This window comes from Carassius auratus, chromosome 1 (genome assembly GCF_003368295.1).
Source record: "Carassius auratus strain Wakin chromosome 1, ASM336829v1, whole genome shotgun sequence".
NCBI classification, from domain to species: Eukaryota; Metazoa; Chordata; class Actinopteri; order Cypriniformes; family Cyprinidae; genus Carassius; species Carassius auratus.
This window is the reverse complement of record NC_039243.1, coordinates 33,952,247-34,055,321: the sequence shown is the minus strand read 5'-3', so window position 1 is coordinate 34,055,321 and position 103,075 is coordinate 33,952,247. Positions and strand designations below refer to the sequence as shown.

Genomic DNA, 103,075 nt, shown 5'->3' with positions numbered 1-103,075 from the left:
AGAAATGAAAAAGGTATGTATGGACTTATCTTACTCCGGGGGATACTGTGAATAAGCTAAAGTCCCAAAAAGTCGGAGTGTTCCTTTAAGATCAACATGATCACACATGGCACCATCTGTGCATGAGTCTCACGCCAAATGACAGGAAGTGACCAAATGACATTCCTTTGGTAATTATCTTTAATGATAATTAACATTGTAACATTAAAGATAATTAGCAAAAGCAATGTCATTTGGTCACTTCCTGTTTGTTTGTTTAGAGGACTGCCAACTCTCTCTCTCTCATGCATTTTGCGTGAGACTCATGCAATTCATACCGTTCTCATGATCTCAGACCACACATCTATTTTCTTACACAGATTTGGCTGATGATTAATTGTCTAGAAATAGTCACGGTTATTGCAATTTTCTGTTTTAGAGCTTTCATTATCAAGGGTTTTAAAAAACCTTTGTTAAACACAATCCACTAAATACTCACTTCTTCATTACAGGAAAAACAAGGTTTGAAAAAAAATATATAAGATTTTAAATTAAACTAGCTGACTGTATAATTTAGCTGCAAAAACAATATCTTGAAAAAAATCTTTAGTGCACATTATACAATTAAAACATGTTTATTCTGTTAACTATTTGTATTCTTACGAAATACATACATGAAAATAAGATCGAAATCATTAGGGGAAAAAAGCTTTCTGTATGCAAAGCCCTTATGCACATCTAGGGTGCGCTGCATAGTGTGCACACAATACAAACAAAGAAACTAAAGAGCAATAATTTAGATATTAAGATAAGGAATTATATAAGCTATACTGGGGTCCCCAACCCAGCTCCTGGCGATCGACCGTCCTGCAAAGTTCAGCTCCAATCCTAATCAAACACAAGATCTTTTAGTCTACTTTGTAAGATTGAGACCATTCGCCTTGAGACTATTAAAAAAATAACACACATGACTGTAAATCTGATTGCATTCATGTAGGACATTATACCATTGACCATTCTGAGTGAACCACGTGGAACCACGCTTTCCATGCTGGCCAACAAAACTGAACTCTCTCTGAAGTAGTATTTTGACATTAAGTTGTTGATGGGAAGCTACTCTGATTATGTGAGATTACACACAAATAAAATGTAGTGTTTCCATAGTCTTTATTATAATATCAGTTAACAGTGGCACAGTTTTGCAGGTTTGCACTTTACAACATTAGAAAAATCAGCTCTTCATCCAAGCTCTGAGTACATGAGTCATACTTTAAAAAAAAAAAGTGATTAAATAATGCATTTTTGAGCTTGATGGTCATGGGAAGTAGTACAAGATTATATCAAACATAATATGTGAACCCATCTCATGGGTAAACATCTCAAAATTCCAATAAACCCGTCACATTTTTGCATTGACCACTGAATTTCTGAGCTTTACAACAGTAAATTAGCGACAAATAATACAAAAACTGGAACATAATGAATCTCTGCACATGGATTACAATTACCTCATTTAAAATAGTTGCCAAACATTCTTAATGTTTCAGTTTTCTTCTTTTTAAAAATGTTCTACCATAAGATTATTTTGCTGTCTGGCTTTGCTCATTCCAGATTCAGGAAGGAAATGTCAGGGCTTGGCATAAAGCTTTCCTGTAATTGTTTATTTTTTTTGGTCAGTCTGTGAACACACTGCGGTTCTGATCATTTGGTTTCTTCTCGCTTAACGGACCCTAAAAAAAATTACCAGACATCTTGAGACGGTAAGTGCTGCCTTTTTCAGTTATAGTTTTCAGCCACTTGTTTCAGGCAAATGCTTCTAAGAAAATTAAATACATCATGAACAACATGTATTTTAAAGATATCAAGATTTGTAGTGCTTCATGCAGTTGTGCTGTGCTATGTTGTGCTCCATTTGTGCTGAAAAGGATTATATATATATATATTTGGTAGCATGTCTTCACCAATCTGGTTTTGTCCATGTTAATGTCTTTGTCCAGACCTGTGTCCATACACCAACTAAAACAATGGGAAGCTTGAGGTTCCATGCATTTCTCCTGCTGCTCTTGTACACTGTAAGTTCAACTTAAGGAATTTGTGAAGTTTAGAGTCTTTGATTTATTATTTTCTCTTTAAAGTTTCTGCTGATTCTTAATTGTGTTTTCAGACTGTGGTGCAGATAACTGCAGTAGTGACACACATGGGCTTGTTTCCTGAAGCTGCTGATTACTCGTTCTACAACTGTCGGAAAGAGATGCTGCAAATGGTCACAAAGAGTGGAGGTCTGCTGCAGACAGAGCTCAACAACAATAAGGATTTTAAAACTATGTGGGAAAATGAAAAATGCGAAAAGGACATTCCTGGGAGTACACCGGAGCACATGACTGCACTGAAGAGCTATGTTGAAGCTTCTTCTGAATTTCGTAAAACATTCAAGAAGTTTGTTCAGAACCACGGCAGGAGCAGATCAACTTACAGAGACGAGTTTCCTTTCAAATCTCTTTTCTTCCTGCTGACAGATGCCATGAATCTCACAGACCACAAGGAATGTCGTACAGTGTACTCTGGCACAGACAAGCAATATATAACCAACATTGGAGAGAAAGTACGTTTTGTGAGTTTTTTTCCAGCAAAACTGGAATTTAAAGATGTAACTGAAGATGCAAGTGCAGATAAAGGCACTGGGACTGTTTTCAGCATCACTTCTTGTTCTGTGATCAGTCTTGAAGATTACGGGTGTAGTTCAGAGGAAATAGATGCACTAATATCACCCACTGAAGTTTTCACAGTTAAGAATATCACAACTGATAAGAATAATAATTATGATTACATAAAGATCACCTTGGTGCATTCTCACTTTAACAGTTCTTCTGACTGCAGCAGCCTTGTCAGGTAAGAGAGAGAGAGAGAGAGCAGTAAAGATTGTCTGATTGTATGCAATACTAACTTGTGATAAACTGAGCTCATCTAAAACAAACCTGCTGATCTGAATTTTCTCTGTCTGTCTAAAGCTTACCTGAAGAATCTAAAGAATCATCGTCAAGTTTCCTGAGTTCCAGTTTCCTGAATCTGATGGCTTCCTTTCTCATGCTGTGCTTCTACACACTGATTCTGAGATAAACTCTGTTTGTTCTCAGAAATGCATGAATATTAAAAGTTCCATTCATTCTCTTAATAAATGTTTACCACATTCAGTGTTCTTGACTTATAAGGTTGAATTTATCACAATAATAAATTACTTTTATTATTAATTTTAATGCATTCTCTCTGTTCTTATTTTAATCTATCATCTAAGACCACTTTAAAACCCTAAAAACGTAGGACTATTGCAACAGACCTCATATCACTTGCAGTCATTTTTGTAATTTCATGATGCAAATACATTCATGATCAGTGTTGGGGTAGTTACTCAAAAAATGTATTTAGTTACTAGTTACTTCTGTAAATTGTAATGAGATTGCTTTACTAGTTACTGCATTTAAAAAGTAACTTCACTACTTATTACTTTACTTTTTAAATTTTTTTTTAAATTTTTTTTATTTTTTTAAATTTTTCTGGATCCATTTTTTTCACTTTTTAATGGTTACATTTAATTGTATTAATCAAAAAGCATGTCTAATTAATTTAAATCATAACACTTACACATTTACACAGCAATTTATTAAAAGTTTTTATGAATTGTTTTATTTTTTCTTCACCATGTGTTTGATTTTTTTAGCATGTGTAATTATTTAAATGCATAAGAACAACTTCATTTATTCAATTTTTCTTAAAATAGCCTCATGAATTTTTTTGCCCCCCTCAGAAATTCTGTTGTGTATTTACATTTTTCTGTTTATCAAATTTAGGCATAAAACATTCATTTAGATTTTCTTTTAAATATTGAAAAGTAAGCAAACTTTATTTTTTGGTAAACAAAACAGATTTGCTATTAAAAATAAAACATGGAAGAAATGTTAATCGAGATGCTTTAAAGCGCGAGAAATAGAGGTTTCCCCGGTAACAGCTGTAAACAAAGCAGCGCTGGGTTCACAAACGCTGCTTTTTCAGACATATAACATGCAAGTCTTCCTTCAGAAATACAGTGATATATAAACACCTGTGTCTCATTTTGATATTTAAACATATAAATGTAAGGAATTATTATTATTATTATTAAACGTGCAGTACGTGCTCATGTTTATTCAACAAAGCCTTTTGGAAAATCGCTTAGTTTTAAAATTGTGGCGAGTCTCCAAAAATAAATAAATGTATGGGAAACACATGCCACATCACAACCACCTGAGCCCAACTTCATTCTACTCATCACCTTGACTTTAACTGTGTTTGCAGACGGCACCGCAGCCAGACCCATATACACAACACAGACCGGAAGTTAACTTAGGGCCAGGCGTGTGCGCCCCATGAAACCGTCTATAAGATGACATTTCAGCACTTGACAAACGGAGAGCGACTGCGATTGCTTTACGTGCAATGTTGGGAAACACACGTCAAACAATAACGAATGATCGTAAAATTACTCGTAATTTTCCCTTTAGCAGGAAAGCGTGTTCCTTTAGTCTAGAAAAGTAGTGTAGTTACTAATATTATTTGTGTAATGCGTTACTTTACTTCGTTACCCAAAAAAGTTATATAGTTATTGTAATCTGTTACTTTGTAACTCGTTACCCCCAACACTGTTCATGATACAGTTTCACTAAAAATATGGGAAACTACAGTTTAAGTTTAATTTCTCGCCTTTAGTGTTTAAAGACTTTTGGCCCTGTCTGCCTTCCATATGTCACACTCTTGCCATAAGTTGCCTACATTGTATATCTGTATCCCTAAATTGCACAATCAATTCATGTGAGACCTACTTACGAATATATAATCGCTGCTTTATATTGTCTTTAATAAAGAGTCACTTATACTGACACTGTTCCTCTCAAAAGGCTCTCTGTACAGCTGCTTCATTCTGAAGACTTAGTGTAGAAATGCTGACCCTGCTGATATTGTTGAATACATTTCTATTTGCAATTATGCGTTGTTGCAACTCACGATGTCGGACTGCATTATTTTCTCGCACCATTTCAGTGATGGCAAGCTCTTGTTATTTAGTGAAGAGCCGTTCCCTTCCACCTTGAGGAGGTCGTCCAACCATTCTGTAGAAAATGCCACCACAAGATGTCATTGGTTAGGTTCTTTTTCACATACTGTACTTTCAAACTGTACACAGTACTGTAGCATCACAAGAGCATTCCTTTAAATATACTTCACAGCACTACCCATTTTTGTATAGTACAGTTAGTACAGTAATACTGTGATATGATACAGAATCATGTGATGCATACAGTAGGTACAGTCTGGAGTAGAAACTTGAAGATATACCTGTTCTCCAGTCAGAATGTATTTATTATCAATGCTACTGTGTAGCGACTGAGGTTAGGGTGGACTCTTTACACAGCCTCCCTCATCAGAAGGCCATGATTCATCAGACATGAGTTATTAGACACTGTGGCAATGTTTCTAAGCAGACTTATTTTCCCAGACTAGAAGCACATGTGTTAGGTTAAATACTATTTCTTTATCGATAAGTGTTTCGTTAGTATATCCGAAAAAATAGGTGCATTTCTGTCACAATTAAATGCTTGCTATCTCAAACTATTAAATATATGACCTGCGTTAAACCTATACTTTTATGTTACCCCAACAATGGGAGGAGAAAATGGGAGATCAAGTGAATGCAGAGTTGAACACGACATACCCTTTTTTTCTGTATGTAAGTTAATGTAGCAAACGTTAGAGTAATGTGCAATATTTAGGATATAATATACCCAGCCGGGGTACATTTACGTAACTTGGCCTATTGGTTAACGTTATATCCGAAACACCAGAATCAATGTGCACGTCTCATCATACACTTTTTTTCTCTCTTTTCAGATATCATTTATAGGGCTTTTTTTATTTATTTAGTTTAATGTGCCAACGGCGGGACTGTTGTTGTTATTAGCTATGGCTTGGCCATTGTGTATATTTGTGTATATCAGCAAAATATTACTTTAAATGTTAAATAACTAGACATTTCTGTCTTTTAAAACATAGTTTCAAAATGCACACCAGCTCATTGAATGCATTATGCAAAAATTGCCAAGTTAAGTCTATGATGCACATGCAGTTGACCATATATTTGAAAAGGCCTTACAGACTGCAGTTAAAGTTATGATTGAATAGGTATGCATGGTCTTTTTCAGAGGCTATAGTTATAAACATAAAAAACTTGATATTTAGTAACAACAGCAAGTAGTGGTAATTTTCTTTGGCGCAGTTTTTAAATTAAATATTTATTTATAGTATTGCATCTTTCCCTGGGCGCGTTAGCATGAATGGCTGCCCACTGCTCTGGGTGTGTGTTCACAGTTTTTTGGATGTGTTAAATGCAGAGCATGAATTCTGAGTATGGGTCACCATATTTGACTCTTTGTCACCTAACTTTTTCACTTTTTTTTTATCACTTTGTCACTTTACAAATACCAAAAGGGTGTTGTTAAAATGGCTTTATTTTTAAGAAGTTTAAATACAGAAAGGTTGTTAAAGTCCTACAAGTATTGTTTGGGGATCTGTTTTCTCAAGAGCCTAGATTTTGTTGGCTAAATGATTCTTATACTTTGGTGTTACAAACACTCAGATGGATAGGGGACTTAAAGTGAAGAAAGTGGTTTAAACTTTATTGGTTCATGTTAAAGCCTCATGTTAAAGCCTATTTTTTTTTTTTTTTTTGTAGATTACTGAATTTCTGGTAATGTCTTGCTTCATGGTGCTGTCAGTCACGGTATCTGTGCTTCATAGTAGTGTGGTCACGGTATCTGCACTTTAAGTTCATTCTGCGTCTATTCACGGTGTTGTAGATTAATATGTGAGCGTGTTCAAGGTGCTACATTCTTCTTCTTTTAGTAAATCCTCCTTCTGTTGTCATATTTATTCAAATTAGTATTCATATTCATATCCACGGCCTTCTATTTAAGTTTTCACCGTTTATGTTATTATAATTAAGTTTTTATTTTATTTATTTTTTATTTTTGGCTGTGTACTTTTTCTTTTGCTGAATTAATGTATAATTTTGAATATTTTTTGTACAACTGTTTACTTTTCTGCTTACAGTTAACATTATTCTATATCGGTTGGATTCATGTTTTTTTTTTTTATAAGTGCATATGTGATCTTTCAATCTGTACCTGCTCTTGTGTGGTGTTTCCTGCTTATGTGGAAAAAAACAAACTGATTAAATGTCTTTTCTCTGTTTCATTCTTTAATATTTGCATGCCAAAATCAAGAACAAAATCTTAAATCTCCACCAGACTCTTGTTCTATGTGTCCCCAATCCTCTATGTGTACCACTGTGGTGATTTTCATTTTATTTTACTGTATCATTCTTTAATAATTGCATGCAAAAGTCATGAAAATGCTGTCTTTTTCACCATACACTCAAAATTTGGAAGTGGCTCTAATTTGATTTGCCAAACGCTAATAAAATATAATTATAGTAGAACAAACTTCCACGCATCGCTGAGCAGACGTGCAATGATCTCGAAGCACAGATCCTGTGACCGCGCTACTGTAAAGTGCAGATACCGTGACCACAGTGACAAACTTCGTGTAATTTTGTTTTTGTCAGTGTGAGAACACCCTGCAGTTCTGAACATTTCACTTAAGTGAACCTAAAATTACCAGACATCTTGAGACGGTGAGTGCTGCCTTTTCCAGTTATAGTTTTCAGCCACTTGTTTTAGGCGAATGTTTCTGACAAAATTAAATACATCACAAACAACAGGTATTTTTAAGATATCAAGATTTGTAGTGCTTCAAGCAATTTTCTTAATGGATTTGTGCTTGTGCTCCGTTTGTGCTGAAAATGATTTTATATATATATATTATTTATATATATTTGATGAACATGTCTTCACCAATCTGGTTTTGTCCACGTTAATGTCTTTGTCCAGACCTGTGTCTAAAGCTAAACTAAAACAATGGGAAGCTTGAGGTTCCATGCATTTCTCCTGCTGCTCTTGTACACTGTAAGTTTTCACTTTTATCATCACTAATTTGAACTGTTTAACTTAAGGAACTCATCTAATTTGTAAAGTTTAGAAGTTTTAGATTTTTTTTTCTTTTCTCTCCAAATTTTCTGCTGATTCTTAATTGTGTTTTCAGTCTGTGGTGCAGATATCTGCAGTAGTGACACACATGGGCTTGTTTCCTGAAGCTGCTGATTACTCGTTCTACAACTGTCGGAAAGAGATGCTGCAAATGGTCACAAAGAGTGGAGGTCTGCTGCAGACAGAGCTCAACAACAATAAGGATTTTAAAACTATGTGGAAAAATGAAAAATACGAAAAGGCCATTCCTGGGAGTACACCGGAGCACATGACTGCGCTGAAGAACTATGTTGAAGCTTCTTCTGAATTTCGTAAAACATTCAAGAAGTTGGTTCAGAACCACGGCAGGAGCAGATCAACTTACAGAGACGAGTTTCCTTTCAAATCTCTTTTCTTCCTGCTGACAGATGCCATGAATCCCAAAGACCACAAGGAATGTCGTACAGTGTACTCTGGCACAGACAAGCAATATATAACCAAAATTGGAGAGAAAGTACGTTTTGTGAGTTTTTTTCCAGCAAAACTGGAATTTAAAGATGTAACTGAAGCTGCAAGTGTAGATGAAGGCACTGGGACTGTTTTCAGCATCACTTCTTGTTCTGTGATCAATCTTGAAGATTATGGGTGTAGTTCAGAGGAAATAGATGCACTAATATCACCCACTGAAGTTTTCACAGTTGAGGATATCACAGCTGTTAAGGATAATAATGATGACTACATAAAGATCACCTTGGTGCATTCTCACTTTAACAGTTCTTCTGACTGCAGCGGCCTTGTCAGGTAAGAGAGAGAGAGAGAGAGCAGTAAAGATTGTCTGATTGTATGCAATACTAATTTGTGATAAACTGAGCTCATCTAAAACAAACCTGCTGATCTGAATTTTCTCTGTCTGTCTAAAGCTTACCTGAAGAATCTAAAGAATCATCGTCAAGTTTCCTGAGTTCCAGTTTCCTGAATCTGATGGCTTCCTTTCTCATGCTGTGCTTCTACACACTGATTCTGAGATAAACTCTGTTTATTATCAGAAATGCATGAATATTAAAAGTTACATTCATTCTCTTAATAAATGTTTACCACATTCAGTGTTCTTGACTTATAAGGTTGAATTTATCACAATAATAAATTACTTTTATTATTAATTTTAATGCATTCTCTCTGTTCTTATTTTAATCTATCCTCTAAGACCAATTTAAAACCCTAAAAACGTAGGACTATTTAAAATTCGATTTTTTTAAGCACCTCACACCACCAGAGGACACTATTGCACCAGACCTCATATCACTTGCAGTCATTTTTGTAATTTCATGATGCAAATACATTCATGATCAGTGTTGGGGTAGTTACTCAAAAAATGTATTTAGTTACTAGTTACTTCTGTAAATTGTAATGAGATTGCTTTACTAGTTACTGCATTTAAAAAGTAACTTCACTACTTATTACTTTACTTTTTAAAAAAAAATTTGGGAATTTTTTTCAAATTCCGTTTTAATTTTTCTGGATCCATTTTTTTCACTTTTTAATGGTTACATTTAATTGTATTACTCAAAAAGCATGTCTAATTAATTTAAATCATAACACTTATACATTTCCACAGTAATTTATTAAAAGTTTTTATGAATTGTTTTATTTTTTCTTCGCCATATATTTGATTTTTTTTAGCATGTGTAATTATTTAAACGCATAAGAACAACTTCATTTATTACATTTTTCTTAAAATAGCCTCATGAAATTTCTTTTCCCCCTCAGAAATTCTGTTGTGTATTTACATTTTTCTGTTTATCAAATTTAGGCATAAAACATTCATTTAGATTTTCTTTTAAATATTGAAAATTGAGCAAACTTTATTTTTTGGTAAACAAATGGGATTTACTATTAAAAATAAAACATGGAAGAAATGTTAATCAAGAGATGCTTTAAAGTGCGAGAAATAGAGGTTTCCCCGGTAACAGCTGTAAACAAAACAGCGCTGGGTTCACAAACGCTGCTTTTTCAGACATATAACATGCAAGTCTTCCTTCAGAAATACAGTGATATATAAACACCTGTGTCTCATTTTGATATTTAAACATATAAATGTAAGGAATTATTATTATTAAACGTGCAGTACGTGCTCATGTTTATTTAACAAAGCCTTTTGGAAAATCGTTTAGTTTTAAAATCGTGGCGAGTCTCCAAAAATAAATAAATGTATGGGAAACACATGCCACATCACAACCACCTGAGCCCAACTTCATTCTACTCATCACCTTGACTTTAACTGTGTTTGCAGACAGCACCGCAGCCAGACCCATATACACAACACAGACCGGAAGTTAACTTAGGGCCAGGCGCGTGCGCCCCATGAAACCGTCTATAAGATGACATTTCAGCACTTGACAAACGGAGAGCGACTGCGATTGCTTTACGTGCAATGTTGGGAACCACACGTCAAACAATAACGAACGATCGTAAAATTACTCGTAATTTTCCCTTTAGCAGGAAAGCGTGTTCCTTTAGTCTAGAAAAGTAGTGTAGTTACTAATATTATTTGTGTAATGCGTTACTTTACTTCGTTACCCAAAAAAGTTATATAGTTATTGTAATCTGTTACTTTGTAACTCGTTACCCCCAACACTGTTCATGATACAGTTTCACTAAAAATATGGGAAACTACAGTTTAAGTTTAATTTCTCGCCTTTAGTGTTTAAAGACTTTTGGCCCTGTCTGCCTTCCATATGTCACACTCTTGCCATAAGTTGCCTACATTGTATATCTGTATCCCTAAATTGCACAATCAATTCATGTGAGACCTACTTACGAATATATAATCGCTGCTTTATATTGTCTTTAATAAAGAGTCACTTATACTGACACTGTTTCTCTCAAAAGGCTCTCTGTACAGCTGCTTCATTCTGAAGACTTAGTGTAGAAATGCTGACCCTGCTGATATTGTTGAATACATTTCTATTTGCAATTATGCGTTGTTGCAACTCACGATGTCGGATTGCATTATTTTCTCGCACCATTTCAGTGATGGCAAGCTCTTGTTATTAAGTGAAGAGCCGTTCCCTTCCACCTTGAGGAGGTCGTCCAACCATTCTGTAGAAAATGCCACCACAAGATGTCATTGGTTAGGTTCTTTTTCACATACTGTACTTTCAAACTGTACACAGTACTGTAACCTCACAAGAGCATTCCTTTAAATATACTTCACAGCACTACCCATTTTTGTATAGTACAGTTAGTACAGTAATACTGTGATATGATACAGAATCATGTGATGCATACAGTAGGTACAGTCTGCAGTAGAAACTTGAAGATATACCTGTTCTCCAGTCAGAATGTATTTATTATCAATGCTACTGTGTAGCGACTGAGGTTCGGGTGGACTCTTTACACAGCCTCCCTCATCAGAAGGCCATGATTCATCAGACATGAGTTATTAGACACTGTGGCAATGTTTCTAAGCAGACTTATTTTCCCAGACTAGAAGCACATGTGTTAGGTTAAATACTATTTCTTTATCGATAAGTGTTTCGTTAGTATATCCGAAAAAATAGGTGCATTTCTGTCACAATTAAATGCTTGCTATCTCAAACTATTAAATACATGACCTGCGTTAAACCTATACTTTTATGTTACCCCAACAATGGGAGGAGAAATTGGGAGATCAAGTAAATGCAGAGTTGAACACGACATACCCTTTTTTTCTGTATGTAAGTTAATGTAGCAAACGTTAGAGTAATGTGCAATGTTTAGGATATAATATACCCAGCCGGGGTACATTTACGTAACTTGGCCTATTGGTTAACGTTATATCCGAAACACCAGAATCAATGTGCACGTCTCATCATACACTTTTTTTCTCTCTTTTCAGATATCATTTATAGGGCTTTTTTTTATTTATTTAGTTTTATGTGCCAACGGCAGGACTGTTGTTGTTATTAGCTATGGCTTGGCCATTGTGTATATATGTGTATATCAGCAAAATATTACTTTAAATGTTAAATAACTAGACATTTCTGTCTTTTAAAACATAGTTTCAAAATGCTACCCAGCTTATTGAATGCATTATATTTATAAGTTTATAAAAACTTGATATTTAGTAACAACAGCAAGTAGTGGTAATTTTCTTTGGCACAGTTTTTAAATTAAATATTTATTTATAGTATTGCATCTTTCCCTGGGTGTGTTAGCATGAATGGCTGCCCACTGCTCTGGGTGTGTGTTCACAGTTTGTTCACGGTGTGTGCGTGCATTTTGGATGTGTTAAATGCAGAGCATGAATTCTGAGTATGGGTCACCATATTTGACTCTTTGTCACCTCACTTTTTCACTTTTTTTATCACTTTGTCACTTTACAAATACAGAAAAGGGTGTTGTTAAAATGGCTTAATTTCTAAGAAGTTTAAATACAGAAAGGTTGTTAAAGTCCTACAAGTATTGTTTGGGGATCTGTTTTCTCAAGAGCCTAGATTTTGTTGGCTAAATGATTCTTATACTTTGGTGTTACAAACACTCAGATGGATAGGGGACTTAAAGTGAAGAAAGTGGTTTAAACTTTATTGGTTCATGTTAAAGCCTCATGTTAAAGCCTATTTTTTTTTTTTTTTTTTGTAGATTACTGAATTTCTGGTAATGTCTTGCTTCATGGTGCTGTCAGTCACGGTATCTGTGCTTCATAGTAGTGTGGTCACGGTATCTGCACTTTAAGTTCATTCTGCGTCTATTCAGGGTGTTGTAGATTAATATGTGAGCGTGTTCAAGGTGCTACATTCTTCTTCTTTTAGTAAATCCTCCTTCTGTTGTCATATTTATTCAAATTAGTATTCATATTCATATCCACGGCCTTCTATTTAAGTTTTCACCGTTTATGTTATTATAATTAAGTTTTTATTTTATTTATTTTTTATTTTTGGCTGTGTACTTTTTCTTTTGCTGAATTAATGTATAATTTTGAATATTTTTTGTACAACTGTTTACTTTTCTGCTTACAGTTAACATTATTCTATATCGGTTGGATTCATGTTTTTTTTTTTTTATAAGTGCATATGTGATCTTTCAATCTGTACCTGCTCTTGTGTGGTGTTTCCTGCTTATGTGGAAAAAAACAAACTGATTAAATGTCTTTTCTCTGTTTCATTCTTTAATATTTGCATGCCAAAATCAAGAACAAAATCTTAAATCTCCACCAGACTCTTGTTCTATGTGTCACCAATCCTCTATGTGTACCACTGTGGTGATTTTCATTTTATTTTACTGTATCATTCTTTAATAATTGCATGCAAAAGTCATGAAAATGCTGTCTTTTTCACCATACACTCAAAATTTGGAAGTGGCTCTAATTTGATTTGCCAAACGCTAATAAAATATAATTATAGTAGAACAAACTTCCACGCATCGCTGAGCAGACGTGCAATGATCTCGAAGCACAGATCCTGTGACCGCGCTACTGTAAAGTGCAGATACCGTGACCACAGTGACAAACTTCGTGTAATTTTGTTTTTGTCAGTGTGAGAACACCCTGCAGTTCTGAACATTTCACTTAAGTGAACCTAAAATTACCAGACATCTTGAGACGGTGAGTGCTGCCTTTTCCAGTTATAGTTTTCAGCCACTTGTTTTAGGCGAATGTTTCTGACAAAATTAAATACATCACAAACAACAGGTATTTTTAAGATATCAAGATTTGTAGTGCTTCAAGCAATTTTCTTAATGGATTTGTGCTTGTGCTCCGTTTGTGCTGAAAATGATTTTATATATATATATTTATTAGGGGTGTAACGGTTCACAAAATTCACGGTTCGGTTCGATTCGATACACTGATGTCACGGTTCGGTTCGGTTCGGTTCGGTACGTTTTAGATACAGCAAAATGTAAAAACATCTAAACTTTTCAGAATGCCGCAAGCGCACCGCGGGTCATGTGACAAGAACTAACCAATCAGCTTCATCCTTTCCCGTAACAACGTTGAAAACTCAGCCAAGATGAAGGAACAGCTGATCATAGTTGTATATGATTGCAATTTTGAAATAAATTTAGTAGCAGAGCTACTGCAAGCGATTTTTAGAGCTGCAAATCCATTTATCCTTCGCTGAAATTTCCGCGTCTCATGGAGAGAGCACGTCATTGTTGCTTAGCAAAGACAGACGCCTCATGAGCGCTTCTGCCCAAGCGCTTTGGAAAGGAGGAGAAAGACGCGCTTAGCGTTTTCCATGCGTTTTTAGGCACGATATGTGAACGGCCCCTAATGCGCTCGCTCACTCAGCACGCGCTGAAGGCTCGTTGCAAAATGTCTAATGCATTTAACAGACCAGAAATATAAGATCCTAAAATAACCAACAGGTCTGGTGTTTGGTTGCACTTTGGATTCCCTGTAATACCGGTGTCTAAATGCTGCAAAGATAGTTTGTTGCGTGCATGTTTCTCCTTTTCTTCGTCTTTTCCCAGATACTGACACAATAAGGTGATGTCAGCGTAAACGAATTCCCGCTGGTGTTTTTTTTTTTTTTTTTTTTTTTTTTTTTTCTTCCTGCTGGTGTACCCTGTCATGTTGCAGATGCGACATACCGTTGTTTTTTTATCCACCACTCTCTTGCCATCACCATTATAGCTTAAAGGGAATCCAAAGTGCACCCAAACACCAGACCTGTTGGTTATTTTAGGATCTTATTTTTCTGGTCTGTTAAACGCATTGGCCATTTTGCAACGAGCCTTCAGCGCGTACTGAGTGAGCGAGCGCCTGACTGAGTAGACTAACAAAAACATATAAATTGGTGTTTTTTTCTTCCTTGGGATTGTCAGGGGCGTTGCCTGTTACGTCGTTTGAGTTATTGGGCTACCTTGTTGAACGCATATAATTATATTTCTCTCTCTTTTTTTTTTTTTCAAATATAATTAATTAGTCCAATGCACCGTTCGGTACACACAATGCGTACCGCGTACCGAACCGAAAGCGTCGTACCGAACGGTTCAATACGAATATGCGTATCGTTACACCCCTAATATTTATATATATTTGATGAACATGTCTTCACCAATCTGGTTTTGTCCACGTTAATGTCTTTGTCCAGACCTGTGTCTAAAGCTAAACTAAAACAATGGGAAGCTTGAGGTTCCATGCATTTCTCCTGCTGCTCTTGTACACTGTAAGTTTTCACTTTTATCATCACTAATTTGAACTGTTTAACTTAAGGAACTCATCTAATTTGTAAAGTTTAGAAGTTTTAGATTTTTTTTTCTTTTCTCTCCAAATTTTCCGCTGATTCTTAATTGTGTTTTCAGTCTGTGGTGCAGATATCTGCAGTAGTGACACACATGGGCTTGTTTCCTGAAGCTGCTGATTACTCGTTCTACAACTGTCGGAAAGAGATGCTGCAAATGGTCACAAAGAGTGGAGGTCTGCTGCAGACAGAGCTCAACAACAATAAGGATTTTAAAACTATGTGGAAAAACACAACATGCGAAAAGGCCATTCCTGGGAGTACACCGGAGCACATGACTGCGCTGAAGAACTATGTTGAAGCTTCTTCTGAATTTCGTAAAACATTCAAGAAGTTGGTTCAGAACCACGGCAGGAGCAGATCAACTTACAGAGACGAGTTTCCTTTCAAATCTCTTTTCTTCCTGCTGACAGATGCCATGAATCCCAAAGACCACAAGGAATGTCGTACAGTGTACTCTGGCACAGGAAAGCAATATATAACCAAAATTGGAGAGAAAGTACGTTTTGTGAGTTTTTTTCCAGCAAAACTGGAATCTGATGATGCAGCTGAAGATGCAAGTGTAGATGAAGACACTGGGACTGTTTTCAGCATCACTTCTTGTTCTGTGATCAGTCTTGAAGATTATGGGTGTAGTTCAGAGGAAATAGATGCACTAATATCACCCACTGAAGTTTTCACAGTTAAGAATATCACAGCTGTTAAGGATAATAATGATGACTACATAAAGATCACCTTGGTGCATTCTCACTTTAACAGTTCTTCTGACTGCAGCGGCCTTGTCAGGTAAGAGAGAGAGAGAGAGAGAGAGAGAGAGAGAGAGAGAGAGAGAGAGAGAGAGAGAGAGAGCAGTAAAGATTGTTTGATTGTCTGCAATACTAATTTGTGAGCACATCTAAAACAAACCTGCTGATCTGAATTTTCTCTGTCTGTCTAAAGCTTACCAGAAGAATCTAAAGAATCATCGTCAAGTTTCCTGAGTTCCAGTTTCCTGAATCTGATGGCTTCCTTTCTCATGCTGTGCTTCTACACACTGATTCTGAGATAAACTCTGTTTATTATCAGAAATGCATGAATATTAAAAGTTCCATTCATTCTCTTAATAAATGTTTACCACATTCAGTGTTCTTGACTTATAAAGTTGAATTTATCACAATAATAAATTACTTTTATTATTAATTTCAATGTATTCTCTCTGTTCTTGTTTTAATCTATCATCTAAGACCACTTTAAAACCCTAAAAACTTATGACTATTTAAAATAAGATTTTTTAAGCAAAACTAAATTGCAGTGTTTATTGAAAATGCCTAAGCATTGACAAAACATCCATAAATGAATTTTTACATGCCCATGATGAAGTATATTGGATAGATGCTAAATGTGTTTTACGAAGCACCTCACACCACCAGAGGACACTATTTCAACCTCATATCACTTGCAGTCATTTTTGTAATTTCATGATGCAAATACATTCATGATACAGTTTCACTAAAAATATGGTAAAATTACAGTTTAAGTTTAGTTTCTCGCCTTCTTTTTAAAGACTTTTGGCCCCATCTGTCTTCCATATGTCAAACCCTTGTCATAAGTTGCATACATTGTATATCTGTATCCCTAAATTGGACAATCAATTAATTTGAGACCTACTTACTAATATATAATGGCTGCTTTATATTGTCCTCAATAAAGAGTCAGAGAACACTGAGATCAATAACAATGTAACAAAAAAAAAAAAAAAAAAAACTGAGATTCTGATTGATGTGTCATCAGTTTCATCATCAGCACACGAAACACTGCTTATTTATATGTTATTTTGTGAATATTTCAGGTGTGGCACAGCTTTTTCTAAGGGTAGCACTTTCCGCTCCGGTAGATTCGCACCAGCACATCTGCAGTCACGGTATCTGTGCTCCAGAGTAGCGCGGTCACGGTATCTGCACTTTAAGTTCATTCTGCGTCTATTCACAATGTGGTAGATTAAGATGTGAGTGTGTTCAAGGTGCTACATTCCTCTTCTTTTAGTAAATCCTCCTTCTGTTGTCATATTTATTCATATTAGTATTCATATTCATATTCACGGCCTTCTATTTAAGACCACTTTAAAACCCTTAAAACATTTAAAATTAATTTAAAATGTCAAACTAGGCTTATATAATTTTTTTTGCAAAACAAAGCTGCAGTGTTTCTTGAAAAAGCTTTGAAAAAACATCCATAAATTCATTTTAATATTCCCATTAAGTACAGAATATTGGAAATATGCTTAAAGCTGCAGTAGGTAACTTTTGTATTTTTTACATATTTATTAAACCTGTCATTATGTCCTGACAGTAGAATATGAGACAGATAATCTGTGTAAAAATCAAGCTCCTCCGGCTCCTCCCAGTGTCCTATTGCCATTTGCAGAAACTCCATCGCTCCCGGTAAAAAAATAACCAATCAGAGCTGCGGTCCGTAACTTTGTTTGTGTTCAAAATGTAGAAAAATGTATATAATAAGCGAGTACACCATGAATCCATTTTCCAAACCGTGTTTTTAGCTTGTCCTGAATCACTAAGGTGCACCTATAATAAGTGTTTATATTCGGACTATTTTAGATTGCTTCGGGGGTACCGCGGCGGAGTAACCCAGTACCTTTGTGATTCTTCATAGACATAAACAGAGAGAAGTAGTTCCGGCTACGATGTTCTTCCGCAAGACGCAAGCAGTTCTGTTTATTAACCGCTAGAGCGTCAAAAGTTCCCTACCGCAGCTCAAATCTAAGTGAGAGAACTCAGAAAACCATTGTGTGTGTGTGTGAGAGAGAGAGAGAGAGAGAGTCTCTCAGGTGTTTGTAAAACTGCCGCGCGTTCACACACATCACTGAGCAGAAACTGAAAGAAGCGCAGCTGAAGCCGACAGATCACTGGAATAATAATAAACCAGAGAACTCTTCTGATCTCCTTCCTTCTCTGTCAATGAAAATGAGCAGCCGACGGCGACGATGCAAGCGACAGCTGATCAAGTTCACTCAGCACATTACTCGATTCATCACAGGAACTCTGAGCTCAGGTAAAGTCCTTCTGGATCTGATTTAGTGCCCCGGATGAGACTCAAGTATGACTTCATAGACTTTCATCATCCCACTGTCGCTTTGTTGTCCTGAAGTTCATTACATCTTTTAACACGTGCAGCTGTTCTTCCTAAACTGTTACATTAAATAATAGAGGAGCATAAACTGTAAAAATTTTTGCTACATTTACATTTAAAATTTTCTGAAAAAAGGGGGAAAAGAAAGAAAGATAGGATTCGTATTACAAGATGTTTCTCTCAAATTAGTGTCTGTCGAGAGCATGGTGTGACTGAATATTTATTTTTTTGTACCATTTTCATTTGTTTAATTGTAAGACTTACACCTTACCCGAAAAATGACTTGCTGTACACTCCTCCTTGGTTTCACATTAATATTAAATGTAATTTTTCCACATGGCAACTATTTCTTTTTCTATTTTAAAACCATAACAACAGGCAACATAAAAATGTAATATTATACACTTAAATTACAATAGATCATCTAAAAAAAATAATAAAAAAAAATAAATAAATGGCACAGTTCTAACACCAATATTGCTAGATTTGAAAATAAATAAAGAAATAAAATAAAATAAAAACTCATCACAAATGATGTTAGACAGATTAAATAAGGGCTTCACAATAGAAGCAAATTAATTAATTAAATTTTTGTTCAACTCAGTCTGGTAGTGAAAGTGTCTTTTAAAATGTCTATTTATTTTTTTAATGTTTTTTACTATTGTTTAGTGAGAAACATCACATAAAGTTTTACATTTTCACTATGTAGTCACACTAAAATGAATACATATGATATTACTTCTGAGCTAATAGAAAGACCAACAGATGTTTTAACCCCTTCCACACAGTCTTGTGATTATAAATACACCTCTTTTTCTCTTACTCTGTATGAGTTATTACTGAAATTACAGTGCTAATCATTAATGGTCTTAACTTTGTGGATGAGACTTCTAATTAATTTCATCTTTCCCTTGGCTATGCTTCATATCCTTTGGGACTAAATATAATTACACACTCCATCATCCATAGCCGACCATAAGACACTGATGATCCCTTAATAATGCCATGAATTAAGTATTGCAGACACTGGTATCTTTTTCGGGTAATTTTATCTGCTGGATTTTTTGCTTCATTTTTCCTTGCATTTGAGAAGGTTTTTGTGCTTCAGTTTTATCTGCTATACTTGAACACTCATGCATGCTGTTTACATTTAGTATAGTTGATTTATTTAATTCATCTTTCATGTTTTCCTGCTGGGCTTCGTCTGTATTGATGTACTCTAGCACCTGCTTTGCCTTAAAAGCATCAGACAAAAATAGCCATTCAGTCTTTTCCTCGTTCTACTCCAGAAACAGGCCACAGAAGACGTTTATGAAAGTGATCCTCATTTCTCCTAGCACACACTATGACAATAAGTGGAAAAATGAGAGAAATCACACTGAAATAAGCCCCGCTGAAATTAACAGATATGGTTTGCTAATGAAGATGAAGCAAAATGGGTCATTTTTTATGAAAGGATTACTAAAATAGCTCCTTTTTTTTACAGCTTTCTTCAATCACCCAGCATTCTTTTCAATATACTCTTTCATCTGAGCCGAAGCCGTTTTGTTTTTGTGTTAATAATGTTGTTTTGACTTGTTTTTATATGTGCAATTTGAGGAAAAAGCCATAGTTGATACTAGTGAATAAGAATAAGTTATTATTAAGTGTTACCACATAACTTTACTGTACTAGTATGATAGCTTTTGTGATACAGGGTATAAAAATTAATTTAACATTAATTTATACGAACAAATGAAATGTTCATTAAGGCAAACCAGGTAAAAATAACTCTCTAAGATAACATCTGGAGGTGTTTGTTTCAGCACAGCTGGACTAGAGTGTTTCGAGTGTATAATGCATGCTAAATTAAATCTTAATCTAATCGTATTTTCTGTAATTAAGTGATGTTTCCATGCATAAATGCAGAACTAGACAAATGCATCTTTAAGATCCACTCCACAGGACTAGCAACATCTTGACCGATCTCTAAGTGGGTCATCCTAGTATCCCAATTACTCTTCTCATACAAAAACAAAACAAAAGATTTCCTCAGATGTGGTATATTTCTCATGCATGGACAAGGACGTTAAGAAATGAGGTTAGGGGTGACCTTTTTTAAGATCTGTAGGATCCATGCACAGAACGTTCTTCAGGAGAATCTGGGACAGAGGTATTATTCACGTCCTCTGTGTCTTCACCTGACCTCTAATACACAGTCGTGAATATTTCACAGAAACAGGCTGTATATGCAATGCATATTACCCCCCACACACGTAATAGCTGCTAAATAGTGTTCAATCAGTCAGAACAGTTAAACGAAGGGTGCATTAAAATCACAGATTATCCGCAGCTGTGTGCTGTGTTGCAGATAATGAGGACGAAGAACAAGAGAGCATGACCGAGCGCTATCACCCGGAAAATCTGGAGCAGCTGCAGTCGCAGACCCACTTCTCCAGACAAGAGCTGCAGTTACTCTTCAGAGGATTCAAGAACGTGAGCGCTCGGTTAAACCCAGACACTATCAGTCATGCTGCCGAGATGCTCCTGTCTCTTCAACAATGCTGTGTTGTCTCTCATGTGTTTGCTAGGACTGTCCGAGTGGAGTCGTGAATGAGGACACTTTCAAAAACATCTACGCCTTGTTCTTCCCACTGGGAGGTCGGTCGACTTCATCATGTTTTATAGATGTTTATCCACACAATATTAATAAAAGTTCATAACAGGAAACCAAAAATGGATATTAGTGAATTAATGCATTTAAATCACATTGAAATAATGATGAAACCCCCAGTGTAATGTTTTAATCCCTTGGAAAAAATGTAATCAGAAATCGTGATTTTGTTATGGGAGAATTCAATAAAAGCACAATTTAAATGCATAATAAAACGGCCTTCCATCATAATATTGCTTTGAAATTTTTTTAGATGTTTACACATCACAGAAACAGTGATAATATTATATTTATTGTTTTTTTTTTTTTAGATTCATCAAAGTATGCTCAGTTTCTTTTCAATGCATTTGATAAAGATAAGAACGGCTCTCTTAGTTTTGAGGTAAGGATTTTTATTAACTTAATTGTTTTTGGATAAAATTAGAAAAAAAATGTATTATTAATTATGTGAATGTGATCCAAACTTTTGCATTAGATGATGTTTTCAGATGTTGAATCCTTTATATAAAACAACTGATCAGTGCTATAAAGGCACTTTAAGGTGACAGTATCTATTGAGTGTCGTGTGTGATTTGATTTTTTTGCAGGAGTTAGTCTGTGATCTCTCTGTTTTGTTGAGAGGCAGTACTGAAGAGAAGCTGAACTGGGCTTTCAATCTATACGACATCAACAGCGACGGACAGATCACTAAAGAGGTCTGGAAGCATTTTAATCTACAAGATGAGCTACATTTACAAGTCTGTAATGTATTGAATGCAAAACTGTATATGCTGTTTTTGTTTCAGGAGATGTTGGATATATTGAAGTCTATTTATGATCTGATGGGGAAATCTGTCCATCCTCGACTGAAAGAGGAGGCAGTGAGGCAACACGTCAGAATGTTCTTCCAAGTAATGCTTTTTTGTACTATTTATTATAATGGGAAAATGTATGCATGGAAAACGTAGAAGCTGCTGTTTGCATCATATTATTGCAGCTTCCAGGTGAAAATGTCCACAGGGTGGCGCTAGAAGCACCGTGATGTTTAATCCCCTTTGAACAGATCATCCCCACAAAAAATAACTTTCTTCCAGTTACTAACCCTTGTGTCATTTCCATCCTGTATGACTTTCTTTCTTCGGTGGAGCATAGCAGAGGATATTCTGAGAAATGTTCAAACACTGTAAAAAACTGGTAACCAAAACTTTTGATTAGAATGTTTTTTTTGTTTGTTTTTTTTATATGAGCTTCAATATCACACTGCCATGGAAACTTATTGTATGGTGTCATAACACTTATGTTGTGCACAGTTTATCTTAAAAAACAGCAGCTTATAAAAAACGTTTTACTTTCATGTCAGTTCTATGATTTCGTTAATCATCTAATATATAAAGTGTAATTTAGCTCTACTTTCAACATGGCTTCCGATGGCAGCTAACACACAAACTGCATTATGAGTTCCTTAAATAAATTACATTTGTAAATTTGAATTAAATTTGAATTGATTAAGGATTAGACCTAATTAAAAACAAACAAAAAACAAAACAAACAAAAAACATTATTTTGAAAATCTATTTTGGCGCCACCCAGTGGACATTTCTCCTGGAAACTGTAGTGAGACAGTAGCAACAATTAAATGGTTAATTATGCACATTTGTTATAAGATCAGGCTTGTAATGCAGCATTAAAATAATTAAAATCGCTATCAAAATCAGTTTCTACATGCATTGCTTCATGATACATTACAAAGCAAAAATTATTATTTTTTCTCTCCTAAGAAAATGGACATAAATCAGGATGGTGTAGTAACTATTGAGGAATTCATGGACTGCTGCCAAAAAGTAAGGCTTACTTTATCTTAATCGAAACCGTTATTACCTAAAGTGGATATGCATAAAATATGCTTTTGTTTTGCAGGATGAGGATATAATGCAGTCTCTTAAGATTTTTGACAATGCTGTTTAGATGTTAGTCAGCACTTATTCTCACCGGACACCTCTGGACTGTCCAGACTGTGTTTGTGGACTGACTGCTGAATGTAGAACCCTGATAGACATTTGGAGTCATTGTGTGATGCAAATGTGAATCCAGTGTTAAAGTGGTACAGTAACATCTTTTTTTTTTTTTTTTATCATGCATGGTGCAAAAGTGTTCTTTTAATTCATAATGTATTCATTCAACACTGTTCAACAACCAGCATTTATTTATTTAGTTTTTGACATTTAAAAAAAAGGTTAAATATATTGTACTTATGTATTGATTTCAAAATCTTCTGGAAGAAAGAATCTAGTTTGTATTTCACCATTTAATGCATCGACCTAATAATGTTGCTTATACTGAATATCAGAAAAATGATAAAACTGCATGATGCACAGATGCTTTTCCTCTAAAGCTGCTCTAATCATGAACAAAGATAATGAAGTTTTGCTTCTTTTCACAACTCCCAAATATAATTTGTGGTGCTAATTTCTGTTCTCTAAATGCATACTTTCTTTGATTCATTAAATCCTCAGTGTCTTTTCCTAAACTCTAGATTAGGATTTACAGTATGCTTGAACAGCAGATATCATACTAGGTCAATAATGAGCATTAATGAATGCTAATAAGTAATTATACATATATATGTTTAACTAATCTGTTTTAATGTCAAGAAGGTTATTTTATGTGTGACTATCAATATTTGAATGATGTAACTCTTGTCAATTCTAGCGGTCATTTGTAAGATGTATTTTTAATACAGTTTATTATTGTTTATTGTAAGTGTTATAATAAAATAATAAATGCCATCAGCCTTGATTTAAGCAAATGTTTAACATTTCTGTCAGAAACACAATTTCTTCTTTAAATTCAGCAGCTCAGTTTTAGAAAGATTCAGGGGATAAAGTCAGACTACAAACCAGTTACTGTATGATATCAAACTTATATTCCAACAATAAGAAACAAGTATTAAACACAGTAAATACAGCAATATTCTGAAATATTTTTACGATCTAAAACATCTTTTTTCTGTGTGAATCTCTGTTAAAGTGTAATTTATTTCTGTGATGCGCAGCTGTATTTTCAGCATCATTTGCTGCTTATTGATAGTAATTAAGTTAGTTGTTGTAGTAGTTATATTTATGTATGGTGGATCTGTGGTCATGTATTAATATGTGCTTTAACAGTATTAATAAACAGCTAATATGCATGCTATAAACAATGAGTTAACAGCAAATAGTGTTCACTAATCTAGAGATTCACAAACTCCAGTATATACAGAACGGGTTGTTTTGGCAGACGGAAAAAGTGTTTTATTTTGGAGTTAGGATGAATTTTGAACACAATCACAACTAATATATCAAAAGATCAAAAGAAAATGTGTTTATTGCAGATCAATGCATTAGAGGACAGGTGTACAGAAAACTCCTAGTGTTTTTATTTGTACTCATTCTTATATAACTCTGAACTTTGCTACTTCTGTTCTTCTCTCCTCTTGTCATTTAGAAACTATTGCACTTCTCTTTAATAAATATTTCCATCTTCATGCTTTCTGTGCTCTCTAGTTGCTCTTCTGTATCTTTCCTGTATTTTGCACCACAGTTTTATTTCTTGTATGTTACTCAAGCTACTCTTCCTTACTCTCTCTCTGGTAAAGTCCTACAAAGACCAGTCCACACGTGGAAAATGCACCATATTTTCCGTCAGTATCATTAAAATACACAATGGGTTAATGCTTTATAACAGAGATAGCATCAAGAAGTTTGAAGAGTGCAACTACTCCAAATTTTTTTTTGATCATATCTAATTATGACCCAGAATTAATCCTGTGCCAATCAACCAACCCTGATCTCCCATAAACCAAAAGTGGCAATGTCTCTAAACAGCATTTACACGCATCGTCCAGAAGAGGGCAGTCTAAACGTCACAAAGCTTCTGCAGCAACAGTGTGACATGCACCTTATATAATTTCCCTTTATTAAACATTCATAACCATCATAATTAACCTTTTAATTATGAATTGGCCAGTTTCTATTAAGGTTAAAGGATTTATCATGTTACCTTTCATATATATATATATATATAGTTGTGATATATTATATAAGTTCTGTCAAATAATGAATCGCATCAAAAATAAAAGTTTTTGTTATAATTTGTGTATGTGCTGTGTATATTTCTGATGTATATAACACAAACATACATGTACATATTTTAAATATATTTACGTGTATATATATATATATATATATATATATATATATATATATATATATATATATATATTCATAAATATGTTTTTATATATAAATGTTCATATTTATATATAAACAAAAAATATTTTCTTAAATATATACATGAACTTTTCCACTGGAGGAAGTGTTATTATGGATTATGGATTAAGACAGAAGCAAATTTTATTACAGACATGCAGTTTTTTGTCTCATAAGACATTAAACTATGAACTTGAGCTTTTTGAACTTTTGTTCTGACGGCACCCATTCACTGTAGAGGATAGATTTTCATTTTTGGGTAAACTATTCATATAAGTAACATTTCTGTTTATGTCTGAAGAAAATATATTATTTAAGTAGACAGTCTTTATAAATAAATTATCTTTTTACTTTGTACAAACAGACTTATGTTTGAATGTTTGTCAGTGCTTCATCTGGTGCACAAAATTACTGGACGAAAAGAAACGTGATAACACCTTTCGTGAACAAAATGCTAATTCTGAAGAGGATATATTGTCTTTAATTGAAATGCATATCCCTTTCTGTGTAACATGAACTTAAAATATAATCTTTTAGTTTCAGCTACATATGAAACCAATCTCCATCAAAGCCCAAAAGAGAGACAGACGTTCGGAATCGTTCCAAAAGACTGACTCATCTACAGTTTTGTCATGTTTTTTTGTAACTGTAATCCTCACTAATTCCATGGTAGCATGCCAAAAACTGCATGAGAAAATCCCTCTCTCCTCCTCCTCCTGCTCTGCAAGAAGAGACAGAAGCAGCTTAAAATGTTAAACACTTTGCCTCACTAAAGACTGATTATATCCAAAAACACAGAGATTAGAGAGAAAAAGCAATGCTTTATGAAGCTTCAATTGCACTGCAGTCGATCGGCATTGTGTCCTTGATATCCCTGTCCTTCAAATCTGCATGTATTTCAGATCCATGTCTGTTTCCCAGAAGTAATGGGAAAAAAAAACACACAAAAAAACATTGATAATTTTCAAATGTATTCTATAATCTTAGACTTCGAGCGTGTGTCGTATCCTGTGGCTTTCTCCTCACAATGGAGCTCAGCAGGTTGGCAGGAAAGAGATGAATGTCTATAAATAAGTGAGTAGGATGTGTTTTAGTGAGTGTGTGTGTGTCCACAGCATGCAGCCAGAGCGATTCTGGCAGGTCTTTTCCTCCGTCATACACACACGTGTCAGAGATGCAAAAATCTCTGGGGGATATTTGTAGCAATAGCCAAAAATATATAGTATGGGTCAAAATTATACATTTTTCTTTAATGCTAAAAATCATTAGGATATTAAGTAAAGATCATGTTCCATGAAGATATTTTGTAAATTTCCTGCCATAAATATATCAAAACTTAATTTTTGATTAGTAATATGCATTGCTAAGAAACTTCATTTGGACGACTTTAAAGATGATTTCTCAATATTTAGATTTTCTTGCACCCTCAGATTCCAGATTTTCGAATAGTTGCATCTCTCGGCCAAATATTGTCCCATGCATCAACATTAAAGCTTGTTTATACAGCCTTCAGATGATGCATAAACCTACATTTTTTTTTTAAAACTGACCCTTATGACCGGTTCAGGGTCTCATGTGTTGATGGTTCACAGAAGGAAGCTGAGATACTCGTCCTGTGGTGCGACGCAGAGAAACACACACTTTACCAGAGCAACATTGCATTTATTTCATTCAAGATACGGTAAAAACAGCAATATTCTGAAGTATTATTACAGTTTAAAACATCTGTTTTCTGTGTGAATCTGTGTTAAAGTGTAATGTATTTCTGTGATTCACAGCTGTATTTTCAGCATCATTCCTCCAGTCTCCAGTGTCACATGATCTTCAGAAATCAGAATAATATGATGATTTATTATAAAAGCACCATTTTTAAGTAATACTGCACATTCTTGTAACAACTATTAACTAATCACATTTATTATTTAGTTATTTGAAGGTGTCCTTGTTACAGTGTAGTTATACATTTTAAGTGCTGAGTAATATTAATTAATTATAACATGCATTTACTATATGGTTAGGGTTTGGCTTAAAGTTATTTGCATATAATTATGCATAATAAATTATTATTATATTAGTGGATGTAACGTGTCACAAGGACACCTTAAAATAAAGTGTTTCAGTTATTGCATTAAATAACACACACTAGCAATAAACACATTTAGAGAAAGAATGTAAACAAACAATGAACAGTACATTTACTGCAGTATTTATACATTTGTGTTAGTGTTAGTAGTTAGTTCATGTCAATTCACAGTGCATTAACTAATGTTAACATGCACAACTTTTGATTTTAATAATGCATTAGTAAAGGCTAAAATTAACTGAGATTAATAAATGCCTAGAAGTATTGTTCATGCTTATTTCATGGTAATTAACTAAAGTAGTTGATTACTTGTATTATTTCCAGTGTGCTTGTATTTGAGACTCAGATGAGGCTTTCTGTAGCTGTGATGTTCAAGTATCTTCTAAGAGCCATCCACAGGGGGGCAGTATACACTTTGGCTTGAATCACTAACTGCTTGTGAACAGGAATGACCTAAAGAAACAGTGTTCCTAGTCTTAAAGACGAAGATAGCAACTGTTTTTTAATAAACTTTGAGTGTTCAGTCCCTGATGCAACCTGCTTCTATGTGTTTATTACTTCAGAAAATTCCTACTTTTATTGCATAAAAATGAAACGGTTCGCAAAAGGATGTAAAAATGGCTTTATTACCATAAATATCAAAATTCACAGTGCAATACGTACATGCTTTGTAAACCTTAGGGCCGTCAGTTGTTAAAAAACTTGTTATGAGGTTAAATATCCACGGTTGCAGCACACAATAGATTCAGTAATTTTTGGGAATGCTGATGTTATTTTAAGCCCTCTTGAAAATCCTCTTGGCCTCGACTCCTTCGTAGGTATAAGTCTGGAAGCAAATAATGCAATACAAGTTCACAGCATTTACTGCAGGATGTGTCTTCATCCGTATGAACAGCAGCTCACCTGTACAAGCTCTTCACCGATGATCTTCCTGGTGGTTATTAGCGACTTTCCGTTGTCCTTGCGTGTGAACGTCCCCTTCAGCATGTCACCCTCCATGACCCAGGACCCCTGCAATCAGAAGGTCAAAGGTCAGGTGGATGTTTCTTTACGAGGCTCATACACAAGCTGTTACTAAAGTAGTTTGATTCAACACAAAAGATTCAATGTACAACATCTTAGTTTATATCATCATTCAGAGCATGCACCTCAACCTTTGCACCTGCTCATGTCACGCTCAGAACAAAAGGTCCAAAAGCAATGACTAGGGCAGAATCTTTTCAAAAGACATTTGTTTCTGATTTAAACTTAAAGGCATCTCAATGATGCACAATTGTACCGTTTAAATTAGTGCACTTTTACCAATACAGTATGCACTTTTAAACTACACATACAGTACAAGGTACCTTTAAGGGTTAACAAGGCACAAAGGTGTACGTTTTGAAAGGTTATCGCCCCAGTGACAGCTTTTACACCTTAGTTTTTTCTGAGAGTGTACATGCTTAAAAATAAAAGAATCTCAAAGGAGCTTTTTGCAGCAGTGAACCATTCTGCGTTCTCCAAAGAATCTGGTATTTCTCAAAAGAACTATATTTACAATCGTTCTGCATCGGTTCTGAGGAGCTCTCTATGGAATCACGGATTCTCCTTCAGAATATAAACGCCTCTGGATCTGATGGGATTGTGCTCACCGTGAGCTCGGTGCCGTCTGCCTGGGAATATTCAAAGCTGACGCCGAGAGTAAAGTTAATCTCCAGCGAGCGGAAAGTGCTGGATTCCTTCACGTGGAACTGGTCTCCGGTCTGTTCCAGAGTGATCTTCAGGTTATCATGAGACGCTAGCTTCCTCTTAACCATGTTGATGCCTGTAGAAGAGATGCAGTATAAAAACACTGTTCCTCTGAATCACTCAACAGCGTCAGAAAGAGAGGAAGATTCCTTGGACTCACCCATTTGCTCCATGAACTTCTCGTAGTTTTCATTGCGGTCCACTTTCCAGGTCCCGTTGAAGGCCATGATGACAGACTGCTGAGATCTGATGGTGGCCTAACTTCACCTCGCGTCTGACTTTTATACCTGTGCGAATCTCTTATCGGAGTATTATCTTCATGCTGATGTGGCTGAGTAAAGCTCACGGAGTATAAATCTCTCCCTCCCTCCAGACCATCCCTGTTCATCACAACATCCCTCGCTTCTTCATTAACTGAGGCTTCAGGTCTCTTGATGGTTTGCTGTGTGAGGTGTGCGGGGTGTGTTTGAACAATGCATTTTATCAAGCGTAATTTGACTTCTGTTGTACTCTAGTTGCATGGCTTTTCTTCTCTAAGTCTCACCAGCTTTCACTCTTTCTGCTTACACTGACTCAAATACTGAGAGAAGTGATGATGCATTACACTAATAATGAACATTCAAACCAACGACTGTACAAAGCCTGCCAAATTTCCATCAAAGCGACATGATAATGTCTGATAATGCTTTATTTGATCGTTACAGAGCTATATAATGAGACCTCGGAAGACCTTTGGTATCGTCCCATTGAAAGCAAAGATAAGAGGAGCTTTATACTGAAAACTAGTTTATGATATGTGTGGGTTAGAAAAGTTCAAAAAGCTGTGGTCATGCATTAACCTTGAAGAGTATGCAAAATGTTAATTATTTTAACAAAACTAGGAGTGATGCTGTTTGATCAAATTCTTAACAAGAGTTATTTAATAAGAGTCTCTTATAATCAATGCTGCATTTATTTGATCCAAAAAATACAGTTAAAATTCTGAAATATTATTCTAATGTAAAACATCTGTTTTCAGTGTGGATCTCTGTTAAAGTGTAATTTATTTCTGTGATGCACAGCTGTATTTTCAGCATCATTCCTCCAGTCTCCAGTGTCACATGATCTTCAAGTCATTCTAAGATGCTGATTTTATTTGAATATCTTCTTCTACCATTAAAGGTTGTTTATAAGTCATGTCTGTTGCTGTGATCATGTGATCTCAACATCAACATCTTCCCACTGAAGTTTAGCTCAGACCCATTGTTTCTATGATCTTTTATTATTTTAATGACAGAGGACCTGTGATCATAAAAGCATGGTGACATGACAGGTTTACAATACAGAGCTCTATCAGTGAGATCCACATGAATCGACAAACACCAATACCCATCCACAAAGGGTTAATATTCAGAAACTGGTCGTTTACGACTCATCATAGCAACACAATAACAAATACTAAATTGTGATCATAAAATAGCTTATATGTAAATGTTTGGCAGATTCTCTGATGCACTGTAAGAGTGTAAATATATGTGTTTTTATTATTTACAGCATGCATCCGACTATCAAAATTAATTATAGAGTGTTATTTCCAATATAATACATGTGATTCTGAACATCTGCAGGTTTATTTCTCAATTAATGCGCACAATTAAAACTAAAACAGTGTTTCAGGAATAAATACAGACAAAGTGAAATAACTGTTTCGCTCAGTGATGAAACACTGTCACATTCTCTGCTATAAATATAGAAATGATGGAAATAAATATGTTGCATAGAGTATCTGTAGCATGTTCCAGAAGTATTTATTCTGTATTAGTTTCTGTATTAAATAAATTCAATAGTTGGCTCTCAAGGGTAGAATCGTTAATATCAAATGGACAGTCATTTTCATATTTCTGTGTGAAATGTGTAGAGCTTGTTTCCCATCAGCTGTGTAATACCCTTTTATCATTATCTGTGATTCATTTTAAATATGCAGGGGTCACTAAAGAACATCCTTAGTCTGAGAGCGGAAGAATATGAAGAAAGCAAAGTATGTTTCTATTCAGAGATGTCAGAGAGAACACACATTAGTGCATGAACACACTAGAGACGGCAGACGGCGCGTCCATCAGGTCTTACGTGACAGAAACCACACTTTCATCGGCTCTTTCTTTCCTTTCATGGTCACAGGTCCTCTGTACTCCAAATCAAACTGAGGGTCAGCGTTTTCCACCGTCTGCAAACACCTGAACCCAAACAACACAATAACAACATTATTATATTATATTATATTATATTATATTATATTATATTATATTATATTATATTATATTATATTATATTATATTATATTATATTATATTATATTATGGTTGATAAAGAAGTGTAAGAATGTGACGTTGTATCATGCATTTCTGACTTTATAAATCCAGTTTATATCATGCACTTCTAAGATTTTTAAATCTAAAATCTAAATACATTTTTATGAATGTGTATTTCGAATTTGAAATGTATATCCTTTGGCTATATATATATATATATATATATATATATATATATATATATATATATATATATATATATATATATATATATATATACCAACAAAATATTTTTTATGTGTTAAATCAGGTAAAAATAAATTAATTAATAAATAAATAAAAATTGCTCAGTGATGTATAACATTGCAGTGCAATTTTTATTTTTTTATTTTTTTACTGGTTACTTTTTTTTTTTGCATTTTAGTAACCTTACAAAAGTACAGTATATTAATTGCACACAATGCAAACAGAGCACAGAAAATAGTATAGAAATTATTTTCACTCAGAAATCACTAGTATACTTTTCAAACAATTAAGAAGATAATTTAATTAAATGTAAAATGTTGAAATAGCAAAACTGGAATAATACTATCTTGTAAAACATAGCCCAATAATCTTTTTTTATTTCATTTTTAATATATATATATATATATATATATATATATATATATATAATTATTATTATTATTATTTTTTATTATTATTATTTTTTTTCAGTGCAGATTTGTATCATTCAGGTTCCTCTCACCTGTATGTGTACTCTGACACATTTATCTTTCCCTTCTCTCCTGTGGTCTCTGTACGACTTGTCAGGTTGACAGTGTTTCCAAACAGGCAGTAACGGGGCATTCTTTGACCTATGACCCCTGTGACCACCTCCCCTGTGTGGATTCCAATAGTGATCTGCTCCAAAACATAACAGATACATGGGCAATGAAACACATTCACACATAACCCATTAATATTCATATAGTTTTTAACAAAAACATATTTATAACATATTTATAACATATTTATAAAGTCTTTATTCATGTCTTGTTTCATTGCATTTGTGTTTCCAGCATGTCTCCACTGAATGACACCGTGTGTACGTGCCAGAGCTGAGCTAACCCTTTGCCAGACTGTGCTTACTTTTGGATGTGTGTGTGTGTGTGTTAGTGTAAAGTGTCCATGTCATTCACCCCATACAGTCACTTCTGTCTATTTTAGATGCTCTTAGTGTTCCAGAGGCACATCTTCATCATCCGCTCATATAATAACACACCTGTGCCGTCTGGATAAACAAAAGAGCCTTTACTGAGACCTGACCGCAGTCACGTCGAACACCTCTGAGATGCATCCTAGAGCTATTCTTAGAAATCATAAAGCATCTTTAATACACCAGCTGAAGTACACCAGCGTGTTTTATGATGGGGGTGTTTCGTGAAGGAAAGCACGGTGGGTGGGTGCACAAAATATGCAAGATATGTTGTTTAATTGATGCTATGAGGCAACACATTAAACAAGTCTAAACATTCAGGATTTATTTATGCATCCAGTTTTAATACACAATGACCAGTATATATACAGTATATATATATATATACACACTGAATTCTGACTGAAACTTAAAGGTCTTCACAACAACCAGTCAAAATAAAAGTCAGTTTAACTTGAAGAAACTTTGACAGAAATCAATGTACATCTCAAAGTAATAATAATAATAATAATAATAATAATACATTATTATTAATTTTATTTTTTATTTTATTTAATTTAAAAATAAAAATCTATATTATATTATTTTATTTTATTAATATTTAATAATTATTCATTCCTTATTAATAATACAATTATTAAAACTTAGTTTATTTTTAAAATAATAATCACACCATTTTTACATTTGTTTAAAAATGTACAATTCATTTGATTCTATTTTAAACGTTAATGTTTTATGCCTTCATCTGATTAACACCATTTTGGATAATACATTTGTATTAAATCATAAATCCAGAAAAAAATAAAACAGGAAACACATAATTTCTGAAATCCATTCATGCATACTTATATACATAAACAATTAAAACCAATTCCTGTGACTCAGTGGTAGAGCATTGTGTTAGCAGCGCAAAAGGTTGTGGGTTCGAATTCCCAGGGGAACATGTTAGGAAAACAAATTGTTACCCTGAATGCATTCTAAGTTGCTTTGGAGAACAGCTTCTGCTAAATGCATTAATTTAATTTACTTTGAGATGTACATTAAATATTTTCTGTCAAAATTTCTTCAAGTTAAACTGACTTTTATTTTGACGGGTTGCTGTGAAGACCTTTATGTTTCAGTCAGAATTCAGTGTGTGGAATTCTATATAATACACAATTATATACTGGTCATTGTGTATATATATTTTGTATTTATAACTGACCACACAGTTCAGCTATTCTGATGGGTTCTGGAGCAAAAGATCCTCATGCAAAAACTTATTTGTTTAAACTTGTATCTGGGTCAAGAAGAGTGATCACCTTCACAGGATCCTCGTCCACTTTCACCTGTCCGGCGATCTCCATCATGTCCAGGGCCAGGTGACCGATGGACTTTGCATGATGGGTGCAGGGCTCCGGAAGACCACTCACGGTCATGTACTTATCACCAACAGTCTCCACCTGTCAATGACAGAGATTCAGATCAGAGACCGCTACAAATAACTAATGTGCCTGTGCGTTTGAAGAACCCACTGATTTTTACACAAACTGGCAACCAGGTGTATGCAAATCCTATTGGTTAAACTGACAGTGGGCGGAGTCACACAGACCAAAACAAAAACAGACATTCATGACACGGAACGCACAACAATTATGTGAACTTAGCATGTTTCCTAAATATCTGCAAACATTTTATAGTATTTTTATGCTTTAATACAGTCCAAAAACTACATACAGCACCTTTAAAAGAACATAAAAACATGCCAGAAATCTACTAATCATTGCAATAATGATACAATCCTAGACTCTTATGAAATTCACTTAAACCTGTATACACTTTTATGGTCAGGCAGAGTATTTACTATTATGACTAATGGATATCTAAGACGAGAAATTAATTTAACAGATTCATTAAACCATTTAAAGATATTCTGTGGCCTTGACTGTAAGATAAGAACTGGTCTTAGTTTGTGATATGAATACAGCCAGAAATAAAAGCTATCATCCACTTTTAGCACACTTTTGATTCATCCAAGTTTCCTAACAATGCACACTGCAAATGTCACCAGTTTAATTCCTCGTGTTTTATTCTCCAACCTCATCACACAGAAGTCTAAAGAGAGAGCCCAGTCCTTCATTTAGTCCATACATTTGGCTTAAAGTAAATATAGCTTTTTTTGGTGAGCCAGCCTTCTGTAATTCTATAGCTGCCCGGTTTGTTTAGTTAGCAAAGCTACACGAAGCCTAGGACGTAAATCAAGGACGTGTTCTCATGCCCTTGTTTCACAGAGAGCACTGTACACGATGTGTAGCTGGAAAAGTACTGGCTCAGAAAGTTAATAAAGCTACAGAAAATACAAAAGCATGGCTGTTAATAAAAATCTGCCACTTGACCTGAAAGAAGCTTCACACCCTGCTCAAGATACAGTCATTCGTTTATTAATTAGGTACATCATAAAAGATGCATCATAAAACGGCGCATCATAAAAAGCCTTATAAACGTTTTTTGTCTTTGAACTTTGAAGCGGAACTTTTGTACACCGTGACACTTTATTACTGTTAGCTTTCTGAGAGCGAGTTTGAAATTACAGTAGATTTTCATATTTTATAACACAGTTAACACATATTTGTCAAGATGTTTTAGTCTTTTGTGTGCTGAAGATCTCTGGTTATGAACACAAGGGTTTTTTAATGTATCTGTCACTCCTCAAGCACTACATAAAACGTGTCCGGATTGAAAGGCACTCACCTTATACACATAAGGATTCTTGCGAGAATCGGTGAGAATGTCAAATCTGGTGTAGATGTCATTGAGCAGATTGACGATTTTAATGGCTCCCTCTGCTGAGGCGTGTTTGCTGCAGAACGCATTGAACCCCACGATGCCGCTGAACAGAATGGTCACGTTGTCGTACCGTTTAGCCGGCACGGGCCGCTTGTGCCGAAGTTCATTGGCGACAGACGGAGGTAGAACCGAATACAGCAATCTGAAACAAAGAGGCATCATCATCATCATCATGTGCACTCATTGCATGCACTGTAGTCATTCCAAGCGATACATTTGTTTACTTCAGGTGACAGAACACCTCAATTGTTTCATCTGATACAAAATGAATCCTTTTGTGAAACACACTTCAACTGTCCCAGAGATAATGAACATCATTATGTTCTTTTAGATACTGTACTTTCCCAGAAGGTTGAGTGCTAATTATCCACAGAGCAGTTTGAGTACTGGTCTCTACCCGGAGACATCCATCCATCTGTTCGGTTCTTATTCTGCACTGCCGATGGGAAAACACAAATACTAACGTCTGTTATCAAAAGACACTTCAGATCTCTCAGTTATACAGCTGGTGAAAGTCAGTATCACAGGTTCTTTATCTACAGTATATACAAAGTTTGGGGTCAGTGAGACTTGTAATGTTTTTAAAGAAGTCTCTTCTGCTCATCAAGGCTGCATTTATTTGATCAGAAATACAGAAAAAAACTGTAATCTTGCAAAATGTTATTACAATATAAAATAATGGTTTCTATTTTAATGGGATTTAAAATATAATTTATTTCTGTGATGCAAAGCTGAATTTCCATCATCATTACTCCAGTCTTCAGTGTCACATGATCTTCAGAAATAAGTTGTGTTAAAAAAAAAAAAAAAAAAAAATATATATATATATATATATATATTTGCATTTTAAATAAATGTTGTTCTTTTCAAATGTATATATATATATATATATATACACACACACACACACAAACAGCGATTTTATATGATGCAAGACCTACTGGCAGAGAATTAATCTGCATATGAAAACTGTTTCCTAAAATCACATGCAAATAAATAAATAAATAAATAAAGGTACAAAAATGAAAGAAAATGGCACGGTCACATCTCAGTGTCCTAAAGTTTCAGAGCAGGACGCCTGCTAGAGAAGACAAGACTGCACTATTCAGCACATTCAGGACACGGCCCATTGATTCACCTCTTATCAACAAGTAAGGTTTCCAAGAAATGCATGTGAGCAAACACTACTGAGAAAAAAACAAAACAAGAATGTACATTTGAAATGAACTAAACACACACACACACACATCGGTTACTCACAGTAATGAAGTTTGCAAAACAAATGAGAAAATAACTTAGTCCGTATTCAAATGTGCATGAAAATGAATTGTGAATTCCGCTCATGTCTTAAAATCTAACATTAAACACTTGCAGCAGACGGCTGTGTAGCTCTGGCTGGTATTTATTGTCTGTGGATGAGAGAGAAGGTCTCTGGTGATGCTCCAGCAGATTTAATAAACAAACACAGAGCTGACAGACCGAGGAAGACGGAGAGCACACTTTCCATCAGCTATACGCAGGGGAAACCATCAGTCAGCGAAACCAATATCACACTTAAGTTTTAATCACCATTATATCACCAAACTACAGACTATGAGGGCTTAGGTGGTCATCTGGGTTTGGGAGTTAGTCTCAAGAGCTAAAATTGATCTTGTATTACTGAGTGTCCTGGTCTGGATCTGGGTCCTCGGATAAAACTACAGTCTGTTTCTATCTTGAGCATCACTTAGATTGACATGTAATGTGATGTACAGATTACTGTACAAAGATAATGATGACACGCAGAGGAGATGAGCTACTTATTTTATTTCTCTGGAAATTACTGTACATAACTCCACACAGAATCCGTGGAGAAGAGACGGGAAGAAGCATTAAATAATGTCAGAAATTTAATAATGTTATACATTTAATCTCATGATATTTTTGCAAGGAATATGATTAGTCTATTACAACTGAATTTTTCTTTGTGCAGCAGACATTCCTTAAATGTTTCCTCAATGTGGCACACTGAATAAAAATTATAAAGGTAATTATGACTTATTAATCACACAATTCTGACTTTTTTCCCCCGACGCAATTATGAATTAAAATCTCGCAATTCTTTTTTTTCTTGACTTTTTTTCCCCAATATTTACTTTTCCTGGCTTTCTCAGAATTTCAACATATAAACACGCAATCCCGAGTTATAAAGTAAAAATTGCAAGATAATAATTACAATAATAAAGCCGCAACTGTGTGTTACCAGAATCACAAGATATTTTTCGCAATTCTGAGAAATCAGAAATTAAGTCATAAAGTCATATTTGTGTGATATAAATTTGCAATTGCTAGTTATATTGTGACTTTTGCAAGTTTATATCCCACAGTTCTTACTCTAGATCAAGTTTATATCATGCAATTCTAAGAAAAAAAGTCACAATTAATAATCTTCACGTCACGCTCTTAAAGGAGCGCTCAAGTGGAAGGCAAAACAAGGTTTTCCTGCACTGACCGCCAGTGGTTTTAATCAGGTCTGCATTAAGTTGTAATGTAGTAAGATATAAAAAGGCCAAATACAGTACACACCTAATTGATGATGCATTGTACAAACAATCAGATGAACCCAGAATACAAATGCAATGCGCAAAGTTTAATATTACGTTTTCCAATAGAAAATTGCTTAACTATTTAGTGCATTGCGAAAGAATACAGTATTTTATCTGTTAATTTCTCAGTTTTAAAGTGTTTTCACATTAAACGGTTTACAATGTTGCACGGTTTTTAGCGACTGAAATATGGCGGCGAGTGCTTTTTATGGACTGCTGATGTGATTTTGTTCACATTTCTTTGTTTTCTTCTTTTGAGAGGTGATCTGAACATTTTTGGTGTAGGAATGTTTGGATGTTTTAGCCGCCAGATCTCCGAGCCAATCACGTGACTGAAAACTACAAACAGTGAGTTCTGACTTTATAAATCGCGATCGCCAGCTTATATCTGAATTGTGGAGGACCGACCTGTCTGTCTTCTTCTTCTCATCCTCCAGGGCCCGGAGCGTGTGCTGCAGATGGTCGGTCAGGATCTCCAGCTCCTGGGTCAACTTATACTCCTCACGAAACTGCTCCCCCAGTAACACAAGGTCACGGGTGGCATCATGAAGGGGAATGTCACTCAGGTACAGACCTCTCCTCGTCAGGTCATCCAGATTCATAACACTGATGTACGCAAACGACAAAACACTGCATCATCAGTCCTATCAATCGAGATATCGAAAAGTCCAAAACTCTCCACCAATCTTCAGTAAAGGTAAACAACATGACCCTAATATATACAAACAGTACAGTTAAACGAAATCTATCCTTCAAAAATTGCTTAATGTGGTAAAATCTAATTTAGGATAATTTTTGTTTTTCAAAATCATTTTTTTTAAATGACGTCAAGCTTTAACATGATTAAATATTTGTAATAATAATAATAAATATGACGGAATCAACTTGACTACATTAGATTACATGCATTGGAAAATCTTTTTAAAGATTGGTAGAAGTAGAAATAAGTCAATATGGTAACAAATGTGTGTTACCAATTTTAGCAGCTATTTTTGTTTTGCTAATTTGCTTTGTTGGTTTAATTTCCTAGCCTCAGCTAAACACCTCGGTGAGCACAGGAAAAGGATGTTCTCCGTCTCAGGAAGTGAGATCATCTGGCCCTTCAGTCTGAGACAGCTGATCTCTGTTCCTGTGAGTTCATCTTCACTCTCCGCGGTCTCTACGTTCAACAGGCCCTCCTGCACAAAACCATCAACAAACCTCGTGTCAGGAAGTTTCATTACGAGCAATGTTTTTTTAATGCACTGTTATTGTTATATTTGTAACGGGGGTGTAACAATATACTGGTACTGATGATAATACTTTTATTTAAAAAATGAAATATCGTTATCATGTTAATTAGCGGTGTTGCGATATACCGATATTGACAATAACCGTGATACTTAAAAAAATGTAATACTGTTATCATGGTAATCAGGAATTTCGTGATATACCGACATTGACAATATATGCATTATTTATATATATATAAAATTAAATATCATTATTGTGTTTATTAGCGGTGTCACGACAAACCAGTATTGACAATTATCGAGATATTTACATATTTAATATTGTTATCATGGTAATCAGGAATTTCGTGATATACCGGCATTGACTATAACTGTGATATAAAAAAATCTAAATATGATTATCAAGTTAATTAGCAGTGTCATGATATAACAGTGTTGACAATAATCAAGATATTTGAAAAAGTTTAATATCATTATCATGGTAATCAGGGATTTAGTGATATACCAACATTGACGATAACCGTGATATTAAAAAAAAATTTAAATATCGTTATTGTGTTGATTAGCAGTGTTGCGATATTCCAGTATTGAAAATAATTGTGATATTTGAAAAATGTAATATTGTTATCTTGGTAATCAGAGATTTCGTGATATACTTATCGTGTTAATTAGAGGTGTCGCAATATAAAGGTATGGACAATAATCCTTATATCTAAAAAATAAATAAATATTTTTATCATGGTAATCAGGGGTTTTGCATTATACCAGTATTTCCGGATTTTTTTTTTTAATCACATTTGTGTTAATTAGGGATGTCACAATATACAAGCATTGACAATAGTTGTAATATAATAAAAATTACATCTCGTTATTGTGATAACGATAGTCATATTATAAAATATATATATATATATATATCGATATTGTGATAATTAAGGGTTTTGCAATATACCAGTATTGACGATAATCATTATATTAGAAAAATGTTATATCATAATCATGTTAAATAGGTGTGTCATGATATACAGGTTTATTCGATAATCGTTATTTAATTAGTTCATTTAATTAGGTTTTGTGTTAATTAGGGTTTCGTATTTTACAGGTATTGACTATAGTCATAATATTAAAAAAATTAAATATCATTCTCATGGTAATTAGCAGTGCCACGATAAACAGGTATTGATGATAATCATTATTTTACATAAATGAAACATTGTTACTTTGTTAATTAGCGGTGTCTTGATATACCATTGTTGATGATAATCATTATAAAAATAAATAAATAAATAAATATAATCATGTTAATTAGGGATGACGCAATAAACAGGTATTGATGATAATCGTGATATATCGGTATTAATGATAATTACAATATTTAAAAATTAAAAGTGCACATCGCCAAACTCTTACGTGTAATTTATGTTTCGTTCATACTCGCACAGAAAGTCCACAAGCGAGACTCACAGGACTAAGAAAACAACTTTCCATGAAATCCATTTTATGGACAAATGAATCCATCTATCACTTTAGCTGAATAAAATGTAGTAGAAATGTTTTGACTGACGAAAAATGAAAATAATTATCATGCCTTTGCAAAAGTATCTTGTTAATCTGTGTTCTCCAAGCCATTTTGGGTATTTTTCATAATTATAACGTATAGTTATAATAAAATGATAATCATCATAGCCTTTATCACTGTATAGAATACTATGAAATAATATCATTCCTGTCTGACACAAAGCCACATCAGTTCACAGAAAGACGTTTTTTTAAATGCTCATTTGACGTTATAACATAAGTTTGGTGTAAAACTGTGTGGTTATTCTCATCAGTTGTTGTACTTTGACATTGCAGTTTTTCAAAGCTTTATGGTTAATCAATATTTCATATTTCTATAGATATCACAATAATGATTTTATGCACCATGAACATGCAGTTAAAAATCTAATATTGTGACAGTGTGACGTACTGTAGAACTCAATTTGAGTCAGAAACTGATAGCAACATTGTAGCAAATTGTAGAGTGTTGCTGGTTTTATATCAGACAGTCTGTAATATATTTTGGGGCAGACAGACCTTACTCCGCAGCACAAAGACAGTGTTGATGTGAGACAGGATGCCATGGAAACTGAAGTCTATGTGCGGCCGCACCAGAGAAAAGACTGAGGACAGGTTACAGACGCCAGGCTGCAGCTGGAAGATGACACACATCACTTCAACATTGTTCTCCATCATTATAATAATAACCAATCATTTCTGAGCAGACGAACCTGCGGCAGAACTCTGAAGATGGCATTGCCACACTGTGTGAGCATGAGCTCCCTGTCGAACATCAGGTGGAACGGGAAAGCCTTGCAGAAGGTGTACGGACTGATCCGTGTCTCTTGAGTCCCGTTCTCCTCGAAACCATCCAGGTCTTCATAAAACGCCTCCTCCTCCGAGTCCTTCTCCTCAATCAAGAACTTAATGTGATCACATTCTTCACTCTTCTGCTGAATGACCTGGAAAACACCCCCCAAAAATAACAGATTTAGAGTCTTTCCAAACATTAAATGTGGAACCCCACAGTGTGAAGATGACTGAAGTTATCACAGGGACTAAAACCATAAAAAAATCACTTGATATAACGCAAACATTAACTGAAACAATATAACATGCATTTTATTTTCAGCCAGTGCCCATGCAACATTTCTTATATTCATTAAAGTGCAAAAAAAACCTAAATAAACTAAAAGCTAAATCTTAATCATAATAATAATAATAATAAAAAAAATTAAAAGCTAAAATTAGTTTTAACAGGAAAACAGTGACAAAATAATAATACTTTACTAAAAGAGAATAACTTGTAAGCTACCTATTCAATGTTATTAAATTAAATTTGCTTTTAAACCGTATCTTTTTATTTTTTTTATTAGTTTTTTAGCATGGTCAGCTTTATGCCACGAATGCTGTTGACTGAGATGAACTTATTTTAACAGAATATTCCTTTAGAGAACAAATAGAAGTGTCTATATATGTTCAGTGTCTAAGGATCAGTGATCTCATTCCTTGCATCACATGTAGACTAAGCAAAGAGAAACTGAGAGCTTCAAGTGTGTCTGAGTGTTTAATAAAGGAGAATGTTTACTGTATTTAAGTAGGAGTCAAATACAGAAATAACTTTAGGAATTTTTTACGTAATGAAGACGGTGGTTGCAGTGCTCTCTCTCTCTCTCAATATCACTGAAAATGGCCCTAAAAGCTGTTTTACTGTAGACTCATATCAGCTTGGCTGAATGCAGAGAAGCTGTTGTTTTTTCTCTCAGCTTGAAGTTAAGCCCATTTCACTGACGTCAAGTCACTGTCTCTTTGCCCTGCTGTTACCATGACGACGATGGATAACATTTTTTTCAGCAAGTCAGGTGTTGCGTTTCGAGGGTCTGTCGATTGGACTCCCTCCTTTCACACATAGCCCAGATGGACAGAGAGAGAGAGAGAGAGAGAGAGAGAGAGAGAGAGAGAGAGAGAGAGAGAGATACAGACGGAAAGAGCAGTCTGTCGTCTGGGGGATGATTAGCTCTTATTGGCTGCGGGGGATTTATTTGGAAAACAAGGCCGAGACTGAAGTGAGGTGAGAAAGGATAACCACAGAGAGTAAATCTACCTATATATCACTATATATTTATACATATATATATATATATATATATATATATATATATATATATATATATATATATATATTAGTGTTGTCAAAATACTGGAATTTCAAACTTCGATACGATACCTTGAAAAATATCGATTTTCGATACCACTCACCTAAAGGATTATTAGGAACACCTGTTCAATTTCTCATTAATGCAATTATCTAATCAACCAATCACATGGCAGTTGCTTCAATGCATTTAGGGGTGTGGTCCTTGTCAACATAATCTCCTGAACTCCAAACTGAATGTCAGAATGGGAAAGAAAGGTGATTTAAGCAATTTTGAGCGTGGCATGGTTGTTGGTGCCAGACGGACTGGTCTGAGTATTTCACAATCTGCTCAGTTACTGGGATTTTCACACACAACCATTTCTAGGGTTTACAAAGAATGGTGTGAAAAGGGAAAAACATCCAGTATGCGTCAGTCCTGTGGGCGAAAATGCCTTGTTGATGCTAGAGGTCAGAGGAGAATGGGCCGACTGGTTCAAGCTGATAGAAGAGCAACTTTGACTGAAATAACCTCTCATTACAACCGAGGTATGCAGCAAAGCATTTGTGAAGCCACAACACGCACAACCTTGAGGCGGATGGGCTACAACAGCAGAAGACCCCACCGGGTACCACTCATCTCCACTACAAATAGGAAAAAGAGGCTACAATTTGCATGAGCTCACCAAAATTGGACAGTTGAAGACAGGAAAAAATGTTGCCTGGTCTGATGAGTCTCGATTTCTGTTGAGACATTCATCAGATCCATCATGCCTTGTTACCACTGTGCAGCCTGGTCGTGGTGGTGTAATGGTGTGGGGGATTTGTCTTGGCACACTTTAGGCCCCTTAGTGCCAATTGTGCATCGTTTAAATGTCCATCCCTTTATGACCACCATGTACCCATCCTCCGATGGCTACTTCCAGCAGGATAATGCACCATGTCACAAAGCTCGAATCATTTCAAATTGGTTTCTTGAACATGACAATGAGTTCACTGTACTAAAATGGCCCCCACAGTCACCAGATCTCAACCCAATAGAGCATCTCTGGGATGTGGTGGAACGGGAGCTTCATGCCCTGGATGTGCATCCCACAAATCTCCATCAACTGCAAGATGCTATCCTAACAATATGGGCCAACATTTCTAAAGAATGCTTTCAGCAAATTTGTTGAATGAATGCCACGCAGTTCTGAAGGCGAAAGGGGGTCAAACACATTATTAGTATGGTGTTCCTAATAATCCTTTAGGTGACTGTATATATATATATATATATATATATATATATATACTGTATATGTTTTTTTTTAAATGGCACAGCTATTTAAATACCTGAAAGTACACTCTTACCATCAGTCAGTTGCATTATAATGTTGTTAGCAGTGCGCCTTGCCTTGAACCATTTCAAAGGTCACTTATGAGGCAAGCATGTGATGCTCCTCATTTGGAGTCGGGAGGTCAACGTTCTGGGCCTGCTCAACCATACAGCCGATGAGCTGTAGAGAATGCTCCCGGGAGAATGGCGACTCCATCCCCTGACTGTCCATCTGATTTGGAGACGGTTCGGAGCCACTCGGTTAGACCTATTTGCTTTTCCAGAGACCTCTCACTGCGAGCTGTTCTACACTTGGGAACACTCGGCACGGATGCACTGGCACATTGCTGGCCACAGGGCCTACACAAATATACGTTTCCCCCAGTGAGCCTTCTCTCACAGACACAGTGTGCAAAGTCCAGGAGGACGAGGAGCAAGTCTTGCTAGTGGCGTCGTATTGGCCCACTCGGACCCAGTTCCCCAAACTGGCGCTTATCACGACAGCCCCTCCTTGGCCGATTCCTCTGAGGAGGGATCCTTGGCCGATTCCTCTGAGGAGGGATCTACTGACTCAGAGATGGGGCACCGTTTGGCACCCACGTCCAGACCTTTGGAAACTCCATGTCTGGTCCATGGACAGGACGCGGAGGTTCTACATGACCTACCCCAGGAGGTAGTGAACACCATCACTTCGGCAAGAGCACCGTCTACGAGACATGCTTATATCTTTAAGTGGAACCTGTTCATCGAGTGGTGTTCTTCTCATTGATGCCGGAGCAAAGGCTGTCTCCCTCCACCCTCAAAGTCCAGGTTACCGCTATTGCTGCGTACCATGACCCTGTGAATAGGAAGTCTTTAGGTAAGCATGACCTCATCATCAGGTTCCTTAGAGGGGCCAGGAGGTTAAATCCTTCCCGGCCCCCCTCTATACCCTCTTGGGACCTGACTCTAGTGGTTAAATCACTACAGCAGGGCCTATTCGAGCCTTTGCATTCAGTTGAGCTAAAGTTTCTTTCATTGAAAACTCTGCTCCTGCTTGCACTGGCCTCCATCAAGAAGGTAGGGGACCTGCATGCATTTTCGGTCGATGATTCATTCCTAGAGTTTGGCCCGCTGACTCCCAGGTAGTCATGAGGTCCTGGCCCGGCTTCATGCCCAAGGTTCCCACTAAACCCTTCAAAGACCAAGAGGTGAACCTGCAAGCGCTTCGCCTGGAGGAGGCAGATCCAGCTCTTAATTTGCTCTGTCCCGTCTGAGCATTGAGATTCTACGTAGACATGACACAAAGCTCCAGGACCTCAGACCAGCTCTTTGTCTGTTACGGAGGCCGGCAGAAGGGAAATGCTGTCTCTAAGCAGAGGATGGCCCACTGGATTGTGGATGCCATGACCCTGGCTTATTAGGCACAGGGTGTGCCCTGCCAAGTCGGGTTGCAAGCTCACTCAACTAGAAGTGTTGCATCCTCCTGGGCACTGGCTCGTGGTGCCTCGCTGACAGATATTTGAAGAGCTGCGGGCTGTGCGACCCCTAACACATTCGCCAGGTTCCATAGCCTTTGTGTAGAGCCGGTATCCTCCTGTGTTCTCTGTTCTTACCTCAAATGGGTAGTGGCACTGAGAGGCCCCGGTTAGTATCAGCTTGCTAAAACTCCTCCAGAGTGTCCGTACCGTAGACCCTGTTGAGATCCTCCATCACCCTAAGCAGCTGGATGTGGCAGAACATCCAGCACCAGGCCTTCATGATGAATCCATGAGAACCATGGAAGGGTGGGTTCCATATTGAGACCTAAGCGGTACTTATATGTGTATAGTCCACGGTATACTTCCAAGCCCCGGCCTAGACCTAATAGGGGTGCGGGCGGCTCGCACAGGGCACTGGAAAGGGCAGCACCCATGGTGCTTTGGTAGGAATGCCAGTTTCATTGGTCACAGACGTGATGTCGAGAGTGACCAAGTGAAAAGGAACGTTTTGGTTACTTATGGTAACCCTCATTCCCTGAAAAAATATGTTTCATATATAATTTAATATAATTAATATAAATGTAATTTCTTATATCTAAATTTTTTTTTTAAGAAGTCTTTTTTTGGTCAACGAGGTTGCATTTATTAAAAATTAATATTTTTATATTTTATTACAATTTAAAAGTTGTCTCACCCACTGTTTTATTTTTATATATTTATACGTTATTATATTTTATATATATTTATTCATTCTTTTTTATTGTTTATTTTTTTTAAGAATTTCTTAAATGTTTTTAAAACAAGTCTCTTTTGCTCAACAAGACTGCGTTTATTAAAAGTAATACTGAGAAATGTTATAACTAATATTCAAATTAATTTAAAAGTAAAGGTTTCTCATCTAGTATATTTTTTAAATGTTTATTATTGTGAATTTTCAGCATCATAACCCCAGTCTTCATTATCATGTTTATTATTATCAATGTTTTATTTATGATTCCTTAATGAACAGAAATTTCAAACAGAATTTTTTTGTCTTTTCTGTCACTTTCAATCAATGTAATGCATCCTTGCTGATTAATTCTTTAAAAAGAATCTTTCTGTATGTGTGGACGCTCAGTGCACAAGCAGACCTTCATCTCAATCTCAGTTCCGTGAATCTGCTGCGCAACAGTCTTGATGATCCCAATGACGATGTCCTGAAGACCCTCTCTCTCAGAGTAATAGTGCAGAATGAGGTTGTTCCCTTTCTCCGCATCCGTGCAGCGGAAGGACGGAGCGCGCATGCCGGGGTAGATGGTGCCCAGATGGTCATGCAATGCGTCCAGATTCTGTAGAAGAGAACAAGCTGATCTTAATGTGGTGATGCAAAAAGCAAATAGTGAGTATGAGAAAAAGCAGTAAAAAGTGGTCCAATCTAACAAAATTATTTTGACTCTTATTATTTCTAACTAAAAATCATGCAATGTGTGAAATAGAGAACAGACAGTGTTGCTTGCGTCACTTTTATCGACATCGCTTCTGTTGGTTCTTGGGTGATAAAAACAGTAGCTTCTTACTTGTAAGAATTCGCGGACGTTGGAGCCCAGCACTCGGAGGATCGTGTCATAACCAGATTCCTGGCAGAACTCAAAGAACATTTTCCCAAACATTTGCAAGATGCCTCCAGCATCCATTTCTAGTGGAGAAGAAACCACATTAAAATAAAAAAATTAAAGGATTTTTGCATTTAAACAGAATCTTTTCTGCATTTCATTGTATGATACAAGTTAATCATGATGTATGCATGATCTATAAACCACTTCATAAATAAATAAATCAATATAATTTAGTTTTTAGCAGATGATTACCTCCATCTTTCCAAAACGAACTACTACAACAACAAAAACAATCTTACTTAGTACTTTGCTGGCAGCAGCCACAAGATCGTATGTCTTTGCATCTTCGTAGATAATTCGGACCAGAAACTGTCCTTCTACATCAACCTGAGCCTCCCTCCTGAAGGAAACATAAATATTTCCTATTACATCACAATTTCAGCATTTACGACTGTATTTTTTAATAACTAACATTTGCAAAGATGCTTAAATACTGTAACACATGTATTGTTCAAACATGTTTTTAATTAATGTTAACAAATAATTTAATTAATGTTAACAAATGACACCTTATTGTAAAATTTTACAATAATAACAAAACATTAAATACAAATGAGCTAAAATGTTTATTTACAGCAATTTATGGACTCCAAGATAATAACATATACTTTTTATATTAACAAAATAAAAAAAAGAACATTAAATAAAAGCTGAAGATATAAACCAGCATTGACTGAGAATGATGACCACAGAGAAGTTTAGCCAAAAGTCATGCTAAATCAACAAAGGAGAGCACTTGTAAAACACAACCTAAAAATAGAAATAGAAACATCATTAATCATGTTTTGTGCAGTGCACTGCGAGATACTGCTAATCTTGTGATAATACTGAAGCTCTCTGGATAAATAAGTACATTACCGCTGCCAGATCACTGAACGAGACTCGATCTCATGAGCCTGGAACGCTCTGAAACATGTTGACATTAGCACAGCTGTGTCTCGCTCTAAGAGTCACGTCAGAGACACGGAGGGAGTTCAATAAAGATCAACTGTTTGTTCAAGAGGAAAAAGTTGTACATGTGTGACCTCACATACGTGATTTCTCAAGCTCTGAATTTGTGAAAAAGAGCATCTGGTTGTCTATCACAATATCCTGTGCTGTAGATACTGAATGAGTTTGCAAACTATCTCCCTCTTTTCTGGGCATTGAGAACATGTGTTGGGAATAAAAATAGCAATTTTATTTTAAAAGCCTTAGATTGTCATTATCAATGATACACTGATGATGGTCTCTCTCTCTCTCTCTCTCACACACACACACACACACACACACACACACACACACACACGCACACACGCACACACATACCTGTTTTTGCTACTGGGTGGGGACACATGACAACATGCAGCCTGGTGGGAACCACCCTTTCTGAGTGGTCTACAGACAAGGCAGAAACTGATCCACACTCCATTAACAGCCGTTATAACAGCCATCACTTGTAAACTTGAGTCTGACCCCTAGAAGACTAACCTGACATTTTACTAACTGCTGGGGACCCAGTCCGGTAGAAGACCCTCCAGGGGACCTGTGACGTAATGTTTTGATATGCTAATTAATGACATCACTGTGTGTGTTTAAAAGGTTACCAATGGGGACCTCACCTCAAACTTCTTAAATCAGCATCTTCATATAGGTCAATAGGTGCTACCTGCTACCACTACACACAACTGTATTACAAATGCATTCAAATTCAAATAAATTGCATTCAAATAAATTGTTCTTTGGCAAAAGTAGTTCAGACTGATTTTATTTGTCATTGCTTTTGGACAATCATTTTGGCTGTAAAGTGCAACAGTTGAAACACTGAATCCCCTTGGACTAAACAAGTCCTTAATTTTTCCAAACTGAAAGGTTAACTCTCAATACCCCTCATGACAACGATGAGGATCTTATTTTTCCCAACAGCAGAAGAGAAAAGGGTTTTAAAAGAAGCGTACAAAAAGAGAAGAGGCGTACAAAAACAAGTGCAAAAACTTCTTACATCTTAGAAAGTGCTAAACTTCACTGACAAAGAAAAACTGAATGGAGCCATGATCACATTTTTTTTCTTTTCGCACACTCCCTCTTGAATGCTGTAATTCGGTTCTTGATATAAAACTTCACTGCTTCCCAGGTTCTATGTTTAAGCAATACCGGCGCTGACCTGATGCAGTCTTCACACTGCCTTTTCCCCGGTACCCTGCCAGATGTGATGCAATCCGAAAGTTTGTTCTCGACTGCCTTCACCTCCTCTTCTGTCCATTTTCTTTTTGGGCATCTTGACGCACCTAAAAATGAAAATAATTTTAACTTCACTTTCAAGAGAGACAATCTTTCGCCTTACTTTAAAAAGCTGAGTGTAGAGTATACGACAGAGGTAATGTACACTAGGACATCGACATTCAATAGCAAGTAGAGGAGTACCAGACCATTACTATTGAGACCTATGATATCTTAATTTATAGTACATCTGCAAAATAAATAAATAATTAAATAATAATAATAATAATAATAATAATTCGGACTGCATTCAATGCAGCTGCTGGCTAGGTCACAGAGACATGTGATTGTAGATGCAGTTTATGTGGCCTGTGCATGTGTGTCACATTCAGGCTGTGTGTTTGATTTATGTTATTAAAGGGTATGTGGCAATTGTAGCCATCCACTTCTTGTTTATCAAGTGTAAAGAAAAGTAAATATTGTACAGAATCACATGTAGAGGAATTTTTTAACTTTAGAAATGCATAGAGACAGACAAATTGTTTTTAATATTTCTTCTTGTGCTTCAGCAAACATAAATATATATATCCTAAATACAGTTAATGAAATCAAGAAATATTTTACATTAACTGGATTAACAGAGACCACCTCAAAGTGCCCCTATCATGGATCTTTAAAAATGACCTTTCATGCAGTGTGTAATGTAGCTGTATGTCAATGTAAACAGACCAAAAAGTTGTAAAGCTAAAAAAGTGCATCATAAATAGTCATTTTCTCTCAAAAGAAAGAGTCGACTTTGTTTAAACAAGTCATTTTTAGTTCGAATCCCACTTCGCAAAGTTCACACATCACAGGTTTGCATAATGTTAATAAATAAAGTTTGCAACACACATTTGCATAATGCCTAACTACATTCTGCGTGGACTTCCTTCAAAACTAGAACCCCCAAACACTGTAGCTCATTTGTGGATAACCAATCACAATAGACTGGGACATCTGACCAATCAGAGCAGAGCAGGCTCTTGGAAAGGAGGGATTTAGAGAGACTGATTCATACATCAAGTCCTTTGAGAAATATTGAACAATGTGGTGATATGCAATGTATGAGAAAATAAGTGTTTTTTGACCTTGGATGCATGTAAACCTGTTGTAAGAGATCTCCAAAACAAAATTAGGAGCCTTTCAAATTACCATAATAGGGGCACTTTAATTAAAGTCGCAATAACTGTAACTAGGCAAGTCAGTTCTTAGCAGTGCAGTCCTGACTCTTTACCTGAATTTGAAGGAGTCTCTCTCTCCTTTGCCGACTTGTGCCGAAACAAATGTTCTTCTGGAAGAACAAGCAATTAAACTCTTCAAAATTTGCCGCACTGTAACCAAAAGCTTCAATGATGAGCAGACAAGTTCATTTACAAAGCACAGGTTTGGCTTTACCTGTAGATGTTGAAGGGGACTGACACTGCTGCTTTGGCGATGGCATCTCAGTCTCATTTAAAGACTTGCTGCCAGAAGATTCCTCTGAAGGACAGAAAATAAGACTTCAACTGAATACCATAACCAAATGAAAGCAAACAGAAATACAAATGAAATACAGGTTGTACTAAGCAAGACAAGGCCAGGCCAGTCTATTCACACTACATATCGTTTATATAAACTGACAATTCAACTAATTATATGAGCACATTACATTAACTCAATTGGCGGACACTTTTATCCAAAGCGACTTATATTTAAGAAACAACACACAAGCTTTAGTTAAGTAGGAGACCTGGGAGTAACAATACATACTAATCTATTCAAGGACAGAGTGCAAGGAGATGGGTAAAGAAGTGCAGCGAAAACGTGAGTTAGGCAAGTTAGGGTGTTACAGGTGTCAGGAGAGGATGTGTTCTTGGAAGAGAGGAGCCTTCAGGAGATTCTTGAAAATAGAGAGGGATGCTCCTGTTCTGGATGCAGTTTGTAGCTTGTCCCACTATTAGGAAATTACAGATGAGAACAGTCTGGATTGAGATAGCTTTTGAGTGTAGGGATGGCATCACCAGACAATGTTGTTCATTTTTGGAATGGAGAGGCCGAGACGGAACAGAAGCCTGTATGATCGTGTTTAGGTAGATGGGAGCAGATCCAGACGTCACCCTGTAGACAAGCATTGGTGACTTGAATTGGATTCGTTCCGCCATGGTTATCCAGTGCAGGTCACAAAGTAGTGGAAAGACATAAGCACCATCGCTTTCTGGACCATCTGTAAGGGTTTCACTGTGCATGCTGGCAGACCTGCAAGTAGAGCTGTTGTAGCCATTTGTCTGTAATAAGTTTGAAATGGAGTTTATTTATTATCTTGAAAGCTTGTGCAGACCAGTTGGCAGTGGTATGTACCACAATTTTAAAAATAAAATAGGATTATGCAGATGATGTAATTAACACCATCAGGCAGAATTTCTATGTCAATAATTGTTGAAAAGCTGTAAATACAGTGGACCAAGCTTTATCTCTGTATGATCAGAAGATTCTTATGTCGACAAGGGCAAGTAAAAGGAAATTCGCGCCGATAATGGCACCTGTTTAGTCGGTGATAATTGGGAATTGAAAATTGCTTTGAAAGAGTTGAAACAAAGTAAAACTCAAGCGGCAAAACGGCATTAAATGGACATTCAACCCACCTCATGGTGGCCATCATGGTGGTGTTTGGGGAGAGCTTAGTCCAGCAAATCAAGAAAGTGCTTTAACTCAGTAGTGAAACCGCAGATGCTGGACGAAGCTTTGCATTCAGTTTTATGCGACAAAAACAGTACTGAATGACCTTCCAATCATTCTAGATCATCTGAAGATGGAAGACTTCAAAGCATTGACACCCAATCACATCTTACAGCTCAAAGCAAAACTAGTTTTACCATCTGGTCTGTTTAAGAAAGAAGACTTGTTTATTCAAAGATGCTGGAGACAAGTTCAATACTTAACTGCCTTGTTTTGGAAAAGGTGGGTGAAAGAATACCTCCCTTTAATGCAACAACAGCAGAAGTGGATAAACCATGCCGAAACTTCAGCATCAGAGATCTTGTGGTTTATGAAGCAGCACCTACAAATTCTTGGCCCCTGGGATGCATTACACAAACGTTGGTTGATTCTAAAGGATTTGGTCATACTGTGCGCCTGGAGACTCAAACAAGTAAACTAGAAAGGCTATGTCTGTTAATGGAAGCAGTATGCTGAACTTTAGAGTCAAATATTTTTTAAACTTGTCTCTACTTTCACATGAACTCATAATACTGATAAACCTACCTCAAACACTAGGATTTTCGTTTGTTGGAATTATAAACTTAAGAAATGAAAACTTTTGCTTTTAATGAACTAAATTAATTTAGAGAAATGAAGACAGTGTTTAGAGTGGAGTGCATGCAAAATATGCTAATCGCCATTACCTGAATTAACAGCCTACTACGAAAAGCCGACACAAGGGCATTATTTTAGTCAAGGCAAGAGATAACCATGGGCTGTAAAAATTAAAACTGGTCAGTAAGTCATGATGTCAGCTTTCTCGCAAACTTGGTTTCTCACAACTGGTTTGGATTCAGGTCATCATTCTGTGAGAGGAATTCAGAGACCTGTTTGAAAACCACTCTTTTGAAAGCCTCAGTTAAGAATGGGAGAAATGAAACTGGCCGATATTTCTCAACTTCAGCAGGACTGAGGGAAAGTTTTTTTGAGCAGGGGAGCTACCCAAGCCCGTTTGAATGCGATACAAAAATGTTTCACTGGCTTCTGGAAAATTGATCATGTGTGATGGCTGACGAATGGTAAAAGTAAAAGTAATGGCTTGGATGAGGGTTAGTAAGAATGGGGTCCAGTGAACATGCAGTAGGATGGCCACAAGTCTGTGAGCGAATGATGGAAGTGATACACAGTTGATTAGGAAGACAGATCGTCTCTGAGTGGCTCAGAGAATTGGTTACTAATGGCTGCCATTTTTTTCAGTCAAGAAAGAAGCAAATAGATCAACAGAGGTTAGTGGCACATTTTTGCAGCACTAATGCTGGATAAGGAAGATAGGAGTGAAAGGTAACCCTCAGATTTTCTCTCAGCAGCCCTGAGATCAGTATGCAGCTTTCAGATGGTATCAGTCAAAGGACACAGCCGGTCCAGACATGAGCTTAGTGTAGAGAGAGAGTCTCTGTGGGATCATTGACCTCTAGGTGAGGAAAATGTGTCAAGACGTAAAGCGGAGGCGACCAGTGAAAAGTGTGTGGGAGACAGGTTGCAGTAGAAATAAACCAGTAGTGGTGGAACAGAGGACTATTCCAAGAGTTCCTTACCTTTCTGAGTCAAAGGGCTGCAAACCTGTTTTATGCCAGATTATCAGGGACAGCCACAGAGATTTTTATAATACAAATACCAAAATCTAAATCTTTATTATTCTTTATTATTTAACCCAACCAAACTCATAATAGGTTACTTGTAAATGCAGGAATTCACATCAAATCACAGCTGACCATACCTGTAGATGTTGAAGAGGACTGACGGCACTTTTTTGGCTGTGGCATCTCACTCTCACTTTCTTCATCCTCACTTTCAGAAACATCAGGACCTACATTCACTTTCTCTGCAGAAAAGTGTAGAAAAGCATTTGTTTCCATGCACCATATAAAAGTGGCATAAAAGAGTTCCTTGTAACTGAACTAAACAGTGGCAATATATAATACATGTGCATCTCAAATTAGAATGTTGTGGAAATGTTCATTTATTTCAGTAATTCATCTCAAATTGTGAAACTCGTGTATTAAATAAATTAAATGCACACAGACAAGTCTTTAGTTCTTTTAATTGTGATGATTTTGGCTCACATTTAACAAAAACCCACCAATTCACATCTCAACAAATTAGAATATGGTGACATGCCAATCAGCTAATCAACTCAAAACACCTGCAAAGGTTTCCTGAGCCTTCAGAATGGTCTCTCAGTTTGGTTCACTAGGCTACACAATCATGAGGAAGACTGCTGATCTGACAGTTGTCCAAAAGACAATCATTACACCCTTCACAAGGAGGGTAAGACACAAACATTCATTGCCAAAGAAGCTGGCTGTTCACAGAGTGCTGTATCCAAGCATGTTAACAGAAAGTTGATTGAAAGGAAAAAGTGTGGAAGAAAAAGATTCACAACTAACTGAGAGAACTGCAGCCTTATGAGGATTGTCAAGCAAAATCGATTGAAGAATTTGAGTGAACGTCACAAGGAATGGACTGAGGCTGGGGTCAAGGCATCAAGAGCCACCACACACAGACGTGTCGAGGAATTTGGCTACAGCTGTCATATTCCTCTTGTTAAGCCACTCCTGAGGCGTCTTACCTGGGCTAAGAAGAAGAAGAACTGGACTGTTGCCCAGTGCTCCAAAGTCCTCTTTTCAGATGAGAGCAAGTTTTGTATTTCATTTGGAAACCAAGGTCCTAGAGTCTGGAGGAAGGGTGGAGAAGCTCATAGCCCAAGCTGCTTGAAGTCCAGTGTTAAAAGTTTCCACAGTCTGTGATGATTTGGGGTGCAATGTCATCTGCTGGTGTTGGTCCATTGTGTTTTCTAAAAACCAAAAAGTCACTGCACCCGTTTACCAAGAAATTTTGGAGCACTTCATGCTTCCTTCTGCTGAGCAGCTTTTTGAAGATGCTGATTTCATTTTCCAGCAGGATTTGGCACCTGCCCACACTGCCAAAAGCACCAAAAGTTGGTTAAATGACCATGGTGTTGGTGTGCTTGACTGGCCAGCAAACTCACCAGACCTGACCCCAGAGAGAATCTATGAGGTATTGTCAAGAGGAAAATGAGAAACGAGATCAAAAACAGCAGATGAGCTGAAGGCCACTGTCAAAGAAACCTGGGCTTCCAGACCACCTCAGCAGTGCCACATACTGATCACCTCCATGCCACGCCGAACTGAGGCAGTAATTAAAGCAGAAGGAGCCCCTACCAAGTATTGAGTACATGTACAGTAAATGAACATACTTTCCAGAAGGCCAACAATTCACTAAAAATGTTTTTTTTTTATTGGTCTTATGAAGTATTCTAATTTGTTGAGTGAATTGGTGGGTTTTTGTCAAATGTGAGCCAAAATCATCACAATTAAAAGAACCAAAGACTTAAACTACAGTCTGTGTGCATTGAATTTATTTAATACACGAATTTCAAAATTTGAGTTGAATTACTGAAATAAATTAACTTTTCCACGACATTCTAATTTATTGAGATGCACCTGTATATATAAGAGCAAAAATTATGTCATGGGTTCTTACCATAAGGATCAAGGTTAATTTCATCAAGGTTTTTCCCCTTGAATTCTGATACTCTTCCCTGTTCAAGGGCCATCAGCACCTTGCTGATCTTTGCTAGTTGTAACGTTCCTTCAGGCAACCGGTAAAACTTTCTATGGACTCTTATATCATGTCCCATAAAATCTGCCAACTGGTCCAACTCAGTATCTGTCAGATTTAGGACTTTAGATAGCGTTGCAATATGTTTCCGCAGCTTTGTGGATGACAAAGTCTTTGGATGTTTGGCTCCACACTGGTGGGCAACCTTCCTGATGCAGTCTGTACCTTTGTAGTATGATGTCTCAGTCATGGGCTTTGCGAAAAAAAAAGTATTTTCATCCAGTACGCCACATGCTTGACGGTTCTTTACAAGTAGCTCCATGGAGTCCAGCATACTTGGGGTCAGGAGTATCGGCACTTTTCGGTCTCGCTTGCCTCTAATTTCGACACGTTGGAAATGCTGACAGAGCTTCTGCTCAACTTCAGATAAAGCATCAGCGACATCGGAATGCAAGACAGATGTGTTTCGGAGAAGATATGAATTCAACCTCATTTTCGAAACTTCTCCTGCTCTCCTGCGATTAAACACGATTACATCACACAGAGTTACTTGTGCAAGATCTGACCAGTTCTTCTGACTTTTCTCAAGTTTGAGCTTTTCTTGGTACAATTCAGTTTGATTGCTGAGATGTATGTGCATTTTTTTAACATCCTCAGTGAAAGGGAGAAGTTCTGGAGAGTTCCATTTCGCTTCATTAAGCGTCTTCAAGGCTGAGGAGGACACAAATTCATTCCATTTTGTGGTATACATTTGCTTAAACATTTTTACATTTCGGACATCTTTTTCCTCTCCTGCAATCATTGCTTCACATTCTGCAATATCGGCCATTTTTTTAAGGTTGTGCCCCAGTTTTAATGCCAAAGATGGAATTCCGAAGACCTCATCTTCTTCTCGGAATCCCGAGGTATCTTTAACAGCCTTGATGACATGATAGAAGTTTGTGGGTATGAAGAAGTCTTTAATACTCTGCAGCTTTCCCACTTTCCTAGCACACACCAACAGCCTTCCAGCCTCACGCATTTTAGTTCTGATGTATTCGTGCTTGGTTTTGTCGCTACCCATTTTGTTGCACAAGTGTTCCCCAAATTTGATGATGCATGCATCACTTTTAACTGCATAGGTTACTTCATCTTGCTTCATGTCACTGATCAGTTTCCATAATTTGTTAGTTACTCCCTCAGGAACAGGCTGTGCATAAGCACAGAGTGCTTGAACTCTGGATCTACCTGGTTTTGTGACCTGGCACTTCTTGGCCAGGTTGCACCTTGACATATGCCTCCAAAGTGCTTTTCGTCGGAACAGCCCTTGGCAGTTCAAACAGTGCATGTAGTCCTTAACACTCACATGTTTAGCAGTGGATTGTTGACGTGGCACCAACACTCCTTTGCCACATTTCAGAACATTTGTGTTGTGTTCACGGTTCCCTTTATTCCTCAAAAGATCCAGATTAATCCTCCTTTCTTTAGATCCCTTTGGAAAAGAAAGAGCTTTTGCTACGTCCACCTCATTCTTATGAACTTGGGCCAAGTGTCTTGCCATTTTGCAGAATGGTTTGGAGCAGTAAAAGCAATACTGCTTTTTGTTGTACATTCTTTGGCCATATGCCTTTTTCAGTTTCATTACGGAAACCTCACTACTACAATCATTGTCTGAATGAGTAGTTTTCTCCTTATCTTCAAGTGGGGAACATTCTTTGTCTGCATTCATGGATGAGGAAATATCAACATCCCCATCTAATGCCACATTGGGAGATGAGGGACTGGACAAAGGCTGTGGAAGGTTCTCTTCAGATTCTTCTGAACAGCTCTCCGATTCAGGCACATAATCATCTTCACTGTTGTCAATGCTGCTTATCGAGTCATCTGAAGTGGAACTGAAGTTCAATGATTTCTTGGTAAGCTGTAAATAAATAACCTTGCTTTAGTTTAAAACCATAATCAAAGTGGATATCTGTACGAAGGGTCCATTGTGAGTTCAGAGTATATCAGAGATTCAAATAAAAAGCCTACAAAATGTACAATAAAACACTTTGTACCACTTTCACAAACCTAGGGCCCTATCATACACCCGGCACAATAATAGACTGTGCCATTGACCAACTAAAACCTGGTCTAAAGTCAATGCCACAATATTATATATAAATAAATAAATATTGTGGCATTGACTTTAGACCATGGTGTATGATAGGACCCTAGGTTTGTGAAAGTGGTACAAGGTGTTTTATTGTACATTTTGTAGGCTTTTTATTTGAATTATTTTTTTTTTTTCAACAGTTCAGGTCTGCCCCAAAAACTTTTCCAATTGACTGTGAACTGATTATTGATTAATCTGCGGACACCACTTAGACAGCCAGCCATTGAGTGACGACTGTCTGCTAAGTATCCCAACACTCCTACGAATAAGCAAAGTGTATGCACGTTGTGCACCCGCCTATAGTCGCATATTACTAACGCGCTCTTTAAATAAAATATATATATTAATCAGATTAATCAATAATCAGTTCACAGTCAATTGGAAAAGTTTTTGGGGCAGACCTGAACTGTAAAAAAACAACAACAAAAAAAAACAAATTGGTATTCATGAGTGTTAATTTTGTCAGCTAATTTTTAAATTAATCTTAGTCCTAGTCCTGTCAAATGTAACTTTTTCCATCGTTAAACTAGCAAAAGTGGACTCGGACATGCCCCAGGTGCACTTGTGCCGTGCGCTTTAGACCATGTGCTTAGATCGTTAAAATAGGGCCTCTTAGCTCACACTGCCATTGTCGTGTACTTCATGTTATGTCTAAGCTTTGGCAAAAGGAGCTCGTGTTTAATTGCTTATAGCCATGATAACAAATGAGACAGTTAACAAACAACCTCAGTAATACAACTGATACTGCAGACTAAATGTAGACTTAAGACAAAATGATCAGCACACACAAGTGTGAGAAACTTACAAATACACTGTCGGTCCTCTTTAGCTCTGGGATATCACAGGCACTTGGTGATACAGAAGAACTGGGCAATTCTAGAATTACTGTATCTGTATCACTCTCCGTGTCCTGGACAAAGAGATAAATATAATCAAATACATTTTAATATAAGTTTACATGTCCCCTTACCTGCTTTACCGATATTAATCATTCTCAACTCGTTGCAAGGAAACCGTATTACAAATATTACTGCTTTTGCTTTGGGTTAAACTTGATATAAAAGGGATATGATATAAAAGGACATTAAAACATAACTTGAACAATACAGCCAATAAATGCTAACCAAGTTGAATAGCAACAAATTAAAATCAATGAATATGACAGACTCCAGTGCTAAAAGAGACAAATCTGTATATGTAGGCCGGGGGCGATATGGCGATATTATTGTATATCGATGTCTTGCAAGTATCGCGATGTATCGATAATCGCCTAAATAAATATTGCAATATCTAATAACATCGTCTATTCGAGCCCCGGCCCCGCCAGAGAACATAGCCAACACGCACAGTAAACACACATTAGTTTGGTTGCACTTTATCTGACAGTAGCCTGTGATTCAGTAAGCTCAATTTAATTAAAAGATTAAAACAGTGACAGTTAAGATTTTCACAATTTTGGGGGGGATAAAATGTAATCAAGCAAATTATATATGAACTAATCCCTCTGTAAAATCCTTCAAGATATAGACAGGAATAAAAATGTAAAGTTTGGTGTAAGTGCTACTGAAGTGGAGATTTATGGCTCAGTGTAGGAGAAAGAACTCATTTAGAGAAAACATCTTTTAAAAATATGTATTGTAATTGAAATCTATTGACAAATAAATAAAGTGCTATAAAAGAAACAGTGTATTTTGGTTATTTTCTTTCCACTAGTCTCAAAAAACACTTAAGAAAAACCAAAAAGCCCAACATCTCAAACTTGATAGGTGCATGAAAAAAAAAGATATTGCAATTTGATTTTAATTTAGCAAAGTCAAGCAATATTTGCTTAATATTGTCAATAGTGTGCAGCACAGTATGGGTATCGTTACCCTGCTGGAAAAATAGAAACCTCACAGAAATTCTTATGGTTTCCATTAAAACAATTACAAAATTCCTTTTAATAGTGTGTTTTGGGCATTACTGTGTACATCCCACCAATAGAACCCATCAAATACCAGTAGACACCATTATAGTTTACATTAAAGCCAATATAAATTACCATTTTTACCCTTTTATTGTATTTTGGAAGGGGTTCTATTGTTTTTTTTTCAGCAGGGAATATTATAAATGGTATTACTACTTTTACAGAATTTACTTTAAGATTAGTTTATTTGTGTAAATAAAGAACTGTATTTATTTAGGGAATTATTAAAGTATTACATAGGTTACATAGGCTGATTTATTCATTTTGAATTATTTGGGATTTTAAGAACAAGCGGGAAAAAGTGAAGCAGTGTAGCAAGCAGTTAGACTAAATTTACAATTGTTTTAAACACGGAGTGAGGCCTGAGTTGACACAGGTTTCGCGCATGCATCAAAGCTTGTCCATACTGCCAGATGCACTCGTAGAGACTTGCGGTGTGGAGCGAGCGTGAGTATAACTGAGCATTACGAGACAGGCTGTGTGTGTGCGGCGATCTGTAATGTGCTTTGCCTGTCCGTTTAATCCCTCAAGACATAAATGGCTGCGTTTTAGTGATCGACCGATGTATCTGTTTACCGATATTTTTCCCGATATTTAAGCATTTTTCCATAATCGGGTATCGGTTTTGTAATATCGGATTCGCGGATTTACGGCGCCATCTTGTGGCCGTTTTGAGATTTCCGCCATTGCAGCCCGGGCGTCTGAGGAGATCAGTCAACAACAACTCAGTGCACAGGTAAAGTATATGTTCTACTTGGTTTGCTTTAATCAATCAACTTTATTTAACATAACAGACATGCACAAATGAGATCTGAGACATAAATTCCTGATATAGTTAATTTATGCAGCTTGTTTCTAAACAATTGAGACGAACTCATTGAGTAACGTAGTGTTCGTCATGTCCTGCCCCAATAAAGACGTATCTTTACATGAATTAAATAAAACAGACATGAATGAGTGCATGTTGAAAATAAAAGCGTTGAATTTAATTCTCTATCTGTTGTATTTGCTCTCCATTAGTCTAGAAGAGAAAGTTCGTTCATATTAGCAACTGACGGATGATCTGGAGGCTTAAGCACGGCCACTGAATTAAATTTTTGACAAGATTATCTTGTTTAAACACCCTAGATTATATTTTCATTTACTACATAATTATTTCGCTAATACACATATAAATATAGCCTACCGCTTTGTGGAAATTAATTATTTATTATCTCCATGCGCGATCGCGGTTGATTAAGTTATAGTCAAACAGCACTTTGTCAGTTGGCATTTCATGATTAAACATTAGATTAAATTTAGATCATAAAATGCCAACTGACAAGTGCTGTTTAACATTATATAGTCTCGGGAAAAAAAGTTTGTTCATATTGCTCAGCACCTGACTGGGTTGATGATCAGGAAGCCTCAAGCAATGCCACTGAATGAAACTTTTGACACGATTATCTTGTTTAAACACACTAGATTATATTATCATTTACTACATAACAATTATTTCGCTAATACACATATACATATACCGCTTTGTGGAAATTAATTATTTATTATCTCCATGCGCGATCGCGGTTGATTAAATTATAGTCAAACAGCACTTTGTCAGTTGGCATTTCATGATCTAACGTTAGATTGAATCTAGATCATAAAATGCCAACTGACAAGTGCTGTTTAATTTTATATAGTCGCGGGATAAAAGTTCGTTCATATTGCTCAGCACCTGACTGGGTTGATGATCAGGAAGCCTCAAGCACGGCCACTGCATGACATTTTTGAAGGAAGCAGGCTTACAGGGCAGAATGCTGAAAGACTCTGTTTTCTACACTAAAACCTAGTTCTGCTTAACTGGGATTATTAAGTTACACTACTAAATAGCTATGCACTCCTAAATAGCCCTCCCGCCCCCACCAATATGTTAGAATCATTTTTGTGCTTTATTTTTTTACCCGTTTTTATTTTTTTTACCTCAAAGCTTTTATTTTAAAACAAAGACACTTAGTAACAGTGCACTTACATTTTTTGGACTCAGACCCCTCTATTTATTTGTGTATGAATATAAAGTTTTTTGTATGCAAGGAGGGAGTGATTGTTATAAATAAAATGTTTTTTTTTCAGCTCATTTGTGTTGTAATAATTGTCAGAAACAGAAGTATAACAGTAAATAAATATCGGTTCTGCATATCGGTTATCGGGTACATAAACATGCAAATAATCGGTATCGGTAATAAAAAATCAATATCGGTCGATCACTACTGCGTTTACATTGATTTTGCGCCATAAAACCATTTTGAGATGCAAGTGCATTAAACCACTTACACAGAGTCGCACACAGCTGCATGCGAGCAGTCTTCACAAACAAGCGAGCGTCAGCATTTGAAATTGAAAGCAGCCTTCTGTTAGTGAGGTTCATATTTTACATTTATAAGTCCACTGCATTCCAAACCACATAAATTATGACTTCGTAGAGCATTTGTAAGGAAAATACCGACGGGCGAGACTGCACACTTCAAGTGTAAAGCATCCTGTGCAATGAAGCCCGCGAATGTCGTTATTATTCACTTCAACCTTTCTGAACTTTATGAAAGATTATTTTAGGGAAGTTTCGAGTGGTGTATGTGTGGGAGGAATTGAAAGCAAGCATGGTATGGTGTTTCTAAAGCAAACTCAGCGTCATCACACATCTGATTAAAAACGAAGCTCAGAATCGATCCAGAATCGTTGGAGAGAAAATTGCGATGCATCGATTTATTGATTTCCAATTCAATTCAACAGTTGTCTTCACAAAACGGAATTCATTTCAAATACTGGGTAAGAGCAGTGTAGAAATTAACAACACTAACGTAACAACAAAGCTAATATTTTCTATTAATAATGTTTTCTATTAAGCATATATTAAGCAACATTTTATATTAAGAAGGGAAAACAAACCGTTAAGTTTTAATTAAATTGAGCTTACTGAATCACAGGCTACCGTCAGATAAAGCACAACCAAACTAATGTGTGTTTACGGTGCGTGTTGGCTATGTTGTCTCTGGCGGGGCAGAAGGGGCATTATGACAAATACTTACCACCGATTTCTTTGTAGACAGTGACTGTTTGGCTAGGTGCTTGGTAACATCTGAAGGCACGGAAATGTCCATATTTGCCTTTGAATCCTCCTGCTCAGGTTGAAAGAAATAGTCTGTTGTTATAAATTATTGCAATAGCTTTGAATTTTTAAAAACACACACTTACCAAGGATCGTTCTCTACAAATCAGCTGTAAGTCAAGGATGTCCTGCTTGAGGGGAGATGGGACCTCATCATCTGGGACCTGGTGGGGCATAACGGGGCCAGTACTTGAGGTTACCTTTGCCTGAAATTGGCAAAGTTAATTTAATGCATAACTGTAATCATTCAAATCCTTTAGTTTCACTTTACTTTCCAGCTTCACATGCTTTAAGTGTATAGTGCATGCAATATTTGGTTTTATATGAATATTTAAATTTCTGTCTTGGCAAATATGTAGGCAATGTTTTTGTAAATATCTTTGTATAATCATAATAACAAAATATTTTACATTTAAACAAAACATTTCTTAACACAATACAACACGAACAATTCAACTGCGATATTATACAGATTATTATACGGACTAATGTGGGCAATGATTTAGGCTACTTCAATTTCCATGCATGAAATAAATAAATAAATAATAAAAAATAAAAAATAAATCACCTTCTGTCTAGCTGATAGTCTCCTGGCGCATGCATCATGATGCTCTCTCAGTTTTGTGATGCGACGTTTAAACCTGCTGATCCTTTTGTTGTGTTTATTTGGTCTGTTGGGAAGATACAATAAACTCATTAACTGTACACCCCATGAACTCACCATTAGGCCACATACACCTAGAAGCGGCTATTTGCTATCAAATTAAGTAAAAGGAAGTAACGTTACTCTAACAAAACGTGATTTATTGTCTTTTGGATAGCGAATACGACGACTGACAAAATGAACAGTTAATAACCCCTGATACCGCGCTGATTCTGTAAAGCAGGCCTGAACATGCGCTTTGAGGTGACGTTAACGATCAGAACGCACGTGCCTTTAGGTTAATGCCTTCAAATAAGTCTATTACAGTGACGTTAAATTAGGTTATATCCATTGAGTATTTATGTGAAGTCGATGTACATTCCTGTCTAAACTATAATTAACGTTACATCAATAAGCAAATTCGTTACCGAGCGTTAATTACGACACAAACCAACGCGCTTGATAGTTAACCTTAACTAGCCTTGCTAATTACCTAAAGCTACCTTAATCAGAAGCAGTAAGCTTAATCTGTTTAATTGATCTACCTCATCATAGTACGACTATTAATAGAATTCAAAATTTATATTTCTATAACAACATTCTTACCTTATTTCCTCCATGCTGCATCCATTAAAAAGGAATATCTTGGAGAAGATGTTGCTCGTGTCGCTGTCATCTCAAAATGGCTGTCAGGTTAAGTGAGTTCTGTACTCCAATTAGTCCGAGCCGAACTTATTACGAGCTAAACTGGCGGCCGCAGCTGCGTGAGAGGGGGGAGGGGTGGTCGCGATGGGGACCTGATGTGTCAGGTGAACACACACTTCTCGAACTCTCCACGGAGCTCAAGGTTTACTGTCACTGGCGTTTAGCGACTTGATTATGTTATATCTGATGCAACACAGAGACGATGAGATCCGTGTTCTTTTGCATCCATTCCTTTTTCCTTCCAGAAAAGGAAAGGTTGTTGTATTTTTAAATGCTTTGTTGAATACCAAAATTTAAATTAAAACCGTATACACAAATGTCATGTTTAAGTTTATTTTTTTATATTTAATTAAGTTTTGCATCTTTATAAATCAAAATTCAAAATAAACCGATTAATGTAAAAAAAAAAAAAAACGGTAATTTGAAAAGTTTTCGTTTGTTAAACTCCCACACTTTTGAGAGTCATTGCTCTGACACCGTGCCAATACATGACTTGATTTTAAAGCTGAAACGGGCATTGCAGAACAACTGTACCAACATGATGATCTTGTCCCGTTAAAGAGTCTCACTCACGAGGTGTCCGAAACTATACTGACAGCAGCAACATTGGACGTTCTTAAAAGCACTTAACGTGAAAAACGCTTAATGTGGCTTAATGTACTAAGACAGGGATACTGGAGGCCCAAATTCAATACACAGCTTATTACTGTAATAAAGCATACGTAGCTTCATAAGCAGATAAGCCCATAATATGAAGGCAATTAATTAGCCTACAAGTTAAAGGATTAGTTCACTTTCAAATGAAAATAACCCCAAGCTTTACTCACCGTCAAGCTATAGGTGTATCTGACTTTCTTCTTTCTGATGAACACAATCTGAGTTATATTAATAAGTATCCTGACACATCAAAGCTTTATAATGGTAGTGAACGGAGCTGAAGAAAGTGGATCCATCCACATCATGAACATTTCACACGGCTCCGGGGAGTTAATAAAGATGATCTGAAGCAAAGCGATGCATTTGTGTAAATATTTAACAAGTTAGTTAATATCTAGCTTCTGCCAGATCACCTTTATTAACTCTGATTGTGTTCATCAGAAAGAAGAAAGTCAGATACACCTATGGCTTGACGGTGAGTAAAGCTTGGGGTTATTTTCATTTGAAAGTGAACTAATCCTTTAAGCGTTTTCCTAAAATACCATTTTAAAGGAAACCTTCAATGCATCAAGACCATGATATTAAAAGACCAATCTGTATAAATATTAATTAAGCAGCCTTCTACGTAGACAAGCAGATCAGGCCTAATATGACCACAACATCCTTAAACATGCTTAATGTGGCTTAATGCATTAAGACAGTGATATTAACAGATTCAATACAGTGCACACCTTTTTAATAAAGCACACTATGTACAAAAAATCATCTGGTGCTTGGCAGGTCTTAAAATTTGTCAAATAAAACCTCAGATGAATAACAACACATGACATATCCCACTGTGTCATTATTTATTCAACAAAAGTAAAGCCAAGATGGAAAAGACATGAGTGACAAAATTAGGACACTGTTAACAGGAATTAAGAGTGTGAGTAGCAGTCAGGCTCTGCTGATCATCAGCAAGTGTGATAAACTCTATAAACGATGGCGTTCTGGCAGTATATCAAAGTATTCAAACATGAGACCATCCATCCGACAGCTAAAGCTTGGCCAAGACTGGGTCATGCAACACGACAATGATCTGAAGATCACCATCAAATCTACAACAGACCGACTGAAAAGAAAAGAATCAAGGTTCTGCTATAGCCCAGTCATATAGTCCAGACCTCATCCTGACTCAAATGCTGTGGTGTGAGCTGTGCATAAACAAATGCCCAGAAACCTCAATAAATTGGACCTGCAATGTTGTAAAGAAGAATAATGATGTGATAGACTGATAAAGTCATATAGAAGATGATTACTTCAAATCATTGCTGCTAAAAGTGGATCCACAAGCAACTGAACCATAGGGTGTCCTAACTTCGTCACATGTCTTTTCCATCTTAGCTATATTTCTGTTGAAGAAATAATGACACTGTGTGATATATCATGTGTTGTTATTCATCGGAAGTTTTATTTTACAAATTTTAAGCCCTGCCAAGGGCCAAGCGTCTCATTTATAAAACTCTCCGCAGATTTCATCCTAAAACTGTACGTATGTATACATTTTCAGATACATAAACCTTGTGTAAGCCAGAACCGGCGCAAAAATCCCTTTATAAATCCCAGTCAGGGGAAGATTGTGCGTACATGGATCTCCACCCCGTCTCCCCGAAATCACCTTAAATGGAGCTTACAAAGCCTATTGTTTTACTATGCATAACCTCATCTGCATAGCATTCCCATGCATATTCCCATCCACGTGACACCATGTTTAACACCATCAACAAGCTTGGCCCCCCTAAATTTGGAATCATATTACACCAAATAATTTTGGGTGAAATCCACAGTTTGTCCTGTAAACTATATACAGTATATAAAAAAGAAAAACTTCACCATCTGCTAAATTCAAGTCTGCGTTCGCTGGCTGGCACAGAGCCAGAGGCACTCATGTTTTTAAAGCACTGCGCATTATAACCAATCCCATACGATTCTGTTGAGTTTATGAATACAAGGACCAATCAGAGGCGTTCAGATGAGTCACCGCTGAAACACTGTTTCTGAATTCTCTGGCTAATTCTCTTATCACAAACAAAAAAGTGAAGATGTAAGAATGTAAGTAAGAGATTAATTTCACAGTGTAAACAGCTTTAGAGATTATTATGGGAGTTTTTTTTTAATTAGTAACTTACAATGTTTTAATTAAATTCACATTAAATACAAAGTCAGTCGTATTAAAAATATTTTATGGTATGACACCCATATCTTGTACTTAAGTAAATAGACGGCTTTTTATGCAAAGTTAATAGATTACACTATTAGGCTACTTTACTAGAGAACTAACAATCTATAAAGGTGCAAAAATGCACATATTTGAGTATCGAGGTATTTCATGATATATTTTGGTAATATTTTGAATAAAAATAAAAAATTTAATAACCCTGCTGAAAAAAACAATAGACACCATTAGAAAATTTGTAGTGGTTTTACTCATTCTAATGGGACTTGTATTGGTTGTACTGGAGGCTGTTGGTCTCTACTGGTGATTGGTAGCCTTCTATTGGTGGCTTGTTAAAGCCAATATATCCTAATGGAATATGTTCCAAAACATTCTACAGAAACCATTTTTCATGGTTTTAATGGTTAAAAGTTATTGGTTTGTAATATTTGTAATGGTATTTATTGTGGAAACCATAAAAATGTTCTGTGATGGTTTTGTTTTTTCAGTAGGGACATAAGCCTGTATCAGTTATACAGTGGTGTTGTGGCTGCTGTGTGTCATTAACTCCATGCAGCTGCAGTTGTACAGTAAGCTATTATAGCTTATGTACTTCAGACAGTGAGATACAGAAAACCATGGAATTTAATAGGATGTCCTAACTTTTTCACATGACTGTATGTTTGGGTAGGCTATTTTTAATTTGAACATCTAGCGTAGCCTAGCGACTCCTAAACCTTTATATAGGCTAAACAATATAGGCTAAAACACCTAACAGCCAGACAAAAAAAGTCACAGTAATTTAGAAGTCGTCTTTATTCATAAAACAGTTAAAAGTAAAGAGATGGGGAAAAAAATTAAACAAATTAGAATGTAAATGAATCAATGTCGTCTGTTAAGGCGTTTTTAGAGCATATATATATATATATATATATATATATATATATATATATATATATATATATATATATATATATATATATATATATATTTCTGGCTGTTTTGATGCAAGTATTTCCATTGATTCCAGAAGAAAAGCCATTAGTGGGCGCTTTTAGCATCTGTGTAAACACCTAGAAATTAAATTCAGTATATTTACATATTAAACAACAAGTTGTATTTCATTTATACTATTTTTAATAAAATAATAATATTGTATAAGGGAAATTAGCTTGTATCTGCAAATTCTATTAATCAGTGTTAAAATAAAAAAAAGAAGAAACCCCATTTTTTTTCCATATTTCATTTGTGGTTTAAAAAAGGAAAAAGGAATGGATGCAAAAGTACATGGACCCAATGATTAAGTCAGAGATCACAGAAGATTAAGATCACAGAAGAGACACCAAAGATATTACATTTGGATATATTGTAACATATCAGAGCATATAGTAGAAAATAAATAAATGATTAAGGAAATCAATAACATGTAAAAGAATAATAATATGCAAGAATAATTAAATAAAAATAAATAATATGAATAAAGACATTATCATAAACCATTTTGGATTCAATGTCAGTTTTTTACTTAGGTTTACTAGGTTTCTTTTAATCTGTCTGAAGCAATCTTGTAATTTAAAAAAAAAAAAAAAACACACACACTGTTGTTCCAGTATTGACCATAGAGGGCGCACTCTGAAACACAGTTTATACACAAACACAATTTTTGTCTGGTAAACCTACCCCGTAAGGACCAAGGGACATTTTCAGGGAAAGACTGCCACACATGTTAAAATGGCGATTTCTATCAATTGCAATGGGTGTGCCTGTGGGGACCCAGAATCAGGTCCCCACCGCTCATGGGGTCCCCACGGGTTTGGTGTGCAATCAGGTCCAAGTCCACACCGGGATATAAAAACAAGTACACTCTCTCTCTCTCAAACACACACACACACACACACACACACACTTTTATCTAATAAAACACTATTTATGTACACATTTATCTAATATAATCTATTATATGTACAGAACACACATTTTTCAAATATAATATACATTGCACATAAATGTAAAAATAAAGAACAAATAAATAAATAAACAAAACATGTCACCCATGATGTAACAGAACTCACTTGATGTCCTCCCACACATCTGGACCATAGTTTCTCAGCACCAGAAGCTCCAGAGCGTGGTTCACAAAACCGTACTGCCAAAACAAATCAAACACAATATAATCACCTGCTTTACACTAGTTGCATTATAAAGCATTATTTGCTTTTCATTGTTTACATCTTCAAGATGCCATCTATACAGATGACCTGAAGTGCGTTTTGTGCGTAAATCAAAACATGAGCTGTGAGGACCTTCACTGCATTTTATCACACAGCGATGATTTACCTATAATACAGAATTACATAATTGAGCAATGCCTTATTTCCATCGCTTTTACACATTCATCGACGCTACCGTGAGCAGCAGAGCAGATATTTACATCAACAGTGACACGAGAATAAATAAAAGACACGTAAAACGCAACCAGATTGTTGCAACATACCATGTTTGGATGAATTCCCCTGAATCCTCTGTTTGTTCCTGATCTCCTAAATCACTGAACACCAGCACTGACAAACCGTGCAGCTGTTAGATGAGAGACCTCCATTCCTGAACCGAGCGCATCGTTATTGACGGAGGATGCAGCCAACGGGACGCAAGAAGCTCTGCACAGCTGCATCCAGGACTGGCTCATGAATATTGATTACGCGACGTGACGTATGTCCGGGAAACCTACCTGATTGGCTGCGAGGTAGACGCTACAGTAGGTGGACGCTTTTGAAGACATGGGTCATGAATAATAATTAGGTTACGTCCAGTAACGCCAGCATGACCTTATTAATATTAATAGAAAAAGCTTTAGAGAGTGGAAGGATGTCAGGAGATTTTTATCGTTGGAGTTGCTTAGAAATAGATTGTGATCAATCTAATTAATGAAAAGAGGCATCAAATTAAGAAAATAAGGTAGTCATTTCATGCATAACTGATTCTGTTGTTATTTTATAATTATCTTGAAGCTTACATATTGCGTTCAGTCACCATATGAAATAGCAAGATGTAATATTACTCTAATTTATCAAAATTGTTTTTTATATTCTGAAACAATTAATAAAACCTTTTCTAAAATGTTGTAAATATAGACAGTCTCTTCTGCTCATCAAGCCTGCATTTATTTGATCAAGAAACACGGTAAAAGCAGTGATATTGTGAAAAATTCATACTATTTAAAAAATGTTTTGAACTGTGATTTATTTCTGTGATGCACAGCTGTATTTTCAGCTTTTTTTCTTGTTTTGGATCAAATAAATGAAGTAAATAAATGCAGCCTTGGTGAGCAGAAGATATTCTTAAAAAACATAAAAAATCTTACTGTTCAAAAACCTTTGGCTGGTACTGTTTATATACAGTTTATATGTTTTATCATTTATTCATTTATTATATTTTTATTGTGGTTAATAAAAAGATTTTACCAGTATTTTACATCAGGCCCATTTCTGAATGCAATAATCAAGTATGACTTATACACTGCTTTTCCCCTCAAAAATGCAAAGTGTAGTGTATTTTTACCATGCATCAAATGTTGTGAAATATTTAGAAAAATTAAAAATACTTTAATAGCTTGCATAACTTTTTTTTTTCTAAAGCATAGAATTCTACTATTGTACTTCTGATATATTACCATATTAAACCACACATAACCCCTGTTTTGTTAAACAACATTATGTTAATAAAACATTAAGATCAGTGTCTAGCGCTCTCTTTGTGGTCTCTCTTTCACTCTTTTCATGAAAAGAGCAGATTAATAAAAACAAAACCTTGAGTAAAGCATGTTTATTACAGATCTATTACAATACAAAAAAAACAGTCACAATGTTTACTTCGAGGATGACTGTGGTGAGCTGAATCTTCACTGTGTAGTGCACTCCAATGACATGTGCTCTATTCAGACTGATACTAATTGTCCTTATAGACACTAACTGGTTCACAAGTAGTAGTCGATCAGATACACGTGTTTGACATTCTTTACGCTTTCGATTTTTGCTATACAGTCAGGAGGACGTCAACATATTAAAACAAAAGAGGATCTAAATCTCAAGACTACTGTGAACAAAACTGTATATCCTTCTAGTTTTATAAGACAGCTTTGCTCAACTTAAACGATACGCAGAGGAAGGGACAGTGTTAATCCACTGTTTCCAGGTTTGACGCTTTCATCCGCTGGCCTGCGTTTCGTATGAAGCACAGCTTCTGGAAGCAACACTCGTCTTCTGATCGTGAGCCTGGAGGAAGTAACAAACTCCAGGGATGTTGGCGGGGAAGTTGGGCGGAAGATCCTCTCTCGTCCGGGGGATGAGAATGAACTCTGGACGATCTTTTAACAATCTGAAATGAGAGAGAAGTAACTTATCGTCCTAAAGGCCACATGGAGCTATACAGTAAAGCTGTCTAAGAAAGTGGAATATGACAGAAATGCTTGGCTCAGCCAGAAATGATTTAATGAGGCAGATCTTCACATGTTATTCTTTCTCCAGCATCAAAACCCCAGATGCATTTGGAGGAATGTTTTACGTCAAATAAATGCTGTTCCTGTACACTAATCGACTCGCTGTTAAAGTCATGTATTTGCTCTCACTTAAAGAAGAGAGTTAGTGTAGAAACATGCTGATTTAAATAATTACTAAAACATTTATTCGATGCCAAGAAGTGCAATATACAGAATTAACAAACAGGAGAGCCGTGTCTGTGTTTTTACCTGTACGTGGTGGGACTGACGTTGATTTTTCTCGGCAGGCTACAAGACTCAAACTTGTTGGCCAATGTGACGTTGTTGCCGAAAAGGCAGTAGCGGGGCATTTTCACACCGACCACACCGGCCAAAACCGAGCCAGAGTGGATCCCGATACGCATCTGAGAATAAAACAAAGCAGAGACTCACTTAAAACAAAAAAAATCTCTTTATTTCAAACCATAAAATTCTGCGCCAGTTTTAGCACCTCGCACATCTGCTTTCCAATACTGTATATTTCTTATTAAATATATCTTCCATTTTTATTTGACCCTCTAACTCCAGCAATCTCTATTCTAATTCTATTCTTTATTTAAAGAAAATGCCCCTTTTAGACTTGCTCTATCTTTAAAGAACCCCACTAGCTTCTCTAATCTATTTGTTTGCTTTTTATTTATTACACTGTTAACAAAAGCAAAAAAAAGCCTCTAACACTAGCTTCCTTTATTCTTTTTCTATTCCATCTGCTTTCTTTTTATTATAAGATTTATCATTGCTAATTTGTTGATTCTTATTGTTTCTATCGTCCTCCTCATTTATGAACTTTAGCAATCTCTATTCTAATTATATTCTTTATTTTAAAAAATGCCCCTTTTAGAGTTGCACTCTATTTACTTCTTGGTGTCTTAAAAAATAAAAAAAAACACTAGCCTTTTAATCTGCTTTTTTTTTTTTTACACAATTAACAAAAGCAAAAAAACGCATCTAACATTAGCTTCCTCTGTTCCTTTTCTTTTTATTATAAGATTTAAAAAACCTTGCAATGCGTTCTGCACTTGATATATCATTGCTATTTTGTTGATTCTTATTGTTTCCTCAAAGTCACTTTGGATAAAAGCGTCTGAAAATGACTCAATGTATCAAAACAATGATAATACTGAAGATCAAACTCAATCTTCAAACAAACATAAATATGACCTTTCTTCAAGATAAATGTTTGTTAGATAAAATTATCATAGTTTTGCCTCAAAGGCAGCAGTATTCATATTATAATTATAATTAGAACAATTGCATAGATTAATTATTGAGTCTAAAACAGGACCTTTCGAAAACCATTCTCCTTGTAGTGGGAAGGTGTTTGTACAAAAATATACAATGAGTCATGCTTTGGTTTTTAAATGGAGACTTCTGTTCAGTCTTTGTTGCATTATTTTGTCTCTAGCAAAGGTTTGCGTGAGAAATGAGAAGATTAAAAGATCAAAACTAAGTGGCGCATCTGACTCGTTTATAATCATACTGTGACAGAACATAGAAAAACCTGCTGAAGTGTTAACCTTGATAACCTCTCCCATGGGGGTCGTGACCTCATCAGACAAGTCCATCATCTCCAGAGCCATGAGAGCGATCTGGACAGCGTGGGTCGGACTCTCTTTGTGCAAGCCTCCGGCTACACAGTACGCATCCCCAATGGTCTCCACCTTGAATGCACAAAAGACACACCTCTGGGTAGATTCAGTTAGGGATATTTAATATGAAATTATTTTTTTGCATGATTATTAAAAGCTCACCAGTGCATTCCCATTCACACACAGTGGTTAACTGACTACCGAGCACAAAAAAGCATCATCAGATTGTGAGCATCCAGCTATAATAACAATCTAACTTTACTTTAACAAAATCCTACACCTTGACTTCTCGAGAGAGATGTTTGAGACACACATAGAGACATGTTTGGAGAAGACAAAAGTGGAATCTATTTTAGGATATAGCTGTCTGTATGAATGTTTACAAGAAATTCATCTCTGCTGCATGTCTATGGGAAATTCAGCTTCAGATTACATCAGCAAAACTCCCTGCAAATTATGAGCATGCATGTTAAAAATTATGACATTAACTATTGTTTGGTTCAAGGCGAATGATCAGTATGAAATCCCAAGGGCCGTAAAATAAGTTAAAGGAGCATTTTTTCAATCTAGTTTGAAGCTGCAAGACCTAAAAAGGAAGACAGCATTTTTTAGTGCACTATATTAAAAACCCACCTTATACACGTCCAGCTCACCGCAGCGGTGATCAAACCGCGTGTAGAGCGCACTGAGCATGTTCACCACCTGCATGGGCGTGCATCGCGAACAGATCGCAGTGAAGCCCACGATATCTGAGAACAGCACTGTGACGTGATCAAACTTTTTAGCCTGCACTGGAAGCCCCTGCCACAAACGCTGAGCCACATTCCCTGGGAATATGGTGAAGAGCAGCTCTACTGTTCGCCGCTTTTCTTCTTCCAGGGCCTGGTGGGCTTGTTCCAGGGCGGCTTTGGCTTTACCCAGACGCTTCTTCAGTCCATCCTGGGCCTTGGTCTGTTCTCCGACCAGAACAACATCTCGCAGTGCATTGTGGATGGGGATGTCAGAGAGGTAGAGGCCGCGACCTGTCAACTCCTCCAGTTTATCTACACACGGAGAGCCGAGGAAGAGCAGAGCACTCATCTCTGACATGAAGATCATCTGCCCCTTCAGGTCCATGTGCTGCAATGAGAGGGAATTAATTCAGAGTTTGGGACTAGTGTGTTATAAATGTGACCGATGTCGGGGAAAAAATATATGTATTAAGAGACCACTTGAAAAATTCTGTTTCTTTGGAGTTTTTGAGTATAACTTTTTTTTTTTTTTTTTTTGTAAACACTTAAATTAAAACTTAGAGCATGAAATAACATTTGGCCAAAATAACAGAAAAGATGCTATGTTTACATTAGATTTTAGGCAACACGATACCAATGTCTTAACATCAGCAGACTTAAGAAATAAATAATTTTCAATCACAACAAATGAAAAGCACTAAACCAGAGGAACTGAGAATTTTCGAGTTTACTCTCAATTTTTTTTCTAGAGCTGTGTGTATATATATATATATATATAAACAAACAACACTCACATATTTTACATTTTGGCAAATTTAATAAAGTCTTTTCTATACATTTTCATACAATCCACTGATGCCTCGCTGAAGGTTTGGTTACCGGTGGACCTTCACTGATCAAAAAATATTGTGTATTTTCATAAAATATATTTTTTTTAAATGGTTTCGCTTCCCATCTTTCTTCTCAGATTTTCTTTTTAAATTCTTTATTTCAAACCATATGTTATATAAACATTTCTGCTTCAGTTTCAGTCCTGATGCACAGTGTTTCCCCAAATATTTATAACTAAAATCCAATAGAAACCAATCTTCAAACAAACAGAAACATTAAATTTTTCCTATATGAAATAGACATATTTTTATATCTAAAGCAGCAATATTCATATTCGAATTCTGCTTGTACATTTTCAAACAAAAGTAACATTATGAATTTTTATACAAATTCGCCACCAATTCACCAAAAGCCGGAATTGTTAAGTTTTCTCATGAGATCAGTTTGAATATAATATAATTTCTTTCATATCTTGTTCAAAGGTATTTGATATGCATTCGCTTTGAAGTAAGTCCCATAATATGTCAAGTCATCTTAACCTTACATTCATTCCAGCTAAATCTTTGAGTGTTCACTGGAAATATTTACACTATGTTTCCACCAGGATGAAACTGGACTGAGAGAGACTACAGTATATCAAACGAACAGATCTGGTCATATAAGGACACGTGTAGAAAAAGGCAAGAACATAAGACTAAACATTACCTGAACCATATAGATGCACACAAACTCCATCAGTGTGTACTGTAAATCAATCTAGAGGATGCTGTGTCATTCCTTTCGTGTGAGGATAAGACTAGATCTCATTAAGACCGGCTTTGAGCCGCCTGACATTTGCCACCATGCCCTTATTATACTGATCATCTGCAACCCAAGAAACTGAGGTTTGCCATTATAAATACCACCTTGTAAAAACTCAGATCAGCACAAAAATATACCTTTAAGGAAAAATCCTACTAATTACTTACACTGATTAGTTGAATCGTGTTGTGCTTTTTAATTGTCTAATCAACATGAAACCTGTTTCTCTTTGATGTGGGTGTGATGAAATGACACATAGACCTTCAGAAGTTTGTGCAAACGCATTCACTCAAAACTGCAAACTTGTATGTTTTTTTTTCCTCACTAAGCTTGACGTTTTAATATTTCCCAGGTAAGCAGTTTCACGGTGCATTAGCATTTCAATACATAGGGCACACGCAAAGGCAGATTGTTAAACCAAAAATACCTTTCCAGGGCTGTCGGCAGAGCTTGCTCCGTGCTGCTTGACCCGCAGCACAAACTGAGTGTTAAGCATGGTTAAAATATCCTGGAAGCTGGCTCGAATCTCAGGTGAAACGATGAGAAAGTGCTCGAGGAAAACGGGTCTGCTTCGGCCGAGCCTCCTCCTCAAACCGTCTCCGATCTGCATCAGGCCCATATCCTGATCCAAGAGAATGTGGAAGGGAAAAGTGGAGTAGAGCAGCGAGAGGGGAATGTCTCCGGACGAGGGTGTCCTCATGGGGCTCGGCGTCAGGTTCCTGCCGTCTCTCACGATCACCGAGTACAGCAGATGGGGCTGATGAGTGGCCTGAAGAGCACCGCTGTCTTTACCCCCAACCTCCATTCTGACCTCCACCCGAGTGCAGTAGAGCCAGCACGCCGCCGCCTGGATGATCCCCGAGAAGAAGAGCTCGGTGGTGGGGAGGGGATTGAAGAAATAGACGGTCAGGAGCCCCGGATCCTTGTCCAGGCAGAGGATGGAGGCTTGCTGGACGTAGCGCTGGACCTCTGGGGTGGACGGCGTGCTCTGCTTTAGAAGAACGTTGAAGCTGTTGAGAAAATCGTGGAGAGCTCCCCCCACCACACGAAGAATATGACCGTCCTCCTCATAACAGTCCCGAAACACCTCCAGACCCAGAGATGTCTTTAGCGTGTCCATGGGGATCTCTGGGATTCAATCAGCACAATTCACATGAATATTAAGATTATAAATGGAATAAATAAGTTTTCCATTAATGTGTGGTTTGTTAGGATAGTACAATATTTGGCTGAGATACAACTGTATGAATATCTGGAATCTGACAGTTCAAAATATTGAGAAAATCATCTTTAAAGTTGTTCAAATTAAGTTCTTAGCAATGCATATTACTAAACAAAAATTAAGTTTTCATATATTTACGGTAGGAAATTTACTATATATATCTTAATGGAACATGATCTTTTCTTAATATCCTAATGATTTTGGGCATAAAAGAAAAATTGATAATTTTGACCCATCCGATGTATTTTTGGCTACAAACCCAGCTAGCAATATTACGTTCTGAAAATGTTCTGGGAACGTTAGTTTTGGGTTCCCAGAACGTTGCAAGAACGTTGCCAGAACGTTCCCTATTGGTTATCCAGGAAATTTTGCTTAACGTAAATAGAACGTTCCCTTAAGGTTAGGGGAACGCTCCCGGAACCTACTCCAGAGATTTAAGACTGCTTTTGTGCTCCAGAGTCATACAGCATTTTTAATGGCTCACTTACCTGTTTTTAGGGAGTAGTCTCTCATGACATCTGATAATTGTTCAGCATTGTCCAGTGTCTGAGATACATCAGAACTGCATGCTACAGGGCTAATGTATGGACACTTATATTAAAGCACAGTCGGTAAATTAACACCACATTAGAACACTTGGTCTTTGCAATATTAACATAATCTAATAAAATCTGATGTAATATATAATTCACACAGATAACAGTATATGCTATATGATTTGAAATATTGTAGGTAATGTAATATAGAAAACAATGTGGAAAAATACTGATGCAATATACTGTCATAAGAACGTGCACAAAATTCAAACTACCTCTACTTTAGTAAAGGCGCGTCATGCAAATCGTAAAACTGTAGCACTTTTAAATGTGATAATAGACTATTTTATAAACCGATGTAAGACAAAGTATTGTAATGAAAAATAATATCTTACCAACTCGGCTGTTTCATAACTCTGACCAATGCATCTCGTAATTTGTCGAACTATAATAAACAGAAAATGCATTAAAGGTAGCATAACGTGTGTTTTTGGCAATGCATTTAATATCGTTTGTCTGTCTCGCGCACTTCTCTCAGTTATAAAATTCTATTTGCGCGCATTGCATGCGCACGCTGACATAAAACTGATTTTTCCCCCCTTATGCATTGTGTAAGAAATTGCTGCAAGCACATCATCAGGTGCATTAGACACATCAGAGACATTAATCTACCTCTGGGCACACCAGCTTTCGGATGCTCTCTCCCAGTGAATGCAGATTAACTTTGCTTCGGCTTGTTTTGCGTCTGGGCAGAATGCTGGTGAGATTGCTCTGCACCTCTCTGGACACTGGCACAACGTTCACCGCTCCGCTCTCCTCAAAATCCGCCGGTTCCTCATTTCCCACGACCATAGAAAACGGACATTCCCCTGCAATCTTCAGATCCTTCAGCTTAGCGCAAAACATTCTTTGCGTAACAGTCCTCTCCAAACATGCGGCAGAAATATCTATTCACATGCTGAATATCCGACTGAGACCATTCCTACCTATCCGAACCCAGGAGAGAAGCATTCCTAATAAATGATAGAAATATATCAACCCAGGAGATATATATATGCCCGCACACACACGTCTCACCCTAAGCTATTTCAAACTTATCAGCAGCTTTTCCGCCTGCATACAATATTCATAGTAAATTACAGGGACAAATGACAAGCCAAGGATCGTTAAGTATAGCCAATCACAGCACACAGTGGAACCTCCAGCTAGCCAATGGATGCACCGGCAGACAGAGCTCCTTAAAGATGCATTATTCTCGTCTGGAGATGCTGTGCACCATGCATGCGCATCACCCAAAAGAACTGGCTGGTGATTTTAGTGCACTGCGCGAGCTGATTAGATATGCTGTCGGTGACGTCTAGCGAATATTTAAATGTCAAATACATCTAACCCACATGGAAACGCTCTCAACATCTGGCACTCGATTCTGTCACGTATCATCATCTCAGGAGCGAATCATTTGGACGCATGCTGCGCTTTGGGACACACAGATGTCTGCCCAGTCCTTCGCGAACATAAATTGCAATGCAGCTCATTACAGACTCAAGCTGATGTTATATAAGGGTCTGTATGCTTTGCATTCTTTCATGGGTCTCCTTCCCAAACAGACAGCCAGGGCTTGTCAGGCTAATGAGGAGCATCGAGTTCAGGAGATCACGCTGCGAGTCCAGCTGAACGAGTCTAATTATTTGGATTAAAAAAAAATAATCGCCTTTACCAACTAAAACCATAAAGCTATTTAAAATAGTGCAGTCAAACGATTAACCGCATCCAACATAAAAGATTTTGTTTACATAACATAATATATGCATGTGTAGCTACTGTGTATATTGATCATTGATAAAAAAAAACATACATGCATGTATATAATAATTGTATTTGTTTATATATATATATATAACTTTAAATATAAATGCATTTTTAAATAATATATATTTTTAAATATATACATGCACGTTTCTGTGTGTATGTATGTATATATATATATATTATACAAATACTTTTTTTATTTTGGATGTGATTATCACGAATTGACAACACTAATTTAAAACGAAATAAATAAATAAATAATAATAAAGACAGATTTTTTAAATTGATGCTTGCTTGGTGACAATGACTTGTTTTTCGACTAGCAGTGCTCTTGAAGATTGCATTAGGGACCTGCAGACAGAGGTGAGGGAAACAGATCAATAACATGTACACAGATCAATGGAAACCAGAAATCACTCAGTATTCAGTTATTTTGTTCATCTCTGTACTTGACACAATCAGTGAAATCTTACTAAAATCATGAGGAATGGAAGGGACTGGGAGATCAACCTAACTTCATGGTCACCTTGCATTATCGGCATGCTAAAATGTCAAAATAAGTTTTTTTTTTTTTTTACATTTTGTTGTTTGTGTAAAAACAAATAAATAAAAATTCGATTTCTTTAATATATAATTTCAGTCATGGAAAAAACAAAAGATTTAATTAAATTGGGTAGACAATGCTAGACTTATCTTTGTTTTTTGTTTTTCTTGAGACAAAATAACCTAATCTCAGATGCGTTTTTTCCAAAAGAGATTTCAACAGTGTCACAAACTACTCTCAGACTGTCAAAAATTAAAACAAACAAAAGCCTCTGATTCTAAGGTGTTAGATATCCACACACATGAAACATCTTTAACATAGAATTACATCCATTTCCCCTACTATTTTTAGTTCAACACATAAATAAAGTGCTTTATTCAATAAACAAGCAGAATTTGAATTTGAATTTTAGGTGTGACAACTTCTGAATTTCTGTGGAAATCTGTGAAGTATGGGCTACATAGTCCTTGGACATATGCATGTTCAAAACAATTTTTCTTAATCCACAATAAACTGAATCATTGCTCTCATATGGAGAAATCAACAAAAATGACTGTATAGTCATGTATTTGTCTTCTTGGTTGCATGATGTCGAGATCTAACTCTATTTGTGCACACATGCTTTAAAAACCATGCTATAATCAACACATTCCTCTATTCTGTCTCCATGATCATGCATAATAAACCTGACAAATACTCTCGTGCTAAAATAGCACTCCATTAAGAATTCATTGCTTTTAAAACCATTAAAGTTTGGAACCAAACAGTGATTTTTTTGTTTTTATTTTTTGTTAGCCTGGCAATCCTAGCCTCTGTTTGCACAGATTTGATCCAGTTTTGCACCAGACCTGTTTTGATTGTGCTTCTCTTTCCTTCTGAATAGCAGTAGTTTGCTTATGTGTCATATTGCAGGAGTTTTACTGTCTTTACTTTCTTTTCGCCATTTGTTAACATAGCTGCTGTCTATAAACATGAATACAAATATTTTACCACCGAATGACATTAAATAAATGAAGTCTCTGATCTCCACGTCTGTCACAAGCGTGACTCATTGAATCAGTTCATTAGTGTACGTCATGTTTGGTTCAAGTTTATTATTTTCCCAGTGGTGCCAAGCATGAATAATTCAGATTCCATGTGTGCCGTGAGACTTCTGCCAAACTGCAGTCACTGCCAGATCTGTGCCTAATGTAATAGAGCGACAGAATTGATTTTGAAGTTTGTTAGGACCAGTGTCTTCAGGGAGGCTGCTGATTGGCATGAATCTTGTGTGAGGCAGTGTGGTGTATTCCTCAGAATAGAGAACAAACAAAAAACAAAAAAAGGTAATAATATGAAATATTTTTATAATTTCAATCAGCTGTTTTGTGTGTGAATCTGTGTTAAAGTGTAATTTATTTCTGTGATTCACAGCTTTATTTTCAGCATCACTCCTCCAGTCTTCAGTGTCACATGATCTTCAGAAATCGTTCTGATTGGCTGCTCAAGAAACATTTCTAATGTTAAAACAGTTGTGCTGCACAATGTTTTTGTGGAAACCATGATGCATTTCAATTTCAAGGATTCGCAGAAGAATACAATGTTCAAAAGAACTGCATTTATTTAAAATATAAATCTTTTGTTACATAATAAATGTCTGTACTGTCACTTTTAATCAGTTTAATGTGACCTGAGAGCTTAAAAGTGTTATTTTCAGTTACTCTTTAATTCAAGGTGACGGTGAAATTATACATTTAACTACAGAGTTACCTACATGCACTTACTATATGGTAAGGATTAGGGTTTGGTGAAGGGTTAGGGTTATAATTAATTGTTATTATAAAAGTAAGTACATGTAACATGTATAACAAAGGACACCTTATAATAAAGTGTTTCCTAAATTTCGTTCCCACTTTATAAGAGGCGTCTTTAAACACTATGAACTTATTAATATTATTATAAATGTAACCCTCTGGCACTAGTGAATGCCCATAACGACTACAGATGATGTGAAAGCATGAACTGAAACAAATACCCACTGTGATTGTAGAGATAGCAGAATGAATTTCAAATGCTTTAAAATAATGAATGTTAAATACATTTTATAGATTACTGTATAACTGTGCCATTTAGCACTAACTACTATTTAAAGAAGCAATCTGAGGTTTGTGAACAGTAGATGAACTTTACGCCAAACTGTTATTTACAGACTCTTCCACAAGATTAGTCTCTGGGAGAGAGCCGCAATCATTATGTAATCCTGTCACGCATTTCTGAACGCAGTGATGGTTTGGAGCAGCTCTGGGAGTTTGTTCATGTGTGTGTCTACAGCTCAATGCCATAGCAACACACCATCCACCAGGAGAAATATTTAACGGAGTCCAATAATGTGGGAAATATTTCCTCTCAAAATGTCTCCTTTCTTATATACTCACTGGAATGAAGAACAATGCACGGACTGACAGCGTCTCTGAAAGTACACTTGTACAGTATGTAAAGCATCACTCATTTAAATATTGCTGTGAACCTCAAAGGATTTCGATTCGGTTTATGAGCAGGAGCTTATTTATTCGAAGCAGAAAAACAGCATGATGAAGACTTTAATTAATGTGATGTAGGCAGACTGGCCCTTCACAGCTCAGTTTATTATTACACCAATGTGAGATTACTCTTATTATTTTTAGCACCAGTAGTAATGGTTAAAGTAGCTCTGTCTGAGCTCACGCTAAATAAACTCAACTAATAAGAACTCAAATAATTATACTTTTAGCTGGGATTTTTTTCCTCCTACCCACATCCTGTAGAAGTCTAAAATGACTTGTTAGTTCACCAAACTAATAATTTCAGTGCAAAATCCAAATGTTGAATATGTGACTGTGTAGTACCGGAAATAAAAAGTACATAATTCAACGAACAATTACACTGAATAGCAAGTAACACATTTAATTAAATCTGAAATTTAGTAGAAAGACTGAAATTGTATTTTCTTGATAAACATCTAAAGTAACACAATATAATAAAAATCAGTTTGACTTCAGGGTTGTTATTACATTTTTTTTTTTTTTACACCGCTCTTCTGTTTAGCACAGACAAGTTTTTGTGATAATTATGCATTAAAGGCACTACTACTTACATGTATAACAACCTTCTGGAAGTTTCTCTAATATTCTAGAACATTCCAGTCATAACAGACAAAAATCATTCAGTGTACATTTCTGGTCACTTTTGCTAACTGTGTAATGTAAGAGCTCAGTATTATGCATGCACCATGTCATCTTTGTAATAACAAGTTAGCTTGAGTTATCAGCATATCTGTTAATGATACACAAAAAGTCATGACATTATCGTATCCAGCATCTCAAACATAACAAATAAAGCCAAACAAACTGTGTTTAACAGTGCGATCTTTGTTTTATTAACAACTTTTGGAAAAATCATTTTTACAGTTGCATGCCTAGAGTTCTTAAGCATAGATAACTTGAGGGCACTTGGCAGTGAGCACAGCAGAGACGTTCCTCCAGTGCATCCTCATGCCCAGACATCACAAACACATTTAAAAGCTTTAATAATAGAGAGAGTTGAGGAAGGGGACCTTTCAGGCCTTAATAATAGAACACTGTAGCAGAAAAAAATATCTTTAATGTCCTACAAACACTCAAACGCATTCATGAATCAACCGTTATAGAAATGTCAAAAAATTCTGGTTATGATTTTATGAGGTCGCAATGTTGATTATTGAACATGATTACATATTACTCCAGTGATCACATGACATGCAGGTATAATATTTAATGTTTTTTAGTAAGTGAAAAAGATTTATTTAAATTTAGCATTTTTGTGATTTAATGAATTATTAGCTTTCCATAAAAATAAAAAATAAAATAAAAAAAAACCTGCAGTTCATTCATGAACCGCAAGTTTGCCATGACCATGACGTAATATAATGTTTAATGCACTTCATGTTGCTGATAACAAAGAATGGAATATATTTACTTTCTTTTTAGATGTTTATATCAATATGAAACCGGATTAAATTTTTTTTTTTTTTTATATATCACTGAATCAACTTAAGGACATTCTTTTATTACAACAAAACTATTTTAATGAAATAGAATTTACTTTTATTTAATTTACTAGATTTTTACTTATTTTTAAATGTATTAAATATTTAATTTCATGTCATCAGCACATCAACTAGTTTCCTGTAAAACAAAAATTTCAAAAGAAAATGAATTCCTTATTTTTTATCTAATTTCAAAGAAAATATAAATTAATCTGTTTCATTATTGTATCACACTATATTTTGTCCTTCAGTTTATTTGATGCATACAATATGATTAATTTAAAGAAATGTGTCATTTTTAAAATAGTTACAAATTGCCACATTGTTTCATTTGCCTCCTAATATGGTCATCCATTTCCCCTAACAAATCAATTACATGTAGGCGCTATTTATGAGTTGCAACATATTTTAAACATAAACCAAAGCCTATGTAAGCCAATACAGTGTAACTGTGCTGTTTTCACTGTGCAAAGGCATATTTACATCTATAGAAGAGTGATTTATCACAGTTTCATTTCACCATGTTATAACCCCACGTCATGTGTTTACAGAAAAAAAGGCCCATGGCTGCCAGCCTCGGCTCTTAAAAGGCAACTACGATAAACAGTCTTTGGTTTCCCACAGCGTTCAGCCTTTGACCAGACCTTTTAAGACTGGAGCACTGATGCTGTGTTTACTTGGAGGAGAAGGGCAAAGGGAACCACATGGAGAGTAACAACTACACAGCTAAACAGCAACCTGAGATCACGTCAGGAGAGACAAAAACATGAATGTGGACACAGCTGTCTCTAGGAGCACAAAAATACGACGAGTGTTTGTCCAGCAAACCGTGAGGTGCCATATGGAGCATGGAGCAGAAAAATACTCGTGTTTATCAGTTTTGTGTCTTTAGAAAGGAAATTACATTTGTCAGCTGAATGTTCACGTCTGCAAGATGTCTGCGAAAGCATCTGCTGTGTACAAACATCTGTTTCAGACAGCTGTAAATCATAAACATCTTCTAAACGTCTATTTGACATCTGATAGGAAATTTCAGATGAGAAAACACTCTTAAAAACACGTCACGCAAGAGTTATTATAACAAGAGTTTGATAATTGTAAATTGTGATCAGAATAATTACATTTCATATGTTAATGTTTGTGATAATGAACATAAACAAACATCTGCATAAAACCCATGCTACTGTAAATTATGCATTTCTAAAAGAAGAGAATATTTAATTGTATTAATGTGGAAAACACTGGAAAACCAAATTGTTTTAACAGTTGCATCGTTGACATACTAAATTCCACTTTATTGCATCCTATTTCCTACTCTCTCCATCTCCGTGACCAGTATTATTTATAGCTTTATATTTCATTGACATAAACCATTCAGGCTTTGTTGGTGCTCCAGGCATCTTCCAGCAACTTGATCTTTTCCCATCATCCCCTTTTTCTGTTTGATACAAACCAGCAAGCAACTTACAACTAAAACATACCGCAGACATTTGAAAAGTCTCTTCCTCTTAATAAGAACCTTTACATTTGTTGCAGCAAACACAGGTGGTGCAAGATTTAACTGTGAAAAGTAACTTAATAAACCTATTGGTTACACTGGCATAAGCAGGTGTTTTAAACATGACAACTATGCACCTCCTTCAGACATAAATGTATTACTTAATTAAAAAGTAACATGGTATAGCTTGATTAGAGCTTGATTTCTTGATTCCCTGAAAGAACATTTTACTAGTTTAATTAGAATAAGCATATAATATATATACTGTTTATAAAAGACAAAAAGATAGTTAAAAGTGTAATATTCTAATATTCTTCTACAGTAAAAAGTTAAATAAAACAAACAAACAAATAAACAAACACAAACTCAATACCAATAGAAAACATAAAGGAAATATTGTAGTATACGGGGAGGCTGGTGTAATGTCTGTATATTCAGGTATTGCATAACCACATCGTTTTTTATTTTATTTTTATTATTGTTTTGATTCTAATTTTAATTATTTTTATTTTTATTTATTTTTTGTCTAATTTTTCATTATTTTATAGTGTATTTTTTATCTTTTTTTATTTTTTTATTTTATTATTTTATCTCATTTTCATAATTTTTTATGTATTTTCTTTATTTATCTCATTTTTCATTATTTTTTTTTTCATTTCATTTTATTTTATTTTCACAGCTGCCAGAGTAAGTGGATGGTGTACGTGGGTTTCCTCCTTAGTTGGGGTTAATAGCCTTAGGCCACTGATGCTCAAACATGTTTATGTTGTGCGATTACACTTTTCAAAAGGTCAGTATTTTAACATTTAAGCACTGGCTCAATTAACTTCCGTCGGATGTATCTTTTTCCATTGTAAGTAATTTTTATGAACAGGTTGAAATAATTTTTTTTAAATTTCTTAATAATTCCAGATCAATATGTTTGTATGATTCTAGTTTATATAGTTGTCTTGGGTAAGAATGTTCTAATGAGACACAAATTAATAATGTTAATGACGTATTAATGGAAGTCACTATGAAGTATTACCAACACATACAGTTTATGTAAGTGATCTAAACAGCTGCTGTCCAAACACAGCTGATGACAGTGGTGCCAGTGATATCACAGACATTTCCTCATGAAAAGAAACAGCAGGACAGGAACAGGTAAGAAAAAAAAAGGATTGTGATGGAGAAAATGAATCGTGTCATACAGAGGTCAAGATCTTATTAAGAAGACATTTGTGCTCCTTGCAGGCTGTTGACAAAGATACAGGAAGAAAAACTTGGATCGTTGGATGGAAAGATTATAACACATTACTTTCTGTGTGTGTGACAAATAAACACACACTCGAAGACAAGCACGTAAAAGGCCCAATGTTCAGTGTCAATATGAAGGATTTTTTCATATTGATTTAACAGAATTATTATTATTATTATTTTATTTTTTATTTTTTTGCAAGGACATTAACCTTTTTTCTATGGATTTTTTTCTTACAATAAAACAAGAGTTTACTGACTGACATTTACAACTGCAAGAAAATAAAATTTTCTTAAAAGGCCTTTTCATTATGGTAACTTCTGCTGTATTCCAATGATTAAAATAACACTGAAACAAAACAATACAATCAAAACACAGAATGATAAATCTGCTGTCTACTCTTTTTTCCATCGATCAAGTAGCTCACTTATGTTGACGTTTAGTCCCTTGCAGGAACATTTTACGATGTCTACCTCCCCCTGGTGGATAGATATGGTATTATATTTTCAGTTATATTCAGAAATTGGTCCAGTCATGACAAAGGGGCATAACACATGAACAAACCATGTACAAACATTATATGACTGAAAGAAATACCTTGAAAAAAAAGAAGCAACAGACTAAGGAGATGTAAACTTTTAACCAGGATGGCCAGTGTAAATGTTTATTATTTAAATATATTTAAATATTATTTTATTTTATTAAACATTATTTTAGTAGGATACTGTCCTTTAGAAGCTTTAAAGGCAAAATAATAACAAATCATATCGATCGTTCTGCTCCTCCGTTTTTCGGATTTGAATGAACTGGTAAAGCTAGAAGCATTCAATGTATAAAGCGCGTGCCATACATCAGCGTCACCGCGCTTTGCCTTCGCCGTAGTAGATTCGCACTAGATTCTCATTCGGTGGTTGCTTTGGTAACTCGTGTAAACGAATGGCGTCCATGATGAGCTGAACAACGCTCTTATGTTTTTAAACGACGGTAGGAATGAATCGTTTGAACGTCTGATTATTAAATGCTATATTTTAAACCAGCATGTTTATTTGTATAGTAATGAATCATCGCATTTAAACAGTGGATATGATGGATGATGAGCATTTTTCTACAACACTTGCTTACACGAAAAGCCCTAAGACATCCAGAAGAACGACTTTTCAGGTAAAGTTACTGGTAGCGTGCTCTAAAATAAAGCATGGTCACTCAGACACATCGGGCTCTGTCTCAAATGAGCTGAGCTGCCTATCAAGACAAGATCTATGACATGTGCGTGTTTTTTTATTTCAGGATGAGCTCAAGACAGCTGTGTCTGCTAGAGCCAACAGGCATAGTTACCCGGATGACTTTGATGATGATGATGATGATGATGATGATGGTTGGTTTTACAATGTCACACTTGTCTAAAACATCATGACTGAATGGTTTACTCATGCCGCTGACCTTACCCTGAATAAGCGTGTTTATTCTCTTATATAACATGAGTTATATGCATGCACTTCTGTTTTTCCAATGTGTTCTTTACCCTTATACTTGAACTCTGCAGACATACTCAACAAACTCCTTAAGATGCAAAAACAGAAGAAGGTGAAATTTAAAGCAGGAAAGGCTAAAGTCAAAATCAACGATTTCAATCTTTCGGGTGATGAAGAGGAAAATGTCAAACCCAAAAAAGTGTCTTTTGTGAAAACCAAAAGGAACAGCTCACCTGTGAACTCCGAACAGCTACATCTCATGAAACGTGAAGATGACCGGCATAGTTCTGTCCCTTCGCAAAGCAATTCGTACAGTCTGCATTCGGATTCCCCTTTTTCCTCTCTATCTGACAAGTTTCTACCAGAGTCTGCTTTACTCCAGAAGGACGAACAGTCCAAACCAGTCATGCAGACGAGGAACCAGACAGAATCTGTGGTGAGGAAGAGCCTGTCAGATCCTTTACTGCCACTAAACTCTGAGAACAGCCAATGGGAATCAAGTCCAGAGCCATTGCCTTCAGAACAAGATGAGGACAACCAAAGGATTGGTGAAGATGGTGAACCACCGGTTCCCCAACCCAGGGAGAGAAGCGTTAAACCGAAACTCTCCGCAGGTCATGATTTAAGATCTACTGTCTTTGCAAGACCAGTTACCAATAACACTACTGTTTTCTGTGTATTTGAACATTGCCTGGACATTCGGATTTATATAAGCAAATACTGAAGAGTCTAGGATTGGATCATTATTGCACTAATTAATATTTCGTTTTGCAACATTGCAATGTGTAGCTTTTTTTTCTCAAACATTCATGTCAGATGTACACATGAACATATTCCTGGATGACAATGCCAAGACTCATCGGGTTTAAGTTGTGAAACAGTGGTTCAGTGAGCATGATGAATCATTTTAACGTATAAATTGATCACAACAAGTCAATATACGATCTCGGCCCAAAATCAATGCAACTCTTGATGGAAATAAATACTGTCGTGTTGCATGGTGCTAATTAATGCACAATACAATCAAAGCTCAAGGTGCTCAGGACTCTTTGGTGGGTAATCTCTCACAGTACGAGCTGTCATCCTGCAATATGTTAATGGTTGTCTGAGAAATAAAAGCAACACACTGCATCAGAAACACAACATGCCAGAAAAATATTAATCACTGCAATAATGATTCAATCCTAGACTCTGCGGTATTTGTTTACTCCAGCCACTATAAAATTAGATTAAGAAACGTGAGAAACTAATAAATAAAATACACTTTCTTTAATGTAAACAGGTTGTCCTGCTCAAGACATGTCACCCAGACCCAAACCCAGGCAGAGGACAGTAAATATGTGTGACTTTGGTCAGTCAGAAGAGGAGAGCCCAGCCTACACGTCTTCTGTGTCTATAGCCCTCGCTCCTGAGAAGAGTCGAACCTCTGCCAGTGATAGTGTTCTGGTGAGAACGGCTTGAAGATGAAATAAAAACGTATCAGCAGTAACCCATTTAAATGCTGTAAATGCTTAATTACATGCATGTCTATATATCTATGGCGTTGCTGCAAAACCCATTTTAAACCTTTGTTTTTAAGAGTGTAGTTATTGTCTAGTGCTAGATAATATCTCACAAGCTGCTCAGGTCTAAATCTAGGAGATGCTTTGATCGACTCTTGTTTTGTTTTTCGACTCAGGGTCCAGATGAAGACCAGTCCGAAAAGTCTGAGTTTTGTTCACCAGCAGAGCAGATGTATCCAGCTTCTGTAGGTGCGGAAACCATGTTCAGAGACTGTAGTAATGATATTACATTTTGGTATATTGGTATCAATAAGTACACTATTCAAACTTAATATGAACCAAAGGTTAGTCTCTTTTAACTTCTATATCAAAAAGTTATAGAAGTTAAAATGTATTGTAAAGAAAAAAATTAACTGTACTAATATTATTATGTTTTATATATAATAAATATATAACATAATAGGTTTTACTCTAAAATTGCTTTAAAATGTAAGACTTTTGTCCAAATTTGAAGTTGATTTGATAAAAATTGAGGTTAGGGCGTTATACCACAAACAGCCACTGGGTGCCATCCAAACTCCATTTAATTTTTAAATGCAACATATTTCTCTTTTTAATATTGATAAAAAGTGTCAACAAAATATGGAATCCTGAGACTCAGACCTTTCCAGTGATGTTTTTGGTTTGTCAAGATAATAAAAAGTTTTGATTGTTAAAGACTATAGTGCATTTTGTAATATGACACTTGACACCGCATGCTTAAGGGTGGGGGGGGGGGGTGGGGGGACACCGCCAAAACATTTTAAAGTATATATAATATATATATAATATATAATTTATAATGATTACTAAAACATCTGAAAAAGGGCAACAACAAAAAAGAGCACCAAGCATCGCACAGGTAGGATGGTGACAGTTAAGGGGTTAAGTAGTTATTAATAATTTTTAATTTGCAATTTTCATTGCAGCAGCCTCAGAAGAGAGCAAAGAGAGAAATTATTCAACATCCTTTGAAGAAAAGCATGTAAGTCAGATTAAAGGTGAAAAGATCCTGTTCTGATGGTTTTGTGTGACATGTTACTAAAGGAAGCAGATCAAATCAAGGTCAGTTATGTGCCATGTCATCTTCTAAATGTTAATATAATTCATAAGTATATCTGTCTTCATCATTCTCCAAACAGAAGAGTTTGCAGGGTTCCCTTGACCACACATCATCCACACTAACCCAAAATTCAGCCGACAGGTCAGTGAATTTATTTAAAACCTCATGCTGTATATGTGCACGATGGACTTCTGATTTTTAACCATGTCATATTTGCACAGCATTTCAAATTTGACATCATAATTAAAAGAAAATCGTTTACTCATCCTCATGTCATTCCCAAACCCATTTGACTTTTATTCATCTAATACTACAATACTAAAATATTTATATTATCATTTGCATTAACATACTTTTATTCAAACCAAGTCAAACGATTATCTCAAGAAGTTTATGCATTTCTAAACACTTCTTTTATTTATTTCTCAAGCTATATTTTTCTATCTTGCCTCCTTATATATATATATTTATATATGTGTGTGTGTGTGTGAAGATATTTTGTAAATTTCATACCGCAAATATATCAAAACTGAATTTTTGATTAGAAATATGCATTGCTAAGAATTCATTTGAAAAGGTGATTTTCTCAATATTTAGATTTTTTTGCTCCCTCAGATTCCAGATTTTTCAAACGTTATCTGATCCTAATAAATAATACATGAATGGAAAGAAGATTTTTCAGCTTTCAGATGATGTATAAATCTCAATTTTAAAAGATTGAAACTTAAGACTTTTTTGTGGTCCTGGGTCACATATATTAATCATATAATAAAATTGTTTTCACTTGGTCACACACTGATATGCATGTTCATAATTTTAATCATATCTGTCGTGTTTCATGTTTTAATGAGTAAAGCATTATTTAGTGCACCTTTAACTCAAATGCACCAAACACCGAAACTCATTGATATTGAGCAACATCTTCTGGACATTAGACCTTCAAGCTCTCGCTCATCCAGTTCCAGAAAACACAAGAGCTCTTATAAAGCAGAGTCGAAATACCTGGGAGCGTTGAAGATTCTGGATCAGAGAACAGAAGAGAGCCGGCGTCTTCCAGAAGCAGCAGATTCACTGAGAGCTGCTGTGTACCAGGTGTCTAGAGACCCACCCAATCATTTTTACACCCCTTTAATGCATCTAAAATGTGCTCAAATATTGTTTTCTTTCTTGAAAGGAATGGCTCAAAAAGAAAGAAGAAACTTTAAAAATAACAAGGAGTGCAAAAAAGCAGGAAGAGAAATTAAAAGTGGAGAAAGTGCACGAAGTAATATTTAATGAACATTTGAATTCTTTATTCACCACAATCCTGGTTTGATTTATTCAATGTTTGGCATTGCCCTTCTTTAGGAAAATCTTACTAAAATTGCCGATGCAAAGGCGTCTTATGATGCATGGAAAGAGAAAAAAGGTGAAGGCTTTAGAAAGAAAGTCAAAGAAAAACAGGAGGCAATAAAGCAACAACAAATGGAAATGGATAAAAAGCATGAAAAAAAGGAAACAGGAAAACAGGTAATTATTAAAATGTAGTTTATTAGCAAGAAGAAAAAAAAAACATGGCTTCTTGTATTTATTTTTTCATTGGTTATTATAACACTGTGTTTAATAATTTTTTCATTTTATTTTTTATCCATTACAGGTGCTACACTACATTTTTTTTCTTTCTCTTCTTTTTTTTTTTAATGATTTTGCATTTCCAAAAAGGCAAAAAGCTGTCAGAATACACTGATGGTTTGAGAAAAACGATGAAACCACTTTGGTACCAAGCTACAAAACCTATGCTATACTAACAGATATAATATATTTACTTCCACATGCAATTTTGGTTCCATCATTTGCATAAATACATCACACTCTAAACATTTCCCAAAGCAGATTTTTGACAAGTGGAAAGAGGAGCATGACGGCATCCTTAAAGACAGGATACGGGTAAAGAAACAGACTGAGAGAAGACAGAAACTACAACAGGCCAAAGAGAAACACGAGAAGAAGAAGGACTGCATTTCTGCTTTCACTGAATGGTAAGAAAGATGCATTTTTATTTATATGCATCACTAATTTAGTTAATCAACTCACATTTGGTCATGCACGAGTCACTCAAGCCTCATATTACAAACTGATATTAATGAGACTTTCTGGTAATTACTTTGCATGTTACATAGGAGTGACCGAAAGAAGGATGTTATTGAAGAGAAGGTCAAGGCAGAACACAGGAAGGAGAAGATAAAGGAAGTGGAGGAGGAGTATGAAAAGGAGGAGAAAGTTAAAATGGCATTGGAGATGTATGACAAATGGCTGGTGTGTTACAGTACATTTCTTCATTTCCCAAACACACGTACACATTCATGTCGAATATTAAGTTGCATTTCTCAAACCAAAAGTAATCTGTTTTTGGTTTCAAAATAGACATACTGTGATCAAAATCTGTTCCCCCTTTTATTGCAGAAAAGAAAAGAGTTTCAACAAAAAAGAGAGAGAAAAGAGAAGAAGATTCAGGCTATTCTTCAAGACGAGGCTCCTCCGCCCTGGAGCCCTCCGAATAAAACAATCCCGTTTGGAAAATGAGCCTTATTTCAAAGTTCTTTAATTTCAGAATGACTCGAACCATAAATAAATCAAACTAAATAAAGGCCCTTAACCCAATAAAGCACATTTCTAAGGCTTTTAAATGATCAAAACTGAACAAATGATATCTGACGGATAGTTAATATTTGTAAAGCAAGTTACTTTTATACTATTATATCGTGCTGTTTTATAACGATATGTTGTTTATAATATTTCAGGATGAACACTTATTGAACTGAAGAGGGGGAAAATGCACATTTTTATTTCTTCTTCGGGTTTGTAGCACTGCATCAGTGTCTCATCAACGGATGCTCTGCGGTGAATGGGTGCCGTCAGAATGAGAGTCTGATAAAAACATCACAATAATCCACAAGTTATCCAGTCCATCAGTGAACATGATGAAGCTTCAAGGCTAAAAGCCATGCTTGGAATAAAACCCCTAATGCAGCACGATGTCTATAGATAAATCATTTAGTGCACAGACAGGATTTCAATATTGAATTGTGGATATAATACGAGTGGCTTTTGCGCCATTCGGAGACAGACAGGACAGTAATTGACAGAATCTATACTCTGAGACCCTCTTACTCTATTTTTATGTTGTTCCCTTGCGCTCGGTGAGTATTGATCGCTCTGTTCCTGTCAGCTGATTGATCCTTCATGGGCCTGTGGCTATCACAATTAGGAATCCTGATCTTGATGGAACATATTTCATTTGTAAACCATACCTCTTTATCTTTTCATAGGCTTCTCTAAAAACACAGTCGCTCTCTCCATCACAACTGAAAGCTATCATATGGCCCTCTATAATTGTAAATAATAGAAAGACTCATTTTATGAACTGTGTCCAGTTAATGTGGAACATGAATATACATAACAGACAAGTTGAGATGATGGACGTGTTGCTGTTAATGAAGTTAGAAGATAGAACGAGGATGTTTGTGTTTTAGGAGTATTCAGTTTTAGAAAGGAGACGCTTCACGCTTGAAATTAACCTGGAGAGAGCTCTGATTGTGAGACATGCGGTGTCTGAAACAGAAAGAAAAACAGCATTTTTGTTTGTTTGCTTGCTTTTTTTTCTATTAAAAAAAATTATATAAAAATATTATTTTTTTTTAGATTCTATAAAAGTTTTGTTTTTGAGTTTTGGATGAATTAGGGTTATGGTTGTTTTTATTACTAATTATTATTGTGTTATTTATTCATTTATTTTTATATATATTTATCTTTTTTTTTTTTTAGTACACAAGTTAAATTAAATGAAGTTTTAGTTTCTAGTTTTAGCTAACTATAATAACCCTGGTTGAATCACAAGTGTAAAGATGAGTGTGTTACAGATACCTTTTAAATAATTCAGGAACGTTTTTCCATAAAATAACATTTATTTTCACAGGAAACGAACATTAACACTAGAATATATTCAATGTGAGATTCCTGTCTCACTGATTATTTTTACAGATCATACATGCTAACTCCAAACACATCCAAATACATATTACATTTACGACAAAGAAATCCAAATCAGTCACAAAGTCACCACAATTGTCTCATAAATTTATCAAATATGTGTCCCTGGAGCACAAAAGCAGTCTTAAGTCTCTGGGGGATATTTGTAGCAATAGCCAAAAATACATTGTATGGGTCAAAATTATCCATTTTTATTTTATGCAAAAAATCATTAGGATATTAAGTAAAAGATTATGTTCCATGATGATATTTAGTACATTTCCTACCGTAAATATATCAAAACTTCATTTTTGTTTAGTAATATGCATTGCTATCAACTTTAACAATATTAAGATTTTTTTTTTTGCACCCTCAGATTCCAGATTTTCAAATAGTTGCATCTCAGACAAATATTGTTCCATCATAACAAACCACGCATCAATGAGAAGCGTATTTCTTTAGCTTTCAGATGATGCATGCTCCAGGGTCACATATCAGACAATTTGAGCGTCAAGTTGTAATATTTACTCACGATGCTTCTGTACAGTAGACTTTTTGTCCATATCACCTCAGCATGTCGTGTTTTGAAAGCAAACGTCTCTCACAGAAGAGTGTTTTCTTGTTTGAAGGCCACACTGATTGTGTTTTGCTTACTGCGTGTGCATTTCTCGCTTACTGTCTCGCTGCTACAAACCCTTCTCATTCCATTGCTCAACCTTCCACACTTGAACACGGCCAGAAAGGATCTTCTATAGTTGCTGTTCATCCATCCGTACAGGATGGGGTTGGCAAACGTGGAGCACATGGCCACAACATGGAAAGCCGTGTAGAGCAATCGGTAGTCTTTCATTTCTAATACGCTGCTGTCGATATCCACAGCAAGCTGAAAGGCGTGAAAGGGCAGCCAGCTAACGGTGAAGACCACAACTACGGCCACCAGCATCTTCGTGGTCTTCTGTCGGCGCTGATGGCGATCGCTACGGCCTCCGCCGGGGCTGACGTGATTCCGAAGCTTGTTCCAGATCCGAGTGTACGCGAAGGAAATGATGGACAACGGCAGGCCGTACTGGAGGAAGAACATGGCGATGCTGTAGACCGTGCCATCCGCACTGCTTCCAGGCCACTTCTCAGCACAGCCCTGAATCGTCCGCTCAGGTGATAGGTCAAAGGTCACATATTCGCGGAAGATAGCTAGAGGACTGGCGAGGATCGCGCTTGCCACCCATGTGATCACGATGACGACCACGCACATGTCTTTGGACATCTTGGTTTCCATGTGGTAGACGATGCTACGGTATCTGTCCAGCGCGATAACATTGAGCGTGATGGTGGAAACGTGGACGGCTAAGCCTTGCGCATAAGGCAACAGGTAACACATCACCTGTCCGAATTTCCATTCTCCGTAGAGCGTGTACATCAAAGTGAAAGGCAAACACAGTGTGTTGACCAACAAGTCTGCTACAGCCAGGTTAACAATGAAATAGTTAGTCACCGTGTGTAAATTTCTAAACTTGTACACGACATATATGACCAAGGAGTTCCCGGTCACGCCAAAGAGGATGATGGTGCTGTAAGCCAAAATCAAGATCACTTGAACACCCACCAGTTTTGTACTGTCTTCCAGACCGTCCAGTAAGACGCCCTCGAGTTGGTTAGTGGCTGGTGTAGAACAGTTCGTGGACTGAATTTCGTCTTCAGATATGTTCATTTCGGTTCTTATATCCATGTTGGACATTCGTTTACTTACTCTGAAAAAAAAAAAAAGCAAAGTGAAATTAAATTAAATTAAATGCATTGAAAATCTATCCAGTATTCAAAACAGAAAAATACAGCCAAAAAATGAATGAAATGCTGCATGCACGCTTATGTCATAATCAGTGGTTAAAATTTAAAAATGCTTCAAATTTGGATCTTATTTTAATGCATGCATTTTTGATTTTATGCATAGTGTGTTTTAATACTTGATGAATATGTGAGCATGTTAAATCATATTTTATATTAATAAATCAATCAAGGTTTGTAGCATTCAACTACATATAAGATTATTATTCTAAGTTACTACTATAGCGTATATTATACTGCAATACACTACTGTAGTAAGAACTAAAGTATGCTACAGCATTTATTCCAGTTAATCAGTTCACTAAAGTTAATATTACAGTAAGCTGTAGCATGCATTAACAGATTGTTGTAAATACTATACAGTATAATACACTAGTCATTGTTCAAAAACACCGTAATATTTAATGGTATTTCTTCACGTGGGCGTGCAGTAAATTATATAGATAAACAATACATGCATAAAGTTGAAAGTAGTCTGAATTGATCTGCATAAAAAAAATGAATAAGGAAGAAAATTGTTTTCGGAAAGAGTCTTACCTTCTTTAAGTTGTGAAGTTGCATGCAATATAAGCTCGTGTAGGAAAGTATGAAAGTATGGCAGAAGAGAAAAAAACCCAGCTCGAATCCATGCCAAATTTATCAAGCGTAACCCGACGACAAACATCAAGAAGTGTGTGTAACAGGAGTCTGAGTGAGTGTGATGCACGGAGAGAAACACATCTGAGTCTGAAGGATGCGCGCGCTTCACAACCCATCAGCGCGCGCGAGACTCTTGATTGACATCAGGCTTGATTTACAATTACAACTTTGATATAAAGATCAGAGGTTTATGAATATGTAATTAATGCATCATTTAATACCAGTCTGCATTAGTCTGTATACAGTAACTGTGTTAATCAAAGTTATTTCTATAAGACCATATACTGACGTGAAATGATAACAACAGCTGATTTACTCATACATAATTTAATGCATGACATTCAACATTGTTTGCTCAGCTTTTTGTTTCACATTGTCGTTTTGCAGATGGTAGGTACAAAGAGGTTTCAAATGTCAGGAAATGTAATCATTAAGACAAAAGGACAAATGTCTGTCTCGCTGATGCACATCAGGCAGAAATCGACATATGACGTCAACAATGACGACGAGAGTCACGCCAGATCTTCAATTTAATAAACACTATGAACTGAATTATACACTGCCCTCAGCAACAGAGATGTGTGTCTGTAAGCATCACCTGTTTTAGTATTTGAGACTTATTCTAACTCTATTTCGTTTTAGGAGAAGCATTTTGTTTATTTCCCTCTCTTTAGGATAGCGTGCACCAATCAAGACCAAGAACATGCATAAAGTGATAGTTCACCCCAAAAAATGTGCCATCATTCACTTGCCCTCATGTTCTTCCAAACCCATATTTGCAGCACAAATAAAGTTATTTTTTATATTTTATCATCATTTTTGTTGCTTATCATCATCACCATCTTCTTAATTTTTTGTTGCTTAACTTGATTTCTTGAAAGTCAAGCACAATTTTAAGCAATTATATTGTTTAATCGTTTATTTATTTATTATGTGTTTATCGTGGGTATTGAAAGACCATGCATTATTTTCCTTGAATCATAGTTGAAATCATAGTTATTTATTTTTCATTAATGTTTAATATCACAACATTAACAAACTGGAGGAAAATATGCAAGTGCTTTTCTATGTCTCTCAACCTTAACACATAGGCCCAGAATCTGGCTCGTGAATGTGTTTTCATCCTTTTTCTTTTTATATGTTGTTGAAATAATAATTGCAGTTTGCTTGCTATGACATTTGGGCAGAAAAATGAATAGTAAAAAGAAATGATCGAACACCTAACCGCTCCTAAATCTTTCTGATTGAGCTGAGCTGGCAGCTTCAGTCACTTATTGGTTGTGTAATTAATTGGTATAGATTCTCTCTCACTTCTGCAGGAAGACTGAGGTACATGTCCAGGTAAACCAACAGAAATAGCAACACTACAGAGAACACAGACAGAAATAACCAGCTCCCTTCTGCTGCTGATCCACTCATCCATATGCTGTCAGCTATTACACTTTACAGTAAAATACAGTGATTATGTCTATCATGGTTACATTTATTTATTTATTTTTATTAGGATATTGTCCACATTTGCTCCAACTTGGAGGTCTTTTCATTCTGCAGTTTGAAACTCAAGAGAAATGCATGTCAAAGATTTTAGTTTTAATTATCAAAGCAGCTTCTTTCTTTATCTTTATCAATATGTTGAGTATGAAACAAAGAGATGCATGACATTTCTTAAAAGATATAGATGAGCTTCCTTTATTTACATTTGAGAGAAAACTTGCAAATATCTCAAAATATGCAGCCGTGAATGTGTCATATTGAAATACATAACATTTCCAGGTTACGATGCTGTTAAATAAAATCTCTCTCTCTCTCTCTCTCTCTCTCTCTCTCTCTCTCTCTCTCTCTCTCTCTCTCGGCCTCTCTCTCTCTCTCTCTGACAATCTGTAGCCTATGTAGTGGGAATGAAGACATATTATGAAATATGACACATATGAAATATTGCTGCCTGAATCATCTCTGTCCACTAGATGGGGCTGCTACTGTTGTCTGATGCTTGTGGGAAAATTCAATAAAAAGGATTTTGAATGTCATATTTTCAGACTTCATTCAGATTACAGAGTATATTGGAGTTTTGTTTTGTAATCTGTCCTGGAATGTAGTTATAATTATTTCAAAAGCAACTGCAAATGTAGTAGCATGATTCCAATCACATTTAATAGTAAAAGAGTCATGTTCATTTTATTTCATAAATGCTTTTGTATAAAATAAAAAATTTTGATCACACTTTAAAAAATATTTATTTCATTTATCAATGGTTAATGCATTAGTTCACTAACCAACAATCGTCAATCGTCAATCGTCAATCGTATATATATATAACATTTAAATTTTTGGTCTTATTTTATGTTTTTGGTGTTAGTGTTAATTCATAATACTTACTCATATATAATACTTAAACTGTTAATTTATAAAACCTGAATATGAAACAAAATGTTTAAGTATGTGATAATTAAGATTAACCCATAGATGACCACAATATTGTGATTGTTAGTTAATACCTAATGCATAACTGATGTTCACTTCACAGTGTGTGTGTGTGTGTGTGTGTGTGTGTGTGTGTGTATGACATCAAGAAATTCAGAATGAACCACATTCACTGTCTGAGCTGTTTGACTCCATATACAAGACTAGATGAACTAGTTAAAAAAAAAATGCTCTGAAAATAGCCCTGTGTTGTTGTTGTTTATTAGTTTTTTAGCATTTAGCAGCTTTTCATATCACATGTGGTTAAGGTTACTACAAAATGTCCCAGATGCCTTGTTTCATCTGTTCTCAGCTCTATTTATGAGCAGAGGAGTTCACTGACATATTAGAATAGGAGATAATCTGTGCCTGTGTGGGAGGGAATTGTGCAATCCTGTTTGGAATTTGTAAACAAAAGTGGACACCCAATAACGGAGCGGGAGGCTGTTATGTCCTCGCATAGAACGTAAGAGAATCCATTCTTAATGTCATCACTTGTGTTAAAATCAGCTTTGGCATTAAATTAAAATGCTATTTTTCAGGTTCAATGATTTCCTGCACAATGCATATCACCACTGATTTCTAAATAGTTTATTTTTTGTTGTATTTTATTTAATTTTTTCATGAAAAGATCTTTGATCTAGCCTAAGAATGCTGAAATCAGAAACGCACAGCTCAGATTATAGACCTCGTGCTAATTCCACAGGTTCAGCTACAGGTCAGACAAGCTTTATTTTGATGAAAATAGTCCAATCAACTGTTTACAGCAATAACCAGACATAATTATAGCTACTATTTACACATAACATTCATCAAATATAGCTCTGTCTACATATTCTTATTCTGGCTCTTCTTTATGCTATTAAATATATATTTGAAACTGTACAAATTCACAATCAAGCATCGTCAGAGCTTATTAATAATACAAGTAAAAAACTACAAGTTCAAATATATGGTAGGCTATGTCCTGAATCATAATTCAGTAGCTATTAAAACTAGTAATGAAATGTATCTGTACAAAACTTCTGCTTAATACAAAAATAAGGCACCTTAAGTGAACAGTGCATGCAATCTGTAACTTTAAGCCACAGCAATATTGACCAATTTTAGGTATGGTTTAAAACACTAAGTATACAGCATGGCTGTAAAGGCTCAAAGTAAATGGCATGTTGTCATGAGTTATTTAAAGCATAAGGAAAAATACATTGTCAGACTTGGCATGTTTACACAGCCATATTCCACTGATGCATTGCTTTGTTGTGTACGTGTCCTCTTTAAAGCTGGGCTTAGTTGTTTTATGTGATGCAGTGAAAGTGTCTCTCAGCCAGCCATCCACAGAATAAAGGGAATAAGGATTGTGGGTAACGTAGTTGAAGGCGCCAGGCCGAAGCACAGGATGTACATCACTCCTATCCCAACAGTTAAGGCCACACTCCTCTGGTCCCGAATGATGGATTTCAGACAGTCACAGAACTGAAAAAAAGCATTAAAAGATATCAGTAGCAGACTCTTAAACAAAAACTTTTACACAATACATGCTATAAAGAATATGTTTTTATTTATTTAATTGCAGTGCATTATTGACGTTTTGATAACACACTCGAACAACCAACGTTGAGTCAAATATAGATTAACCCATCCATTGAGTTACATTTTTACAATACATTTTTAACTCAAAATTTGGGTTCATCCATATCTGACACAAAGTTTTTTTAGAGTGCATGGTGTTCATGCCACACTATCTTGATATTCATTTTAATAAGTAGAACATATGCTGTATTCTAGGCTATTTTTGTATTATTAAAGATTAGATAAAAATAGGGTTGCACAAATGTGGAAAAGTTCAATAAAATTTCTGAAATATTCCAGGAATTTTGAAAACTTTCCAGGAATTTTTATTATTATTATTATTATTATTATTATTATTATTTTGTATATTCCAGGGATTTTTAGAAAGTTTATTTATTATTATTATTATTTTTTTTCATTTATGTTTTTTTTGTATATTCCAGAGTTTCCAGAATCTTTTTATTATTATTATTATTTTTATTTTTTTGTATATTCCAGGGATTTTTAGAAAGTTTCCGGAATTTTTTTATTTATTATTTTTATTATTATTATTTTTTTTTTATTATGTTTATATATATATATATATATATATATTCCAGGGATTCCAGGGATTTTTGGAAAGTTTCTGGAATTTATTATTATTATTGTTATTTATTTATTTATTTATGTTTATATATATATATATATTCCAGGGATTTTTGAACGTTTTTGTATATTTTCCACCCCTTTGCAACCCTGGATCTAAATAATATTTTTCTTGTTTACCCCGGATGAAGAGCTCTCACCTTCTCTGTCTGCTGGCTCGCAGCTGTCCCGTACCTGCAGTACGTCACGAAATGCTCGCAGTTATTCCATAATAAACTGTAGGGAAAGTCACCGACCAGCTTCTCTGCTCTCCTCGCCACTTCTTCGCTCGCCAGCGCTTTCCACTTCACTTTCTTATCCATATCGTTCACCAGAATCTGAGCACCGTATGCGAAGTCTTCGACCGAGTCGACGCGAATGCTCGCGGTTCTGTAAATGCAGCCTAAAATGAGTCTTTTGTTAGTGACGACTGGTTTAATGAGCTGTCTGTCTCTGGTTAGGACGGGCATGATGTCAGGCATCAGGTGTGCCACCCTGTTCTCTCCCAGACAGATGCCGTAATGAATGAAGAGCGCGCGCTGCACCTCCAGCAGGTCTCCTCTCCGGAGCACCGGGCATCTCACCGGATCCTCCCGCCACAGACTCTTAAACACATTCAAGCTGGAGAGAAGAAAGAACTTCTCAAACAGAAACGTCAGCGAGTCGAGCATTTTTATGACTTGCAGACTTCACAGTCGATGGAGAATTTATATATTGCATGTGCTTTAGGACTGAGGAGGATCCCAGGATTCTGATTGGCTGGACGGTTCATCCCCACACTGAACCACTTTAATGCTCGGCTCCTGATTGTTTAATGAGGTGAAGTTTTCGCAAATAAACAGTTAGCTTATTGGTAACACTGTACAATAACATTTATTTTGGAAAAAAAGAAAAGAATGCAATTACCTATTACATAGTAAGAAATCTTAATTAATAGGTTAGATTCATTAAAATTCTCAAAATAGCCTATACACACACACACGCACACACACACACACACACACACACACACACACACACACACACACACACACATATATATATATATATATATATATATATATTTTTTTTTTTTTTTTTGTTTTTTTTGTTTTTTTTGAAAGAAAATAATAATTTTCAGCGAGC

General features: G+C 35.9%; 9 protein-coding genes across 9 annotated transcripts; 4 read left to right on the top strand and 5 right to left on the bottom strand.

Moving 5' to 3' along the window:
* The first annotated feature begins 7,565 nt into the window (after positions 1-7,565).
* LOC113108794 (GPI-linked NAD(P)(+)--arginine ADP-ribosyltransferase 1-like) lies at positions 7,566-9,116 on the top strand. Its single transcript, XM_026272156.1, has 4 exons — positions 7,566-7,696; positions 7,953-8,027; positions 8,164-8,888; positions 9,008-9,116. Exons 2-4 carry the CDS (start codon positions 7,980-7,982, stop codon positions 9,114-9,116), a joined length of 882 nt encoding a protein of 293 aa, XP_026127941.1. The 5' UTR covers positions 7,566-7,696; positions 7,953-7,979.
* A 4,421-nt stretch (positions 9,117-13,537) lies between these two features.
* Positions 13,538-16,436, top strand: LOC113108525 (GPI-linked NAD(P)(+)--arginine ADP-ribosyltransferase 1-like). The gene is made up of 4 exons (XM_026271707.1): positions 13,538-13,668; positions 15,161-15,235; positions 15,372-16,096; positions 16,250-16,436. The coding sequence occupies exons 2-4, from the start codon at positions 15,188-15,190 to the stop codon at positions 16,356-16,358; spliced, it is 882 nt and encodes a 293-aa protein (XP_026127492.1). The 5' UTR covers positions 13,538-13,668; positions 15,161-15,187; the 3' UTR covers positions 16,359-16,436.
* Positions 16,437-18,218: 1,782 nt separating this feature from the next.
* LOC113108536 (Kv channel-interacting protein 4-like) lies at positions 18,219-23,625 on the top strand. Its single transcript, XM_026271719.1, has 8 exons — positions 18,219-18,358; positions 20,787-20,911; positions 21,007-21,076; positions 21,401-21,471; positions 21,677-21,784; positions 21,875-21,979; positions 22,847-22,909; positions 22,986-23,625. The coding sequence occupies exons 1-8, from the start codon at positions 18,265-18,267 to the stop codon at positions 23,031-23,033; spliced, it is 684 nt and encodes a 227-aa protein (XP_026127504.1). The 5' UTR covers positions 18,219-18,264; the 3' UTR covers positions 23,034-23,625.
* A 4,495-nt stretch (positions 23,626-28,120) lies between these two features.
* Positions 28,121-29,393, bottom strand: LOC113105152 (fatty acid-binding protein, intestinal-like). Its single transcript, XM_026266312.1, has 4 exons — positions 29,287-29,393; positions 29,030-29,202; positions 28,302-28,409; positions 28,121-28,224 (listed from the first exon to the last, which is right to left on the bottom strand). Exons 1-4 carry the CDS (start codon positions 29,351-29,353, stop codon positions 28,174-28,176), a joined length of 399 nt encoding a protein of 132 aa, XP_026122097.1. The 5' UTR covers positions 29,354-29,393; the 3' UTR covers positions 28,121-28,173.
* A 1,564-nt stretch (positions 29,394-30,957) lies between these two features.
* On the bottom strand, positions 30,958-70,027 carry LOC113108515 (guanylate cyclase soluble subunit beta-1-like). Its single transcript, XM_026271696.1, has 13 exons — positions 69,850-70,027; positions 69,428-69,501; positions 47,598-47,698; positions 47,260-47,378; positions 46,834-47,031; positions 41,526-41,756; positions 41,332-41,448; positions 39,068-39,201; positions 38,432-38,629; positions 35,343-35,580; positions 33,914-34,054; positions 32,163-32,317; positions 30,958-31,339 (listed from the first exon to the last, which is right to left on the bottom strand). Exons 1-13 carry the CDS (start codon positions 69,850-69,852, stop codon positions 31,222-31,224), a joined length of 1,827 nt encoding a protein of 608 aa, XP_026127481.1. The 5' UTR covers positions 69,853-70,027; the 3' UTR covers positions 30,958-31,221.
* A 1,514-nt stretch (positions 70,028-71,541) lies between these two features.
* LOC113105085 (guanylate cyclase soluble subunit alpha-1-like) lies at positions 71,542-78,618 on the bottom strand. The gene is made up of 8 exons (XM_026266236.1): positions 78,272-78,618; positions 77,995-78,044; positions 77,552-77,640; positions 76,269-76,969; positions 74,112-74,597; positions 73,407-73,550; positions 72,100-72,254; positions 71,542-71,729 (listed from the first exon to the last, which is right to left on the bottom strand). Exons 1-8 carry the CDS (start codon positions 78,503-78,505, stop codon positions 71,558-71,560), a joined length of 2,031 nt encoding a protein of 676 aa, XP_026122021.1. The 5' UTR covers positions 78,506-78,618; the 3' UTR covers positions 71,542-71,557.
* A 9,200-nt stretch (positions 78,619-87,818) lies between these two features.
* LOC113103816 (microtubule-associated protein 9-like) lies at positions 87,819-93,376 on the top strand. Its single transcript, XM_026266074.1, has 13 exons — positions 87,819-87,893; positions 88,020-88,101; positions 88,276-88,818; positions 89,487-89,650; positions 89,883-89,955; positions 90,675-90,730; positions 90,888-90,949; positions 91,744-91,900; positions 91,983-92,072; positions 92,156-92,317; positions 92,678-92,826; positions 92,968-93,103; positions 93,251-93,376. The coding sequence occupies exons 1-13, from the start codon at positions 87,819-87,821 to the stop codon at positions 93,368-93,370; spliced, it is 1,869 nt and encodes a 622-aa protein (XP_026121859.1). The 3' UTR covers positions 93,371-93,376.
* Positions 93,377-95,417: 2,041 nt separating this feature from the next.
* On the bottom strand, positions 95,418-96,542 carry LOC113102344 (neuropeptide Y receptor type 2-like). Its single transcript, XM_026265869.1, has one exon. The coding sequence runs from the start codon at positions 96,540-96,542 to the stop codon at positions 95,418-95,420; it is 1,125 nt and encodes a 374-aa protein (XP_026121654.1).
* A 4,428-nt stretch (positions 96,543-100,970) lies between these two features.
* Positions 100,971-102,627, bottom strand: LOC113100968 (lecithin retinol acyltransferase-like). Its single transcript, XM_026265638.1, has 2 exons — positions 102,112-102,627; positions 100,971-101,230 (listed from the first exon to the last, which is right to left on the bottom strand). Exons 1-2 carry the CDS (start codon positions 102,619-102,621, stop codon positions 101,078-101,080), a joined length of 663 nt encoding a protein of 220 aa, XP_026121423.1. The 5' UTR covers positions 102,622-102,627; the 3' UTR covers positions 100,971-101,077.
* Positions 102,628-103,075: the final 448 nt, after the last annotated feature.

What these genes read in the sequence shown, in the direction of transcription:
- LOC113108536 (XM_026271719.1), top strand. Translation starts at nt 18,265, where the DNA reads ATGAAAATGAGCAGCCGACGGCGACGATGCAAGCGACAGCTGATCAAG. An exon ending in ACGGCTCTCTTAGTTTTGAG is followed by an intron (nt 21,472 to 21,676) that starts GTAAGGATTTTT and finishes ATTTTTTTGCAG; the next exon opens with GAGTTAGTCTGTGATCTCTC. An exon ending in ACGGACAGATCACTAAAGAG is followed by an intron (nt 21,785 to 21,874) that starts GTCTGGAAGCAT and finishes TTTTTGTTTCAG; the next exon opens with GAGATGTTGGATATATTGAA.
- LOC113105085 (XM_026266236.1), bottom strand. Translation starts at nt 78,505, where the DNA reads ATGTTTTGCGCTAAGCTGAAGGATCTGAAGATTGCAGGGGAATGTCCG. An exon ending in AGACTACTCCCTAAAAACAG is followed by an intron (nt 76,970 to 77,551) that starts GTAAGTGAGCCA and finishes ATTGAATCCCAG; the next exon opens with AGATCCCCATGGACACGCTA. An exon ending in CTGCCGACAGCCCTGGAAAG is followed by an intron (nt 74,598 to 76,268) that starts GTATTTTTGGTT and finishes CTCTCATTGCAG; the next exon opens with CACATGGACCTGAAGGGGCA.
- LOC113108794 (XM_026272156.1), top strand. Translation starts at nt 7,980, where the DNA reads ATGGGAAGCTTGAGGTTCCATGCATTTCTCCTGCTGCTCTTGTACACT. An exon ending in TCCTGCTGCTCTTGTACACT is followed by an intron (nt 8,028 to 8,163) that starts GTAAGTTTTCAC and finishes TTGTGTTTTCAG; the next exon opens with TCTGTGGTGCAGATATCTGC. An exon ending in GACTGCAGCGGCCTTGTCAG is followed by an intron (nt 8,889 to 9,007) that starts GTAAGAGAGAGA and finishes GTCTGTCTAAAG; the next exon opens with CTTACCTGAAGAATCTAAAG.
- LOC113100968 (XM_026265638.1), bottom strand. Translation starts at nt 102,621, where the DNA reads ATGCTCGACTCGCTGACGTTTCTGTTTGAGAAGTTCTTTCTTCTCTCC. An exon ending in CGAGCCAGCAGACAGAGAAG is followed by an intron (nt 101,231 to 102,111) that starts GTGAGAGCTCTT and finishes GCTTTTTTTCAG; the next exon opens with TTCTGTGACTGTCTGAAATC.
- LOC113103816 (XM_026266074.1), top strand. Translation starts at nt 87,819, where the DNA reads ATGGATGATGAGCATTTTTCTACAACACTTGCTTACACGAAAAGCCCT. An exon ending in CCAGAAGAACGACTTTTCAG is followed by an intron (nt 87,894 to 88,019) that starts GTAAAGTTACTG and finishes TTTTTATTTCAG; the next exon opens with GATGAGCTCAAGACAGCTGT. An exon ending in ATTTCTGCTTTCACTGAATG is followed by an intron (nt 92,827 to 92,967) that starts GTAAGAAAGATG and finishes CATGTTACATAG; the next exon opens with GAGTGACCGAAAGAAGGATG.
- LOC113105152 (XM_026266312.1), bottom strand. Translation starts at nt 29,353, where the DNA reads ATGGCCTTCAACGGGACCTGGAAAGTGGACCGCAATGAAAACTACGAG. An exon ending in GAAGTTCATGGAGCAAATGG is followed by an intron (nt 29,203 to 29,286) that starts GTGAGTCCAAGG and finishes TCTCTTCTACAG; the next exon opens with GCATCAACATGGTTAAGAGG. An exon ending in TCGGTGAAGAGCTTGTACAG is followed by an intron (nt 28,225 to 28,301) that starts GTGAGCTGCTGT and finishes ATTTGCTTCCAG; the next exon opens with ACTTATACCTACGAAGGAGT.
- LOC113108515 (XM_026271696.1), bottom strand. An exon ending in TGCTGCCAGCAAAGTACTAA is followed by an intron (nt 47,379 to 47,597) that starts GTAAGATTGTTT and finishes CTTCTCCACTAG; the next exon opens with AAATGGATGCTGGAGGCATC. An exon ending in TCTTCAGAGTTCTGCCGCAG is followed by an intron (nt 41,449 to 41,525) that starts GTTCGTCTGCTC and finishes GTCATCTTCCAG; the next exon opens with CTGCAGCCTGGCGTCTGTAA.
- LOC113102344 (XM_026265869.1), bottom strand. Translation starts at nt 96,542, where the DNA reads ATGGATATAAGAACCGAAATGAACATATCTGAAGACGAAATTCAGTCC.
- LOC113108525 (XM_026271707.1), top strand. Translation starts at nt 15,188, where the DNA reads ATGGGAAGCTTGAGGTTCCATGCATTTCTCCTGCTGCTCTTGTACACT. An exon ending in TCCTGCTGCTCTTGTACACT is followed by an intron (nt 15,236 to 15,371) that starts GTAAGTTTTCAC and finishes TTGTGTTTTCAG; the next exon opens with TCTGTGGTGCAGATATCTGC. An exon ending in GACTGCAGCGGCCTTGTCAG is followed by an intron (nt 16,097 to 16,249) that starts GTAAGAGAGAGA and finishes GTCTGTCTAAAG; the next exon opens with CTTACCAGAAGAATCTAAAG.